This window comes from Dendrobates tinctorius, unplaced genomic scaffold, assembly GCF_039654945.1.
Source record: "Dendrobates tinctorius isolate UK_male_01 unplaced genomic scaffold, ASM3965494v1 ptg000216l, whole genome shotgun sequence".
NCBI lineage: Eukaryota > Metazoa > Chordata > Amphibia > Anura > Dendrobatidae > Dendrobates > Dendrobates tinctorius.
The window spans coordinates 404929-549107 of NW_027361883.1; the positions used below are offsets into that span (position 1 = coordinate 404929).

At 47.5% G+C, this 144179-nt stretch overlaps 1 protein-coding gene across 3 annotated transcripts; it reads left to right on the forward strand.

Moving 5' to 3' along the window:
- Positions 1-37275: 37275 nt before the first annotated feature.
- Positions 37276-114046, forward strand: RAB11FIP5 (RAB11 family interacting protein 5). 3 transcript variants are annotated; one of them, XM_073555064.1, is made up of 7 exons: positions 37276-37648; positions 47550-47950; positions 66991-67445; positions 76940-77576; positions 99942-102320; positions 109315-109480; positions 110607-114046. In XM_073555064.1, exons 2-7 carry the CDS (start codon positions 47595-47597, stop codon positions 110808-110810), a joined length of 4197 nt encoding a protein of 1398 aa, XP_073411165.1. In that variant the 5' UTR covers positions 37276-37648; positions 47550-47594; the 3' UTR covers positions 110811-114046. The 3 variants fall into 3 exon arrangements, with proteins under 3 accessions (XP_073411165.1, XP_073411164.1, XP_073411163.1); XM_073555063.1 differs by having other exon boundaries at positions 37276-37552; XM_073555062.1 differs by lacking the exon at positions 37276-37648 and adding an exon at positions 37704-37752.
- The last annotated feature ends 30133 nt before the right edge of the window (positions 114047-144179 follow it).

The following is a 144179-nucleotide window of genomic DNA, read 5'->3' on the forward strand; positions in this document are numbered from 1 at the left end:
CACATAGACAAATACCTTCTCCTTACCATCTTGGACTTGTGCAAGGACAGCACCTAGCCCTTTCTTGCTAGCGTTGGTATAAAATTGAAATGGACAGTTGTACTCAGGGTATGCCAGGATAGGAGCCTCTGTTAAAATTTTCTTCGATTGATTGAACGAGACATCTAGTTCCTCAGTCCAGGGGAGCAATAAACTCCTCCCTGTCTGGCATGCAGAATGACCTCTCAACAGCTCTTGCAGGGTTACAGCAGTTGTTACGGCTATAACGGTGTTACTAGTACGACAGAGGAGAGAAAAGGTACTCAAAAGTGGACCGTCTGGGTCACAGCTCCAGAACCCCCGAGGGCGAGCGCCCAGGTGAAGACCACCCCCTATACAGGGAGCATTAGGGACAGACCCCCAGGGGATAGAACCGCGACAGCTGGAACCAAAGGGGCAACTGGGCAAATAGACGGGTAAGAAGGCACAGAAGTATCCGTAGAGTAGGTACCGAGACACACAGGGACCTAGCGAGGCACCGGACTGGAGAGCCAGGGGTAACAAGGCTGGAGGCTGCAATTAGAGAAGGAGCACAAAGAAGTATAAGGCGAGAGGGAACGAAACAACAGGGAGGTGCGGAGAGGAACTAGATGGAGGTGGAAACGGACAGAGGAGTTCACAAAGTACGGGAGGCAAGGAACCCAGAGCACAGAGGACAAGGACAGAGGCTGCGCAGGAAGGACAGCTGTGAGGTACATGGAGGTGAACACAGAGCAGACAGACTCACAGGGAAAGGGGCCTGAGGACACATCGAACACCGCAAGAGGCAGAGTCACCGTATTTGATAATCAGGCGTCTTACCTGTCCCGACGCCAAACATATGTAGCGGTGGGCGCCGCCATGTTGGGGGCGGGGCCAGCATTTCACTCTACCCAGGGGGCTGTGCGCCAGGAGTAAGGCTGTGAGCGGGTGCCCGACGCCGCGGGAGCCGGAGGCCGGGCGCGGGGACGCGCTGCAGAACAGGAGCGTGCCGGGTGGAGCGCGCCGAGAGGTGAGAGGCCGTGACAGTACCCCCCCTTTACGCCCCCTCCTCCTAACATTGGAGAGAAACCGTCTCATAATGCGCGGAGCATCAATATTCTCCTGGGGCTCCCATGATCTCTCCTCGGGACCAAAACCCTTCCAATCAATCAAAAATAGATTCTTTCCTCTAACAGTCTTCATAGCCAAAATATCCCGTACCTCAAAGGTGTTATCAGAGCTACATGGTTGGGAGGTTTGGGAGGGTGCAGAGTGGAAGTGATTAAACACTGCCGGTTTAAGGAGAGATACATGGAAAGAGTTGGGAATCTTTAGTGAGGCGGGTAATCTCAACTTGTAGGCCACGTCGTTGATGCGACTTAAGACCTCAAAGGGACCAATGTAACGTGGACCTAACTTGTAGGAGGGGATTTTCAACCTAATATGCCGGGAAGCTAGCCATTCTGAGGCTGGCCCTCTCAAGAGCTACCTTGGTCTCCCTCCAAATCTGAGAGAAGTCCACAGACAAGGAATCTGCTGCCGGCACACCCAAGGTAGGGGATACGGGAAGAGGAATGCCGGGGTGTTGACCAAAAACCACAAAAAAGGGAGATTTGGTAGAAGCTTCACTTGGATGATTGTTGTAGGCGAATTCCGCCCAAGGAAGAAGAGAGGCCCAGTCGTCTTGATGAGCATTGGAAAAATGCCGAAGATAAGATGTTAGCGCTTGGTTGACTCGCTCAACTTGGCCATTCGACTGGGGGTGATAGGCTGAGGAGAAATCCAAGGTTATCTTCAGCAATCCGCAGAGAGCTCGCCAAAAACGGGAGGTAAACTGAACCCCTCGATCCGAGACAATATGCTGAGGGAAGCCATGGAGGCGAAAAACGTGACGCAGAAAGATCTTCGCCAACTCGAGAGCGGTAGGCAAACCTGGCAGAGCGATGAAGTGGGCCATCTTGGAAAATCGATCCATGAACACTAGTATCACTGTACATTTAGAAGAGGGAGGCAAATCCGTGACGAAATCCATGGCAATATGGGTCCAGGGGTTTGCAGGTACTGGTAATGGATGCAGGAGTCCCGAAGGAGGATGTCGAGGAACCTTGTTCGGGGCACAAGAAGGACAGGAGGCGATGAAATCATGAACATCCCTGCAAAAAGAAGGCCACCAGTAATAACAGGAGACAAGCGAGAGAGTCTTTTTAACTCCAGCATGTCCGGAAAACTTTGATGAGTGGCTCCAGCGGAGAACCTTTGATCTATCTCCACTCTGAACAAAGGTCTTACCAGATGGTGGGGAGACCAGGCTTAATGGGGCCATGGTAAGGATCTTGGCTGGGTCGTTGAGATGGATTGGACCCTCCTCCTTGTCGACAGACAGGAATGACCGTGAAAGGGCATCCACCTTGATGTTCTTCTCCCCAGGTCGGAAGTGGAGTTCGAAGTCAAATCTTTCAAAAAAGAGTGACCATCTGGCTTGCCGTGGGTTGAGTCTTTGGGCGGACCGAAGGTAGGCCAAATTTTTGTGATCCGTAAAAATGATGAACGGATGGAGGGCCCCCTCGAGAAGATGGCGCCATTCTTCAAGAGCCATTTTTATGGCCAAGAGTTCTCTATCTCCCACGGCATAGTTACGTTCAGGAGCGGAAAAACTTTGGAAAAGAACCCGCAGGTGAGAGTGCGACCCGAGAAGGACTTTTGCAGAAGGACTTCTCCTACTGAAGATGCGTCGACTTCGAGGATGAATGGCCTACCGGCGTCTGCGCGATGGAGTACAGGAGACTTAGCGAATTCTTGCTTCAGGGCCTCAAAGGCAGCCTCTGCATCAGAGGGCCAATGAATGGGATCGGCTCCTTTGCGGACAAGAGCTGAGATGGGTTTAGTCAAGGAGGAAAAATGAGGGACAAATTGCCTGTAATAATTGGCAAAACCCAAAAACTGTTGAATGGCCTTGACTCCGAGAGGACGAGGCCACTTGAGAACTGCCAAGACTTTTTCAGGATCCATCTCTAATCCCGAGCTCAAGACGATGTAACCAAGAAAGGGCAATGAAGTTTGCTCAAAGAGGCATTTCTACAACTTGGCAAAAAGGTGGTTCTCTCTGAGACGTTGGAGGACTTGGCGAACATCTCGTCGATGTGTGGTCAGATCGGAGGAGAAGACCAAGATGTCGTCTAGGTAGACTACGACACAAAAGTAGAGGAGATCTCGAAAAACATCATTAACGAGTTCTTGAAATACTGCAGGTGCGTTGCAGAGCCCAAAGGGCATAACCAAATACTCATAGTGTCCATCTCGCGTGTTAAACGCAGTCTTCAACTCGTCCCCGGAGCGTATGCGAACTAGATTATAGGCCCCTCGTAGATAAAGTTTAGTAAACACATGTGCCCCCTTCAAACGATCAAAAAGCTCGGAGATGAGTGGCAGTGGATACTTATTCTTCACCGTGATTTGATTCAAGCCACGATAATCGATGCACGGGCACAGTGATCCATCTTTCTTCTTTACAAAAAAGAAGCCTGCTCCTGCAGGGGACAAAGATTTCCGAATGAAGCCTCTGGCCAAGTTGTCTTGGATGTATTCAGACTTCGCTTGGGTCTCTGCCGAGGAGAGAGGATAAATTCTTCCACGAGGCGGTTTGGTACCAGGGATGAGCTCAATGGGGCATTCGTAGGGACGGTGCGGAGGAAGAGTCTCAGCCTCTTTCTTATCAAAAACATCCAAAAATCATGGTACACTGACGGCAATCCATGGGGAACAAGGGGAGAACGAGGGGTACCTATGGAGCGCACCGACAGCAGACACCGAGTCTGACACGACTCCCCCCAGCGCAAGACGTTACTGCTATGCCAGTCTAAAGTGGGCTCGTGGAGCCGCAGCCAGGGAAGACCAAGCAGGATAGGATGAGAAATACCTGCTAAGACGTAAAATGTAATTTTCTCCTTGTGCAGAACCCCTACTTGCAACTCCACCTCATGAGTAACTAGCGTGACTGTCTCTAGCAGGGGTCGACCATCTATGGAAGCGAGAACTTGAGGTTTTTGCAAGGGCCTCACGGGAACAGAAAGTTTTTTAACCTCCTCTAACCTAATAAAATTTCCCTGCGGCACCCGAATCCACATAGGCCACCAGAGAAGCCCGCTTACCACCAACATGCAAGAGGACAGACAAAGTGAGAGGGAGAGAGGTATCACATACACCTAGGGAGGCCTCTCTTACCTGACCTAGGCGGAGAAGTTTTCCGGACGTTCCGGACAGGTTCGGATGAGATGGGCACTGCTACCGCAGTTGAAACACTGACCGCGGAGGCTCCTCTCCTTGCGACGCTGATCAGAGAGCTTCAGGCGGTCCACCTGCATGGGTTCAGGTGCCGGAGAGGAAGGAAGACTCCTAGGTTGAGGACTGAGTGGTCTGCGGACAGAAGAAAATGGACGCGAGACCCTTCTCTCCCTAGCCCGCTCTTGAAACCGGAGATCAATCCGCGTGGCTAGAGAGATCAGATCCTCTAGGGCTGTTGGGGTATCGTGCCCAGCGAGCTCATCCTTTATGCGACTCGAAAGGCCTCGCCAAAAGGCGCCCACCAAAGCCTCGTTATTCCAACCTAAGTCGGAGGAGAGGGTCCTAAACTGGATAGCATACTGACCCACAGTAAGAGAACCTTGACACAAGTTAAACAAAGCTTCAGTGGTAGAGGCTAGACGGCCCGGTTCATCAAAAACCCGATGGAAGGTATCAAGGAAAACGGAAAGCTGGGTAACTACCGGGTCATCACGCTCCCAGAGAGGATTGACCCAAGCCAAAGCGTCCCCCTCCAGGTGAGAAATGATGAAGGCCACTTTGGCTCGGTCTGTGGGGTACTGCTGGGGTAGCAATTCAAAATGGAGGTGGCACTGATTATTAAAACTCCGGCACAATTTGGCGTCCCCGCTATACCGGGGAGGTTTGGCTAACCGCGGAGGAGGATGGGGACCTGCAGCAGGAGGAGCAGACGCGGCCGAGTGCAGAGCGAGCAGCCGACCGTCCACCGAAGCCATGTAGCTGAGGATATGTGACTGGGTGTCTCGCTGCTGAGCCAATTCCTGTTGTAAGACCGCCAACTGGGCAGCGTTACCCGGGTCAAAGGACTGGAGAGCGGAGAGACGCGAGTCCATAGTTTTCATAAAGGACATCATGCGCGTCTGGTTCTCCCGAAGGAAAACCAACTCTTTTTGGGCTGCCGAGGCTCCAGCGGGGTCCATGGCCTGATTATGCTGTTACGGCTATAACAGTGTTATTAGTACGACAGAGGACAGAAAAGGTACCCGAAAGTGGACCCTCTTGGTCACAGCTCCAGAGCCCCCGAGGGCGAGCACCCAGGTGAAGACCACCCCCTATACAGAGAGCGTTAGGGACAGACCCCCAGGGGATAGAACCGCGACAGCCGGAACCAAAGGGGCGACTGGGCAAATAGACGGGTAAGAAGGCACAGAAGTATCCATAGAGAAGGTACCGAGACACACAGGGACCTAGCAAGGTACCGGACTGGAGAGCCAGGGGTAACAAGGCTGGAGGCTGCAATTAGAGAAGGAGCACAAAGAAGTATAAGGCGAGAGGGAACGAAACAACAGGGAGGTGCGGAGAGGAACTAGATGGTGGCGGAAATGGACAGAGGAGTTCACAAAGTACGGGAGGCAAGGAACCCAGAGCACAGAGGACAAGGACAGAGGCTGCGCAGGAAGGACAGCTGCGAGGTACACGGAGGTGAACACAGAGCAGACAGACTCACAGGAAAGGGGCCTGAGGACACATTGCAACACCGCACGAGGCAGAGTCACCGTATTTGATAATCAGGCGTCTTAACTGTCCCGACGCCAAGCATATGTAGCGGTGGGCGCCGCCATGTTGGGGGCGGGGCCAGCGCATCACGCTACCCAGGGGGCTGTGCGCCAGGAGTAAGGCTGTGAGCGGGTGCCTGACGCCGTGGGAGCCGGAGGCCGGGCCCGGGGATGCGCTGCAGAGCAGGAGCGAGACGGGTGGAGCGCGCCGAGAGGTGAGAGGCCGTGACAGCAGTCTGGATTAAATTTTTGATGAAGCGGCAGTAGTATACTGTAAATCCTAAGAAACTTCTGACTTCTCGGACAGTAGTAGAGGCAGGCAACTTCTGGACAATGGCGATTGTTTCAGGATCTGGAACCACTCCTTCAGCACTCATTATGCGGCCTAGATACTGCACTCTGGGATTCAACAGGTGGCACTTGGAGGGCTTAATTTTCAGGCTATAGCTGGTAAGACTCTTGAAGACATCTGACAGGAACTCAAGGTGTTCTTCATATGTTCTGGAAAACACGATCACATCATACAGGTAAATCAGGACAGAATCAAAGTTCTTGTAACCTAGGCATATTCCATCAGCCCTTGGAAGGTTCCTGGGGCATTGCACAGCCCAAATGGCATAAAATTGAATTCATACAGGCCCACAGGTGTTGTGAAGACCATTTTCTCTTGTTCTTCTGGGGCTACAGGTACTTGCCAATGCCCACTGGTCAGGTCCAATGTTGAGATGAATAGGCTGTGAACGATTCCTCAATGCGGGGCATAGAATAGGCATCTTTGTGGGTGACAGTATTCAACTTTCTATAGTCCACACAGAAGCGAATGTTCCCGTCTTTATTCCTCACAAGGACAAGTGGTGCCTCCGAAGGGACTGTGACTGTCTCTGATGAAATCTGTGCTTTTCACGTCCTGGATTAACTTTTTCACTGGCCTGTACATCGATGGAGTGATGGGCCGGTGTCTTTGTCGGAAGGTTGGATGTGAACTTGTGAGAATGGTGTGCTGAATGACTTCCACTTTACCAGAGTCCATGGAATTCTTTCATAACCTTGGAATACTCGTCTGAGGTGTTCTGATCTCCCACATGAATGTCTTTCCACCGTGGGTATTCAGGAGTTTTCACAGGACTAACCTCTGTTTGAGCACCTTGTTGGCAGTTCACGACCAATTTACTCAAGATGTCCTGGAAGGACACTCTTGATAGCTTGGCGACAGCGCAGTACTTTCTCAAATTCACCTGTTGATCACTGAGATTCAGAAAACGAATAGTGACTCTCCATCCGATTACTGTAGCCAGACTCCATGCGACCAGAACGGGCACTTCACCATTCAGTGTGAACGGTTCCACCAGAACATCATAGTTTTGACCTAGCGGTCCTATTTGTGCTTTGCACCATATCACCATTTCAGTACCTGCAGGTAGAACGATAGGACGTCTATTCACCACCCGGGCCACACCGATGCTTCTGTCTGGGCCAGCAAACTGTTGGTGCCCATGCAGTAGGCGGCTGGTCCTCTGGATATCTTCTCCAGCATCTCTTGTAGGCAGTTTTGGAGAATGTTCCTACCCAGGAAAACATGGGGGAATCCTTCATCCTACATGTCAGCAACAATTAGGCCCTGTCATGGGAGCTACGCTGGGCCGATTTTTACTGTAGGTTCCCCTTGCAGGGTGTTACAGAACCCCCCAGCACCCCGAATAGGAGATGCATGTATGATAGGTGCAATGTGAGATGCATACCCGTAATGCAGCAACCGACCGGCTACGACCCCTGGGCAAAGGTAAACGAGATATCCCACTTCTGACCTCCCCCCACCTTTGTAAATCCCAAGGTAAATGATCGGGGGTCACGGGCCACCTGCGGCTATTGTAATGTACGTCTGGCGTCTTAATTGGAGCCTGTTATCTACTGGCTCGACACATATTGATTGTCCTGTCCTCTGTATGTATATATATTCTGAGACCGGTGAGTAAAATGTTGTCACACTGGAAATACGTGGAGAAGCTGTGATCTTTTATATGTTTCCATGTTACAAAGCCTTTCGAGCCTGTGTCCTTCTTCCAAAAGTGAGGAAAAGCAGAGTGGACCTCCTGAAACATGGGGTGGTAATGTAAGAGATATTACAGCACAGAAGACCACGTTACACAGGGGTACAGCTTGTCCATTGTTGGCAATATCATTTATGGAGGCTTCTGGATGGTATAGTTACTGGTCAGGATTCCAGTAGCGTTCGTGGTAGGAGGCTTGAATGGTGGTGACTTGTGAGCCTGTGTCGAGTAAGGATGAGAAAGAAATTCCATCAATTTCAATGGTGATTACTGGACACCTGCCAATGTATCGAGGGGCCCATTTTGGATAGGATGGATCTAGCCGTACTTCTACCAAGGGTTGGTCCTCTCTCTTGGGGGAATTCCAGTTTAACTGTTGACACTCCCATTCAATAGGGCCACTTCTCCTGCACTTTCTGCAGATAGGCCTCCCTCAAGCGTCAATATGATCTGTGGGCTGTCTTCCTGAGCTGTCATAGCCATGGTCTCTGGAGCCATAACGCCATCTGTCTCTGTGGGACCAGGAGTCTTCAGGTTGCCGATACTGCTTTTGCTTTCAATCCTTTAGCTCCTCACACACGAGTCAGTTTCCTGGTGAGTTCTACAACTTGCTCGAGTAGGTTGCCTGCATCATCATGAGCTTGAACTCGTGCACAATTGGTAACAGTCTCTTTGAGGCCAGTTGGTGGTGCTATTTCAGATCTAGGGCAAACATTCACTTTGTTCTTAGGCTGGTTACATGGGTTTCTGCAAGTGGGAACTTGGCTAGAACCTGCTTCTACTCCCAGGACTCTAATGGCCATCTCCTTGAAGTCTAAGAATGAACTGTCTGATTTCTGTAGGGACAATATTCTCAGTTGAGTCTTGATAGAATCTTTCCTTGCCCCCTCTACAAACTGGTTCCTTATGGCAATATCTGCGTTCATTACATCATGAGGGTCCACCTGACATATAACAAGAAGTGTTTCTTGCAAGCTAAGAGCAAAATCTCTGAGTGACTCATGAAGTTGCTGTTTTCTGCTAAAGAACTGCATTTTTAATTCTGGGACACTTCTGGTATCAAAGGTGGCACTCAACCTCTCAAAGATTAGTTCAGCACTTCTTTTCTTAGTATGGGGCCAGGACTTCACCTCCCTTAGAGCTGCTCCACTCAATTGCCTAATTAATATTTCCACCTTCTGCTCTGAATTCTCTTAGTTCATGGGTATCCCATTTATAGCTTGGGAGCTACGGTGCTCTAAAATAATATGGCATCGTTAGAGGCATTGCGTGGGCCATTCTGGAAGTTCCATTACCTCTGGGCTGGTCACACTCTTTATCTTCAGACATATTATACAGTCTAATATAATCAGAGGTTGGTACAGTTTGCTTACTCTCTTCCAGAGGTGCTGTCCCTTTCATTGCAGCTATGATCCGGTTTTCTTCTGCTGCAGGGATCACTGATTCTGCACTGCAGTCTCGTGGCTGTATCCAGATAATGGTGGTACTTGCTTTGCGCAGTTCTGTTTTGCGCCGGGTTGTCCAGGAGTCAGGACTTCCTCTTTTTTGGCGCGCTGTCCTGCAATTGGCTGACGCACAAAGAAGAAGGCAGGGCTTGCTTTTGGTGCTGCGCTTGTCCTCACTGCAGCCATATACACATTTACAGTTGAATAATCAAGGTCTGACTGCATAATGGACTGGGGTTCCTTGCGCACCTTTAATTTAGTAGGATCCTGTTCATGGACGCTAGAAGTTGTAATGCTAAGATGCACTACTATGCCATAGGTCACGCACCAAGTGATGTTCGGATGTTACCACTTCACTATGGCAGGGACAAAAATAAAAAAAATGAAGTTTGTGACACTAGGGAGCACTATATAACCTCTGCTTCCTGGTAGTGCGATGTAATGTGGTGCACTCCAAATAGTCCAGTAAACAGGAAGGCCAGAGGGGCTGTCGATAACATTTACTTGTTGCATGAATACACAGGTACATCCAGATAAACAATGGTTTAACAGAGAATCAATTACAATGCAGCAATCACAGTTACTTTCCGGTATAGTCACGCAGATCTGAAGCGGAGGCTGTGGTTTCTCTTTTACAGGAGTTCTGGCTGTTTCCTACCTGTTCCTTCAGCTTTCCTAGGCAGCACACTCCTGCACAAAATGTCTCCTTCTCCCTCAGTGCTAAGCCCAGGACCCAGTCATGTGGTCTAACCATGTAACCAACATATATGGAAAGCAGGGCTGCTTTGTTAACTCCTGATAGCAGAATATAATAAGTCCATCACTCTTTACACATATCACTCTATGTACTGAATTCTCATGTACGTTATCTGCAAACGGCTTTTGTTTTCTACAAACTCATAACTGAGGGAATGTGCGGCGTCTCAGCAGCCATCTGCTTTCCGTGTAACGTCAGTGATATTAATGATGTGCCGTAACTCACTTAATTTCAGGAGAATATTGGCTAAATACTGGAAGGAACACAAATAAAAAAAAAAGGCTAAGGGGGCGCTCCGAAAGCTTCATGGCAAACTTCTGTCTCCGTCACCTCGCATCGCTCCGATCGGAGCAGACAGATTTGTTTGGGGCGGTTTCCAAGCTGTGGAGGACACAAGGAATATCAGCGCTCGTGTTCCCGAGGAGGAATCATGCGATATAGAACCACCACTAAGGTATCACAAATCTGATGCCATCAGCTCTCATCAAAGGGTCGTCCCCCTTATGTCATTGCTGAAAACCGCCGTAATCCCGCAGAGCAGTTATGGAGTTATGGTGCCATGGCAGGAAGCAAATTGGTGTGTGATCTGATACATAGAGCAAAGTCCTCGAAATCGCCGGGATCGGAGCTAACTCTGCACCTGACCAGGTACCCTGAGATGCTGCAGTCAATAGGGGGCGCTCTCTGTCAACAGCTCGTGCTCTTCCGGGAAGAATTTCTACAAAATTTTGGAGGTGTCTGTGGGAACTTACGAGCATTTGTGGGGTCAGTCCCGGATGTTGGGGGAGGCCAGGCTCAAAATCTCCATTATAAGTATTGGGTGGGACTGAGGTCCGGACTATGTATGGCCACTCACGTTCTTCCACCAATCTCCCTTTCCATGTCTGTATGGACCTTGTGCATTGAGCACAGTAATGGGGCTAAGAGAAGGGTCTTCCCCAATCTGTTTCCACAAAACTGAAGCTACAATTGTCAACAATGTCTTGTGCTGAAGATTAAGATTTACTATAACTGGAACGTGAGGCCATCCCCTAATAACGAGCCCATAGCATTATCCTCCTTCACCATCTGTACAGGGGGCACAATGCAGTCAGGGGATAATGTCCTCATTGAATCACCAAACCCAGACAGAAATTAAATAGGAAAGTGTGATCCGTCACTGCACAGAGCACTCTTCCAGATCTCTGTAGTTATGGGGTCAGCAGATCGGTGGTAAGTAACTTTTCTGCCCTCTGTCCTGCAGCACTCAGCCCCCCCCCCCCCCGGTCTGTAACATTACGGGGTCTCCACTTCATGGCTGAGTTGCTTCGGTTCCTTCTACTTCTCAATAATATCAATCACATGTGGTGAGGGAAGATTCAGGAGGTAGAAATGTTATGGATGGACTTGCTACCCCAGTGACTAATATTACAGGACCGCACTGGTGTCGGTGAACTCTGCACCACTGGCAATTCTGTCTCATGTTAGTAAAGGCAGATGGTTTGGCAGAGGGACTGGATGTTAGACATGGGGGGAAAAGGAGGCTGGATGTTGTACCCCGGAGGCGAGGGCTGGATATTATACACCGCAGAAAGAAGGGGCCGTATGTTATGTAGCAGTGGTGGGGGTTGGTGGTTCTAACACTCCAAGGGTTAAATGCATTTGATGTCTATGTATGTTGCAAAAGGATGATACCCACTGGGGTTGCAGTTTGCTTAGATAGGGTTAACTGTAATGGCCAGTCCTGCTTGGAAGGGGGAACTGAGAGTTAGTAGCAAGCCCAGGGAGTGACAGGGCCAGTGAGAGTGTGGAGAGCAGTGTGAAAGTAGCAGGCCTAAGTCAAAAGGCTGCTAGGAATAGCGTGAGCATAATACTCAGGGCAGTGGATTGCTGAAAATACCCTTTCTTCTGACTCCGTCTAATGGCCTGGGACAACCTCGAGATGGATGTCGGGGGCGTGGGGCGAACTCAGCTTGTGAAGCTACAGGGTAAGATGGACTCAGACTACATGGGGTGGAAGGTATTGCAATTCAAATATAGTGTTGTGAATGGGTCACCAAGGAGGCTGGCAGGAACAGGCTAAGCCACCAGAAGACCAGAGAGGTTGGTAACTAAGCGGATTGCAGACCCCTGATCCTATCCACACAACTAGCAGTAGCCGTGGAGCGTTCTTACGATGCCCTAGACACTTCGTCACAGCTGGAGAACTAACTAAGCCTAAAGACAGAAAGGTGAAATCTAATCTGCCCACGAGCAGATCCCCAAAGGAATAGACAGCCCCCAAACATATATTGTCGGTGAGACAAGATGAGACACAAACACAGGCAGAGAACAGACTGAGCAAATGGTGGGGCCCAAGCTTTCTAGACAGGACAGGACAGAAAAGATACTGTCTGCAATCACGCACAAAACCCTGAAAAAGTCCAACACTTCTGATATACCACCTCCTCATCCCACCCTCTCTCTGTTGGAGTCCCCCAAGGCTCTGCTTTAGGACCCCTACTCTTCTCAATCTATACACTTGGTCTGGGGCAACTCATAAAGTCCCATGGATTCCACTACCTCCTTTATGCTGATGACACTCAGATCTACCTCTCTGGCCCAGACGTCACCTCTCTGCTGTCCAGAATCCCAGAGTGTCTATCAGCCATATCCTCCTTCTTCTCCTCTCGCTTCCTCAAGCTCAATGTGGACAAATCTGAACTCATCATCTTTCCTCCATCTCACAGATCTTCCTTACCCGACCTAGCTATAACAATTAATGACATCACACTTTCCCCAGTACCGGAAGTCCGCTGCCTCGGAGTAGCCTTTGACTCTGCCCTGTCCTTCAAACCGCACATCCAAGCTCTTTCTACCTCCTGCGCCTCCAGCTCAAAAATATTTCCAGAATCCGTCCTTTCCTCAACCCTCAATCTACTAAAATGCTTGTGCATGCCCTCATCATCTCCCGTCTCGACTACTACAACATCCTTTTCTGTGGTCTCCCTGCTAACACCCTCGCACCTCTCCAGTCCATCCTTAACTCAGCTGCCTGACTAATTCATCTCTCTCCTCGCTACTCCTCCACTTCTCCCTTCTGCAAATCTCTTCACTGGCTCCCATTCCCTCAGCGTATCCAGTTCAAATTACTAATACTGACCTACAAGGCCATCTATAACCTGTCTCCCTCATATGTCTCTGAACTAATCTCCCGATACCTTCCCTCACGTAATCTCTGGTCCTCCCAAGACCTCCTTCTCTCCTCCACACTTATTCGCTCCTCACCCAACCGCCTCCAGGACCTCTCCCGAATAACCCCTATTATCTGGAATTCTTTGCCCCAACAAGTCCGACGATCAACCACATTTGGATCCTTCAGACGGAACCTGAAAACCCACCTCTTCAAGAAAGCCTACAGTGACCCCGCTACCTCCTTCTCTCTCACCACTACCAGTGATATCACCTCAACCAACACCGGAACTGCTGCAACCCCCCAACCTACTGTCTCCTTCCCCACCATCCTGTAGAATGTACGCCCGAAAGGGAAGGGTCCTCTCTCCCCTCTGTATCAATCTGTCATTGTTAGTTTGTTTTCTGTAAGTGATATCTGTAATTTGTATGTAACCCCTTCTCATGTACAGCACCATGGAATCAATGGTGCTATATAAATAATAATATACAAAAACCTGAGGTCACACGACCTCACCCCCGCTAGATCAGCACTCTGGTATAAACTGGAAGCAAAGCAAAAAGATACTAACATAACAGGGGACTGAACAAGCTGCAACATATAAAGCAGGGCCCAGTGCTGCCCCCAGCAGGGAGTACGCTGAACCCTCGCAGCAAAGCAGAGAGCAAAAAAAGGCACAACCAGATTAGATACAAAGGATTAGCAAAAGAATCACTTACCTGAACCATGCAGATCAGGCAGGGGATTGTTGTGAGTTCATTCTCTGGTCCACCAGTTGTGAGTTCTCCTTCCAGGCTCCCTCTGGTGGTAACAGGAGGTAGTGAGGCTGATTTAATCAGTAGAGATCTGCCACCTGATAAGGAGGATGACGATTGGACCTCAGGAATCTCAGACTGGATTTAAGACAGCCGACGCCCTATTCTGGCGCTGGTGATTCCTTCTGGCTTATCAGGTCTTAGCTTTAGATGACTGGAACAGAGCTGAAAACCAAGTTTTTCTGCTAATGCTCACACTTGATTTTGTTGGTCTATTCAGTTTTTTTGTGTGGTCTGCCATCCCTGGCTGGGGCTGCGCTGAATTTCCACTCTTATTTATCTGTATTTGCCAATTTGCTTTTTGTCCCTTATTAGATTGGCCTCTTTTTGCTCTGTCTCAGAATATTTCAGACTGCTGATATAGTGGGAGAAGTCTAGTGACTTCAGGGTTAATTTTGCTATCAGAAGTGTTGGACATTATTTTTGTAGGGTTTTTTGCAGATTGCAGACAGTGTCTTTCCTTTCCTGCCCTTTCTAGTTAGTTTGGGCCCCATCGTTTGCTCAGCCTATTTTCCTGCCTGTGTTTGTGCTTTCATCTTGTTTCACCGTCAATACATGTGTGGGGGTTATCTTTCCTTTGGGGTCTGCTTTGGAGCGGTTAGTTTTCCCCTTTTCATGCTTCAGGCTTATTTAGTCCTCCGCCTGTGATGAGGCGTCTAGGATCATCGTAGGTACGCTGGACGGCTGCTGCTAGTTGTGTGGTTAGGATCAGGGGCCTGCAATCTGCATAGTTACCAACCTCTCTGGTTTTCTGTGACCTATCTTGTTTTGCCTTTTTCTCCTCGGTGACCCATTCATAACAGAATCACCAGCCATACCGCAGATTCTAGGGTACTCAAAAGCAGGAAAGAGTTGTTAAGAGGAAATAAAGGAAAAAAAAGTGTCAGAACTTTTTATTTTTTTTATACTTTTTCCTCTTTTTTTTTTCTGGGGCCGTAGGAGGATTTTTTTTTCTTTTCCTAATGGAGATTAAGCAATTGTCTGATCGTGTGGTGCAACTTGCTGCTGAAGTGCAGGGAATTTCCACCTACCTGATTCAGTCACATGCTGCTGAACCTCAGATCCCTACTCCTGATGTGTTTTCTGGGGATTGGTCTAAATTTCTGAATTTTAAGAATAATTGTAAATTATTTCTGGCCTTGAAGCCTAACTCATCGGGGAGCTCTGTGCAGCAGGTTAAAATTGTCATCTCCTTGCTGCGCGGCGATCCCCAGGATTGGGCTTTTTATGTGACACCTGAAAATCCTATTCTGACTAATGTGGATGCATTTTTTCAAGCCTTGGGGTTGTTGTATGATGAACCTAATGCTGTTGGTCAAGCTGAGGCAGTTATACTGTCAAAAATTCCGAAAGTGGGCGGTCCTTACTACATGGAATGATAGTGCATTGGCAGCTCTCTTTCGGAAAGGTTTATCAGAGACCGTAAAGGATGTTATGGTGGGATTTCCTGTTCCCTCTGGTCTGGATGATTCTATGTCATTAGCCATTCAAGTTGATCGGCATTTACGTGAACGTAAAACTACACGGGAGGCGCTGCCACCTTTTGAACAAACGTCTGAACCTATGCAATGTGATGGGGTTTTGTCTAGGGCACAACGTCAGGAGTTTAGAAGGCGTAATAAGCTGTGTTTTTTCTGTGGAGACGCCTCTCATACTATTTCTGTCTGCCCTAAATGAAAGAAACGTTTTGCACACACATTTGCTGTGGGCAGTGTACAACCTAAGTTCCTTTTGGCAATTACTCTGATCTGCTCCTTATCCACATTTTCCACGAAGGCTTTTGTGGATTCAGGAGCAGCGTTGAATCTGATGGATTTGGACTTTGCTAAACGTTGTGGTTTTTCCGTGACGCCTCTGCAGATGCATATTCCTTTGAGGGGTATCGATGCTACTCCTTTGGCGGAGAATAAACCTCAGTTTTGGACCCAGGTGACAATGCGAGTTGCCCCAGACCACCAAGAAAATTGTAAATTTTTGGTGCTGTATAATTTGCATGATACTATTGTTCTGGGTTTTCCTTGGTTGCAAACTCATAATCCAGTTTTGGATTGGAAATATGGGTCTGTGGTGAGTTGGGGTTGTCAGTGTGTTCTTAGGGACGCTCCTGTTTTCTCCACCTCTCCTCAGTCTCATGATATTCCTGATTATCTAGCTGATTTTTCTGATGTATTTATTGAGAGCAAGTCTGCGTCTTTGCCTCCTCATAGGAGTTATGACTGTGCAATTAAGTTGATGCCTGGGTGTAAATTTCCCAAGGGTCGGCTTTTCAACTTATCTGTACCCGAACATGATGCTATGCGATCCTATATTAAGGAGTCATTGGAGAAGGGTCATATTAGACCATCCTCATCACCTTTAGGTGCTGGGTTTTTTTTTTGTGGCCAAGAAAGATGGTTCATTAAGACCGTGTATTGATTATCGTTCCCTTAACAAGATGACGGTTAAATATCAGTACCCGTTACCTCTGATGTCTGATTTATTCTCCAGAGTTAAGAGTGCCTGCTGGTTTACTAAGCTTGACCTCAGGGGAGCGTATAATCTTATTCGCATCAAGCACGGGGATGAATGGAAGACGGCGTTTAATACTCCGGAGGGACATTTTGAGTACCTGGTGATGACTTTTGGGCTCACTAATGCCCCTTCTGTCTTCCAGTCCTTTATGAATGATATTTTCTGTGACTTTGTGGATAAGTTTTTGATCATCTATCTGGATGATATTTTGATCTTTTCTAGTGATTGGGATTCTGTGTTCCGGATTTTGAGGGAGAATTCCCTGTTTGTTAAGGGATCGAAATGCCTCTTTGGTGTACAGAGGATTTCATTTTTGGGATTTATCTTGTCTCCATCGACTATTGAAATGGACCCGGCCAAGGTACAGGCCATTTATGATTGGGTTCAGCCTACTTCTTTGAAGGCCCTCCAGAAGTTTTTGGGTTTTGCTAATTTCTATCGTAAATTTATAGGTAATTTTTCTGGTATTGTCAAACCACTGACTGATCTGACCAAGAAGGGCGCTGATGTGCTGAATTGGTCTCCTGAGGCTGTCTCAGCATTTCAGGAGCTTAAGCAGAGATTTACTTCAGCTCCAGTTTTACGGCAACCTGATGTCTCACTTCCATTTCAGGTGGAGGTAGATGCTTCTGAGATTGGTGCAGGAGCTGTTTTGTCCCAAAAAGACCTTGTGACTTCTAAGATGAATCCCTGTGCCTTCTTTTCTCGAAAGTTCTCCCCATCTGAACGCAACTATGACGTGGGGAATCGGGAATTGTTGGCCATGAAATGGGCATTTGAGGAGTGGAGACATTGGTTAGAGGGAGCTAGACATCAAGTTGTGGTCCTCACCGATCACAAGAATTTGATTTATCTGGAGTCGGCCAAACGCTTGAATCCTAGACAGGCTAGATGGGCCTTGTTTTTCACGCATTTTAATTTTGTGGTCTCTTTTCTTCCGGGCACTAAGAATGCTAAGGCAGACGCCCTTTCTAGGAGTTTCTTTGCCGATTCTCTTAATGTGACCGAGCCTACTACCATCCTAGGTGAGGGGGTAGTTCTTTCTGCCATTTCGCCCGATTTGAGACGCGCCCTGGAGGAATTTCAGGAGGATAAACCTGAGCGTTGCCCTATGGGAAAATTGTATGTTCCTGACCAGTGGAGAAAGAGAGTGATGTCTGAAATTCATTGCTCCGCATTGGCTGGTCATCCAGGTATATTTGGTACCAGAGATTTGGTGAGTCGGTCTTTTTGGTGGCCTGCCTTATCTCGTGACGTCAGGAATTTTGTACAGTCCTGTGGGACTTGTTCTCGTTCTAAACCCTGTTCTCGTTCTAGTGGGTTGCTGATGCCCCTGCCGGTGCCCAAGAGGCCATGGACCCATATGTCAATGGATTTTATTTCTGATCTTCCTGCCTCTCAGAGAATGACTGTTATCTAGGTGATTTGTGATAGATTTTCGAAGATGGTCCATCTTGTACCACTCCCAAAGTTGCCATCTTCCGCTGAGTTGGTGCCCTTGTTTTTACAACAGGTGGTTCGGTTACATGGGATTCCTGAGAACATTGTGTCGGACAGAGGAGTCCAGTTTGTTTCCAGATTCTGGAAAGCCTTTTGTTCCAATCTGGGAATTCAGTTATCCTTCTCCTCCGCGTTTCATCCCCAGACCAATGGACAGACTGAGAGAACAAACCAGACCTTGGAGTCTTATTTGAGATGTTTTATATCTGCTGATCAGGATGATTGGGTCTCATATTTGCCCTTGCCCGAATTCGCACTGAACAATAGAGCTAGTTCTGCCACTTTGATGTCACCCTTTTTCTGTAATTTTGGGTTTCATCCTCGATTCTCTTCACGGCAAGTGGAATCTTCGTCCTGCCCAGGTGTGGACACTGTGGTTGAGAGAATGCAGCAGATATGGGACCAAGTGGTGGATAAGATGTCACTCTCTCAGGAAAAGGCCCAGCGATTTTCCAAACGGCATAGGACCATTGGTCCCCGGTTTAAAGTGGGTGATATGGTTTGGTTGTCGTCTAAGAATATTCCTATGAAGGTTGCATCTCCAAAATTTAAGCCAAGATTTATTGGACCTTATAAGATTTTGGAGATTCTTAATCCTGCTTCGTTTCGATTGGCTCTTCCAGTTACGTTCAAGATCCATAACGTATTTCACAAATCTCTGTTGAAGAGGTTTGTTGAGCCAGTGGTTCCTATGGCAGCACCTCCTGACCCTGTGTTGGTTGAAGGCAATGTGGAATATGAGGTAGAGAAAATATTGGATTCTCGTTTGGTTAGACGGAGACTCCAGTATTTGGTCAAATGGAAGGGTTATGGCCAGGAGGATAATTCTTGGGTCTCTGCCTCTGATATTCATGCCAATAGATTGGTTCGTGCTTTTCACCGGGCCCATCCAGATCGGCCTGGTGGCGTGGATGAGGGTTCGGTGACCCCTCCTCAAGGGGGGGGTACTGTTGTGAGTTCATTCTCTGGTCCACCAGTTGTGAGTTCTCCTTCCAGGCTCCCTCTGGTGGTAACAGGAGGTAGTGAGGCTGATTTAATCAGTAGAGATCTGCCACCTGATAAGGAGGATGACGATTGGACCTCAGGAATCTCAGACTGGATTTAAAACAGCCGACGCCCTATTCTGGCGCTGGTGATTCCTTCTGGCTTGTCAGGTCTTGGTTTTCAGCTCTGTTCCAGTCATCTAAAGCTAAGTTTTTCTGCTAATGTTCACACTTGATTTTGTTGGTCTATTCAGTTTTTTGTGTGGTCAGCCAGCCCTGGCTGGGGCTGCGCTGAATTTCCACTCTTATTTATCTGTATTTGCCAATTTGCTTTTTGTCCCTTATTAGATTGGCCTCTTTTTGCTCTGTCTCAGAATATTTCAGACTGCTGATATAGTGGGAGAAGTCTAGTGACTTCAGTGTTAATTTTGCTATCAGAAGTGTTGGACATTTATTTTTGTAGGGTTTTTTGCAGATTGCAGACAGTGTCTTTCCTTTCCTGCCCTTTCTAGTTAGTTTGGGCCCCATCGTTTGCTCAGCCTATTTTCCTGCCTGTGTTTGTGCTTTCATCTTGTTTCACCGTCAATACATGTGTGGGGTCTGTCTTTCCTTTGGGGTCTGCTCTGGAGCGGTTAGTTTTCCCCTTTTCATGCTTCAGGCTTATATAGTCCTCCGGCTGTGACGAGGCGTCTAGGATCATCGTAGGTACGCTGGACGGCTGCTGCTAGTTGTGTGGTTAGGATCAGGGGTCTGCAATCTGCATAGTTACAAACCTCTCTGGTTTTCTGTTACTTATCTTGTTTTGCCTTTTTCTCCTCGGTGACCCATTCATAACAGGGGACAAAAGAACTCCAAATGCACAGGAAGGAAATCACCAGCAACCTCCAAGAGCAGCCAGCTCAATTATATGCTCCCAGCCAGTAATCCCAGGTTCCCAATCATCGTCGTCAGGTGGAGAACTTCCATCCACCTGGCCAGCTCCACTACTCTCAGTAACCACCAGAGGGAGCAGAGGGAGCTTTGGCTCAGAACTTCAAGCAAGGGAATTCACAACAGAGAAGACTCCCTAGGGCTAGAGAAGCCAGTGAGAGAGACATTCTACCTATTCCGAGAACCAGGGCTAAAGTTGTATGTGGTAACTGTGGGAAAGATGACAACCCGTTGGGCCTTATCCTCTACATCTGTCTGTAAATACTGCTATTCACCAAATTATTATTCTTGACATTATACCTGAGGAAGACTCTTAGCAGTCGAAACCGGTTGTATTCTATTTTGAATTAAAAATAAAAATCATCCTTGAATCTAAATATCAAGTTCCATCATCATCCTTCAGGAGCGCATATTGCTGGGAAAAACATTCACCCAGCTATTCACCAAATGAAAGTTTGGTTGTTTTTTTGAACCTTGTGTCTCCTGGATTAATTGCTGCCCTGGTTGCAGAAGAGGGATTCCTGGACTCAGAAGAAGAGGCCTGAGGGCCAGAAGTAAGTGTGATGCACCTCACACACAGCAGCACACCGGGACATGAGATGTCTGTAGGATGCCAATGCGAGTGGGAACAGAAACTCGCCACGACTACCTCGCTTGGGCATCTTACATTTGGCGCAGTCGACAATATTCAAGTGCCTCGCACGAAGAAAGTGTGGAAGACATGGCTCATGGCGCAGATGGAAGAGCACAGGAATACATTTGATCCAAAATAGTGGCCCGAAGTATGGATTCCAAGATGGCAACGGTGACAGTGAAGAGAAGAAGACATGCCGCCTATCGTGGGTGTGGATGGCAATGAGATCGCAAAAAGATATTTACCCCCACGAGTGACGGCCTGAAGGAGGATGGGCCCTGTGGCCAGAGGTCAGCCCGGAATGGGTAGTACGTTCCGGAGGAGTGCGCTGCGCAGTGTGAGGTGCAGCCCACTGAGAGGAAGATTGCGATGGAAGGGGGCGCGGCTGAAGGCGGAGCTGCCGAAAGTTAAGTGTGACGCGGCGATCACATCAGGGATTTGGCCCAGAAAGAGACGGACTCAGGCGCGCAGGAAGCACGTTACTGGGAATTGTTCGTGCCATTTTCCTTGTCACACGTGAGAAGTAAGACACAGGGAGGTGAGGCTCCAGCGAAAATGGGAGAGTGCGGATGAGATAGTTGCATGAACACTAGCAGTCAGGAGGGGATGCAGGAGATTGTCACCCCCGGGGCAGCAGCAGGAAGCTATCACGCTGCTCAGGAGCTGTTGCAGCCGCCGCTGATGCTGGTCCACTATACGACAGTGCCACAACCGGACATGGGCCTCTGGGCTCATAAACTGCAGTTGATGTGCTGGAGCTGGTTCCATAGGATGAGACTTCCTCGGCCAAGGGAGAGAATATCCCAGAGGGTGTGAGGGCGGCATGTCCAGAGAAGGAGGATGAGGGCCCCGCGTCATGTTCGGTCCCTGTTTCGGCCCTTGTTAAGAAGGCTCTAGAAGGAGGAGAGACAGCGGTTAAGCCTGAGGTGAGGTCAGGCCAGAGAAATGCCTCATTTATTGACTGGGGGGAATAGAGCGGGACATTACGAGTACCCCACTGGTCAAGAGTCAACCCAACTACAAGCCGCGGTGGCTGGATGAGCGTCCACCCCCCATGAGTTTATTGGAGCAACAGAAGTGGACTGACCAGTTCCTTCGGGGTTGGCTCGAGGGGTCTAACACAGCTCGGAGAGAATGAGAATTAGTCGAGCCGTCTCAGACCCGAGGACAAGTTGTCGAGTTCGACATCAAGAAGGAGTTTGGATTTCTCGAGGATGAGGTCTACGTCAGCTGCGACATGGTGAAGAGAAGTATTTACCATCATGGTTACACAATCTACGTCCAGGGGAGATCGTAGAATTCATAAAATGCGGGTATCAGCGGGTCTAGTATGCAGCAACCTTGGTGCGCCCGCATACCTGGGTAGACATCCTAGAATGGACCAGGAAGTCTTCAAACAGAGAGCTGAAAGAGAGGCCCATCAAGGGGTAGCTGGAACAGTCCCCTCAGAAATGGTGCAGGTAGCTGGGACTGGACATCCTAGTGTGGGGAAGAAAACCCCTGAAGGGTCTCCTTAAAAGCTTGAGGGTGCTAATTGAAATCCCTCATAGGGCCGTGCACCTGCTGAATCTCCCAAGGGGGCACCACCATCCAGCTTGCCAGAACTGCGGGCTGGGGAGGTGAACCTCACAAGGTCAGGATTCAGTGGAGACAGCTGGGACGCAGCAGGTTAGGTAGTCCAAAGATTTAGTGTCACCAACTATGGCCATACCCAAGTGGGTTGTGGAGTGTGATGACATCTAAGAAGGATCCCAGCCTGGTTAAATTTCCTGGAAATGAAGGAGGCCAACATTTCCCACTGTTTGGGCCACCTTCATAGAGGAGAGAAAGAAGGCCCGGGCAAGGCCTTGAAAGGAGGAGTTCAGAACTCAAATTCCATTGTTTCTGAATTACTACGAGTGTGAATTTCATTGTAGCTGACATTGCCCAGAGGTAGTTGTTATGGACTGTTGCCTGTTTTACCTTTGGGACCAAAAAGGCCTGAAGCAGCTGAGTTCGGTTGTACCAGTGTTTGTTTTTCTTTTTTGTTGCGCCTTTTTCTGTTTGAATAGTAGACGCTGGTACTCTCGGAGGGTTTTTGAGATCCTCCACAACAGAGACTACGTTTCTGGTCTGAGTTTCAATGGAAGATTACTGCTGTGTTGCCCTACAGGCCCTATTGATAAACTGGACATGGACAGTTTGTTTCCAAGGTCCTGAGAAGGACCAGTACTACTGAGAAGCTTTATGATTATGGACTGTCACACTTGCTATTCTAGGGTTGTTAACCAAGAAGGGGCAGATCTACACAAAGTTAAGATGTCAAGACCAGCCTGCAGTCTGATGTTTTTAAGGTTTGATATTGCAGTGATAAGGCATTATAAAACTCTAACTCTTCTTTTAAGGTCTGACATGGTCGAGGACAACCATAATTAAATTGTGGGAGAATGTAGCAGTGGCGGGAGCTGGTGGTTTGCTCCCTAACACTTCAAGGGATAAATGCATTTGATGTTTTTCTATGTTATAAAAGGACGATACTCACTGGGGCTGCAGTTAGCTTAGACAGGGGTAACTAATGGCTGGTCCAGTTTGGGAGGGGGGAACTGTGAAATAGTGGGCCTAAGTCAAGAGGCCGCTAGGGATACCGTGAGCCTAATACTCGGGGCATTGGATTGCTGAAAACACCCTTCTGTGTGATTCCGTCTAATGGCCTGGGGCAACCTCGAGATGGATGTCAGGGGCCTGGGGCAACTCAGCCTGTGAAGCTGCAGGAAAAGATGGACTCAGACTACATGTGGCAGAATGTATTGAAATCTGAAAATACTGGTGGAGAAGACTCTCTCTAGGGCTAGAGAAGACATTCTACCTATTCCAAGAACCTTTCCACCACCTCTATTAATGCTTTCTCCCACACCACTCCCATCATTGCCCTCTCAATCTCCTCCATCAGTGCCTTCTCCCCCACCACCCCATCATTGCCCATTTCAACACCTCCATCATTGCCTCCCCACCACCACCATGATTGTCCTTTCCACCACAACCATCATTGCCTTCTCCCCCACCACCCCATCATTGTCCTTTCCACCACCTCCATTATTGCCTCCTCCCCCACCACCCCACCATCCTTTCCACCACCACCAACATTGCCTTCTCACCCACCACTCCCATCACTGCTCTCTCCATCACCCACATCATTGCCCTCTCCAATGCACACAAAGCACCGCACCACATACACACGCACGCAGGCAGACAGACAGGAAGCACCACTCACCTCTCTGCACGTTCTGTTATGATTGGGTCACCGAGGAGGAAAGCAAGACCAAGCTAAGCCACAGAAAACAAGAGAGGTTGATAACTAAACGGATTGCAGACCCCTGATCCTATCCACACAACTAGCAGTAGCCGTGGAGCGTACCTACGATGATTCTAGACGCCTCGACACAGCCGGAGAAATAAATAAGCCTAAAGCAAGGAAGGGGAAATCTAAATTGCCCCAGAGCAGACCCTAAAGGAATAGATAGCCCCCAAACATATATTGTCGGTGAGACAAGATGAAAACACAAACGCAGGTAGGAAAATAGGCTGAGCAAACGATGGGGCCCAAACTAACTAGACAGGACAGGAAAGGAAAGACACTGTCTGCAATCACGCAAAAAACCCTGCAAAAAATGCCCAACACGTCTGATAGAAAAAATACTGAAGTCACTAAACTTCGCCCACTATATCAGCACTCTGGTATATTCTGAAAGAGAGGCCAATCTAATAAGGGACAAAAACAAACTGGCACAAGCAGTAACATAAGGATGGAAATTCAGCACAGCCCCCAGCCGAGGCTGGCTGACCACACAAAACTGAAATAGACAGAACCAAATCAAATGTGAACAATAGCAAAAGAACACTTAGCTTTATCATGCAGGTACTGAGCTGAGAACTAAGACCTCAGGAGGCAGGAAAAAATCACCAGCAGGGATAGAGGGAGTCGGCTGTCTTAAATCCAGTCAGAAACTCCAAATGTCCAATCGTCCTCCTCATTATCAGGTGGCAAGCCTCTGTTAATTAGATCAGCTCCATTACCTCCTGTAACCACCAGAGGGAGCCTGGAAAGAGATCTTGCGACCCCTCTATCAATACAACCAGCTCCACTACCTTCACTAGTAACCAGAGGCAGGCCAGAAAGTGAATTCACAACAACGTTCCCTGCAGCCGCAGCACATCCCAGCAACATCTTCCTGGCCAGCAGCTTTCTCTCTGAAACAGCCGCGCGCTAATTGATGTCATCCAGCTGCGTCCCTGTGTCCGACAGGAAGCGCCGGGCAGGAAGCAGTACAGCATCAGATGCTTGCAGCTACGCTCCGTTGCCATTTTCTCTTGTAGGCAGCAGAGCTGCAGGGATCGCTCCCTGCCCGCCAATTGTCTTCAGGGTTAACCGCCCGGCAGGGGCCCACCTCCGGGGTACATGTGGTATGCCCATTCCTGCGGGCAGTGGCGGCCTCAACCTGTGGCTAACACTGCCCGCTATTAAAGTGAAATGAATATTCACTCCTCTCCATGCCCATGGGGGCGTGGGGAAGCGTGAATATTCATGTCTCCAGCTGCTGCTCCGCTGGCATAGCTGGGTGTGCTGCTACTAGTGACACGCCACTGGCCTAGGGCCCCTGGAGTAGCGGGGGACCTAGGCAGCTGCCAGCCCTGTATGCCAGCAGGTGTAAGTGCCTGGGCCCACCAGAGAGCGAGGGGCCAAATGTTATACACCAGGTGGTGAGGTGCCAAATGTTATAGATCAGTGGGGAAGGGGTTGGATGTTATACACCAAGGGGCGAGGGACCGATTGTTATACACCAGGGGGTGAGGGGTTGGATGATACACACAGGGAGGCAAAGAGGCTGGATGTTATACACCACACTGGGGACAATGGGATTGTAGATCTCAATGGAAATCAATGTCTTAAAAAATTTGTAGAAAAACAATGTGGCGAGCCCTCTAGGCATGTTTTCTCATTCAACTGAATGGGAACTTTGTTGCAAGCAGATTTTAAGTATTTTTTTAATGTGGATTTTGTCGCAGATCCTCTTAAGGAATGTTCACATGGAATTTTATGACCTGGAATTTTCTGCCTCAAAAATTCACTTCTAAAAAGAACTTGTAAAATACAGGTAATTTTTGGAGTAGTTTTGTAAGGACGCACGATTTTTGGTGATGTTTTTCAGCATGGCTTTAATCATAATATAGCGTGTATCAATAAATTGTGATTTTTGGTATCATAATACTGCTAAAAGCCAGTCAAAACCCAAGATATAAATTGTTAAAAAATGCACATTATGCCACAATTAATTTTAATGATTTACCGGCTATACCACAAAGACCTGCTGTAATCAGAGGATAGGGAGGAGGCTGCCGTGTTCAGTCAGCAAATACAAGCTGCGGTCATATTCAATTTCACACGTGTCGGAGATGAAGGTCACAGCATCAGCGGATTATCATGTACTGACGAGATTAAACAACTAGACCAGCGAATCTTACACTGCACAGTACCACTCCTCCTGTATATATACACTGCACAGTACCACTCCTCCTGTATACACTGCACAGTACCACTCCTCCTGTATATATACACTGCACAGTACCACTCCTCCTGTATATATATACACTGCACAGTACCACTCCTCCTGTATATATACACTGCACAGTACCACTCCTCCTGTATATATACACTGCACAGTACCACTCCTCCTCTATATATACACTGCACAGTACCACTCCTCCTGTATATATACACTGCACAGTACCACTCCTCCTCTATATATACACTGCACAGTACCACTCCTCCTCTATATATACACTGCACAGTACCACTCCTCCTGTATATATATACTGCACAGTACCACTCCTCCTCTATATATACACTGCACAGTACCACTCCTCCTCTATATATACACTGCACAGTACCAGTCCTCCTGTATATATATACTGCACAGTACCACTCCTCCTGTATATATACACTGCACAGTACCACTCCTCCTGTATACATACACTGCACAGCACCACTCCTCCTGTATACATACACTGCACAGCACCACTCCTCCTGTATATATACACTGCACAGTACCACTCCTCCTCTATATATACATTGCATAGTGCCACTCCTCCTGTATATATACACTGCACAGCACCACTCCTCCTGTATATATATACACTGCACAGTACCACTCCTCCTGTATATATATACACTGCACAGTACCACTCCTCCTGTATATATATATACACTGCACAGTACCACTCCTCCTGTATATATACACTGCACAGTACCACTCCTCCTGTATATATACACTGCACAGTACCACTCCTCCTGTATATATACACTGTACAGTACCACTCCTCCTGTATATATATACACTGCACAGTACTCCTCCTCCTGTATATATACACTGCACAGTACCACTCCTCCTGTATATATATACACTGCACAGTACCACTCCTCCTGTATATATACACTGCACAGTACCACTCCTGTATATATACACTGCACAGTACCACTCCTCATGTATATATACACTGCACAGCACCACTCCTCCTATATATATACACTGCACAGCACCACTCCTCCTGTATATATACACTGCACAGTACCACTCCTCCTGTATATATATACACTGCACAGTACCACTCCTCCTGTATATATACACTGCACAGTACCACTTCTCCTGTATATATACACTGCACAGTACCACTTCTCCTGTATATATACACTGCACAGTACCACTCCTCCTGTATATATATACACTGCACAGTACCACTCCTCCTGTATATATACACTGCACAGTACCACTCCTCCTGTATATATATACACTGCACAGTACCACTCCTCCTGTGTATATATACACTGCACAGTACCACTCCTCCTATATATATACACTGCACAGTACCACTCCTCCTGTGTATATATACACTGCACAGTACCACTCCTCCTGTATATACTGTATATACACTGCACAGTACCACTCCTCCTGTGTATATATATACACTGCACAGTACCACTCCTCCTGTATATATATACACTGCACAGTACCACTCCTCCTGTATATATACTGCACAGTACCACTCCTCCTGTATATACACTCACTGGCCACTTTATTAGGTACACCTGTCCAACTGTGTGTTAAGACTTAATTTCTAATCAGCCAATCACATGGCGGCAACTCAGTGCATTTAGGCATGTAGACATGGTCAAGACAATCTCCTGCAGTTCAAACCGAGCATCAGTATGGGGAAGAAAGGTGATTTGAGTGCCTTTGAACGTGGCATGATTGTTGGTGCCAGAAGGGCTGGTCTGAGAATTTCAGAAACTGCTGATCTACTGGGATCTACTGTATATACACTGCACAGTACCACTCCTCCTGTATATATACACTGCACAGTACCACTCCTCCTGTATATATATATATATACACTGCACAGTACCACTCCTCCTGTATATATACACTGCACAGTACCACTCCTCCTGTATATATACACTGCACAGTACCACTTCTCCTGTATATATACACTGCACAGTACCACTCCTCCTGTATATATATATACACTGCACAGTACCACTCCTCCTGTATATATACACTGCACAGTACCACTCCTCCTGTATATATACACTGCACAGTACCACTTCTCCTGTATATATACACTGCACAGTACCACTCCTCCTGTATATATATACACTGCACAGCGCCACTTCTCCTGTATATATATACACTGCACAGTACCACTCCTCCTGTATATATACACTGCACAGTAACGCTCCTCCTGTATATATACACTGCACAGTACCGCTCCTCCTGCATATATACACTGCACAGTACCCCTCCTCCTGTATATATACACTGCACAGTACCACTCCTCCTGTATATATACACTGCACAATACCGCTCCTCCTGTATATATACAATGCACAGTACCACTCCTCCTGTATATATATACTGCACAGTACCGCTCCTCCTGTATATATATATATACACTGCACAGTACCACTCCTCCTGTCCTGTATATATACACTGCACAGTACCACTCCTCCTATATATATATATATACACTGCACAGTACCACTCCTCCTGTATATATACACTGCACAGTACCGCTGCTCCTGTATATATACCCTGCACAGTACCACTCCTCCTGTGTATATACACTGCACGGTACCACTCTTCCTGTATATATATATTTATATACTGCACAGTACCACTCCTCCTGTATATACATGCTGCACAGTAGCACTCCTCCTGTATATACACACTGCACAGTACCACTCCTCCTGTCCTGTATATATACACTGCACAGTACCACTCCTCCTGTATATATACACTGTACAGTACCACTCCTCCTGTGTATATATACTGTACAGTACCACTCCTCCTGTATATATACACTGCACAATACCACTCCTCCTGTATATATACGCTGCACAGTACCACTCCTCCTGTATATATATACTGCACAGTACCACTCCTCCTGTATATATACACTGCACAGTACCACTCCTCCTGTCCTGTATATATACACTGCACAGTACCACTCCTCCTGTATATATACACTGCACAGTACCACTCCTCCTGTATATATACACTGCACAGTACCACTCCTCCTGTATATATACACTGCACAGTACCACTCCTCCTGTATATATACACTGCACAGTACCACTCCTCCTGTATATATACACTGCACAGTACCACTCCTCCTGTATATATATATACTGCACAGTACCACTCCTCCTGTATATATACACTGCACAGTACCACTCCTCCTGTATATATACACTGCACAGTACCACTCCTCCTGTCCTGTATATATACACTGCACAGTACCACTCCTCCTGTATATATACACTGTACAGTACCACTCCTCCTGTGTATATACACTGTACAGTACCACTCCTCCTGTATATATACACTGCACAGTACCACTCCTCCTGTATATATACGCTGCACAGTACCACTCCTCCTGTATATATATACTGCACAGTACCACTCCTCCTGTATATATACACTGCACAGTACCACTCATCCTGTCCTGTATATATACACTGCACAGTACCACTCCTCCTGTATATATACACTGCACAGTACCACTCCTCCTGTATATATACACTGCACAGTACCACTCCTCCTGTATATATACACTGCACAGTACCACTCCTCCTGTATATATACTGCACAGTACCACTCCTCCTGTATATATACACTGCACAGTACCACTCCTCCTGTATATATACACTGCACAGTACCACTCCTCCTGTATATATACACTGCACAGTACCACTCCTCCTGTATATATACACTGCACAGTACCACTCCTCCTGTATATATACACTGCACAGTACCACTCCTCCTGTATATATATACACTGCACAGTACCACTCCTCCTGTATATATACACTGCACAGTACCACTCCTCCTGTATATACACTGCACAGTACCACTCCTCCTGTATATATACACTGCACAGTACCACTCCTCCTGTATATATACACTGCACAGTACCACTCCTCCTGTATATATACACTGCACAGTACCACTCCTCCTGTATATATACACTGCACAGTACCTCTCCTCCTGTATATATACACTGCACAGTACCACTCCTCCTGTATATATACACTGCACAGAACCACTCCTCCTGTATATATACACTGCACAGTACCACTCCTCCTGTATATATACACTGCACAGTACCACTCCTCCTGTATACATACACTGCACAGTACCACTCCTCCTGTATATATACACTGCACAGTACCACTCCTCCTGTATATATACACTGCACAGTACCACTCCTCCTGTATATACACTGCACAGTACCACTCCTCCTCTATATATACACTGCACAGTACCACTCCTCCTGTATATATACACTGCACAGTACCACTCCTCCTGTATATATACTGCACAGTACCACTCCTCCTGTATATATACACTGCACAGTACCACTCCTCCTGTATATATATACACTGCACAGTACCACTCCTCCTGTATATATACACTGCACAGTACCACTCCTCCTCTATATATACACTGCACAGTACCACTCCTCCTGTATATATACACTGCACAGTACCGCTCCTCCTGTATATATACACTGCACAGTACCGCTCCTCCTGTATATACACTGCACAGTACCACTCCTCCTGTCCTGTATATATACACTGCACGGTACCACTCCTCCTGTATATATACACTGCACAGTACCACTCCTCCTGTATATATATACACTGCACAGTACCTCTCCTCCTGTATATATACACTGCACAGTACCACTCCTCCTGTATATATACACTGCACAGTACCGCTCCTCCTGTATATACACTGTACAGTACCACTCCTCCTGTATATATACACTGCACAGTACCACTCCTCCTGTATATATACACTGCACAGTACCACTCCTCCTCTATACATACACTGCACAGTACCGCTCCTCCTGTATATATACACTGCACAGTACCCCTCCTCCTGTATATATACACTGCACAGTACCGCTCCTCCTGTATATATACACTGCACAGTACCACTCCTCCTGTATATATACACTGCACAGTACCACTCCTCCTCTATATATACACTGCACAGTACCACTCCTCCTGTATATATACACTGCACAGTACCACTCCTCCTGTATATATACACTGCACAGTACCGCTCCTCCTGTATATATACACTGCACAGTACCACTCCTCCTGTATATATACACTGCACAGTACCACTCCTCCTGTATATACATACACTGCACAGTACCACTCCTCCTGTATATATATATACACTGCACAGTACCACTCCTCCTGTATATATACACTGCACAGTACCACTCCTCCTGTATATATACACTGCACAGTACCACTTCTCCTGTATATATACACTGCACAGTACCACTCCTCCTGTATATATACACTGCACAGCGCCACTTCTCCTGTATATATATACACTGCACAGTACCACTTCTCCTGTATATATACACTGCACAGTACCACTCCTCCTGTATATATACACTGCACAGTACCACTCCTCCTGTATATATACACTGCACAGTACCACTCCTCCTGTATATATACACTGCACAGTACCACTTCTCCTGTATATATACACTGCACAGTACCACTCCTCCTGTATATATACACTGCACAGCGCCACTTCTCCTGTATATATATACACTGCACAGCGCCACTTCTCCTGTATATATATACACTGCACAGTACCACTTCTCCTGTATATATACACTGCACAGTACCACTCCTCCTCTATATATACACTGCACAGTACCACTCCTCCTGTATATATACACTGCACAGTACCACTCCTCCTGTATATATATACACTGCACAGTACCACTCCTCCTGTGTATATATACACTGCACAGTACCACTCCTCCTGTGTATATATACACTGCACAGTACCACTCCTCCTGTATATATACACTGCACAGTACCACTCCTCCTCTATATATACACTGCACAGTACCCCTCCTCCTGTATATATACACTGCACAGTACCACTCCTCCTGTATATATACACTGCACAGTACCGCTCCTCCTGTATATATACACTGCACAGTACCACTCCTCCTGTATATATACACTGCACAGTACCACTCCTCCTGTATATACACTGCACAGTACTGCTCCTCCTGTATATATACACTGCACAGTACCACTCCTCCTCTATATATACACTGCACAGTACCACTCCTCCTGTATATATACACTGCACAGTACCACTCCTCCTGTATATATACACTGCACAGTACCACTCCTCCTGTATATATACACTGCACAGTACCACTCCTCCTGTATATATACACTGCACAGTACCACTCCTCCTGTATATACACTGCACAGTACCACTCCTCCTGTATATATATACTGCACAGTACCACTCCTCCTGTATATATACACTGCACAGTACCACTCCTCCTGTATATATACACTGCACAGTACCACTCCTCCTGTATATATACACTGCACAGTACCACTCCTCCTGTATATATATACTGCACAGTACCACTCCTCCTGTATATATACACTGCACAGTACCACTCCTCCTGTATATATACACTGCACAGTACCACTCCTCCTGTATATATACACTGCACAGTACCACTCCTCCTGTATATATACACTGCACAGTACCACTCCTCCTGTATATATACACTGCACAGTACCACTCCTCCTGTATATATACACTGCACAGTGCCACTCCTCCTGTATATATATACTGCACAGTACCACTCCTCCTGTATATATACACTGCACAGTACCACTCCTCCTGTATATATACACTGCACAGTACCACTCCTCCTGTATATATATACTGCACAGTACCACTCCTCCTGTATATACACTGCACAGTACCACTCCTCCTGTATATATACACTGCACAGTACCACTCCTCCTGTATATATACACTGCACAGTACCACTCCTCCTGTATATATACACTGCACAGTACCACTCCTCCTGTATATATACACTGCACAGTACCACTCCTCCTGTATATATACTGCACAGTACCACTCCTCCTGTATATACACTGCACAGTACCGCTCCTCCTGTCCTGTACCCTGGGTGTAATCCCAAGTGTCACCTTATACTGGGGTATCCATTAGTCTTGCATAATGGAGGCATATCACAAATCACAGCCTTGTACCCAGAGCGACCAATCAGGGATTTTGTTACATTCTCAAACCTGAGTCAGTAAAATGAAAGCTGGAATGTGATTGGTTTCTATGGCTTATATTGCCTAGCGACGGCAGAGTATAAAGCCGTAGGCCCTGACTCGTGGCTCAGGCAGCGCTCATCGCACAGCTGTAATGTGAAAGTAAAGGGGCTTAAGAAATGTTTCGGCCATGTTGCCCTCTAAGCAGCACAGTTGGTGCTGGGCCTGTATGAATCTATGTGGCGGTAGGACAGATACACGGATCCATGATACGGCAGCGCTGACGAGGCCTAAAGAACATCTTCCAGTAGCGCAGGTGTTGTTGGTTTTCCGCCGGTGACTATGTTTTCTTCTCACTTATATTTATGACATTGTTTTGTCATCGTCTCCCACGTATACCCGGGTATTATCATGGCAGCCGCGGCCTAAGAATGGCTCTACCACCGCCATCTTGGCCGGGCGCCATAGCAGGTCAAGGTACTGCACCAGGGAAGCATTGTACTGTGGAGTAAAAGCCATCACTGGCCCAAATCTAACTAAAAAGTGCAGTAAAAGTAATTAAAACAACATAAACCCGCATTTTCCCAACTGAAAATTTAAAGACATGTAGAGTTAGATTTGCCACGTTTGTAAAAGTTCATATTATGAAGATAGAAAAATTAATATATCAGCAAAGCATGTAAAAAAAATTTAAAAAAATGACCCTCAGACCACGAGAATTGGTAGAACTATCGAAATCAGGATTAAGAAAAACAAATCCCTGACACAGATATACATCATATTGTATACTAATGTTTTATTACATCTGTGCTTGACAAGGAGAGGCGCATGGACCGTGGATGTAGAGGAGAGGAGCAGTGACCAGGGGTGTAAGGAGAAGAGGAGCAGTGACCGGGGGTGTAAGGAGAAGAGGAGCAGTGACCGGGGGTGTAAGGAGAAGAGGAGCAGTGACCGGGGGTGTAAGGAGAAGAGGAGCAGTGACCAGGGGTGTAAGGAGGAGAGGAGCAGTGACCGGGGGTGTAAGGAGGAGAGGAGCAGTGACCGGGGGTGTAAGGAGGAGAGGAGCAGTGACCGGGGGTGTAAGGAGAAGAGGAGCAGTGACCGGGGGTGTAAGGAGAAGAGGAGCAGTGACCGGGGGTGTAAGGAGAAGAGGAGCAGTGACCGGGGGTGTAAGGAGAAGAGGAGCAGTGACCGGGGGTGTAAGGAGAAGAGGAGTAGTGACCGGGGTGTAAGGAGGAGAGGAGCAGTAACCAGGGGTGTAAGGAGAAGAGGAGCAGTGACCGGGGGTGTAAGGAGAAGAGGAGCAGTGACCGGGGGTGTAAGGAGAAGAGGAGCAGTAACCAGGGGTGTAAGGAGGAGAGGAGCAGTGACTGGAGGGTGTAAGGAGGAGAGGAGCAGTGACCAGGGGTGTAAGGAGGAGAGGAGCAGTGACCGGGAGTGCAAGAAGGAGAAGAGCAGTGACCGGGGTGTAAGGAGGAGAGGAGCAGTGAACGGGGGTGTAAGGAGGAGAGGAGCAGGATCAGGGGTGCACAGAGGATTGGTGCAGTGAACAAAGGTGTAAGGATAGGTGCAGTGACCGGAGGTGCACAGAGGAGAGGTGCAGTGACCGGGGGTGTAAGGAGGAGAGGAGCAGTGACCGAGGGTGCAGGGAGGAGAAGTGCAGTGACCGGGGGTGTAAGGAGGAGAGGAGCAGTGACCAAGGGTGCAGGGAGGAGAGGAGCAGGACCGGGGGTGTAAGTGTAAAGGGGTGGAATTATATTTTTCCCTTTCTCTCTCTCTCAAGAGTTCTTAATGTTTTTATAATGATCTGGTGGTATTGCTACATGTCACCCTGTATTATCACCCAGAATTAATGGTATTACCACACTGTTATGTGTTACCATGCGCTGTAAATATGTTGTGTTTCATTGTAATATGCTATACAGGGAAAGCGTAGTGCACCCTCTGGACACTAGAGGGGGACACTTTAGTTTACAGAGCTCTTAGTGGTAAAGGGTTAAGTGTAGGAGGGGCTGCTGAGAGTTACGGTTAGGTGAGAAGGAAGTTAGTTCAGACAGGGCCAGGGCGCCCAAAGTGTCCACATGGGCTATAGGCTCAGCAGCCACTCAACGTTAAGTAGCGACAGTCCTAGTTATCCTTGGCTATTGGATATCAGTATAGTGGACCTTAAGCAGTAGAGATGTGGCGACTTGTAGCCTGGGCGGACGCTCTTAGGGCGGGAGTCGGACGGAGTGAGGAACAGAAAGATGCTGGAGCTTCGTAGTGAGCGGTACAGATGGGTCGGATATTTTAAGAGGCAACTAAACCAGGTGACAGATGATTTCAAGTCTGGGGCGAAAGAGGCAGAAGGAATTGTCATCATGGCGAGGTTAGGCCAGGAAGAAGCTGGGAGGCAGTCTAATACTGTCCGGTCCGGGCAGGTGCCGTATAGAAGCGTCAGCAAAGTAGGGAGAGCTGAGGAAGCAAGTAAAGATGAATGTGTATCCTACAATGTGCCAACTGTGGATATATTGTGCGAATCTATCAGAAAAGAAACAGTTCAAGTTACTATAGACTATGTCTCAGCTACTGGGAGTCGCCTCGGAGAGGGGCCATCGCATCTTGGGAAGTGCCCAGGGGGACCGGAACCTGGAGACACAGGTACGCCGAGCTGTGGATTGCAGTTTTCTGTGAGGGAAGGCCGGGACTCTGATGCTTTAGCGTCTCTGGCCACGACTATAGTCCTGGTCTACCCTTACATAAGGAGGAGTAACCAGGGGTGTAAGGAGGAGGGGTGCAGGGAGGAGAGGTGCAGTGACCGAGGGTGCAGGGAGGAGAGGTGCAGTGACCGAGGGTGCAGGGAGGAGAGGTGCAGTGACCGAGGGTGCAGGGAGGAGAGGTGCAGTGACCGAGGGTGCAGGGAGGAGAGGTGCAGTGACCGAGGGTGCAGGGAGGAGAGGTGCAGTGACCGAGGGTGCAGGGAGGAGAGGTGCAGTGACCGGGGGTGCAGGGAGGAGAGGTGCAGTGACCGGGGGTGCAGGGAGGAGAGGTGCAGTGACCGGGGGTGCAGGGAGGAGTGGTGCAGAGACCGAGGGTGCAGGGAGGAGAGGTGCAGTGACCGAGGGTGCAGGGAGGAGAGGTGCAGTGACCGAGGGTGCAGGGAGGAGAGGTGCAGTGACCGAGGGTGCAGGGAGGAGAGGTGCAGTGACCGAGGGTGCAGGGAGGAGAGGTGCAGTGACCGAGGGTGCAGGGAGGAGAGGTGCAGTGACCGAGGGTGCAGGGAGGAGAGGTGCAGTGACCGGGGGTGCAGGGAGGAGAGGTGCAGTGACCGGGGGTGCAGGGAGGAGAGGTGCAGTGACCGAGGGTGCAGGGAGGAGAGGTGCAGTGACCGGGGGTGCAGGGAGGAGAGGTGCAGTGACCGAGGGTGCAGGGAGGAGAGGTGCAGTGACCGAGGGTGCAGGGAGGAGAGGTGCAGTGACCGGGGGTGCAGTGACCGGGGGTGCAGGGAGGAGAGGTGCAGTGACCGAGGGTGCAGGGAGGAGAGGTGCAGTGACCGGGGGTGCAGGGAGGAGAGGTGCAGTGACCGAGGGTGCAGGGAGGAGAGGTGCAGTGACCGGGGGTGCAGGGAGGAGAGGTGCAGTGACCGGGGGTGTAGGGAGGAGAGGTGCAGTGACCGGGGTGTAGGGAGGAGAGGTGCAGTGACCGGGGGTGTAGGGAGGAGAGGTGCAGTGACCGGGGGTGTAGGGAGGAGAGGTGCAGTGACCGGGGGTGCAGGGAGGAGAGGTGCAGTGACCGGGGGTGCAGGGAGGAGAGGTGCAGTGACCGAGGGTGCAGGGAGGAGAGGTGCAGTGACCGAGGGTGCAGGGAGGAGAGGTGCAGTGACCGAGGGTGCAGGGAGGAGAGGTGCAGTGACCGGGGGTGTAGGGAGGAGAGGTGCAGTGACCAGAGGTAGGTACTGAGGGTGCAGTGATAAGCGATGTAGAGGTGCAGTGACTGAGGGTATGGGGGTGGGGTGAGCAGGGATGCAGTGTAGGGGAGCAGCTGTGGTAATCAGGCCAGTGCACATCCCCCCAGTGGGCAGTGTGTGCAGTGTATTGCAGAGCAGTCTCCCCGTGCTGCTCCTCTGCTGCAGGATCTCCTCCCCCTCCATTTCTCCTCCTCTTCTGAGCAGCAGACACACAAGAAAGTTACTTTGCAGCAGAAGCTGCAGGACCCACCCCGCCTGCTCTGCTCACCCCCTGCAGCAGACACTGAGGACCCCCGGCTTGTCTGGCCCCTGGGATTGTATCAGCACAATGTGCATCAGCTGAGAGGTGAGCTGCCTGCTGGGATAAGTGCTGCATCATTCAGGGGGTCACAGCGCTGTATACACTGTCAGTGGGTGACCCTGTGTATATGGTGCACCCTAGGTAGGTGTTGTATATAATGCTTCTTGCCACACTGTACAGTCCATGGGTACCCCAATATACCTGGTGGGAGTACATGTATACGTGTTGCGATGTATACAATGTGGGTGGGTGCTCCTGTGTATGCGGTGTGCCATCAGTAGGTGCTGTATACCATGTGGGTGGCCCTGTATACATCGTGCGCCGTTGCTGGCCGCTCCTGTATGGAGCTGTATACACTGTGGGTGTGCTCTCCTGTATACACTGTGGGTGTGCTCTCCTGTATACGTGGTGCGCTGTCAGTGGCTGCTCCTGTGTATGCGGTGTGCCATCAGTAGGAGCTGTATACACTGGGTGTGCTCTCCTGTATACGTGGTGCTCTCCTGTATACGTGGTGCGCTGTCAGTGGCTGCTCCTGTGTATGCGGTGTGCCATCAGTAGGAGCTGTATACACTGTGGGTGTGCTCTCCTGTATACATGGTGCTCTCCTGTATACGTGGTGCGCTGTCAGTGGCTTCTCCTGTGTATGCGGTGTGCCATCAGTAGGAGCTGTATACACTGTGGGTGTGCTCTCCTGTATACGTGGTGCTCTCCTGTATACATGGTGCGCTGTCAGTGGCTGCTCCTGTGTATGCGGTGTGCCATCAGTAGGAGCTGTATACACTGTGGGTGTGCTCTCCTGTATACATGGTGCTCTCCTGTATACGTGGTGCGCTGTCAGTGGCTGCTCCTGTGTATGCGGTGTGCCATCAGTAGGAGCTGTATACACTGGGTGTGCTCTCCTGTATACGTGGTGCTCTCCTGTATACATGGTGCGCTGTCAGTGGCTGCTCCTGTGTATGCGGTGTGCCATCAGTAGGAGCTGTATACACTGTGGGTGTGCTCTCCTGTATACGTGGTGCTCTCCTGTATATGTGGTGCGCTGTCAGTGGCTGCTCCTGTGTATGCGGTGTGCCATCAGTAGGAGCTGTATACACTGTGGGTGTGCTCTCCTGTATACATGGTGCTCTCTTGTATACGTGGTGCGCTGTCAGTGGCTGCTCCTGTGTATGCGGTGTGCCATCAGTAGGAGCTGTATACACTGTGGGTGTGCTCTCCTGTATACATGGTGCTCTCTTGTATACGTGGTGCGCTGTCAGTGGCGGCTCCTGTGTATGCGGTGTGCCATCAGTAGGAGCTGTATACACTGTGGGTGTGCTCTCCTGTATACATGGTGCTCTCCTGTATACGTGGTGCGCTGTCAGTGGCTGCTCCTGTGTATGCGGTGTGCCATCAGTAGGAGCTGTATACACTGTGGGTGTGCTCTCCTGCATACATGGTGCTCTCCTGTATACGTGGTGCGCTGTCAGTGGCTGCTCCTGTGTATGCGGTGTGCCATCAGTAGGAGCTGTATACACTGTGGGTGTGCTCTCCTGTATACATGGTGCTCTCCTGTATACGTGGTGCGCTGTCAGTGGCTGCTCCTGTGTATGCGGTGTGCCATCAGTAGGAGCTGTATACACTGTGGGTGTGCTCTCCTGTATACGTGGTGCTCTCCTGTATACGTGGTGCGCTGTCAGTGGCGGCTCCTGTGTACGCGGTGTGCCATCAGTAGGAGCTGTATACACTGTGGGTGTGCTCTCCTGTATACGTGGTGTGCTGTCAGTGGCTGCTCCTGTGTATGCGGTGTGCCATCAGTAGGAGCTGTATACACTGGGTGTGCTCTCCTGTATACGTGGTGCTCTCCTGTATACGTGGTGCGCTGTCAGTGGCTGCTCCTGTGTATGCGGTGTGCCATCAGTAGGAGCTGTATACACTGTGGGTGTGCTCTCCTGTATACATGGTGCTCTCCTGTATACGTGGTGTGCTGTCAGTGGCTGCTCCTGTGTATGCGGTGTGCCATCAGTAGGAGCTGTATACACTGTGGGTGTGCTCTCCTGTATACATGGTGCTCTCCTGTATACGTGGTGCGCTGTCAGTGGCTGCTCCTGTGTACGCGGTGTGCCATCAGTAGGAGCTGTATACACTGTGGGTGTGCTCTCCTGTATACGTGGTGCGCTGTCAGTGGCTGCTCCTGTGTATGCGGTGTGCCATCAGTAGGAGCTGTATACACTGTGGGTGTGCTCTCCTGTATACATGGTGCTCTCCTGTATACGTGGTGCGCTGTCAGTGGCTGCTCCTGTGTACGCGGTGTGCCATCAGTAGGAGCTGTATACACTGTGGGTGTGCTCTCCTGTATACGTGGTGCTCTCCTGTATACGTGGTGCGCTGTCAGTGGCTGCTCCTGTGTACGCGGTGTGCCATCAGTAGGAGCTGTATACACTGTGGGTGTGCTCTCCTGTATACGTGGTGCGCTGTCAGTGGCTGCTCCTGTGTATGCGGTGTGCCATCAGTAGGAGCTGTATACACTGTGGGTGTGCTCTCCTGTATACATGGTGCTCTCCTGTATACGTGGTGCGCTGTCAGTGGCTGCTCCTGTGTACGCGGTGTGCCATCAGTAGGAGCTGTATACACTGTGGGTGTGCTCTCCTGTATACGTGGTGCTCTCCTGTATACGTGGTGCGCTGTCAGTGGCTGCTCCTGTGTATGCGGTGTGCCATCAGTAGGAGCTGTATACACTGTGGGTGTGCTCTCCTGTATACGTGGTGCTCTCCTGTATACGTGGTGTGCTGTCAGTGGCTGCTCCTGTGTATGCGGTGTGCCATCAGTAGGAGCTGTATACACTGTGGGTGTGCTCTCCTGTATACATGGTGCTCTCCTGTATACGTGGTGCGCTGTCAGTGGCTGCTCCTGTGTATGCGGTGTGCCATCAGTAGGAGCTGTATACACTGTGGGTGTGCTCTCCTGTATACGTGGTGCGCTGTCAGTGGCTGCTCCTGTGTATGCGGTGTGCCATCAGTAGGAGCTGTATACACTGTGGGTGTGCTCTCCTGTATATGTGGTGCGCTGTCAGTGGCTGCTCCTGTGTATGCGGTGTGCCATCAGTAGGAGCTGTATACACTGTGGGTGTGCTCTCCTGTATACATGGTGCTCTCCTGTATACGTGGTGCGCTGTCAGTGGCTGCTCCTGTGTACGCGGTGTGCCATCAGTAGGAGCTGTATACACTGTGGGTGTGCTCTCCTGTATACATGGTGCTCTCCTGTATACGTGGTGCGCTGTCAGTGGCTGCTCCTGTGTATGCGGTGTGCCATCAGTAGGAGCTGTATACACTGTGGGTGTGCTCTCCTGTATACATGGTGCTCTCCTGTATACGTGGTGTGCTGTCAGTGGCTGCTCCTGTGTATGCGGTGTGCCATCAGTAGGAGCTGTATACACTGTGGGTGTGCTCTCCTGTATACATGGTGCTCTCCTGTATACGTGGTGCGCTGTCAGTGGCTGCTCCTGTGTACGCGGTGTGCCATCAGTAGGAGCTGTATACACTGTGGGTGTGCTCTCCTGTATACGTGGTGCTCTCCTGTATATGTGGTGCGCTGTCAGTGGCTGCTCCTGTGTATGCGGTGTGCCATCAGTAGGAGCTGTATACACTGTGGGTGTGCTCTCCTGTATACGTGGTGCTCTCCTGTATATGTGGTGCGCTGTCAGTGGCTGCTCCTGTGTATGCGGTGTGCCATCAGTAGGAGCTGTATACACTGTGGGTGTGCTCTCCTGTATACGTGGTGCTCTCCTGTATACGTGGTGCGCTGTCAGTGGCTTCTCCTGTGTATGCGGTGTGCCATCAGTAGGAGCTGTATACACTGTGGGTGTGCTCTCCTGTATACATGGTGCTCTCCTGTATACGTGGTGCGCTGTCAGTGGCTGCTCCTGTGTACGCGGTGTGCCATCAGTAGGAGCTGTATACACTGTGGGTGTGCTCTCCTGTATACGTGGTGCTCTCCTGTATACGTGGTGCGCTGTCAGTGGCTTCTCCTGTGTATGCGGTGTGCCATCAGTAGGAGCTGTATACACTGTGGGTGTGCTCTCCTGTATACATGGTGCTCTCCTGTATACGTGGTGTGCTGTCAGTGGCTGCTCCTGTGTATGCGGTGTGCCATCAGTAGGAGCTGTATACACTGTGGGTGTGCTCTCCTGTATACATGGTGCTCTCCTGTATACGTGGTGCGCTGTCAGTGGCTGCTCCTGTGTATGCGGTGTGCCATCAGTAGGAGCTGTATACACTGTGGGTGTGCTCTCCTGTATACGTGGTGCTCTCCTGTATACGTGGTGCGCTGTCAGTGGCGGCTCCTGTGTACGCGGTGTGCCATCAGTAGGAGCTGTATACACTGTGGGTGTGCTCTCCTGTATACGTGGTGCTCTCCTGTATACGTGGTGCTCTCCTGTATACGTGGTGCGCTGTCAGTGGCGGCTCCTGTGTACGCGGTGTGCCATCAGTAGGAGCTGTATACACTGTGGGTGTGCTCTCCTGTATACATGGTGCTCTCCTGTATACGTGGTGCGCTGTCAGTGGCTGCTCCTGTGTATGCGGTGTGCCATCAGTAGGAGCTGTATACACTGGGTGTGCTCTCCTGTATACGTGGTGCTCTCCTGTATACGTGGTGCGCTGTCAGTGGCTGCTCCTGTGTATGCGGTGTGTCATCAGTAGGAGCTGTATACACTGGGTGTGCTCTCCTGTATACGTGGTGCTCTCCTGTATACGTGGTGCGCTGTCAGTGGCTGCTCCTGTGTATGCGGTGTGCCATCAGTAGGAGCTGTATACACTGTGGGTGTGCTCTCCTGTATACGTGGTGCTCTCCTGTATACGTGGTGCGCTGTCAGTGGCTGCTCCTGTGTACACGGTGTGCCATCAGTAGGAGCTGTATACACTGTGGGTGTGCTCTCCTGTATACGTGGTGCTCTCCTGTATACGTGGTGCGCTGTCAGTGGCGGCTCCTGTGTATGCGGTGTGCCATCAGTAGGAGCTGTATACACTGTGGGTGTGCTCTCCTGTATACATGGTGCTCTCCTGTATACGTGGTGCGCTGTCAGTGGCTGCTCCTGTGTATGCGGTGTGCCATCAGTAGGAGCTGTATACACTGGGTGTGCTCTCCTGTATACGTGGTGCTCTCCTGTATACGTGGTGCGCTGTCAGTGGCTGCTCCTGTGTATGCGGTGTGCCATCAGGAGCTGTATACACTGGGTGTGCTCTCCTGTATACGTGGTGCTCTCCTGTATACGTGGTGCGCTGTCAGTGGCGGCTCCTGTGTATGCGGTGTGCCATCAGTAGGAGCTGTATACACTGTGGGTGTGCTCTCCTGTATACATGGTGCTCTCCTGTATACGTGGTGCGCTGTCAGTGGCGGCTCCTGTGTATGCGGTGTGCCATCAGTAGGAGCTGTATACACTGTGGGTGTGCTCTCCTGTATACGTGGTGCTCTCTTGTATACGTGGTGCGCTGTCAGTGGCTGCTCCTGTGTATGCGGTGTGCCATCAGTAGGAGCTGTATACACTGGGTGTGCTCTCCTGTATACATGGTGCTCTCTTGTATACGTGGTGCGCTGTCAGTGGCTGCTCCTGTGTATGCGGTGTGCCATCAGTAGGAGCTGTATACACTGTGGGTGTGCTCTCCTGTATACGTGGTGCTCTCTTGTATACGTGGTGCGCTGTCAGTGGCTGCTCCTGTGTATGCGGTGTGCCATCAGTAGGAGCTGTATACACTGTGGGTGGTGCTCTCCTGTATACGTGGTGCTCTCCTGTATACGTGGTGCGCTGTCAGTGGCTGCTCCTGTGTATGCGGTGTGCCATCAGTAGGAGCTGTATACACTGTGGGTGTGCTCTCCTGTATACACTGTGGGTGTGCTCTCCTGTATACATGGTGCTCTCCTGTATACGTGGTGCGCTGTCAGTGGCTGCTCCTGTGTATGCGGTGTGCCATCAGTAGGAGCTGTATACACTGTGGGTGTGCTCTCCTGTATACGTGGTGCTCTCCTGTATACGTGGTGCGCTGTCAGTGGCTGCTCCTGTGTACACGGTGTGCCATCAGTAGGAGCTGTATACACTGTGGGTGTGCTCTCCTGTATACGTGGTGCTCTCCTGTATACGTGGTGCGCTGTCAGTGGCGGCTCCTGTGTATGCGGTGTGCCATCAGTAGGAGCTGTATACACTGTGGGTGTGCTCTCCTGTATACATGGTGCTCTCCTGTATACGTGGTGCGCTGTCAGTGGCTGCTCCTGTGTATGCGGTGTGCCATCAGTAGGAGCTGTATACACTGGGTGTGCTCTCCTGTATACGTGGTGCTCTCCTGTATACGTGGTGCGCTGTCAGTGGCTGCTCCTGTGTATGCGGTGTGCCATCAGTAGGAGCTGTATACACTGGGTGTGCTCTCCTGTATACGTGGTGCTCTCCTGTATACGTGGTGCGCTGTCAGTGGCGGCTCCTGTGTATGCGGTGTGCCATCAGTAGGAGCTGTATACACTGTGGGTGTGCTCTCCTGTATACATGGTGCTCTCCTGTATACGTGGTGCGCTGTCAGTGGCGGCTCCTGTGTATGCGGTGTGCCATCAGTAGGAGCTGTATACACTGTGGGTGTGCTCTCCTGTATACGTGGTGCTCTCTTGTATACGTGGTGCGCTGTCAGTGGCTGCTCCTGTGTATGCGGTGTGCCATCAGTAGGAGCTGTATACACTGGGTGTGCTCTCCTGTATACATGGTGCTCTCTTGTATACGTGGTGCGCTGTCAGTGGCTGCTCCTGTGTATGCGGTGTGCCATCAGTAGGAGCTGTATACACTGTGGGTGTGCTCTCCTGTATACGTGGTGCTCTCTTGTATACGTGGTGCGCTGTCAGTGGCTGCTCCTGTGTATGCGGTGTGCCATCAGTAGGAGCTGTATACACTGTGGGTGGTGCTCTCCTGTATACGTGGTGCTCTCCTGTATACGTGGTGCGCTGTCAGTGGCTGCTCCTGTGTATGCGGTGTGCCATCAGTAGGAGCTGTATACACTGTGGGTGTGCTCTCCTGTATACACTGTGGGTGTGCTCTCCTGTATACATGGTGCTCTCCTGTATACGTGGTGCGCTGTCAGTGGCTGCTCCTGTGTATGCGGTGTGCCATCAGTAGGAGCTGTATACACTGTGGGTGTGCTCTCCTGTATACGTGGTGCTCTCCTGTATACGTGGTGCGCTGTCAGTGGCTGCTCCTGTGTATGCGGTGTGCCATCAGTAGGAGCTGTATACACTGTGGGTGTGCTCTCCTGTATACATGGTGCTCTCCTGTATACGTGGTGCGCTGTCAGTGGCTGCTCCTGTGTATGCGGTGTGCCATCAGTAGGAGCTGTATACACTGTGGGTGTGCTCTCCTGTATACATGGTGCTCTCCTGTATACGTGGTGCGCTGTCAGTGGCTGCTCCTGTGTATGCGGTGTGCCATCAGTAGGAGCTGTATACACTGTGGGTGTGCTCTCCTGTATACATGGTGCTCTCCTGTATACGTGGTGCGCTGTCAGTGGCTGCTCCTGTGTATGCGGTGTGCCATCAGTAGGAGCTGTATACACTGTGGGTGTGCTCTCCTGTATACGTGGTGCTCTCTTGTATACGTGGTGCGCTGTCAGTGGCTGCTCCTGTGTATGCGGTGTGCCATCAGTAGGAGCTGTATACACTGTGGGTGTGCTCTCCTGTATACATGGTGCTCTCCTGTATACGTGGTGCGCTGTCAGTGACTGCTCCTGTGTACGCGGTGTGCCATCAGTAGGAGCTGTATACACTGTGGGTGTGCTCTCCTGTATACATGGTGCTCTCCTGTATACGTGGTGCGCTGTCAGTGGCTGCTCCTGTGTATGCGGTGTGCCATCAGTAGGAGCTGTATACACTGTGGGTGTGCTCTCCTGTATACATGGTGCTCTCCTGTATACGTGGTGCGCTGTCAGTGACTGCTCCTGTGTACGCGGTGTGCCATCAGTAGGAGCTGTATACACTGTGGGTGTGCTCTCCTGTATACATGGTGCTCTCCTGTATATGTGGTGCGCTGTCAGTGGCTGCTCCTGTGTATGCGGTGTGCCATCAGTAGGAGCTGTATACACTGTGGGTGTGCTCTCCTGTATACATGGTGCTCTCCTGTATACGTGGTGCGCTGTCAGTGGCTGCTTCTGTGTATGCGGTGTGCCATCAGTAGGAGCTGTATACACTGTGGGTGTGCTCTCCTGTATACATGGTGCTCTCCTGTATACGTGGTGCGCTGTCAGTGGCTGCTCCTGTGTATGCGGTGTGCCGTCAGTAGGAGCTGTATACACTGTGGGTGTGCTCTCCTGTATACATGGTGCTCTCCTGTATACGTGGTGCGCTGTCAGTGGCTTCTCCTGTGTATGCGGTGTGCCATCAGTAGGAGCTGTATACACTGTGGGTGTGCTCTCCTATATACATGGTGCTCTCCTGTATACGTGGTGCGCTGTCAGTGGCGGCTCCTGTGTATGCGGTGTGCCATCAGTAGGAGCTGTATACACTGTGGGTGTGCTCTCCTGTATACGTGGTGCTCTCCTGTATACGTGGTGCGCTGTCAGTGGCTGCTCCTGTGTATGCGGTGTGCCATCAGTAGGAGCTGTATACACTGTGGGTGTGCTCTCCTGTATACGTGGTGCTCTCCTGTATACGTGGTGCGCTGTCAGTGGCTGCTCCTGTGTATGCGGTGTGCCATCAGTAGGAGCTGTATACACTGTGGGTGTGCTCTCCTGTATACATGGTGCTCTCCTGTATACGTGGTGCGCTGTCAGTGGCTTCTCCTGTGTATGCGGTGTGCCATCAGTAGGAGCTGTATACACTGTGGGTGTGCTCTCCTATATACATGGTGCTCTCCTGTATACGTGGTGCGCTGTCAGTGGCGGCTCCTATGTATGCGGTGTGCCATCAGTAGGAGCTGTATACACTGTGGGTGTGCTCTCCTGTATACGTGGTGCTCTCCTGTATACGTGGTGCGCTGTCAGTGGCTGCTCCTGTGTATGCGGTGTGCCATCAGTAGGAGCTGTATACACTGTGGGTGTGCTCTCCTGTATACATGGTGCTCTCCTGTATATGTGGTGCGCTGTCAGTGGCTGCTCCTGTGTATGCGGTGTGCCATCAGTAGGAGCTGTATACACTGTGGGTGTGCTCTCCTGTATACATGGTGCTCTCCTGTATACGTGGTGCGCTGTCAGTGGCTGCTCCTGTGTATGCGGTGTGCCATCAGTAGGAGCTGTATACACTGTGGGTGTGCTCTCCTGTATACATGGTGCTCTCTTGTATACGTGGTGCGCTGTCAGTGGCTGCTCCTGTGTATGAGGTGTGCCATCAGTAGGAGCTGTATACACTGTGGGTGTGCTCTCTTGTATACACAGTACGCTGCTGGTGGATACTCGTAAATAGTTGGTGCACCACTGATGAATGATGCGCTATCCCACCCATCAGCCTGCACTAACAATTGAGCCCTCCCAAGTGTGGCACCTGTGGTCTGGCGCTGTCTCCCTGATCTTGTCTGGTGCTCGGGTCCTGACGCTCTTTCCTGGCCCTCCAAGTGTGGTCCTGGGATTTAGTGCTTTGTCCCTACCCTTGTGTATCACCTGGGGTTCACTTTTCTGTCCATGCATTCCACGTGTGGTGCCTCTGTTCCACACTTTTTTATTTTTTTTCCTGCCATCCTTGTGTAGCACCCTGGGTCCACTACCATCTCCTGGCCTTTCATGTGTGTCGTCCGAGATCTGGCGCCCTCAAAAGCCCCCCCCCCCAATGTGTCACCGGGAGCTGGAACCCTCTCTCTCCCCTCCACGTGTAGCACCTGGGGTCCCGAAGTCTTTCCCTTCCATTTTCATGTAGCACCCTGTGTCCACTGCCATCTCCTGGTCTTTCACGTGTGGCGCTCACGGTCCAGCCTTGTTTCCCTGCCCCTTCCCTCCACATGTGGCAGCCGGGTTCCGGCGCTCTCTCCCGGACCTCATTGTTTAGCAATCCAGGTAGGTAGGTCCTGGTACAAATGGTCGTCTCATTTAAATTAGTCCTTTATATTTTTCAGGTACGTCTGGTTCCTGGCACTTCTTCTTACCCCCTGATCCTCCAGATGTCTCTACGACCTGAACCCGACTTGGGCTGGTATCCCACCCATGTCCAGGTCACCATCCTGCAAGCCAAAGGGCTCCGTGCTAAGGGGAAACATGGCACCAGCGATGCCTACACGTTGATCCAGGTTGGACGGGAGAAGTACAGCACCTCGGTGGCAGAGAAGACCCCGGGATCTCCGGAATGGAAGGAGGAATGTTCCTTCGAGCTTTGCCCCGGGGCCCTGGAACGAGGAGAAAACTGTGAACTCCAGCTGATTGTCATGCATCGCGCACTCATTGGCATGGACCAGTTTCTAGGGCAGGTCACCATCCCTCTACAGAACGTGTACCAGGAGGGCCGATCACAGAGGAACCAGTAAGTGCTCATTCATGTCTCTTCCTCAGTCCTGATCACTCCCATGTGCCCAGTATGGCCGCCAGATGCCACGGAAGTCTTCTAGCTGGTACCGGTGCTCCAGCCATTCCTGACAACATCTGCTGGGATCACCTGGGTGTGGGGGGATGGGAATATTTATCATTTTTGGTTATAGGGGGGCGGGTTGAGTTCCCCTCCATTGTAAGTCGTCGCTTGGTCTTTGATGATACATATCAACATGGCTGGTCCCGGAAATGATCCGATCGTCTCGGCCATTTGTATGGATTCAGGCCTGTTCTGTCGTTGGGCCCATAACGCCAGGGACATTTTTATCATGTAGTGGGGTCTCTGTAGGACCCCCTCCATGGTCATCTGCTGCGCCGCTCCACATCACTATAAAGGTAGTTGAGGCCGTAGAGGGAGCACTCAGATCTCCACGTTCTCGTAGGAGATGAAGGCTTCACTGTCCTCAACAGTCGGTCATCTTTGTGCTCCCGCCAAGCCTCGGCGGGACCCTCGTAGGACACCGTCATTTACACTATAGACTGCAATCGCTCGTAGGTTCACTGTAACAGGACCAAAAAAAAGGAAAAATGTAAAAGTTCAAAATGGGATCAATGAAAGCTTCATCTCGGCATGGAGAAAACACATATGTAACATGACAGCATCACGGAAAAAAAAGACGACACGGGCCAAAAAAAAATATACTAAAGTATAAAAATCTATCTACCCCTTCGGCATGGCTGTAATCGAGCTGACCTGGAGAATCTTTTTCACCACAATGTGAATGAAGCACAAAAGAAATACAGAATTATTTTTTTCCCACTTTCAAAGCACAGAAACTTAGAGGGAAGATTGGGACGTTCCATCCCAGAACGCTGTGCTCAGGGTCGGCTCGATGGTCACGGCCTCGGTGCAGCGTTCTTTATTTTGGCTCCGGTTTTGAGGGATGGTCGGGGTCTCTCCGGGCTTGGTGGGAGTCCATTGTGCTGCCGGCGCCCTGTTTGCTTTTCCTCTGCTGTGTGATGTGAGCAGCGCCCGGCCGGGGAGGAAACGCCAAGAAGCCTCTGGCTCTATTTTGGTCTGGTTATTTATTAGGACGGGCACGGTATGCTGCCTGGAATGTGCCTCCTGCTAGGCCCGAGCCCAGGCGCTGACGAGAGCAGCCTGCATGTGTCTGTGGAGCCCGCCACTGTCCCTGGGAGGGCCGGGAGACACGGACCACTGTCCCCCATCACTGCGTGACATAACACCTCACCCGCCTCTCCTGGACTCCGCTGATCCCTGTTACACACTCTCTTCTGATCCCACAGAAATTGCCCAAAGTGAGGACCCAAGCAGAATAATCTGCACAACAATCGCTCGTCTGTTTCCTTCTAACCTACTTACGGTATATGCTCAGCTCAGAGCGGCACTTCTGCTGCACCCACCACAGGGACTGTTATTTATGTATTTCATTTTTGGGGTGGTTTCAAATTCTTCCTTCTTCTGAGTCCATTCAAGCAATGGGAATAATAAACAAAAGTTATATATGCGTATTTCTTCGTACATAGGGGCAGTATTATAGTAGTTATATTCTTATACATAGGGGGCAGTATTATAGTAGTTATATTCTTGTACATAGGGAGCAGTATTATAGTAGTTATATTCTTATACATAGGGGCAGTATTATAGTAGTTATATTCTTGTACATAGGGGCAGTATTATAGTAGTTATATTCTTGTACATAGGGGCAGTATTATAGTAGTTATATTCTTGTACATAGGGGCAGTATTATAGTAGTTATATTCTTGTACATAGGGGCAGTATTATAGTAGTTATATTGTACATAGGGAGCAGTATTATAGTAGTTATATTCTTATACATAGGAGCAGTATTATAGTAGTTATATTCTTATACATAGGGGGGCAGTATTATAGTAGTTATATTCTTGTACATAGGGGCAGTATTATAGTGGTTATATTCTTGTACATAGGGGGCAGTATTATAGTAGTTATATTCTTGTACATAGAAGCAATATTATAGTAGTTATATTCTTGTACATAGGGGGCAGTATTATAGTAGTTATATGCTTGTACATAGGGGGCAGTATTATAGTAGTTATATTCTTGTACATAGGGGGCAGTATTATAGTAGTTATATTCTTGTACATAGGGGGCAGTATTATAGTAGTTATATTCTTGTACATAGGGGGCAGTATTATAGTAGTTATATTCTTGTACATAGGGGGCAGTATTATTGTAGTTATATTCTTGTACATAGGGAGCAGTATTATAGTAGTTATATTCTTGGACATAGGGGCAGTATTATAGTAGTTATATTCTTGGACATAGGGAGCAGTATTATAGTAGTTATATTCTTGTACATGGGGGCAGTATTATAGTGGTTATATTCTTGTACATAGGGGCAGTATTATAGTGGTTATATTCTTGTACATAGGGGGCAGTATTATAGTAGTTATATTCTTGTACATGGGGGGCAGTATTATAGTAGTTATATTCTTGTACATGGGGGGCAGTATTATAGTAGTTATATTCTTGTACATGGGGGGCAGTATTATAGTAGTTATATTCTTGTACATAGGGGGCAGTATTATAGTAGTTATATTCTTGTACATAGGGGGCAGTATTATAGTAGTTATATTCTTGTACATAGGGGGCAGTATTATAGTAGTTATATTCTTGTACATAGGGGGCAGTATTATAGTAGTTATATTCTTGTACATAGGGGGCAGTATTATAGTAGTTATATTCTTGTACATAGGGGGCAGTATTATAGTAGTTATATTCTTGTACATAGGGGGCAGTATTATAGTAGTTATATTCTTGTACATAGGGGGCAGTATTATAGTAGTTATATTCTTGTACATAGGGGGCAGTATTATAGTAGTTATATTCTTGTACATAGGGGGCAGTATTATAGTAGTTATATTCTTGTACATAGGGGGCAGTATTATAGTAGTTATATTCTTGTACATAGGGGGCAGTATTATAGTAGTTAAATTCTTGTACATAGGGGGCAGTATTATAGTAGTTAAATTCTTGTACATAGGGGGCAGTATTATAGTAGTTAAATTCTTGTACATAGGGGGCAGTATTATAGTAGTAGTTGTATTCTGGTACATAGGGGGCAGTAGTATTGCAGTAGATACAGTTGTGGCCAAAAGTATTGACACCCCTGCAATTCTGTCAGATAATACTCAGTTTCTTCCTGAAAATGATTGCAAACACAAATTCTTTGGTATTATCTTCATTTAATTTGTCTTAAATGAAAAATCACAAAAGAGAATGAAGCAAAAAGCAAAACATTGATAATTTCACACAAAACTCCAAAAATGGGCCAGACAAAAGTATTGGCACCCTCAGCCTAATACTTGGTTGCACAACCTTTAGCCAAAATAACTGCGACCAACCGCTTCCGGTAACCATCAATGAGTTTCTTACAATGCTCTGCTGCAATTTTAGACCATTCTTTGGTAAACTTCTCCAGGTCCCTGATATTAGAAGGGTGCCTTCTCCAAACTGCCATTTTTAGATCTCTCCACAGGTGTTCTATGGGATTCAGGTCTGGACTCATTGCTGGCCACCTTAGAAGTCTCCAGTGCTTTCTCTCAAACCATTTTCTAGTGCTTTTTGAAGTGTGTTTTGGGTCATTGTCCTGCTGGAAGACCCATGACCTCTCTGAGGGAGACCCAGCTTTCTCACACTGGGCCCTACATTATGCTGCAAAATTTGTTGGTAGTCTTCAGACTTCATAATGCCATGCACACGGTCAAGCAGTCCAGCTCTACCTTTGTCTCATCTGACCAGAGAACATTCTTCCAAAACGTTTTAGGCTTTTTCAGGTAAGTTTTGGCAAACTCCAGCCTGGCTTTTTTATGTCTCGGGGTAAGAAGTGGGGTCTTCCTGGATCTCCTACCAAACAGTCCCTTTTCATTCAGACGCCGACGGATAGTACGGGTTGACACTGTTGTACCCTCGGACTGCAGGGCAGCTTGAACTTGTTTGGATGTTAGTGGAGGTTCTTTATCCAACATCCGCACAATCTTGCGTTGAAATCTCTTGTCAATTTTTCTTTTCCGTCCACATCTAGGGAGGTTAGCCACAGTGCCATTGGCTTTACACTTCTTGATGACACTGTGCACGGTAGACACAGGAACATTCAGGTCTTTGGAGATGGACTTGTAGCCTTGAGATTGCTCATGCTTCCTCACAATTTGGTTTCTCAAGTCCTCAGACAGTTCTTTCGTCTTCTTTCTTTTCTCCATGCTCAATTTGGTACACACAAGTACACAGGACAGAGGTTGAGTCAACTTTAATCCATGTCCACTGGCTGCAAGTGTGATTTAGTTATTGCCAACACCTGTTAGGTGCCACAGGTAAATTACAGGTGCTGTTAATTACACAAATTAGAGAAGCATCACATGATTTTTCGAACAGTGCCAATACTTTTGTCCACCCTCTTTATGTTTGGTGTGGAATTGTATCCAATTTGGCTTTAGGACAAATATTTTTTGTGTTTTTTCACTTAAGACAAATTAAATGAAGATAATAATAACAAAGAATTTGTGTTTGCAATCATTTTCAGGAAGAAACTGAGTATTATCTGACAGAATTGCAGGGGTGTCAATACTTTTGGCCACAACTGTATGCTGCCCTGTGTGTGGCGGTCAGTGACTGGAGAGCTGACAGTGGCCTCCATGAAGCTGAGCTAGGCTCCATATTGGGTTCTGATACTTATTTCGTGGTGTTTTCTTGTCTCTGGTTTGCGCCTGTATTTGCGGCGGGGGGGAGACTTTGTGTAATTATGTTTTGGGGGCGCAGCAGCGTCTGATCACGGTGCGTCTCGGAGGGATCGGAGAGACTCCTCTCTTGATGTAAGCCCGTCTCTCCAGACTTGCTGCTGGCTTTCTACTTGTCGTCTTCTCGCCTTCAGATCTTTACTCCTCACCAGGCACACAACAGAGGTAAAACGCGTCCTGTCTGTATCCTTTGGATTATCCAAAGTTCTAGATTATCAGATGTTGATAGATAATGGCTGGAGAGCCTGCAGGAAGAGCGGCCGGACCCTCAGTAAGAGGTGAAAAAGTCTCAGCGATTGTCCCTGGCGGTCGGTGAGAGCCGGGAGTTTTGTCATTTTCTGTGGCTGTTCCCTGGAATTTTCCAGTTTGTAGCTCGTCTCGCCCTCCTGAGACATTCCTCACTGTGGTTGCAGATCTCGCTCCTGTCCGGCACCTTCTGCTGCTTCCGACCTTTAGGGACACGTCAGGTGGGCTGGTGGTCCGTCGCTCCCGAGGTACCTTGTGCCTCCTGCCTCGCCATGTGTCCTTTAAATCTGGACTTGTCTTATAATCCAGAATATTTGATAAGGCCACTTTCACACTTCAGTTTTTTGCATCAGTTATAATCCGCCAAAAAGGCGGACAAGCGGATCCGTTCTCAACTGATGTTAACAGAGAGAGAGAGAGAGAGAGATATATTTTTTTTTTTTTTGTCCGACACCCAGAAAGAAATTCGGGTTAAATCAGTGTTTGCAGGATCCGCCAGAGAAAAAAACGTTACAGCTCCGTTTTGAAATTTTTGACGATGATGACGGACAGCAACTTTTGGCGGATCCTCACAAAAAACGGATGCAACGGACAGCAATCCGTCACAATCCGCCATTAATGCAAGTCAATGGGAAAAAAACGGATCCTCAAAAAAAATTTGAGGATCCGTTTTTTTTCAAAACCTGGCGGATTGTGACTGATTGTAAAAAACGGAAATGTGAAAGAGGCCACTCCTCCTCCTCCTCCTCCTCCTCCTCCTCCTCTCCTGTGCCATCCGTTCACATCAGTTGAGAACGGATCCGCTTGTCCGCCTTTTTAGCGGATTATAACTGATGCAAAAAACTGAAGTGTGAAAGAGGCCTAATCTGGCATCGATTTTGTGGTGTTTCTGCCCGTCTGTGCTCGGTGGTCTCCCTCTTGCCATCCATAGTGCGGCAGCTTTGGTGGATGGGATGTAGCAGAGCTGTCTTCAGAGTCTTGTCTGCACGGGCTGGGGGTTAGGGGGTTAACCCTGTAGTCATGTGAGGATACGACACCCCGGTGCTCGGATGATGCAGGACTCGTGGCTGGCCGTGACTACAACCCCCATGTGAGCACGTCCCGGACTCCCCTCCCCCGATAACTAATGGCTAGAGTCATCACTTTTCCATTGTTGTATTAATTCTCACTTTCTGGGAATTTCTGGTAAATCCGCGTCAGACCTGCGCTCCCTCCTGAAGGGCCGGGTGTTGGGTACTGATCGGATAGGAGGGGCGCACGTACTTTTTTTTTTTTTCTTCCAGTTGTCTCTGCAGGTTTTTCCTATTTTTCTTCCCTTTTATGTTCCATCTGCTGAAATGGCCGGCACTTGTCATCCGTTCCCAGGCCCGGCGGTCACGGACATCTGTGTGCATGAGGTGGGAAGAGACCTGACTGCCCCGTCCTTCGGCCCTGGCCCCGTCCTTCGGCCCTGGCCCCGTCCTTCGGCCCTGGCCCCGTCCTGCAGCCCTGGCCCCGTCCTGCAGCCCTGTCCCCTTCTAGCAGTCTTGTAGCCGACATCCTGAGGTCCTGGTGGGTGATCGGTGGGGAGATGATGAGGTCTGGGTGGATTGCCCCTTAGGCCAGTGGCTGCGGGGGGCAGAGAGCTGGTCCGACCACATGGTGCAAATGCCCAAAAAATAAGTGTATAAATGGCCGCCTCATCCCCGGAGAAGTGCAGAGGGTTTATTTATACTTCTGGCTGCTCGTGAGTGACTACAGCTCTCAGCATGCCCCCTACATGGACTCCAGTGTTTATCTGATTGTGACCTCTGATCATGGGGGGCTCGTAGAATAGGGGTCAGCGTCCACCCCCCAGATGGCAGGACGCTGGCGCTGCCTTCAGCCTGATGACCTCGCAGTGACGGGCTCCATGGACTGTGCACAGGTGTAAGGACGCTTCTGGAAGCTTTGCGGGGGGCACTTACTTTCTAGTGATCTTGTGACCGGGTGTGATGGCTTTCTCCCCTTCTCCCTCTATCAGTGACGCAGCGATTCTCCGCCGAGCCTCTTCTAGTCACCCGGACTGGAGCGACGCCATCTAATGCACAGCACTACGGGCATTATTCCTGTAATCCAGCGTATGATATCGGAGTCCATCTGTCTCCTGACCTTCCACAATCCCGTGCTTTCTGGTATCAGGTCTGCAGCTGCTTCACGATTCTTACCTGGGACTTGCTCTAATGATGTCCCCCATGCTTTACACTGCAGCTATGTAAATGATCAATCTCTGTATATTGAGGCTCACTCCTCTGTGTATGAGGACACTACACAGGGATTGTTTGTTACCATGGAGACACATGGATCAGCATAGGAGCTGTGGAATTAAAACCGTAGAATGGTGGGGGGGTTTTTTGTTTTGTTTAATATTTTTAATTCAGACTTGGCCGAATTGCTTCAGTCTCCACTGTATATGCAGCTAGAAGTTCTGGACGACTACTACTCCCATAGAGGTGAATGGAGCAGAGGTCACACGGCGCGCTACTGCTCCCGTAAAGATGAATGGAGCAGAGGTCAGACGTGCGTTACTGCTCCCGTAGAGGTGAATGGAGTGGTGGTCTCACCTGTTCTACTGCTCCTGTAGAGGTGAATGGAGCAGAGGTCAGATGTGCGTTACTGCTCCCGTAGAGGTGAATGGAGTGGTGGTCTCACCTGTTCTGCTCCCGTAGAGGTGAATGGAGCGGAGGTCAGACGTGCATTACTGCTCCCGTAGAGGTAAATGGAGCGGTGGTCTCACCTGTTCTACTGCTCCTGTAGAGGTGACTGGAGCAGAGGTCAGATGTGCATTACTGCTCCCGTAGAGGTGAATGGAGTGGTGGTCTCACCTGTTCTGCTCCCGTAGAGGTGAATGGAGCGGAGGTCAGACGTGCATTACTGCTCCCGTAGAGGTAAATGGAGCGGTGGTCTCACCTGTTCTACTGCTCCCGTAGAGGTGACTGGAGCGGTGGTCACACCTCTTCTACTGCTCCCGTAGAGGTGACTGGAGCGGCAGTCATGTGCACGTCTGTTGAATTCACACAGGTAAATGTGGGGGGTTGCAGTAGTCGGACCCCATCATCAATTTAACCTATACAAAGATGCCTATGGGGTAATCACTTTGTTAAAACAAAACAAAACAAAACATGGCTTCTTACAGGAACATCTCCACACTTGGGCATGGTCATGTCAGGTATTGCATCACAGTGCTCTTGATGTCAGGACTGTAATGCCACACACAGCCTGTAGACAGGTGTGGCGCTGTCATGGTTTTCCCCTATCAATACTCGGGATACCCGCTTCCTGCTACTGATCCTTCTTGGATTTGCAGATTCTGTCTTATCCTATGGTAAAGCTCCTGTCCCTGAATATATCCTGATGCATAAATCCTCACACCCCGTGTGTGTCGAGGCGTGCCTGTGCCATTCAGTGTCTATGGTGTGGAGCAGAGCCGTGCCCAGCGCTGTGCTCCGCCGCCGTCCCCTGTGCGGGGTGCATGCCCCACCGTGCTACAGTCAACTGCTCCTGGCATCAGCACAGAGGACGCAGGGCCCATTTTCTGTTATGGCCCCCGGGAGCCCGCCAGTATGACGTATCACCTACATATTGGAATCCCTCTTTACATTGTCCCTGTATTGGAGATAGAGACGGCTTATCGCTGGCCGCAGGGTCCCCACAGACTCGAGCTGATGACCAGGGGTCCTGATTGTGGGGCACCCAGTGATCGGCCTGTTACTGGGGGGCACTAATGGATGGGGGTTGTAGTTGCTCCAGATCGGGGGCTGGTGATCACTTCTACCTTGTGCAGGCCCCTCAGCTGCCCGGCTCCCCATATGTCGCTGGCTTCTCTTATAGGGGGCGGTATATGGCACATATGTTGTGGAGGCCCTGTGATAATTGGGGGTGCGACAGCTGCACCTCATTGTTTTATACTTCAAAGAGATTTCTCCCTCTGGAGCTGCAGACGGCGTCTCTTCCATCTCCAGGAGCTGTAGGACAAGTCAATGCCATTACTGCACCAATTACTGCTGGGGGGTCCGGGAGCAGCACCTCCGATCGTCACCTCCTTAATACATCATTCCTCAACAGAAATTCCTTGTGCAGAAATCCTGGCACCTCCAGGCTCGGCTGCAGTCACTGAGAGGTTATTAATGGTCGTCTGAGGAAGGTTCTGCCACTGAATGCACTAGTGCAAATCATCAAGATCCTCTGTTGGCAGCTCCTGTGTGACCCATGGAGACAAGTCCAGAGACGCTGCAGCCACGGGGGCAGGTGTAGGCCATGCAGGCTGCACCGCAGCACCATTAACGTGGCCTGGGGATGTCGCGTGGATAGAATGGCTCCTGGGACATTTTGGAAAATCGGCCACACCACTGGAGCCACTACCAAATCAATGTGGGCACCAGGAATGAAGACTAGAGGGTTCCAGCTACTGTCCATTGCCCCCCAAACCATGATTCTGGGATTAGGACCTGTGTGATATTCCCTAGTGAAGGCTGCTCCGTTAACCTCAAATGCAAACCTGCTAGAGGTGTTCTCTTGAGCGCTGAGTCCCGGTTGTCTTGGGCACAGAGATTGGTCTGGAGACCACATGGGCAGCACCATGAGAGGCCTTCATGGGAGAGCATTACATCGGTGCCACTCCTGGGATGATGGTGTCCCATCGAGCACATCGGGAACGTTGGTGATCACACAGGAGCTGCCAGCAGCGGATCTTGATGATTTGTATAGTCCTCAGATGACCATTAATAACCTCAGCGATGGCAGCCAGGGCTGGCGGTGCCGGGATTTCTGGCTCAGACTCCACATGTTTTGAATATTTTTGTTCCCGTTTTTCCATAATTTGCAGATCGGTGACGTCTTCACCCTGTGAGTTCCAGAATTCCAGCACTTTTCTTTCTTGATGTTTCAATTTCATTGTTGAGAACTGTATGCAATATGAACATGGTGAAAAATCCCTCTGTGTGGGGTGTGGTGGTGCTGACATTGCATCTTCCTCCAGCTAAACCGCGGGGAGCCCTGACACGTGACTGCACTCTTAGATTTTAATACTTTTTTTTTTTTTTTGTTAAATCCAAACCACGGCTCGTGAAGGAGTGCGCAGCACATTGCTATAATCCTGGTGTCTGTGCAGTGCTGCCCCCCGGTCCTGACCCTGAGCGAGCGGAGGTAATGCGGTACACGGATGCTGATCACAGTGCCATCGCCATGCTGTGCAGACTGTGCCCTGGTGGCTGTACCCCTGCACATGTCATGACAAATGTCGAGGAAAGGAAGGATCCGGTGTCTGAAGGCTGTCCACACCCGATCATCCACTCACACCACCTAAGAAACTGCCTTTTAGTTAAAATATACACACGGTGAGCATGCATGTGTATGGGGATGTCTGAAAGAATAGATGTTTGCTGAATGAGCATGCACGTGTATGGGAACATCTGGCGGAACAGCTGTTGGATCAGTGAGGGTGCATGTATATGGGAGCATCTGTAGGAGCAGTTGGCTCAATGAGTGTGTACGTGTATGGGGGTATCTGGAGGAGCAGCTGTTGGATCAGTGAGCGTGCATGTGTATGGGGGCATCTGCAGGAGCAGCTGTTGGCTCAGTGAGCATGCATGTGTATGGTGGCTTCTGAAGGAGCAGCTGTTGGCTCAGTGAGCATGCACGTCTGGGGTACAGCTGTGGGCTTTCACTGGTGGCTTTTTGGCCCCCATGAAGCAGGTAACCCCAGTGCGGCTCCTGCATGTCCCAGATTATTGTGCTGTGGCAGAAGTGCCTTTTTTTTGATGCTGAAAAAGCTTGTCCAGGTGATAGTGACCCTCATCATCTCCAGGTCAGTGACTGCAGCCTCTTCTCTGATCTCCTCACTAGCCAACAACCCCAAGAAAGTTTTTGACACCTTTCACTCCCTCCTCAGGCCAAAAGCACAAGCCCCTATCACAGACATTTGTGCTGATGATCTGGCCTCCCACTTTACAGAGAAAATGGATAATATCCGTCAGGAAATCTGCTCCCAACCACCAAGTGCTGTGACTCCCATCCATTCCTGCATTTCCCCTGGCTCACTCTCCACATTTGATCCCTTCACAGAAGAAGTCTCCAGACTCCTCTCTTCTTCTCGTCCGACGATATGCACTAGCGGCCCCATTCCCTCACATCTCCTCCAGTCTCTCTCTCCAGTTGTCACAACTCGCCTAACTACAATCTGTAATCTCTCCCTCTCCTCGGGCATTTTCCCATCCGTTACCTCTCCACTCACTCCCTTCTAGACCCTTCACAGTCCGGCTTCCGCCCCCTACATTCGACTGAAACTGCACTCATCAAAGTGTCCAATGACCTTCGGACAGCAAAACCTAACGGTGACCACTCTCTGCTCATTCTTCTTGACCTTTCTGCAGCTTTCGATACTGTTGACCACCATCTCCTACTCTCTAGGCTCCAGTCACTAGGCATTAAGGACACTGCTCTCTCCTGGTTCTCTTCCTATCTCTGACCGCTCCTTCAGTGTTTTGTTCTCTGGCTCCATGTCATCTCCTCTTCTTCTCACTGTCGGGGTCCCTCAAGGCTCAGTCCTTGGCCCCCTTCTTTTCTCTCTACACGGCCCCAATTGGACAGACCATCAGCAGATTTGGCTTTCGGTACCATCTTTATGCTGATGACACACAACTATATACGTCTTCCCCCAACCTTACCCCCTCTGTACTACAGAACGCCAGTGACTGTCCGCAGTCTCCAATATCATGTCTGCTCTCTATCTGAAACTCAACCTCTCCAAAACTGAACAACTTCTGCTCCCGCCGTCTACTAACCACCCTAAATCTGACATTTCCCTCTCCGTGGGTGGTACCATAATAACACCCCGGCAGCAGGCGCGCTGTCTGGGTGTTTTGTTTGACACCAATCTCTCCTTCACATCCCATATACAATCTCTTGACCGCTCTTGCCGCTTACACCTAAAGAACATCTCCAGAACTCCCTTTTTTCATCATGGAAACAGCAAGAACCCTCAATGTTGCATTGATCCTCTCCCGCCTGGACTACTGCAACGCTCTATTAATTGTCCTCCCCGTCACTCGACTTTCCCCTCTCCAGTCCATACTTAATGCAGCAGCCAGGGTCATCCATCTGGCTAATCGGTACTCGGACGTGTCCGCTCTTCGCCAGTCCTTACACTGGCTGCCCATTCATTATAGGATCCAATTCAAAGTACTCGTTCTCACCCATAAGGGTGAGTGCACACCATGCGGATTGAGCTGCGGATTTGCCTGCAGTTTTGCCCTGTGTTTTGACACCTGGACAATGGAACAGGAGTTAAACCGCTGCGGAATCCGCAGCATATGCACTGCGCTTTTTAAAAGCCATTGTCTACCATAGTACTGTACATTGCTTGCGGATCCGCAGAGGCAAATCAGATACTGTAAAGCGCTGCGGAATATGTTGGCGCTATATAAAGATTGGTATTCATCTCAGGATTATGTGCTGTGGATCACTTCTCATCATTTATGGTTTTTCAATGTGTCTGTAAGACACTGTATGTCAGTGATTTTATTTATTTTTTTTTTTTTTAGAAGCTGTCCAGAAAAATATAAAAAGTCAAGTTGGCAGCCTGAGTGAGGTCCCAATAATGGAGACCCCTTTATTAATAATGGTGGTGGTCAGGGTCTGGTGGCGACACGTCGGTCTGCGGCCCTGGTTTCCTGTGCTGCGTCACTGCTGGTTGTGTAAGCGTGTGCTCGGTATCACTGGGAAGTGTGTAATGCCGGCGGTGACCGCAGAGTGCTCGCTGTGTGACCCCAATGTCACGGTGATCACGCGCCAGCGCTTCTGCCACTTTCACAATACTCGTTGGTTTTGGAGGTGGTCGGTCACATCCCAGGTGTGCGACTTTCTTACCACGGTGCTGAAAATGCCCAAAGATGGGGCTGAGATTTCTGCACGATGTCCCCTATACCCTGTGACCATATGCCCTGGACTTGCATGGGGCTGCTGGAAAGATAAAAGCTCAGGATCTTTCTCTTCTGAGTGAGGGTTAAAGCGCTCGTGCACACAGCCAGTCTTCTCGTATGAGTGCGTTCTGTGGCTTTCAGGGACGGCATCGTCGTGCCTGGAGATTCTATGGGCCGGTGCACATGACCGGTCTATGATCTGTGGATCAACCCCGAGTAATCAGACCGTGTGACCCCCCCCAATACAAACACTGGACCAAAACTGAGTCCGGGGGTCCTGCTGAAGGCCTGCAGTAAAGGTGGGGGATGCTGGATACTTGTATTTGAGGGGGGGGGTTTCTGCTGGATGCTTGTAGTCCAGATGAGGTGGGGGGTCTGGAGCGCAGGGTGCGGATGCTTGTAGTCCAGATGAGGTGGGGGGGGGGCTGGAGCACAGGATGAGGATGCTTGTAGTCGAGATGAGGTGGGGGGGTCTGGAGCGCAGGATGCGGATGCTTGTAGTCCAGATGAGATGAGGTGGGGGGGGGGGGGGGTCTGGAGCACAGGATGCGGTTGCCTGTAGTCCAGATGAGGTGGGGGGGGGGGGGGGTCTGGAGCACAGGATGCGGTTGCCTGTAGTCCAGATGAGGTGGGGGGGGGGTCTGGAGCACAGGATGCGGATGCTTGTAGTCCAGATGAGGTGGGGGGGGTCTGGAGCACAGGATGCGGATGCTTGTAGTCCAGATGAGGTGGGGGGGGGGTCTGGAGCACAGGATGCGGATGCCTGTAGTCCAGATGAGGTGGGGGGGGTCTGGAGCGCAGGATGCGGATGCTTGTAGTCCAGATGAGGTGGGGGGGGGGGGGGTCTGGAGCACAGGATGCGGATGCCTGTAGTCCAGATGAGGTGGGGGGGGGTCTGGAGCGCAGGATGCGGATGCTTGTAGTCCAGATGAGGTGGGGGGGGTCTGGAGCGCAGGATGCGGATGCTTGTAGTCCAGATGAGGTGGAGGGTCTGGAGCGCAGGATGTGGATGCTTGTAGTCCAGATGAGGTGGGGGGGGGGGGGTCTGGAGCACAGGATGTGGATGCTTGTAGTCCAGATGAGGTGGGGGGGTCTGGAGCGCAGGATGCGGATGCTTGTAGTCCAGATGAGGTGGGGGGGGTCTGGAGCGCAGGATGCGGATGCTTGTAGTCCAGATGAGGTGGAGGGTCTGGAGCGCAGGATGTGGATGCTTGTAGTCCAGATGAGGTGGGGGGGGGGGGGGTCTGGAGCGCAGGATGTGGATGCTTGTAGTCCAGATGAGGTGGGGGGGGTCTGGAGCGCAGGATGCGGATGCTTGTAGTACAGATTAGGTGGGGGGGGGTCTGGAGCGCAGGATGCGGATGCTTGTAGTACAGATTAGGTGGGGGGGTCTGGAGCGCAGGATGCGGATGCTTGTAGTCCAGATGAGGTGGGGGGGGTCTGGAGCGCAGGATGCGGATGCTTGTAGTCCAGATGAGGTGGGGGGGGGGTCTGGAGCGCAGGATGCGGATGCTTGTAGTCCAGATGAGGTGGAGGGTCTGGAGCGCAGGATGCGGATGCTTGTAGTCCAGATGAGGTGGGGGGGTCTGGAGCGCAGGATGCGGATGCTTGTAGTCCAGATGAGGTGGAGGGTCTGGAGCGCAGGATGCGGATGCTTGTAGTCCAGATGAGGTGGGGGGGGGGTCTGGAGCGCAGGATGCGGATGCTTGTAGTCCAGATGAGGTGGAGGGTCTGGAGCGCAGGATGCGGATGCTTGTAGTCCAGATGAGGTGGGGGGGTCTGGAGCGCAGGATGCGGATGCTTGTAGTCCAGATGAGGTGGAGGGTCTGGAGCGCAGGATGTGGATGCTTGTAGTCCAGATGAGGTGGGGGGGGGGTCTGGAGCGCAGGATGCGGATGTTTGTAGTCCAGATGAGGTGGGGGGGGGGTCTGGAGCGCAGGATGCGGATGCTTGTAGTCCAGATGAGGTGGGGGGGGGTCTGGAGCGCAGGATGCGGATGCTTGTAGTCCAGATGAGGTGGAGGGTCTGGAGCGCAGGATGCGGATGCTTGTAGTCCAGATGAGGTGGGGGGGTCTGGAGCGCAGGATGCGGATGCTTGTAGTCCAGATGAGGTGGAGGGTCTGGAGCGCAGGATGTGGATGCTTGTAGTTGGTGTAAGGGGGTAAAATGCTCTTAAACGGGGTCGGGGGCGCCGCGTGTGAGTAGACGGTGGAAGCTGGTAGTTGGTGTGGGGTGCCGCATGCTGTAGAGGGGTTCCGGGTGTCTGTAACTGGGATAGGGGGCTGCAGAATGCTCCTGGCAGTTGGTGTGGGGCTGCTCCTGGCCATCGGTGGGGGCGCTGCAGCTTTGTCATCTGGACGGGACCGCCCTGTGTGGGTCAACATTTCTGTAAAACATGCCGGATCCTCATTGTTCAGCCAGGAACTTGTGATCAGAGCCAGGAATACATCTGATGACCAGGAAAGACATTTGTGAGATGTGTGAACCTTCCCTAAATGTTTATCATGCAGACACCAGCATCTGTATCCCTATGACAACACTTCCTGGCCTGTGTCCTGACAGCTCCCTATTTTCTTAGGAGCAGCATATGGACCATTCCTGTCAGTGGATGTGACGTGAGGGTGATGACCTCACCGCGGTCACTGATGTGGATGGGCATTCTAGATCAACTTGTTGCACTTGGCAACCAATCGGAGCTCAGCTTTCATTCTAGCAGAGCTGTAAGCTATGCTATGATTGGTTGCTATGGGCGCCGAGACCTGTTCTGCTGTGATGGGTGAGTCCCTGTGTCCGCAGTGCCGGGGCTGAGCTGCTCTCCACAATGCACAGCTCCTGCGATACATGGTCTTGTAATCTAGCCGAGGACGCGGCAGGCGGCCACACAAGTCCTTTATCAGTCCTGCTGCAGTACGCAGGGCTGATTCAGCAATACACAGGCATCCGCAGGAAGCCACCGCAGCACTTGTGGCTTTGTCCAGACTGTCATCATTTATTGTAGTAATTACTGTTTTTCTGCAGAATCCAGTGCTGTCATCGGGGAGCAGCGAGCGCTGCCATGGGACGGGCGGCGAGGGGTAGGGAGCGGCTGCCATGGGACGGGCGGCGAGGGGTAGGGAGCGGCTGCCATGGGACGGGCGGCGAGGGGTAGGGAGCGGCTGCCATGGGACGGGCGGCGAGGGGTAGGGAGCGGCTGCCATGGGACGGGCGGCGAGGGGTAGGGAGCGGCTGCCATGGGACGGGCGGCGAGGGGTAGGGAGCAGCTGCCATGGGACGGGGGGGTAGGGAGCGGCTGCCATGGGACGGGGGGGTAGGGAGCGGCTGCCATGGGACGGGGGGGTAGGGAGCGGCTGCCATGGGACGGGGGGGTAGGGAGCGGCTGCCATGGGACGGGGGGGTAGGGAGCGGCTGCCATGGGACGGGGGGGTAGGGAGCGGCTGCCATGGGACGGGGGGGTAGGGAGCGGCTGCCATGGGACGGGGGGGTAGGGAGCGGCTGCCATGGGACGGGGGGGTAGGGAGCGGCTGCCATGGGACGGGGGGTAGGGAGCGGCTGCCATGGGACGGGGGGTAGGGAGCGGCTGCCATGGGACGGGCGGCGAGGGGTAGGGAGCGGCTGCCATGGGACGGGCGGCAGGGGAGGGGGGAGCGGCTGCCGATGGATAGCAGCGGGGGAGTGAGTAATTGGCAGGCTTTCTGTATATATCCCCCACTCTGACCCGTTGGAAAAATTGTGAAGATTTGGGGACATTTCTTGAAGCCGGGATTTGTCTTGGGTTTTCTTGACTTCTGACACTTGGCACACATCGCAGTAATGTCTGGCGCTGTGTGCTCGGAGATTCTGGTGCTTGTCTTGGCTCGGTCTATAAAGCCCTGAGTAAATATGACAACTCCTAAAGTGCAGGCCTCACACAGCCGCCTGACCAGAAACCCTATGTTTGGGCCCAGTGTGTGGGGCCGCTCCGACCTCCAATACAGCACATCTAATTTGTGGACCGCGGACAGGAATACAGTAGGTACTGAAAGTATTCAGACCCCTTTAAATTTTTCACTCTGTTTCATTACAGCCATTTGGTAAACTCGAAGTTCATTTTTTTTTCTCATTAATGTGCACCCTGCACCCCATCTTGATTGAAAAAAACAGAAATGTAGAAATGTTTGCAAATGTATTTAATAATAAAAAAAAAAAAAAATGAAATATCACATGGTCAATAAGTATTCAGCCCCATTGCTCAGACACTCATATGTAAGTCACATGCTGTCCATTTCCTTGTGATCCTCCTTGAGATGGTTCTACTCCTTCATTGGAGTCCAGCTGTGTGTAATTAAACTGATAGGACTTGATTTGTAAAGGCGCACACCTGTCTATATAAGACCTCACAGCTCACAGTGCATGTCAGACAAAATGAGAATCATGAGGTCAAAGGAACTGGCCAAGGTTCCTAAGAGCACAGTGGCCTCCATAATCCTTAAATGGAAGAAGTTTGGGACCACCAGAAGTCGTCTTAGATCTGGCTATCTTGCCAATCTGAGCAATCGTGGGAGAAGAGCCTTGGCGAGAGAGGTAAAGAAGAACCCCAAGATCACTGTGGCTGAGCTCCAGAGATGCAGTAGGGAGATGGGAGAAAGTGCCACAAAGTCAACTATCACTGCAGCCCTCCACCAATCGGCAGAGTGGCCTGACTGAAGCCTCTCCTCAGTGCCAGACATATGAAAGCCCACACAGAGTTTGCTAAAAAAAAAAAACACATGAAGGACTCCCAGACTATGTGAAATCAGATTCTCTGGTCTGATAAGACGAAGAGAGAACTTTTTGGTGATAATTCTAAGCGGAATGTGTGGAGAGAACCAGGCACTGCTCATCACCTGCCCAATACAATCCCAACAGTGAAACGTGGTGGCAGCATCATTCTATGGGGTTTTTTTCAGCTGCAGGGACAGGACGACTGGCTGCCATTGAAGGAAACATGAATGTGGCCAAGTACAGAGAAATCCTGGATGAAAACCTCTTCCAGAGTGCTCTGGACCTCAGACTTGACCGAAGGTTCACCTTCCAACAAGACAATGACCCTAAGCACACAGCTAAAATAAGAAAGGAGTGGCTTCAGAACAACCCTGTGACCATTCCTGACTGGCGCAGCCAGAGCCCTGACCTAAACCCAATGGAGCATCTCTGGAGAGACCTGAAGATGGCTGTCCACCAACGTTCACCATCCAACCTGACGGAACTGGAGAGGTTCTGCAAGGAAGAATGGCCGAGGATCCCCAAATCCAGGGGTGAAAAACTTGTGGCATCATTCCCAAGAAGACTCATGGCTGTACTAGCTCAAAAGGTGCGTCTACTCAATACTGAGCAAAGGGTCTGAATACTTATGACCAGGCGATATTTCATTTCGTTTTTTAATAAATTTGCAAATTTGTTTTTTTCAGTGAAGGTGGGGTGCGGAGTGCACATTAATGAGAGAAAAAGCACTATTTTGAATTTACCAAATGGCTGCAATGAAACAAAGAGTGAATGAATCGGTGGGGGACGTTCTAGTTTACATCCGGGAGTTTTTTGAGCAGGAAAAAAAAAAAGTCCACATACAAAATAAATGGAGGTTTATTGTGTTCATTTTTGTCTCCACGAGATAAGTGGCTGAATGTGCTTAGAAAAAGAAGCAACTTTGCAATTTATTAGTTTACTGCTCGTTGCAAAGGGCCCCGGCCATCTCCTCGGTCCCGGTGGTGGTCGACCTTCTGTGCAGTGAGCGCAGCTCTTACAGGTTCGTTGAATGTGAGCACTCCATTCTTTCATTGGTGTGGGGTTTTTTTGTTTATGGTTATTGTTCCTTTTTTAAGTGCTTTGTTCACATCTACTTTCATATCCAATTCCACAAAAAATGGCGCTTGTTGTAGTCATTGGGGCCCGTTTTGGCGCTGCTGATTTCAGTCCATGAGGCAGAACAATGTCGGCAACGAGCGCATGTGTGAACAGAGCCCAGAACCTGTAGACTTGGAGGAATCTTCTTGAGAAGTTGTGTTTTCTTCCCAACCATTTTATTATTTGCTATCTTGCAGATGGTACAAGCTCCATTCCAAGCCAGGAAAAAGAGAGAAGGAACGCGGGGAGCTCCAAGTGTCCATCCAGTTCACCAGGAACAGTCTGACGGCCAGCATGTTTGACCTGTCCATCAAAGACAAACCCAAAACTCCTTTCGGGAAACTGAAGGACAAACTGAAGGTCAAGAAGCTCTCACAGATGGAGTCCTCCTCTGCCATCGTGCCGAGCAGCATCGGCCGACTAGACAGCGATGATGAGGATGACAAGAAGCCGAAGTCTAAGGCAGCAGCGTTCTTTAAGGGACGTCTACGGAAAGGCTCCTTAACCAGGTCCAATACTTCTTTGGGCTCGGACAGCACCATCTCCTCCACAAGCGGCACAATTCCCACCAATGCTGGAATATCCATAGTTCTTCCCGATGTTGTCAAGAAACCTGTCAGCAGAAACAGCAGCGTTTCCACCGAGCCCACAGGTGAGTTTGTGTTTTCTATGGAGATTCCCACCAAAATGTTAAAGTTCTCATTACTGCTGCTGCTTTTTTTTTTTATTTTAGAATTTTTTTCTTCCCTGCTGCTGTTATTTTGCAAGACAAGCCTGATGATCTTTGATTCTTAAAGGGGTTGTCCACTTTTTTTTTTTTTTTTTTTTTTTCCCTTCTTACTTTAAATGCATTTAATTTTGACTGCAAAAAATTTTTTTTCGGAGAGTTTTTTTTTATTTCATTAAAAACTTTGTATAGCCTTTGATTGCACTGTCTATTGCTGGCTGCAGAATGTGTGACCGGAGTCTGACAGTTCAATGGGGGAGCGCCTCTCAGCCGAATTATGACCACAGATCACATGAAAGATGAGTGGGCAGGAACACATCTGACGAGATATTGCAAAAACAATATAATTTTTGTTTTGTTTTTGTTTTACACACATATATAATATTTTTGCATTTCATAGTATATTTATTTATTTTCCTTGCCATATTAATCATATTTTAACAATTGGAGAAACCCTATATGTTTCTATAAAGACAATGCGCTCTCCTCCGTGCTATGTCCTGAATGGCGTCTCGTCCTGGTATCTGATTTCGGCCTTTGGCGACTTTTCTCCCTGCGGTGTCGGTGGCAGTGCTGTACTGTTCGCTCTCTGCTGACCTCTGTCTGCAGCTATGGGTACTGCAAGCTGGGGATAGTAAAGTACGTGTTTGCCTAGAGGCGCCTGTTACTGGCTTGTCCTCTCTGAAAATGAAAGGATCGGACCTAGAAATGTCTACTGCCTGATCCTTATTTTCTCCGAAGTCCTTTGCTGGAGACAAGCCCAGAGACCCTGTACACATCGGACATTTAACTTGTATGGCGGCCTTTAAGATCTACATGTCCGAGAGCCAAACTGGTGCTTCTTCAGGCAAAACACACTCACAGGGGACTGTATAAAGGGCACCTGTCATATAGAGCAGGAGTCCAGTGGGCGACCCTTTTTACAGCAGCATGTAAGTGGTGTGATTTCAGTGAGGTGTCCCCTTGGCCTCCATGTGGTAGCTGATGACCTCCATCACCGCCGTCTCTGTGCTCCTGTGAAGCCCAACCTCGCGCTGAGCTTCATAGGAGAATATTCATTGTCTTGTATATGTGGTACAAGTGATGAAATGATTGCAGACTCAAGTGCCCTTAGAGATGGAAAAAAAAACCTAAAAACACTTGGATACTCCATATGTTTAAAAAAAAAAAATATATATAAATCTATACAGCCATGGCACTTGAAATTATTCCAGAAAGTGAAGTATTTCTTCCAGAAAATTATTACAATTGCAAGTGTGTTGGTATACACACGTTTATTTCTCAATCCCCCATGACAGCACCACGGAGAGAGGGGATCTGCCCTTCAGGGACAGGAAACCTGCAGATAAAAGGGGCGGTTCCTCTCCCTCGCATCAGTTGGTTTCCTGTCCCTGACGGGAAACCTTCAGTTTCTGCGGTACCTGAAGAAGAAATTTTCAGTATGAAGATCCAGAGCCGGCCAGCCTGGGTTCCAGCAGTGGGGAGGCTGCGGCTGGTGCAGTGCCTGAGGCCGCCACCGCTGGGACCAATGGGTTCTTCAGGGTGAGTGGGGGGAAGCGCGGCCGCCGCACCGGAGAGGAGGCAGAGGCTTCCGAGTTTCGGGAGGGGGGCACGCGCCGGCAGCGTGCGCACCTGAAGGTGGACAAAGATGGCTTCCGCTCTGGAAGTAGAGTGGGGTTTCCGGGTTCCCGGCAGGTGCATGCGCCGTTGAGACACTCCCCCCGATGACGCGGCACAGGAGGAGGGGCTGAACGGAAGTGGACGCTGGGCGGTAAATTCAAAACGGGGAAGGTGCAGGCATCCTTGCTGCATGCAGTCCCCGTGAACCATGGAGGACAACGATCACCAGCAGGACCTGGAGCAGCAGCATCAGCCTAGGCAGCAGCAGCGCCACCACAAGCAGCAGTCGGATGTTCCAAAGGACCAAGACAAGTGAGGGAGCCGGTCTAGCAGCCACTCTGCGATGCGCAGCAAATCTGCAGTGAGCAAGTCACCATCTCTGGATCTTCCTCTACAAGATCCTATACCCCCTTCAGGACCGGTACCTGCGACCGCATCTAAATGGTGAGTGACCGTCGAGAAAGTTCACCATTGTAATGGGGTTCATTCTCTTCCCTTATTAGGTAAAAAAAAAGATCGGGGAAAATGAAAAACAGGTGCTGTCTCACCTGTAACAGAGCTTTACCGGAATCCTGGAACAAGAAGCTCTGTAAATCCTGTATACAACAAGTACTATGTGAGGAAACCCCGGATTTTGCCTCTGAGCTAAGATCTGCAATCAGATCAGAGGTCCAGAGTGCCTTTACATCCTTTAGGCAGGGGGATAAAGTAAAAAAGAACAAGGCTACATTATACGCCTAATCTGACCCCTCTACTTATACTGACATATCAGACTCCTCTTCATCATCCTCAGGTGAAGAAACGGGGGGGCGTCACTGCTTTCCCCTAGATGAAGTGAATGCCCTGGTGAAAGCAGTGAGATCTACCATGGGGGTAGCGGACCCTCGTCCTGATGAGACAGTTCAGGATATAAGTTTGGGGGATTAGGACAGAAGAAACGTTGGGTGTTTCCAATAAACCCAAATGTCCACACCCTAATTAAAAAAGAATGGGAGAGACTGGATAGGAAACACTCCTCAGTACTGTCACTTAAAAGGAAATGTCCTTTTGAAGAGGAAGCATCCACATTCCGGGACAAAGCCCCTAGGCTTGATGTTGCTGTGGCCAAAGCCTCTAAAAAGTTCACCCTCCCCTTTTGGGGACATGGTTACACTTTAAAGACCCCTTGGATAAAAAAGCTGACGCCTTCCTTAAAGGGACCTGGGAATCGGCAGGGGGGAACCTTAGGCCAGCCATAGCGGCAATATGTACTTCCAGATCCCTAAGGATAGGGGTGGATCAGCTGGAGAAACAGCTGAGGAAAGGGACACCCAGAAATAAGATCTTAGAATACATTCCCTTGATAACGGGTGCGGTGGCTTTTTCAGCAGACTCATCGGCTGATTCTGTCTGCTTATCATCTAAATCTGCAGCCCTCTCAAATGTGGCCAGGAGAACTTTATGGCTTAATGCTGGCCAGGGGATTTACAAACAAAACTTAAATTATGCTCGATTCCTTGTGAGGGGAAATTTTTGCTCGGAGAAACTTTGGATGATATCCTCCAAAAAGCGGGGGATAAGAAGGGATTCTCGAACCTAGGACCGACGTCATATAAACAGTCTTTTCGGAGCAGAAAATTTTTCCATAGAAACCCCCCCCAGAGAGCAAAATAGATGGGATGAGGGAAGAAGGAAAGATGGAGGATTCCTCTTTGGCAGCTCTTCCCGAGACAACACCCCCCCAAGTGACGGTCTCCCCAGGGTGGGGTGAAGATTAACTCTTTTTCCTTTCTGGCCCGGGAAATAATATCAAACAGCCCTTGGATTCCAAATCAAGTTAGGCTTGAGGATAGAGTCCCAAGAAAAAGTAAAAATTACTTGGTGACTCCCCTAAGATCTTCGGCAAGAGAACAAAAAGCCTTAGAAGGCGAAGTCTTAAACCTTGGAGGGAAATCTGTCCTACATGAAGTTCCCCCTCAAGAAACGGGGAAGGGGTTCTACTCCCCACTATTTCTAGTGTCCTGACCAGACAGCACCTATCTGACAATAGTGAACTTGCGGAAATTGAACAGATATGTCAGGAATCAATAAGATCCACCATCAAAATACTGTCCCCAAACTGTTTTATGACCGTCTTGGATCTCAGCGACGCGTATGATCACGTCCCTATCCGCAAGCAATCCCGGAAATTCCTCAGACTAGCAGTTTCCATAAATGGGGAAATAAGAGAATTCCAATACAAAGCCCTCCCCTTCAGAATTTCAATACCTCCCCGCGTATTCACAAAATTGGTAGCAGAATTGATGGCTCATCTGAGGGAGCAAGACATCTTAATAATCTCATACCTGGACGATTTTTTTTTTTTTATAGTTGGCCCAAAACTGCAGAGGGACAGAGTAATTAGCACTCTGGTGAGCCTGGGCTGGCTTCTAAATCTAAAGAAGTCGAGGCTGGAACTCAGCAGAATCCAAGAGTTCCTAGGACTAACAGACTCTCAAAAACTAGAGTGACGCCTCCCAGTTCGCAAAAAAAAAAAAAGAACATTATGCACATAGTGGCAAAGGCCTTAGGGAACCCCTCCATGACTCTGAGGAAGGCGATGTAACTACTAGACTCCCTTTCCGCGTATCTACCAGCAGTCCAGTGGGCACAGCTACACACGAGATCTCCAGTGGGATATATTAGGAAATCAGTCGATACAAAGAGGTCACTTAGAGGGTCACATAACTCTAAATTCTTCTATTCATTCCCTACTTTGGTGGAAGGATGCTAGCAACCTATCCAGAGGGATTCCCTGGGTGACAAGTGTCCCATATAATTACTACCGATGCAAGTCCCACGGGATGGGGAGCTCACATGGACAACCGGGTTACTCGGGGAATGGGGAAGTCAGGAATTAAGGGCTTCCTCAAACCAGAAAGAACTCTGGGCGTTGGGTCACGCTCTTTCAAATTTTTTTTTTACCTTTCCTACAGGGACATCTTAACCGCATATTCTCGGACAACCAAGTAACGGTGGCTTATATAAACCATCAGGGGAGAACCAAGTCCCGAACTCTAATGGACACTTCCTCCAGGATCCTCAGCTTCACGGAGAAAAACCTTCTCTCCCTTTTTGCACTACACGTTCAGGGGATGGAAATTCAAGTCAGATTTTCTGAGCCGCACTCAACTAATGCAGGGCGAGTGGGTTTTAAATCAGTCCATTTTCAATCAGATTGCAAGGATGTGGGGGACTCTGGAAATTGATTTATTTGCCGATTTTCAAAAACAAAAAAGTAGAAGCATTTTGCTCTCTGAATTCCAGGGGAATCCTCGGGCACTAGATGCCTTTATTGTTCCATGGACTCAGAACCTGACACATACCTTTCCCCCGATCGTCTTTATTCCAGCAGTCATACGGAAAGTCAGAGAAGACCAAACAAGAATGATGCTAATGGCCCCCTTTTGGCCAAAAAGAACTTGGTTCTCCTGGCTGAGGATACTATCGATCACCGACCCTTGGGTCCTACCTTCTATCTCAAGGACCAGTGTTACATCCTCGAGCAGCAAACCTTCATTTAACAGCATGGAATTTGAAGGGGCGCTGCTGAGAGAAAGAGGGTTCTCCGAGAACTTAGTTTGTACACTGCTAAAAAGCAGGGAACCAGTTACTACAAAGGCTTATGGTAAAACCTTGAAAAAGTTCCTGTCCACCTCCAGTGTAAAAGTCCAGGATGAGGCCTCAATTAGTGAAATACTTGAATTTCTACAAAAGAGTCTAGAATGAGGCCTGGCAGTCAGTACTTTAAGGCTATGTGCACACATTTTGCGTTTTAAATCTGACACAAAACCGGATTCCTTCCCAGAAAATGCGCGTTTTTGCTGCGTTTTTTTCCGCGTGTCTTCTGGGCCCATAGGAAATGGCTAAAAACGCAGACTACTCTGCAAAATTAATGAACATGCTGTGTTTTTGCCCGCTAAGCGTTTCCTTAGCGGAAAAAAAACCGCATCCATTGGCACAAAGGCCAAAATGCATTAAAATGAATGGGAAGCTTATTTTAAGCGTTTCTAAAGCGTCTGATCCAGAACAAACGCTTCAAAAACTCTTAAACGCTAACGTGGGTACACAGCCTTAAGGTACAGGTGGCAGCTTTAGGTGCACTCTATAATCGGGACATTGCAGGTAACCCATGGGTAGCGTGGTTCATTAAAGCTGCAGCAAGATCTAGACACTAGTTAGTCAGAAGCTACCATCTTGGGATCTGAATCTGGTCCCATCTGCTCTAACAGGTCCCCCATTCGAGCCTATAGATACAGCCCCCCTCAAGATCTTATCCTTAAAGATCGTTCTACTGGTAGTTCTAACACAAACCCGCAGAGTAAGCGACATTTGGGCCCTATCTGCGGGCCCCCCTTTTACAAAGATTTTAGTTATCCTAAAGCCTGACCTGGCCTAAGAGGTAGTCCGTCCTTCCTTCCTTCCTTTTGTCCAAATCCTAGAAATAGGAAAGCGGAGAAATTCCACACCCTAGACATTAAAAGATGTCTGGTTCAGTACCTAGAGTCCACCCAGATGTGTAGGAAGGAATGATCTTTGTGTGTTTCCAGGCGCCTAGAAAGGGACTCAAAGCGACCAAGAGTACCCTGGCAAGGTGGATAAAAGATGCGATAGCCCTGGCCTATTCATCCACCGGGAACACCATTCCAGATGGGTTTAAAGCTCATTCCACAAGGGCCATAGCGACCTCATGGACCGAGAGGTCTGAGGTATCGATAGAACAAATCTGTAAGGTGGCCACCTGATCATCACCTTCAACCTTTTTTAAACACTATCGATTAGCTCTAACTTCCGCGTCTGACTTGACTTTCGGAAGAAGTGTCCTTCAGGCTGTGGTCCCTCCCTAAGCTTCCAATCTCTGTAATTCTCTCCGTGGTGCTGTCATCGGGGATTGAGAAACACGTAGTTGCTTACCGATAACAGTGTTTATCAGAGCCCATGACAGCACCCGTTTATTCCCTCCCGTCACGTGTGGTGAGCATATTTTACTGTTCGTAGCGTGTTTTTGTGTAGGCACGGTGTTTCTTCTGATAAGCAATACTATAATGCACATATGTTTTGTTGTTGTCACTAACCTGGAGGTCCTCCGATGCTCTGTAAACCAACTGAGGCAAGGGAGAGGTACTGCCCTTTTATCTGTAGGTTTCCTGTCCCTGAAGGGCGGATCCCCTCTCTGCATGGTGCTGTCATGGGCTCTGAGAAACACCGTTATCGGTAAGTAACTACGTTTTTCCTTCATGTTTGTTGGAACAGCACAAAAACAGAGAAAAAAGGCAAATTGGACATAATTTCACACACCACTAAACGATCTCCATCAAACCTCACTGAGCTCGAGAATTTCAGTCTCTCGATGTACAAAACTGATAGAGACATACCCCAAGCGACTTACAGCTGTAAGCGCAGCAAAAGGTGGCGCAACAAAGTATAAAGTTAAAGGGGCCGAATAATATAGCACGCCCCACTTTTCAGTTTTTGAATTTCCACAAAAATTTAATATAACCAATAAATTTCGCAATTGTGTCCCACTTGTTGATTCTTCACCAAAAATTTACATTTGGCATATAATTTTTATTTATGTCCCACAATGTCAGCCACTTGTATGTATTCTTTTTAATTTTTTTTTTTTTTTTTTTCAGTTCACTGTGGTACAGCAAGTGTGTCAAACCTACAACTCTTAAGGGAACCTGACACCTGTTTTGGCCGTTATAAGATGTGGCCGCTGCCTTTCAGGGCTTATCTACCCCATTCTATAATAATGCTGTAGATAAGCCCCCAGTCCTCCCTGAAAGATAAGAAAATTAAGTTTTATTATACTCACCCGGGGGGGGGGCGGTCCATTCCGATGGGTGTTGCAGGTCCGGGTCCGACGCCTCCCATCTTCTTGCGACACCGCCCTCCTGCTTGCTTCATGCCTCCCCGGCATCACACTTCTGCGCAGGCTAACATCTCTGCCTTGTTGAGGGGCAGAGCAAATTCCTGCATTGTGCAGGCGCTGGGCCTCTCTGACCTTTCCTGCCTCCTGCACACTGCAGGAATTTTGCTTTGCCGTCAACAAGGCAGAGAAGTCAGACTGCGCAGAAGTGTGATGCCGGGGAGGCATGAAGCAAGCAGGAAGGCGGTGTTGCAAGAAGATGGGAGGCACCGGACCCGGACCTGCAACACCCTTCGGACCGGACCCCCCCCCCCGGTGAGTATAAGTTATTTTTCTAAGTGTTTCAGGTTGGATCGGGGGCTTATCTACAGCATTATAGAATTCTGTAGATAAGCCCTGAAAGGCAGTGGCTGCATGTTATATCAGCCAACACAGGTGACGGGTTCCCTTTACACATTATGCCCTCATATACAGTGGTTACGGAAAGTATTCAGACCCCTTTTAAATTTTGCACTTTGTTTCATTGCAGCCATTTGGTAAATTCAAAAAAGTTCATTTTTTTTCTCATTACTGTACACTCTGCACCCCATCTTCACTGAAGAAAAACAAATGTAGAAATTTTTGCAAATTTATTAAAAAGGAAAAACTGAAGTATCCCATGGTCATAAGTATTCAGGCCCTTTGCTCAGACACTCATATGTAAGTCTCATGCTGTCCATTTCCTTGTGCTCCTCCTTGAGATGGTTCTACTCCTTCATTGGAGTCCAGCTGTGTTTAATTAAACTGATAGGAATCATAGAATCGTAGAGTTGGAAGGGACCTCCTGGGCCATCTGGTCCAACCCCCTGCTCAAAGCAGGATTCGCTAAATCATCCCAGTCAGATGTTTGTCCAGCCTCTGTTTGAAGACTTCCATTGAAGGAGAACTCACCACTTCTCGTGGCAGCCTGTTCCACTCATTGATCACTCTAACTGTCAAAAAGTTTTTTCTAATATCTAATCTGTGTCTCCTCCCATTCAGTTTCATCCCATTGCTTCTAGTCTTTCCTTGTGCAAATGAGAATAAAGTTGATCCTTCTACAATGTGACAGCCCTTTAGATATTTGTAGACAGCTATCTAAAGGGCTGTCACATTGTAGAAGGATCAACTTTATTCTCATTTGCACAAGGAAAGACTAGAAGCAATGGGATGAAACTGAATGGGAGGAGACACAGATTAGATATTAGAAAAAACTTTTTGACAGTTAGACTGATCAATGAGTGGAACAGGCTGCCACGAGAAGTGGTGAGTTCTCCTTCAATGGAAGTCTTCAAACAGAGGCTGGACAAACATCTGACTGGGATGATTTAGCGAATCCTGCTTTGAGCAGGGGGTTGGACCAGATGGCCCAGGAGGTCCCTTCCAACTCTATGATTCTATGATTCCTATCAGTTTAATTAAACACAGCTGGACTCCAATGAAGGAGTAGAACCATCTCAAGGAGGAGCACAAGGAAATGGACAGCATGAGACTTACATATGAGTGTCTGAGCAAAGGGCCTGAATACTTATGACCATGGGATACTTCAGTTTTTCCTTTTTAATAAATTTGCAAAAATTTCTAGGACTTGATTTGGAAAACCAAATACTTTCCGTATCCACTGTAGCTACGATGATGGGGAAAAATTTAAGAAACTGGTTCTCGGATGAAAGGGAGGAAAACATTACCCAGTCATGAAAGGCTTAAAAAGCTTAATACTTACATTTCCCTAAATTTACCGTCAGTACACGTTCCCTCGGTTGGTGTAGAGCGTCCCTGGTGATATTCGACGCTGTGTAGGATTTGGACAGGGCATATTATGATCATTGGATAGAACCTTTCTATATGTAATCAGCGTTCTAAATTGTCCTGGCTCATTATGTCTTCTTAGATAAAGATGCGTCGCCCAGGATGACGCACAAGAGGGCATTCAGTGACGAGGTCGGCCAACTCAAGCTCTTCCCAGAACCAAAGGCCGTACAGAACCTAAAGCCAAAGAGCAGCCCCATCTCCAAGTCTTCTGTCTGCATCAACGGAAGCCACGTCTACAAAGAAGTGCCTGCTCCAAAGCCAATCCCTCTGGAGAAATCTTCCCTCGCGTCAAGGTCCTTTCACAATATCGTAAGGAAAGCTGAGGACGTAACGGACGTGATCAGAGGACCGAGCCAACCTTCTGAGAAACTGGAGACTAAGCCTCCGGGTCCTGCTGCGGAGGGGCAAAATGCCTCCTTAAAACAAATGTCACAACCAAAGCCGACAAACAACCCAGTGCGAGTGGAAAACAAACCTGTTCAGATCACCACCCCCATGGTGTTTACTGAGGATGTGTCCAAGAATAAAAGTGCAGAAGTGAAGGCCAAAGACGAGAAACCCAAGATTGACCTCTACCAAGGAACTGAGAAGAATAATCCTGCTAAGCATAGTCTTCCTGAGCCAAAGCCACCTGTGCCGGCAAGCTCTGAGGAGAGGCCCAAGGTCGGGGCCTGGTTTGGTGCCAAAGATGAGAAGGAGGCTCAACAAAAACCAAGGTGGGTAGTACTTATTCTTGTTGGCGTCTTCATCTTTAGTAACCCAGTTTCTGGAAAAAATGGGTGGTGCCACGTTATATAGCTTCTGTACTCCATGGGCGTTGGCTTGGTGCCTTCAAGCATTTTGGACTCTTTCCTCCATACGAGGGGTGAAACGGTGGACATCTCTCTATGTCGGGGATGTAGAGCTGGACCTGTAGAGAAGATATTACTGTACATATATTTTTCAGTATCTGTTGGATGAGGGGGTTCAAGTTGGGATCCTTCTTCAGTTGGCAAACCCTACGTTTTTTAAAAAGGACCTCCTTTGTTTTTTCCGGATGGGTCTGTGTTAGTAACTACTTGTATTCACCGTGAAATAATTCTGGAGCATCTTTTCCTAAATTTCTAAGTTGTGATGTTCCTCCTGGAAATGAATACAAAGTGGCTGTCACCATTTCCTCTTGGAAATGGCGGTGGGTCCCATGACGCGTTCCAATTAGTGCGGTCAGTTATCGTTATCAGTTATCGTTAGGTGAATGATACGAGGAATATCCACTGCACCCTCAGCTCATGCAAGGAAAAAAGTGGATTGAAGACCTTGCAGAGTGATATATTATAGTGCTCCTTTGGTGCGAGAAACGCCATGTTTCGGGATCAGAAACATTTATCAAATAGTGGCTATGAAAATCGAGAGCGAAAGAAAATCAAACTACACAAGTCGCGTCAAAAAGGAGGCTTATAGGGTTAATACAAAGTTACATACTCCGACCATGCCTTTCCTGTGGCCGGGGGCTGTACCGCATAGGGAATCGCCAATCTCGCGATACTCGGCCACACTACAGGATGGCATACCGGGCGTGAGCGCAGGGGGATGATCAAATATGTAAAAAGACACTTATTTTTTAATAATGGGGGGGGGAAACCCTTTCTCCAGACACTATATAAAAAAAAAATAAAAAAATAAAAAAATTTGTATGTATTATGTAATAATAGTATCATATTTGGTGTCCCTGTGTGCAACAATGGATAGAAATAAAAAAAACTTTTCATCCATAAACTGAAAAAAATATATATTACAGTACAGACCAAAAGTTTGGACACACCTCATTCAAAGAGTTTTCTTTATTTTCATGACTATGAGAATTGTAGATTCACTCTGAAGTCATCAAAACTATGAATTAACACATGTGAAATAATATAATTCACAAAGTGTGAAACAACTGAAAATGTCTTATATTCTAGGTTCTATAAAGTAGCCACCTTTTGCTTTGATTACTGCTTTGCACACTCTTGGCATTCTCTTGATGAGCTTCAAGAGGTAGTCACCGGAAATGGTTTTCACTTCACAGGTGTGCCCTGTCAGGCTTAATAAGTGGGATTTCTTGCCTTATAAATGGGGTTGGGGCCATCAGTTGTGTTGTGCAGAAGTCTGGTGGATACACAGGTGATAGTCCTACTGAATAGACTGTTAGAATTTGTATTATGGCAAGAAAAAAGCAGCTAAGTAAAGAAAAACGAGTGGCCATCATTACTTTAAAAAATGAAGGTCAGTCTGTCCGAAACATTGGGAAAACTTTGAAAGTGTCCCCAAGTGCAGTGGCAAAAACCATCAAGCGCTACAAAGAAACTGGCTCACCTGAGGACCGCCCCAGGAGAGGAAGACCAAGAGTCACCTCTGCTGCGGAGGATAAGTTCATCCGAGTCACCAGCCTCAGAAATCGCAGGTTAACAGCAGCTCAGATTAGAGACCAGGTCAATGCCACACAGGGTTCTAGCAGCAGACACATCTCTACAGCAACTGTTAAGAGGAGACTTTGTGCTGCAGGCCTTCATGGTAAAGTAGCTGCTAGGAAACCACTGCTAAGGACAGGCAACAAGCAGAAGACTTGTTTGGGCTAAAGAACACAAGGAATGGACATTAGACCAGTGGAAATCTGTGCTTTGGTCTGATGAGTCCAAATTTGAGATCTTTGGTTCCAACCACCGTGTCTTTGTGCGACGCAGAAAAGGTGAACGGATGGACTCTACATGCTTGGTTCCCACCGTGAAGCATGGAGGAGGAGGTGTGATGGTGTGCGGGTGCTTTGCTGGTGACACTGTTGGGGATTTATTCAGAATTGAAGGCATACTGAACCAGCATGGCTACCACAGCATCTTGCAGTGGCATGCTATTCCATCCGGTTTGCGTTTAGTTGGACCATCATTTATTTTTCAATAGGACAATGACCCCAAACACACCTCCAGGCTGTGTAAGGGCTATCTGACCAAGAAGGAGAGTGATGGGGTGCTACGCCAGATGACCTGGCCTCCACAGTCACCAGACCTGAACCCAATCGAGATGGTTTGGGGTGAGCTGGACCGCAGAGTGAAGGCAAAAGGGCCAACAAGTGCTAAGCATCTCTGGGAACTCCTTCAAGACTGTTGGAAGACCATTTCCGGTGACTACCTCTTGAAGCTCATCAAGAGAATGCCAAGAGTGTGCAAAGCAGAAATCAAAGCCAAAGGTGGCTACTGTGAAGAACCTAGAATATAAGACATATTCTCAGTTGTTTCACACTTTTTTGTTAATGATATAATTCCACATGTGATAATTCATAGTTTTGATGCTTCAGAGTGAATCTACAATTTTCATAGCCATGAAAATAAAGAGAACGCTTTGAATGAGAAGGTGTGTCCAAACTTTTGGTCTGTACTATACAATATTTTTTTTTTTTTTTTTTTTTTTTTTTAATTTGCCCTCCAAAAAAAAAAAAGCTTTAGGCTGTGTTTTTTATGGAAATTTTAACCTGCATTTTACAGTACCAGTAAAAACCTGAGATTTCGGAAATCTCATGCACACATGTTGGTTTCTTTTTCCTGACTGAATTTTTGCAAACTGCAGCATGTCACTTTTTTCAGTATTTTTGCAGCATTTTGTCACCCACAGAAAGTGCAAGAACCCAGATATCAGGTTTTCTGCGTTTTTTGGTGTAGAAACCTAAGGCTGTGTGCACACGCTGCGGATTAGGTGCGGATTCATCCGCGCGGATTTTGTAAAATCCGCAGGTGAAACCGCAGGTCAAAAGACCTGCGGTTTTACCTGCGGATTGCTTTGCGGTTTTGCCCTGCGGTTTTTCATCTCCTCAATAGAGGAGATGGCAAACCGCAGGAGAATCCGCAGAAAGAATTGACATGTCAATTCTTTCTGCGGATTGAAAACCGCAGATAATCCGCGCGGAAAATTCCGCACCGTCTGCACTGCGGTTTTTGATTCCCATAGGGAATCATGGTACTGTACACCGCAGCAAAAACTGCTGCGGGTCCGCTGCGTGTGCACACAGCCTAAGGAAGTTGCATCATGGGTTTTTTTTTTTTTTTTTTTTGCGGGGGGGGGGGGAGTGGAGGCACTAAACTTTATCAGCATGCACAAGAGACAATACTAATGCCGCAGAACATATTTTTTGTAAGCGGCTTCTTTACTGCCAAGAAAACAGGCCTTGTGCCTGCAGAAAAAATGCAACGTGGCCTTATGTTCGTATGCATTCAAAACGTCCTGACATAATAAAAAAATTATACGAAACTCAGAAAATAGTAACAAACCAAATTTATTTTTTTGTTACGTTTTTTAGCTACAAACGTATACTTTTTAAATTTACAACAAAAAAAAAATTATGGTGACATTCAAAACTACGACTTGTCTTGCAGAAAAAGCAAGGCATTCAGAAAATAGGTATGGTAGGTAGGGGGGTGAGGGAAACAATATTAAAAAATAAATGTCCGAGTCCCTGAGGGGCTAAGGTGGGTTCCCGGGTAAGCATGCTCTGGGCTACTTTTTTTTTTTTTTCCTGCATGTATTGGATTTTCGGCCGGACCCCCATCACATGTCTCATCCCAGTAATGATGGGTTCGGCTTTCACGTCTTTGTCCTTTTGTAGAACACAATCCCATTTTCCGGGTCATTAGTCGGCTCCACGCTCCACTAACCTCACAAATGTCAGCACATTGATTCTCCATAAAGCGGAATCGTTACATAAGTGCCGGGCGCGCAATTAGTGTGCGAGGCCGCAGCCGCGCACTGCGATACTCGCCAGTGATCGGGGCGAGTTGTCACCGGTTGTCATCTATTACATGTGATCACACCACCCTCTCCGAGCAGCAGAGTAGTCAGAAAGCAGAGACTGTCCCCCTGATCTCTGGTTTTCACTCCGGAAAATTCACAAAATGATTAACCCTATTAACGACAGCCGAGCATTGCCTTCATTTTCCATGCTCAATCCAGATCGTTTTTTTTGCAAAAGGAAAAAAAAAAAAAAAAAAAGCCTAAAATTTCCAGTGCATGTGAGCCAGGGGCAAACGGAGAAATCATGGGGGCCTAATAGAAAAAGTCCGAATTGAGCTCCATCCCGTCCACACCTCCCTTCTGAAAAGAAGAAAAAATAATAATTTGCCTGGATCCAGACACACAAACTCAGGAGCAAAGCTCCAAAATTGTAAAGACATGACAGTGTGTCATGTATCACACACACACACCCTGGTTCCCACAAACACACTTTGATGGCCCTACAACTACACTCCAGATGGAATATGATGACCCTACATTACACCCCAAACACAGTATTATTTCCTCAGTGCTTCCCCCCCCCCTTAATCACAGAATGATGACCCAACAGGACCATCGCCTCACCTCCCCAACCCCCCCCCGCCACACACACACACAGTATGATCCCCCACAGTACGTTATCCCATGCTCTGTATGAGGTCCCCACGGTACTTTCCTCCGTACACACAATGTGAGGTCCGCACGGTACTTTCCTCCGTACACACAGTGTGAGGTCCCCCACAGTACTTTCCTCCGTACACACAATGTGAGGTCCCCACGGTACTTTCCTCCGTACACACAGTGTGAGGTCCCCCACGGTACTTTCCTCCGTACACACAGTGTGAGGTCCCCCACGGTACTTTCCTCCGTACACACAGTGTGAGGTCCCCCACGGTACTTTCCTCCGTACACACAGTGTGAGGTCCCCCACGGTACTTTCCTCCGTACACACAGTGTGAGGTCCCCCACGGTACTTTCCTCCGTACACACAGTGTGAGGTCCCCCACAGTACTTTCCTCCGTACACACAATGTGAGGTCCCCACGGTACTTTTCCTCCGTACACAAGTGTGAGGTCCCCCACAGTACTTTCCTCCGTACACACAATGTGAGGTCCCCCACGGTACTTTCCTCCGTACACACAGTGTGAGATCCCCCACGGTACTTTCCTCCGTACACACAGTGTGAGGTCCCCCACGGTACTTTCCTCCGTACACACGCACCATAGGATGCCCCCACGGTTCAGTCCCTCACTCTGCGCTGCTTCGGTCTGTACTGTGTGTGGACGATGCTCCATGCTGTCGTGTCATCACACTTGCTGTGCTGAGACTTTGTTGCTCAGGTTGAATGGAGGGGCAGGGAGCTGATGATAGTTTTCAGCTGTATCTGTATCCTGAGGAGGTTGACATAATTGAAATCCAGATGTTGGAGTGTAAGGGATGGCAGTGCCATTTTGCACCAGACCCCATTAACTTGTAGGCTGTTGCTACTATTGATGTGAACAGGTTTAAGAAACCCTCACTCAACATCTAAAACCCATGGATTTCACATGGATTTTGTAAACAGAACTAACATGACTTTACTGCAAGGTGAAAAATTCTAAAAATATATGATCCATGATCAACGCCTAAAAAATAAAATAAAAATTTCCTCTGCTACGAGGCCTCTTTACACATTCCTACCTCAATTTTCCAGTAAAGCTTTTGTATGATATGTTATGGTCGCAACTCTTTGCCAGCATTGCCTGCACCCACACTTTACCCCATGACTTTACTGTTCCGTTCTGGGGACCTGTGATGATATTCTAGCGAGCCATAGTTAGGATTTTCTGTTGGAAGCTCCGTTTAAGGTTTACCCTAACCACATGGGACAGTACTGCTTCTAAACGTTACTGTACTAGAGGAGGACACTGCTGCTTCTAAATAAGTTGAACTGAGTCTCACAACATAACATACTGTGCATTTTGTGTTCCAGTGTATTAATTAGAAGGACATAGCTGGAGTGGAGAAGAGTGACCAAGGTTAATAAGGGATTGGGAGTACTGCAGAAGACAGGTTATTAGACTGGAGTTATGCAGTTTGGAAAAAGGAAGACTTGGGGGTGACATTATAATAATGTACAAATATATAAGGGGACAGTACCGAGATCTTTCTGAAGATCTTTTTACACCTTGACCTACTACAGTGACAAGGGGGGCATCCTATGTGTCTAGAGGAAAGGTTTATTCATCACTGACTGATTCTTTACTGTAAGAGCAGTGAGATTATGGAACTCTCTGCCACATGATTTAATGGTTGGTTCACTAAAAAAGTTCACAAAAAGCCTGAATATCTTTCTTGAAAAATGACTACTAGATTGTGATTGGGCGTTGTCCATTTGTGGAATCAGGAAATAATTTTTCCTCCTAATATGGGGCAATCGGCATCTACCACCTTGGCGTTTTTGTCTTCTGGATGAACATGTTTGGCTATGGGGTGAGCTCGATGGAGATTTGTCTGTCTACCTTCAACCTAAAGACGTATGAAACCACACAGACATGGAGCTGAAAGCAGACAATGAGTAGAAGCTGTGATAGTTCCTCTGATTGCTCTTTCTTCTGATCTCCTCCTTTATCCTGTCATCTAATACACTGGGGTCCATGTTACTTTGCTACACTTTTAACTAAATTCAATTTTTGAAAGTTGACTGAGAACTTTCTCTCTTCACTTCTTGAAACAATCACTGACCTCAGGGAGACCAGTCAAAGAAAACACTGCGGCAGCCGGCAAAGGCGCTCAATCAGTGAAATCCTAGGTGCCATGCTCCCTGGGAAATACGAATATGCAAATAAAGTCCTTAGAGCCTCATTTAAGAGTCTCAAACACGGGACTAGCCAGATCTTCTCCAGGGAAGGACCCAGCCAAGGAGTGGCTCCTTTTGGAAACCTCCATTACCACCATATTAAGTGGCCCTTTAAGTCAATATCCAGCTTGTGATGGTGTGATATGCTATGTGGATGTCATTTTTTGTATATTCCTATTTTTCTATTTCAGTTATTTTCATAGTGTTTTTCTATCAGTCAGTCAGTTCCGGTGTGGACAGGATCGTGTAAAGACTGCATTTCAGAGAGAAGGACCCATTTTATCCTCTGGTGCTAGAGTTCTGGAATCTCGTTTCCCTGGACATTTTATCCTGTTACTGGACTGCATTCTTATTCTGGACTATCTTATCCTTTGTGTGGTGGACTGAATATGGACCTTTTCGTATTTTTGCCTGAATAAAGGTCTTGGAATTGTTCACTCTTCGCTTGCTCTGTTGATTGTGTGATACCAGAGAAGGACCCCGTGACACAGCTCTTTACGAGTTTACAGATATGACAAGGGAAATACCAAGGCCAGGTATCCATCCACAGACAGCTGTTTCGGGGTGTTGCCCCTCATCAGTGTGGAGTGATTGTTTCGTGATGTTGGTCTACTAGGCATTGCTCCCACCTAGCCAGAATCCTACTCCACACTGATGAGGGGCAACACCCCAAAACAGCTGCCTGTGGATGGATACCTGGCCTTGGTATTTCCCTTGTCATATCTGTAAACTCGTAAAGAGCTGGATATTGACTTAAAGGGCCACTTAATATGGTGGTAATGGTGGTTTCCGAAAGGAGCCACTCCTTGGCTGGGTCCTTCCCTGGAGGAAGATCTGGCTAGTCCCGTGTTTGAGACTCTTAAATGAGGCTCCATGGACTTTATTTTCTCTTCACGTCTTCATACACGATGAACGAGCATTTTTGGACTCCTTGTTCAGTCTCTCAACCCCTTCACTTTACATGATTATCGCGAGCGTTGGGTCTTTACATTAGAATCCAGTGGATTGTCGGCCTTTACACAGCTCCGATAGTGAGACGGCAGAGAGACCCGACTTCTCTTAAAGGGCCAGGGATCTGGTTACTGAATTGGAGAGAACATGTTTTACTTTCCTAATTGTATACCTTTTGAGAGAGGGTGATATTTTGGTCTCCATTTATATCATTACGTTTCCTGAGACAGTTGTCAAATATGAGTACACCTGTCTGCAAACCGCGCTGGTCTGGACTTGTTGCTAAATGTGAATTACATTTTTCTAAAAATTTCCCCAAAAAATCTTTATTTTTTTTCCCCACACATGGATGTTTTTCTGAACGATAGGAAAGCGTAAAGCCACAACTGTTCCTACCTATAGGGCCGATTTTTGTGTGGAGAGAAACGGAAGGAGGAAGTAAATACAGCGGGGGCGGTGACACGGCTCCTCAGGACCCGCCCCTGAGATAGCACAGCAGTTTTCCTGATGTACAGATTAAAAGTAGTTGTCCATAAGTCACCTCTACCCCCAGGACCCGGGATAAATGTATGGGGGGTGCAAACCATCACACACACTGATCGCACATGCCCCCGGTCTGTAGGAATGCTGCTCGCTCAGTCTGGCTTGATTCCTACAGGGTACATTTGGACTCCCCTGTTCTTCAGATCGCTTGTGGATTCCATAGATTTGGATATTCGCTTTCTTAATACATTTAAATCCTGCCTGCATCCAAAACTGCCCACGGGGATGCCCACCGACCACACAACATGGGTTACCAATCTTGCATCACCTGCGGGTGACCTCTGCTCATCCGCGGGTGAGGTTTTGGTTGCAGGCGCCAGTCTTCCATATTTCGATGAGATTCTCTCACTCAGGTCTATAGGTGCCTAAAAAACAAAATCGTTGACTTTTATGGAACATCCTTATTGCATTCTTGCAATTTTTGGCCTAGAAAGTTGCACTTGGCCTTGTACTTTTTTTTTTTTTTAGGTATTTAGGTATAAAAGTGAATGTCTTACGATGTAAACGATGGACATGGGCGGCATATGCATGACCAGAAGGATGAATATCGGACACACTTTTTCATAGGCCTGTTCTGAAGGCTGAGCCTGTCTTAATCATAGAAATCATAGAATCGTAGAGTTGGAAGGGACCTCCTGGGCCATCTGGTCCAACCCCCTGCTCAAAGCAGGATTCGCTAAATCATCCCAGTCAGATGTCTGTCCAGCCTCTGTTTGAAGACTTCCATTGAAGGAGAACTCACCACTTCTCGTGGCAGCCTGTTCCACTCATTGATCACTCGAACTGTCAAAAAGTTTTTTCTAATATCTAATCTGTGTCTCCTCCCATTCAGTTTCATCCCATTGCTTCTAGTCTTTCCTTGTGCAAATGAGAATAAAGTTGATCCTTCTACAATGTGACAGCCTTTTAGATATTTGTAGACAGCTATTAAGTCTCCTCTCAGTCTTCTCTTTTGCAAACTAAACATTCCCAAATCCTGCAACCTTTCCTCATAAGACAAGGTTTGCAGACCGGTCACCATTCTGGTCGCTCTTTTCTGAACTTGCTCCAGTTTGTTGATGTCTTTTTTAAAATGTGGTGCCCAAAACTGGACACACTATTCCAGATGAGGTCTGACCAAAGAGGAGTAGAGGGAAATAATGACTTCACTTGATCTAGACTGTATGCTACTGTTAATACATCCTAGAATTGCATTTGCCTTTTTTGCTGCTGCATCACACTGTTGACTCATATTCAGTCTGTGATCTATTAGTATACCCAAGTCTTTTTCACATGTGCTGTCACTTAGCCCTATTCCTCCCATTCTATATATGCTTTTTTCATTTTTATTGCCCAGATGTAGTACTTTGCATTTCTCCCTGTTAAAAACCATTCTGTTAGTTGCTGCCCACTTCTCCAGTTTATTTAAATCTTTTTGAATCCTCTCTCTCTCTTCTCTAGTATTAGCTATCCCTCCTAGCTTTGTGTCATCAGCAAATTTAATCAGTTTACCCTCAATTCCTTCATCTAAATCGTTGATAAAGATGTTGAACAATACAGGGCCCAGGACAGAGCCCTGTGGTACCCCACTTGAAACATTTTTCCAACTGGATGTGCAGCCATTTACGACCACTCTTTGGGTCCGATCACTAAGCCAGTTATGAATCCACCTAACAGTTGCCTTGTCCATTCCATACTTAGTCATTTTTTCAATAAGGATTGTATGAGAGACTTTGTCAAATGCTTTGCTGAAGTCAAGATATACTATATCTACAGCATTTCCTTGATCCACCCAATCAGTGATACCGTCATAGAAGGAAATTAAGTTAGTCTGACATGACTTATTAGTTACAAACCCATGCTGACTCTGTTTAATCACTTCATTCTTATCCAGGTATTGACATACATGTTTAATAATTTGTTCAAAGATCTTTCCTGGTATAGAAGTCAGACTCACCGGCCTATAGTTCCCTGGGTCCACCTTCTTCCCCTTTTTGAAGATAGGAACAACATTTGCTCTTCTCCAGTCTTCTGGCACTTCTCCTGTTCTCCAAGAATTTTCAAAGATTATGGAGAGGGGTTCAAAAATTTATTCTGCTATCTCCTTCAGTACTCTGGGGTGTAATTCATCTGGACCTGGAGACTTGAATTCATTTAGGTTAGCTAAGTGTTTCCTCACTAGCTTTCTGTTTATAGATATCCTGGATTCTTCTATTCCCTTAATAGGACAGTGAATAACAGTTGATGTTACATTTCCTTTCTGAGAGAAAACAGATGCAAAATAGGAATTTAAAAGTTCAGCCTTCTCAACATCCTGTCTTACCATTTCATCATTTTCATCCTGTAAAAATCCTATAGCATCTTTGACTTTTCTTTTACTTTTGACATATCCCCAAAATCCTTTATTATTGATTTTGACATCTCTTGCAAGCCTCAATTCATTTTCAGCTTTAGCTAATCTGATTTGTGCCCTGCAGGTTCTGCAGACAGCATTATATTCTTCTTTAGATATGCCTCCCTCTTTCCATTTTATAAACATTTTTTTCTTCCTTTTTAGCATGTGCTTAAGTTCTGTGTTCATCCTGGTTTCCTTAAATGCTTCCTATTCTTCCCTCTTTTCGGAATTGTTAACAACTGTGCTTTGAGAATTTCATTTTTCAAGATTTCCCATCCTTCCTGGACATTTTTGTCTTTTAGGATATCCAGCCATTGGATCCCTCCAATTCTCTTTCTGAATCCCTTAAAATCTGCCTTTCTGAAATCTAACCTTGACGTCTGAGTCTTCACAAGTCTTCCGCCTCTAGTTATCCAAAATTCTAAAATAGCATGGTCGCTACCTCCTAGGGTCCCAGCCACTTTTACCTCCTCAACCATTTCCTCCCTGTTTATAATGATTAGATCCAAGGTAGCAGTTCCCCTTGTTTTCTCCCTTACCTTTTGGAAGATAAAGTTGTCAGCAAGAGAGGATAAGAATTTCCTTGACCTGTTAGTTTTGCCTGAGAGAGATTCCCAACAAATGTCTGGATAGTTGAAATCTCCCATGACAACTATGTCATATTTTTTGGAGAACTTGGCAATTTGATGCATAAAGAATTCATCCATATCTTCAGCTTGCACAGGCGGCCTGTAGTAAATGCCTACAATGGTGTCCTTTCCATTGTTCTGTCCTTGTATTCTTACCCAAACAGTTTCCACAGAACTCCCAGTCTCTGAAGCTTCAATCTCTGTGCAGATATACGCGTTTCTAACATACAATGCGACACCTCCTCCTCGTTTATCAAGTCTGTTTCTTGCGAATAAGTTGTATCCTTCTAGTCTTGTATTCCAATCATGTGTATCGTCCCACCAAGTTTCAGTGATTCCAATGACATCATATTTCTTTTCCTGTGTTAGTAGTTCCAATTCTCCTTGTTTGTTGCCCATGCTTTGTGCATTAGTATAGAAACATTTTAGTTTGTGATTGGTTTCTCTTTCTCCAATATTTTTATTAATTAGATTCTTTCGTCTTTTTTCTTCCTTTCCACTTCTAATAGCAGAGTTCTCAGTAGCATTTGTCAGGTGTATGGCTTTTTCTGGTCTTTTGCTTCCCTTCCCATGTTGTTCTAGTTTAAAGCTCTCCTTACAAGTGTAGCAAGGCGACTTCCAAATACCTGCTTTCCAGTCTTCGTAAGGTGCACCCCATCTCTAGCAAGTAGTCCATCGTATAAGTAGTTCACTCCGTGATCCAGAAATCCAAATCGTTGCTGACGGCACCATCGACGTAGCCAGTTGTTCACCTGCAGAATCTTATTCCACCTCCTTGTTCCATGGCCATCCACTGGGAGGATGGAAGAGAAGATCACCTGCGCTCCCAGTTCTTTCACTTTCTTGCCTAAGTCTTCAAAGTCTCTGCAGATGGTTTCCAGGTCGTTTCTTGCGGTGTCATTTGTCCCCACATGTAGTAGCAGGAATGGGTAGTCATCTGTAGGTCTGAAGAGTCCTGATATCCTGTCAGACACATCTTTAATTTTTGCACCTGAAAGACAGCACATTTCTCTTGAAGTTATATCCGGTCTGCAGATAGCGGCCTCTGTTCCTCTCAACAGGGAATCCCCCATGACCACCACTCTCCGTTTCTTCTTCACAACATTTTTCTTTCTCCATCCAGGAGGACTCTGAAGGCGTACAAGGTTGCTGTTTGTTGGCAAAGTCTTATCGTGATGTATTTCTTCATCGTTTTCCTGCGTGAGAGCCTGGTACTGGTTCCTGAGCAGTATGGGTGCTGACTGCCTCCTGATCCTCCTGCTTCTCTGGGTCACATGTCTCCATTCCTCTGTTTCTTCAGGTGCACTTCGAATTTCTTCTCTTTCTGTAACATGAAGAGATAATTCTGTTCTGTCCAAGAACTCTTCACCGTCCTTAATGATCTTCAACGTAGCTAACCTCTCTTCGAGATTTTGCAACTTTTCCTCCAACAGGGACACAAGCTTGCATTTGTGGCATGTAAAGTTTGGCTTTTCCACTGGTAAGTCTGTGAACATGTAGCAAGAAATGCAGCTCACCAAATGGCTCCTGGCCTCTTCCATCTTGAGATTTCTTAAAAACGATGAAAGATGAGCCAAAATTCTTCATTTATTATCTTGTATCCAGAAGCTAAAAACAGTGCCCCAGCTGCCTATGGGTGGTTTATGGTATTGCAGGTCATCCATATTCAGGTACATAGGGCTGAGCTTCAATAGCAGACATGGACTATTGACAAACTGGAGCAGCTTTTTGTTTTGAGGGGTGATAAATATATATTTTATTCCAATTCCAGGAGACTGTGTGAAGTTAGAATTATGATGCCTGTGAGCAGTTTGCTCTGTTTTTCTTGCCTCTGCTGTCTCTGGTAGGCAGAGTAGTCATGTGTTGTGGGTTTTCTGTGTGTGTGTGTGTCGGGTTTGTTTTTTTGTTTGTTTTTCTTTTCAAAGAAAATTCTCCCTTTTTCATTATTTCATTGGCACCTTCTGTTAGGATAGTTCCACTAGTTCATCTTCGATGGGATACCATACCGTATTTTTCGGACTATAAGACGCACCGGACCATAAGATGCACCCCAAATTTTCAGAAGGAAAATAGGGAAAACATTAATGTGTCAAATGGAGGTCCGTCTTACAGTCTGAATTCAGCTTACCCTTAGGGGAACAGCAGCGTTGGTGGAGTGGGGTCACAGGGGGCCCGGCGATATGACTGCCGTCCCAAGCAGGTGCAGTGGCCTCCAGGAAATCCCATCCCAGGCTGGTTCTGCGATGGTGCTCGGGGCTCCGCCGGCATCTTGTGAAAGCCCTAAGGCCCCGCATATCCATTGCTGTGATGCCGTGGCCTCCAGGAAAATGGCCGCTGGGGGAGGTGCATGCTCAGATTGAGAACTCAACAAGAAGATCATCACGGGAGACGAGATCTTGGGACGTGATTTCGTTGCCGAGATCTGTCTGAGCATGCGCTGCCCCGGCGGCCATTTTCCTGGAGTCCAACGCATTGCAGCAATGGTTGTGTGGGGCTTTCACAAAATGCTGGTGGAGCCCCCCCCGCACCAAGAGCACTGCTGCACCAGCCTGGGAAGTTAGTGCGATCATCGCCTGGCAGCGTCTGACTGGGACCGCCGCAGAATCGCCATACTGCTGCTGCCGCCACAGTATTTCTAAGTATATTCTGACTATAAGATGCCCCCCCATTTTCCCCAAAAAATTTTTGGGAAAGAGTGCTTCTTTCAGTCTGAAAAATACGATATATTTCCTAATCGGGTGCATGGCCACCAATTTCCACAGTACGTAGTCCACGAAGGCAAATGACAGCAACGGTAAATAAAGTAAGACTGTTCTGACATACCTGCAATTTGTAAATCTGATGACTTCCGTCAGTATTACAGGGCGCAGGGAGTGGGCTCAAAATTTGGTGAAATTCTCTTATGTGGGACATACTGACTGTGAGGGGCAATCTCATTCTATATAGATGCAAGATATAGGGTGGACTCATCAATTCAGCCATCTTGTTGTTTTATCAAGTTGTTAGTCCATTGAATTTATGAAAAAACAAAAATGGGTAAATTATTTCTCCCATTGTATTCGTCTAAAATCAGGTTAAAATTTTCCTTGCTTCTAATCTGGACTTCGTTTCAGTGAAGACTTTTTATACAGGAGCTTCTCACAAAATTAGAATATCATCAAAAAGTTAATTTATTTCAGTTCTTCAAAACAAAAAGTAAAACTCCTATATTTTTTAGTCATTACACACAGAGTGATCTATTTCACGGGTTTATTTCTGGTAATGTTGATGATTATGGCTTACAGCCAATGAAAACCCAAAAGTCATTATCTCAGTGTTTAAAAACGTTCCTTAGTCTGTTTCAGTAGCTCCCCAATCATGGGGAATGACTGCTGACTTGACAGCTGTCCAGAAGGCAGTCACTGACACCCTCCACAAGGAGGGGAAGCCACAAAAGGTCATTGCTAAAGAGGCCGGCTGTTCAGAGTGCTGTATCCAAGAATATTAATGGAGTCATTGCTTCAAGAGCCACCACACACACGTATCCAGGGCATGGGCTACAAGTATCGCATTCCTCGTGTCAGCCAATCATGACCAATAGACAACGCCAGAAGCATCTTACTTGGGCCAAGGAGAAAAAGAACTGGACTGTTGTCAGTGGTCCAACGTCTGAGTCTGGAAGAAGGGTAGATAGGCCACAATCCAAGCTTCTGGAGGTCTAGTGTGAAGTTTCCACAATCCGTGATGGTTTGAGGAGCCAGTGTGAAGTTTCCACAATCAGTGATGGTTTGAGGAGCCGTGTCATCTGCTGGTGTAGATCCACTATGTTTTATCAAGACCAAAGTCAGCGCAGCTGTCTACCAAGACATTTTAGAACACTTGGAGGAAATGGTTGAGGAGGTAAGTGTCTGGGACCCTAGGAGGTAGCGACCATGCTATTTTTAGAATTTTGGATAACTAGAGGAGGAAGACCTGTGAAGACTCAGACATCAAGGTTAGATTTCAGAAAGGCAGATTTTAAGGGTCTCCGAAAGAGAATTGGAGGGATTCAATGGCTGGATATCCTTAAAGACAAAAATGTACAGGAAGGATGGGAAATCTTGAAAAATGAAATTCTCAAAGCACAATTGTTAACTCAGAAAAGAGGGAAGAATAGGAAGCATTTAAGGAAACCAGGATGGATGAACACAGAACTTAAGCACATTCTAAAAAGGAAGAAAGAAATGTTTATAAAATGGAAAGAGGGAGGCATATCTAAAGAAGAATATAATGCTGTCTGCAGAACCTGCAGGGCACAAATCAGATTAGCTAAAGCTGAAAATGAATTGAGGCTTGCAAGAGATGTCAAAAGCAATAATAAAGGATTTTGGGGATATGTCAAAAGTAAAAGAAAAGTCAAAGATGCTATAGGATTTTTACAGGATGAAAATGATGAAATGGTAAGCCAGGATGTTGAGAAGGTCGAACTTTTAAATTCCTATTTTGCATCTGTTTTCTCTCAGAAAGGAAATGTAACATCAACTGTATTTCACTGTCTTATTAAGGGAATGGAAGAATCCAGGATATCTATAAACAGAAAGATAGTGAGGAAACACTTAGCTAACATAAATGAATTCAAGTCTCCAGGTCCAGATGAATTACAGCCCATAGTGTTGAATGAGATGGCAGAAGAAATTTTTGAACCCCTCTCCATAATCTTTGAAAATTCGTGGAGAACAGGAGAAATCCCAGAAGACTGGAGAAGAGCAAATATGGTTCCTATCTTGAAAAAGGGGAAGAAGGTGGACCCAGGCAACTATAGGCCGGTGAGTCTGACTTCTATACCAGCAAAGATCTTTGAACAAATTATTAAACAACATGTAAGTACCTAGATAAGAATGAAGTGATTAAACAGAGTCAGCATGGGTTTGTAACTAATAAGTCAAGTCATGTCAGACTAACTTAATTTCATTCTATGACAGAATCACTGACTGGGTGGATCAGGGAAATGCTGTAGATATAGTATATCTTGACTTCAGCAAAGCATTTGACAAAGTTTCTCACACAATCCTTATTGAAAAAATGACTAAGTATGGAATGGACAAGGCAACTGTTAGATGGATTCATAACTGGCTTAGTGATCGGACCCAATGAGTGGTCGTAAATGGCTGCACATCCAGTTAGAAGAATGTCTCAAGTGGGGTACCACAGGGCTCTGTCCTGGGCTCTGTATTGTTTAATATCTTTATCAACGATTTAGATGAAGGAATTGAGGGTAAACTGATTAAATTTGCTGATGACACAAAGCTAGGAGGGATAGCTAATACTAGAGAAGAGAGAGAGAGGATTCAAAAAGATATAAATAAACTGGAGCAGTGGGCAGCAACTAACAGAATGGTTTTTAACAGGGAAAAATGCAAAGTACTACATCTGGGCTATAAAAATGATAAAAGCATATACAGAATGGGAGGAATAGGGCTAAGCAACAGCACATGTGAAAGACTTGGGCATACTAATAGATCACAGACTGAATATGAGTCAACAGTGTGATGCAGCAGCAAAAAAGGCAAATGCAATTCTAGGATGTATTAACAGAAGCATACAGTCTAGATCACGTGAAGTCATTATTGCCCTCTACTCCTCTTTGGTTAGACCTCATCTGGAATACTGTGTCCAATTTTGAGCTCTACATTTTAAAAAAGACATCAACAAACTGGAGCAAGTTCAGAAAAGAGCGACCACAATGGTGACCGGTCTGCAAACCCTGTCTTATGAGGTAAGGTTGCAGGATTTGGGAATGTTTAGCTTGCAAAACAGAAGACTGAGAAGAGACTTAATAGCTGTCTACAAATATCTCAAGGGCTGTCATACTGTAGAAGGATCATCTTTATTCTCATTTGCACAAGGAAAGACTAGAAGCAATGGGATGAAACTGAATGGGAGGAGACACAGATTAGATATTAGAAAAAACTTTTTGACGGTTAGAGTGATCAATGAGTGGAACAGACTGCCACGAGAGGTGGTGAGTTCTCCTTCAATGGAAGTCTTCAAACAGAGGCTGGACAGACATCTGTCTGGGATGATTTAGCGAATCCTGCTTTGAGCAGGGGGTTGGACCAGATGGCCCAGGAGGTCCCTTCCAACGCTACGATTCTATGACTTCATGCTTCCCTCTGCCAACAAGCTTTTTGGAGATGGAAATGTAATTTTCCAGCAGGACTTGACACCTGTCCACACTGCCAAAAATACCAATACCTGGTGTACAAACAGTATCACTGTGCTTGATTGGCAGCAAACTCGCCTGACCTTAACCCCATAGAGAATCTATGGTGTATTGTCCAGAGGAAGACGAAAGACCCCAGACCCAACAATGCCGACGAGTTGAAGGCTGATATCAAAGCAACCTGGGCTTCCATAACCCCTCAGCAGTGTCACAGGCTGATCTCCTCCATGCCACGCCGCATTGATGCAGTAATTGATGCCAAAGGAGTCCCCGACCAAGTATTGACAGCATTTACTGAACATGCATTTCAGTAGGCCAACATTTCGGATTTTAAAACCATTTTTCAAGCTGGTGTTATAAAGTATTCTAATTTACTGAGATAATGATTTTTGGGTTTTCATTGACTAAAAGCCGTAATCATCAACATTAACAGAAATATACACGTGAAATAGATCACTGTGTAATGACTATGTAATGAGTTTCACTTTTTGTATTAAACTGAAATGTAACTTTTTGATATTCTAATTTTGTGAGAAGCACCTGTATATATCAACTCTGTAAAAACAATGCCCATGTGTATTCTGTAGAAAAGGACATAACTGCTTCTAAAGGGTTTATCTACAAGCAGCGGTGTCCTCTGTTTAGTAAAGGTTTCAAGGATTTTTTCCAGTGTGAGAAAAGTTTGCACACACTGTCAGTATTTTCCTGTAGTTCTCGTGTCAGTTGGTGGTTGTGACTACAAATGCATCACTTGCCAACTGGTCTCTTCTGGCTTTTCAATAATAGAGATTTCAGAAAAGTGTGCAGATCACATGCTGTCGCGATTCGTTGGTCTGCAGTCACGAAAGAGACTGCATGCTTCTTCAACTGGAAACCGCCTTTAAGGCTGGTTTCACATTTGCGTTGAACAGACCTGCGTCGGTCTGCGCACGGCCGCCACTAAGCTCCGCCCTCTGCCGCGCCTCCTCCTGTTAGCTCCGCCTATGGGCGAATGACGCTGCATGCGACCTGCGTACCCTGTCTTTAGCATTGGGTACTGTTATGAATGGGTCACTGAGGAGGAAAACAAGACCAAGCCAAGTCACAGAAAACCAGAGAGGTTGGTAACTACGCGGATTGCAGACCCCTGATCCTAACCACACAACTAACAGCTGCCGTGGAGCGTACCTACGGTGATTCTAGACGCCTCATCACAGCCGGAGGACTAAATAAGCCTAAAGCAAGAAAAGGGAAAATCTAAAACTGCCCCGGAGCGGACCCCAAAGGAATAGACAGCCCCCACACATGTATTGACGGTGAGACAAGATGAAAACACGAACACAGGTAGGAAAATCTATGATCGGGCCCACACTAGTTAGAAAGGACAGGAAAGGAAAGATACTGTCTGCAATCACACCAAAAAACGCTGCAAAAATGTCCAACACTTCTGATAGAAAAAAATACCTTGAAGTCACTAGACTTCTCCCGCTATATCAGCACTCTGGCCTCTTTTTGCTCGGTTCTCAGAATATGTCAATCTAATAAGGGACAAAAAGCATACTGGCACATACACTGACATAAGAGTGGAAATTCAGCACCGCCCCAGCCGGGGCTGGCTGACCACACAAAAAACTGAATAGACCAAACCAAATCAAATGTGAACATTAGCAAAGACAACTTAGCTTGAGAAGTCAGGAACTGAGCTGGAAACTAAGACCTCAGGAGGCAGGAAAAAATCACCAGCATGGGAATAGGGAGTCGGCTGTCTTAAATCCAGTCTGAGACTCCAGATGTCCACTCCTCTTCCTCATTATCAGGTGGCTGGTCTCTGTTAATTAGATCAGCTTCACTACCTCCTGCCACCACCAGAGGGAGCCCAGAAAGAGAACTCACAACTCCTCTGTCAGCACAACCAGCTCCCTCACCAGAAACCAGAGGCAGACCAGAAAATGAGTTCACAACAGGGTACCTTTTGACAGTGCGCCGAGCGCACCAAAATGCAACACGGTGCGTTTGGCGCAGGTCGGCGCACCGTCAAAAGGACACATGTGCCACAAAACGCATACCTGCGTACGTCCTGCGTACCCAGTGCTAAAGATAGGGTACACAGGTTGCATGCAGCGTCATGCGCCCATAGGCGGAGCTAACAGGAGGAGGCGCGGAAGAGGGCGGAGCTTAGTGCTTAGTTCTATCTCTCACCTACGAAGCAGGAAGTCTCACAGAACTGTCTAAATGGTGAGATGGAGTGGTCGGACCCACAACACATACGTTATACATTGGGTATGGAAAGTATTCAGACCCCTTTGCATTTTTCACTCTGTTTCATTGCAGCCATTTGGTAAATTCAAAAAAGCTCCTTTTGTTTCTCATTAATGTGCACTCTGCACCCCATCTTGACTGAAAAAAGCAGAAATGTAGAAATGTTTGCAAATGTATTAAAAAAAAAAAAAAATAAAAACTGAAATATCCCATGGTCCTAAGTATTCAGACCCTTTGCTCAGACACTCATATGTAAGTCACGCTGTCCATTTCCTTGTAATCCTTCTTGAGATGGTTCTACTCCTTCATTGGAGTCCAGCTGTGCGTAATTACACTGATGGGACTTGATGTGTAAAGGCGCACACCTGTCTATATAAGACCTCACAGCTCACAGTGCATGTCAGACCAAATGAGAATCAAAGGAACTGGCCAAGGAGCTCAGAGACAGAATGGTGGCAAGGCACAGATCTGGCCAAGGTTACAAAAGAATTTCTGCAGCACTCAAGGTTCCTAAGAGCACAGTGGCCTCCATAATCCTTAAATGGAAGAAGTTTGGGACCACCAGAAGTCTGGATGAAAACGTCTTACAGAGGGCTCTGGACCTCAGACTTGGCTGAAGGTTCACCTTCCAACAAGACGATGACCCTAAGCAAACAGTTAAAATAACAAAGGAGCGGCTTCAGAACAACTCTGTGACCATTCCTGACTGGCGCAGCCAGAGCCCTGACCTAAACCCAATTGAGCTCTGGAGAGACCTGAAAATGACTGTCCACTAACGTTCACCATCCGCTCTGAAGGAACTGGAGAGGATCTGCAAGGAAGAATGGCAGAGGATCCCCAAATCCAGGGGTGAAAAACTTGTTGCATCATTCCCAAGAAGACTCATGGCTGTACCAGCTCAAAAGGTGCATCTTATCAATACTGAGCAAAGGGTCTGAATACTTATGACCATGTGATATTTCGGGTTTTTCTTTTTTAATAAATTTGCTAATTTCTACACTTGTTTTTTCTTCAGTGAAGATGGGGTGCAGAGTGTACATTAATGAGAAAAAATAAACTTTTTTGAATTTACCAAATGGCTGCAATGAAACAGAGTGAAAAATGTAAAGGGGTCTGAATACTTTCCGTACCCATTGTAGTAAGCGATTATGGACTATGGTTAACTTCTGTATAGCATCTGTCACATCCACCGTTTAGGGTATAAACCAGAGAAGACTCCTGATTTGTACTGTAGGTATTCACTCGATTTAGGTAGCGTTCAGACAGGCAATGTGGCTTACTCTAACAAGGTGCAGTTTTATTGTCTTCTTAAAACTCCTCCAAGCAACTAAAATCCACAAACAGCCTCTTCTGAGCACGTAGGTATCACAGCAAATGAACAGTTCGTTTAGCGGGGCACATATGTCAGTGTGGGCTCACCCAAATAGATTGGTCCTTTCTCCTGGACAAAACTTCATACACTGAAGAGGCCTGATCCTACCAGTCTCGCTACCACCTTCGGCCTGAGCTTCAGCAACTTCCAGTGCCAAACAGAAGTTTTCAGCTTTGGGCACAGTCCACACTGAACAGGCTGCAGCCTCTACATGATTCTCTGCAGCTCCCACAAACAGACTGCTCAGCTTTCCTAGCTGACACATGCAGTCTCCATCTAGAGAGAGACCTGGCACGTGTCTCTTTGCTTCAGCTAATATTTTGGCTGGCCACTCCCCATCGACACATTCAATTCTGCTCCATCCAGCAGACTGACATGATTATGGCCTTAAATAAAAGTAGTTCATAGGCTTGTACAATCTTATATGTATGGAAATGTCCCTACCCCCCCCCCCCTTCCCAAATCAGACCTTGAAGGGTTGAAGGATCTGGTTCATTGGATTTCGATATAACTGATCCACTGGCGATAAAATGGCTTTCCACACTATTATGATGGAGATGGGGAGGAATAGCTGATTAAAGTGTGGCCACCATTTACGTGCAAATGATGTACCAAGACTGAGGTTTAGGTTTGAAGAGGGATCTAATGTTGTAATAGTGTTTTATGTTGATTTTTGTATTAATTGTGTATGATTTTCATGCTTCATCCAGATTTGCCTTGTTAGATGTGAGTAACCCCTAATTGCCTTGCACTGTACCTCAATCACTCATTTTCGGAGACCTCCTTCCCCTGATATCACTCACTACTCTTCAGAACCTTTGTTGTACTTCCAATCAGTCATTAGTTTGTGCGAGCGTAACATAGTCCATGTTGTTGTTTGGCACTAACCCGGAGGACTGTTTTGTCTTCCTCCACAGCCTGGATGTGTCTCCTCAGGTAGAAACCAGCTCCTCTGCTTATTCCCACTTCTCCCCAAGCCTTTTTGTCCATTCTACAACTTTAGTAGATTCTTCTTCTTTGCCTAAAACTAACCCTCATAGAGCTTCTCCTAATGGTGTCTTTGGGAGCCTGTCTGCTAGCAACCCATTTCTGAACTCTCTACAGAGCAACCCTTTCTTTGAGGACTTCCTTTCTGACCAGTTACTAAATACTTCTTCACCTACTCACTTTTTCTCTAGTTTTCCCTCTGGGTCTATTGCTACCTCAGAAGCTGCTGAAAGGGGCTCTTCTCTTGTGGAGAAACACAGTCCATTGACCTGTAATGAAGATCTGAATGTTTACTCGAATCAAGAAGAATGCGAAAACTTGAAAGTAGCCAGTGGTCGTCTCGATTCGCCTCTGACCCAAAGGTTCACGTCGGAAGCAGCGGCGGTCTCAGGATGGGAAGAGCAATTTGATGCCCTTGCTTCTAGTCGATTACAGCCTACATCTAGTAATTGCCAACAGTCAACAGAACCTGAAGCCCATAATATCACAAGTGACTTTAAGAAATATCCATTTTCTTCTCCATTAGGCAAACAGGAGGCTGCTGACTTGCTTAAAATTCCTCAAGGGATGGATGAATGGCTTACCCTACAACCAAATAACACTAATCTTGACATATGTTGGCCTGAAACTTTGAACAATGATGCAAAAAAATCCAGTGAACTATCTGACTTGCTAGCTTCTGTCTTGCCCAACTTTCCTCCACCATATGTTTCATCTGCTGAGCCTACAGGACTTAAGTCTTTTGGTAATTTATCTACAGATGCTACTTTGAAAGATCTGAATACATTAATTCATGACTCTCGTAGTGTAGACATGGCAGTACTTGACTCATACAACGACAATATGGCAGCCATCCAACCACTCCTATTGATGGAGCACAACATGGTTGGCGGAGGAGACGTAACTAGACTGGATTCTCCGATTCTAACAGAAGACTCTCCTACCATGGTTTCCTATGGTGAAAGTGCACTAGAGGTGGTGAAAAGGGGAATTGACATGCATAATAAAACGCAGGTGGCCAAAGAGTCAAAAAAACAAGTCTCAACCAAACCCAATCCCGAAAGGATAAATGTTGAGCACAAAGTCATGCTTAATGAAAAGGTTAAGGAGATAATTGAAGAGCAGGCCATTAGTACCAATGTAGGGTTTGTGGCACCCCCCAAGCCACCTCGGCTCATGCTGTCATCTTCATTTGAAGAGATAGAGACTGAAGATTATAATTACAAACAAACAAGTCATCAGTTCACAACTGGAAAACAAATGGAGAACCCAGAGGAACATATGCAAGAGCAAAACATGGGGGTTGGCAAACAACCGGTCTCTCCAGTGACATATTGTCCTGTAACTGAGATAAGGAGCACAGTGTTAGGAGCTTTTACTGAGCACATCCAATCCACCACCAAGGACCTTTTGACTAATTTAAGGGAAGAAAATAATGATTTGGGTGCTGTTAATGGGGAACACCTGTTAGATGTAAATGAAGTAACTGCAACTGAGCAGTTCAGGACTTGCCCATCGACTGTCTCGCTAGACACAGACCTTTTAAGTCCCCATGAAGGCTCTGATAAATTGGAGCTAATTAACCAAGGCCCATCTAAACTACCCAACATTAGATTGGAGGGAGACAAACCGAATAACGAGTACTTCACCTTTCAAAAACCTTTGCCATTGACAAATATACAAAAAGTAAGCCGATCTCAATTGTCTAACCTATCCAAGAAAGGTGACCAGTCTGACATTGTGTTTTGGTCTGCCTTAGAGGAGCAAATACCTTCACGTGCGATAGAACTGGAGTCCAGACCAAATTTGCCAAAACGTAAGGGTGCCAGTGGTGGAAATGTAAGTCACCTAAATTCTGAGAAAAGACTTGAGTTAGAACAGGGTAAGGATAAAGGCTTGCAAACCCTACAGGGCATAGAATCTGTTACTTCACTACCCAATGAGTTACAAGAGCATAGGCTTGAGTCCGACATCAAAGCTTTACAAAATGATAGCCAACATGGTTATTCTATAAGCCAGCAGTCTTCCTGGTCAGCAGATATCATTGTAGACTTTAAGAATGAAGACTTCTGGAGAACAGACTCTAACCAGCTAGACCAAAATCATGTACAAAGTTTGCCATCACCAGGAAATCCCTTTTCAGCTAACAGAACTCCATTCTTCAGTCACAAGAACCCCTTCGTTATTGAACACTCTGGAAGTAGTCAGAGCTCTGCGTCTTCGTTACAAGAAGAGACGAGCTTCAAAGACCTTCATGCACAATCAGCTCTTAGAAATTTTCCATCTGCTGTTCCTTCATCTGATGTGAAAGCTCCTTACCTGCATGGCAGCCAACCTCTGGCCTTCTCCACTCCTTCCCTACCAACTGCCCCAAACCCTAATCCATCAAACTTCCCCTCTCCAATCATGCTTCTGACCACCTCTGGTGCCACTACAACAACAAATACCCACACAGCAACTCTGTCGGGCTTGCACTCTTCTGTGGCTGGTAGTGTGACAACGGCTGCCACTCCGATTCTGCCTCTGGAGACACAGACGGCTGACAATCCACTTGTGCCACTAAAGACCAGGTGAGCAATCTGGAAACTTGGAGTGTGGTGCGTGTGGTGCAGATGTGCAATGTGTGGAGAGCATGCGAAGTCAGTGTTCACTGGACAAGTGTAAATCTTCTCCTTCCACAGGTCCCTTTAAGAATCTCAGGGTCACCTCTACGTGGCGTTTTAGCAGTAACCATGTCATGAACTTTGTTTGACAGGTGGATGTCCGACCACTGTGACCACCACTGATGGGAAAGGAGCCCCAGGTCTGCTATGTAGAAGGGCACCTATCCTTATTTCACACTTGCAGCCAACAATGTACATCAAAGTCTAGGGTGGAGAAACTGTTAAGTGATATTCCATAAGCATTAGAAATGCCCTACTTCTTTTGAGAAGGCCCTTATTCCTGCTATCATACGCACCCGTTTTAGAAGGATTTCAGTTTTTGAAACATGGCTGTCAAGATGTTCACCCCCTGGACACATAATCTCTTCATCCTGGGACATTAAAGGTGTCCACTTTATAGGGGAAGAGAAACAAATCCAGTGGGTGAAAATGAATTTTTAGCTCTAACTTCCACAGCAGCTTCTAACACTTATTCATTGTCCTTATTAGGGTCTCTGTGACGTCAATGAGCTCGTCTTGACTTCAGTGTCTGTAATTCATCTTACCCCGAACTCTTCTAAGCAGACGTGACCATGAAGCCGCTTACAAGATCATACGGGAGAATTAGGGTTACAGACTTTGTGGTCAGAACAAGCTCGCTGACTGATTCACCGATAAGTTATTCTGCAGACTATGTACAGTGATACATAGAGGATGGAGAAGAAATTGTGAAACTAGCAAAAGTTGGCTTTTTTTTTTTTTTTTTTTTTTTTATCCCTACATATTTGACAAAAAAAAAAAAAAAAAAAAACTATGAAGAAATCTACATACTCTATCCCCGTTAACGACATCCACCATACCGGTGTGCCGAACACCTGACTCTAACCGCAGTGACCCCAGCTCGCTGTCATTGCTACTGTTTAACCACTAAATGCCACTTTCAATCTGATAGTGGCGCTAGAGTGGTAATGGCTTAGTCTGGGGCATCCTGACCCCCTTGCGGTGTGTTGACTGTGTGCGGATGGGTTGCCATGTCAGGTCCCCATCACCGCCATCTTTGTACTCCTATTCATAGGTGATCATTAATTTCACTGCTGCAATACTTCTGTACAAGTGATCAAAAGATAGTTGGGGGATTAAGAAAAAAAAAAAAGCTTGGATTTGTATCCTCTCCCTTTTCCCAATGCAAAAAATAAAATCTATTAAACCTATTTGGCAAGGCCGCAAAAGTCTGATCTGTCAAATATATAACATTTTATATAACTCGTATGGTAGAAGGATAAAAAAACAAACTCAAGAATTGCTTTTTTTTGGTTCACCATTCATTATATGTTTTATATGAATGCTGTAATTGAAGATTACAGAACAACTGCTTCTCCAAATAATTAGCCTGTGGACGGAGACCTCTAAAAGTTTGTGCCACAAAAATTACAATTTGCCCATAAGGAAGGGGCTAAATAGCCGAGAGGCCACGTGAGGATAGACTGCTTCCGCTAATAGGATCCAAAGTAATGTCTTCTGAAATTATTCTGCATCCTCGAATAGTTGTGGCTACAAGATTTCCTCCTTTTTTTTTTTTTTTTTTTTTAGCACCACTTCTTTATTTAAAAGCTGACGTGTTTCTGACCAGGTCACCTTAAATCCAGCCATACACCTGAAAAGGTTTGGGCATGTTTACCCCCGGCAGGTCTGATCCCCACAACATCTACTGTCGGCAGGTCTGATCCTCCTTTCCCCACAACATCTACTGTCGGCAGGTCTGATCCTCCTTTCCCCATAACATCTACTGTCGGCAGGTCTGATCCTCCTTTCCCCATAACATCTACTGTCGGCAGGTCTGACCCTCCTTTCCCCACAACATCTACTGTCGGCAGGTCTGATCCTCCTTTCCCCACAACATCTACTGTTGGCAGGTCTGACCCTCCTTTCCCCACAACATCTACTGTTGGCAGGTCTGACCCTCCTTTCCCCACAACATCTACTGTCGGCAGGTCTGACCCTCCTTTCCCCACAACATCTACTGTCGGCAGGTCTGACCCTCCTTTCCCCACAACATCTACTGTCGGCAGGTCTGACCCTCCTTTCCCCACATCTACTGTCGGCAGGTCTGACCCTCCTTTCCCCACAACATCTACTGTCGGCAGGTCTGACCCTCCTTTCCCCACAACATCTACTGTCGGCAGGTCTGACCCTCCTTTCCCCACAACATCTACTGTCGGCAGGTCTGATCCTCCTTTCCCCACAACATCTACTGTCGGAGAAACTGCCAAACACATTAAATGTCAAAGTTGTCAAGTGATAACACAACAAAATATTTCATGGGCTGGTTTGTAGTCAACCATAGAGTAGGAGTTGTCATAAAATGTTGGGGAGAGCACAACCCTACCTCTCGTCTCGCTGAAGACCCAAAGCTTTGGACTGATCCTGGTTACGTTTACACTTTAGCCAAGGGCTCCGAATGCAACCATTGGAGCCGTATCCAGGTTTCTTCGTTTTAGAGCTCAAAAAATGGTTGCTCATCTCCAATAAGTTGGAGAATCTCCTTGTGTGTATTTGTCCCTTACAGCAGCCACAATGGCGAGAATCCAGTCTTATCACCTGTGCTGTGGATGCATCTGACTTTAACTTAATATGACCCCCCCAAAAAAAAACAAAAAAAAAACTTGACCCCTTTTTGAGACACCTGATTTAAAAAAAAAATAAAAAGTAAAAATTGTAAAATAATTGAAAGAATAATAAACAACCACCAATCGTTTGCAAAGCCCCGCCCCAGCGCAATCACCCAAGTAAGAGCATGTCCTATATCATAATAATGGAAGAAAAGCGAAAAAATAAAAATTGTCATTTCATTTTTAATTTAAATTTAAAAGCAAGTTAGAAATGTGGAAAAGTAAGGGTCAATAGCTCACAAAGGCCTGAAAACACACAAACCGTCATGGTTAGACTAGTTCCGCTTGGAAAAAGGGCTTCCTTTCAATCCATATGGGGGAAACATCACTGCAGAAGAGAGCTCTGGTAATTGAAGTTCGGGGCTTTTAGGACCAGAGGGGTCTTGTGTCTAACTTTTGCAAGTATCTTGCCTGATGGCTCCACATCAGATCAGTAGATGAGCCCTCGGGGGCTGTGAGCTATGATGAACACCAACCTCATTCCTGGTTGACTAGTACACATAATGAAATTTACTCCAGAACAAGGGACCGTTTGGCCTTCAGGCTCATATGGTTGGGAAATGTCTCCTCAACATGCTAATAAAAAAAATATATATATATATTATTTATAACCTAAATTTTGCTATACAATCTCTAGTATAAGTGATGATCTATAATGCCTCCAAACAGTTGTCAGACGCCAGGTGTGTACAGGTGCTCTGCAGACTATGGAAGAGACTCATCTGCATGTAGATACTCTCTTCTTTTCTTCTCTCTCCAGCCCAGACCACCATGAAGACTTCTCCTTATAAGTGCAGAGTCTGATGCCATAGCACCTGTGTCTCTTACTTCTGCAGTCATCCTTCATCTTTATGGAAGGGCAATGTAAAATCAGACCCTTAATAAAAAATTAGACTCCAGGCCACACCAATAAATACATCTAGATACCAAACCAGAGGCGAAAAATAGCTCTCTAAATGATTGCCATCTCACTTCCATTTATCCATCAGCTCCAGATACCATTTGGGTAATGATCCAAAAATGCCCAGAGTAAGAGGTAGAAGGTTTTTTGTTTTTTTTTTGGGGGGGGGGGGGTTACCAGGAATTCATCTGGAATGTCAGATGTTTTTAATACATTAGCAGTTATTAAAGTGACAAGATCAAATGCAGCTTCTCATGTTAAGGTGCAAATCGCTGCAAAAAAATCAGATGCTGTACAGTTCATTCGTATAAGAAATTATATTACAGCTAAAACCAGAAGTTTACAGTATATATAAAGACACGTATGCATATTTTACTCAATATCTGACATAAAATCAGAATAAACCTTTCCCGTTTTAGGTCAGTTAAGATTGCCATAATTATTTGCCAAATGCCAGAATAATGATAGAATGTTTTAAGACATTTTTATCACTTCCTGCAAAGTCAAAGGTTTCCAAACACTAAAATTACTATATCTTCAAACAATTCTAGACTGCCCATATGATGTCATGTGTTTGGAAGCTTCTGGTAGGTTTTTTTGGCAACATCTGATTTACAGAGAGACCTGTGGATGTATTTTAATGCACACCTGAAACACACTGCTTCTTTGTGTAGCTCCGGGGAAAGTCTCAAGAAATCGGCCAAGATATCAGGAAGAGAATTGCAGACTTGTACAAGTCTGGCTCATCCTTGGATACAAATTCAAGATACCTGAAGGTGCCTCGTTCACCTGTACAAACAAGATGGGAATGTCCAGCCATCATACTGCTTCAGAAGGAGACTGGTTCTGGGTCCCAGAGATGAACGTGCCTTGGTCCGACGTGTGCATATCAACCTAAGGACAAAAGCAAAAGAAATTGTGAAGATGATGGCGGAAGCTGGTAAGATTGTGTTAATGTCCACAGTGAAACGAGTACTGTGTCAACATGTGCTGAAAGGCCACTCTGCAAGGAAAAAGCCATCGCTCCAAAATAAACATAAAGCCAGATTAATGTTTGCAAATGCACACAGGAACAAAGACCTTAATTTTTGGAGACCTGTCCTGTGGTCTGATGAAAGTAAAATTGAACTTTTTGGGCATAATGACCATCGTTACGTTTTGAGGAAAAAGGGAGAAGCTTGGAAGCCTAAGAACACCATCCCAACTGTGAAACATGGGGGTGGCAGCATCATGTTGTGGGATTGTTTTGCTGCAGGAGAGACTGGTGCACTTCATAAAATAGATGGCATCATGAGAAAAGATTATGTGGCAATAATTAAGCAACATCTCAAGACATCAGCCAGGAAGTTACAGCTTGGGTGGAAATGGGTCTTGGAAATGGACAATAACCCAAAGTATACTGCCAAAATGGTAACAAAGTGGCTTCAGGATAACAAAGTCAATGTTGTGGAGCAACCATCACAAAGCCCAGATCTTTAATCTTATTGACGACTTATGGGCAAAGCTGAAAAGGCTGGTGCGAGCAGTGCGATCTACAAACCTGGAGCAGATACACCAGCTTTGTCGGGAGGAATGGACCCAAATTACCATCAGCTATTGTGAGAAGCTTGTGGAAGGAGATCCCAAATGTGACCCAAGTCATTCAGTGTAAGGGCAACGGTACCAAATACTAATGAAACGGATGGAAACTCCTGACTTTGCTTTAAGGAATAACAATACCTTAAAACATTCTCTATCCTAATTGGCCTAAAATGCGCGATCATCCTCCTCCAGCTGTGATCCTCTTCTGTGTGATAGAGGCAGTGAGTGCAGTAATAAGTAAGCAAAAAATTGGATGTAAAAAACTCATCTGTTACAAACTGATCACTGATTAACGTGTTAGTTTTCCATAGACCTTCAGTGTTAAACGGATTCAGCAGAGATCCATTATTTAAAAACATACTATAAAGTTGTCTGCAGAACTCTGTTGCCAGCGGATGGCTGCCGGCTTTGTACTGATTGATCACTACTGGACATGTGATTACAGCCTTAGTGACATTGGCTTCAAATTTATTCTACAGCCAGACAACGAACCCCCAACATCCAGCCAATCGGTTGTGTCCTGATGGTATTAGATGATGAAGTATCTGCCTAGATTTCTCAGCATTGAGGACCACTAATTCTCACCAAATCCCCAATTCTATTTACTAAACTGCAGGCCCAAACTTGCAGGACCCTCCACTTTCTGCTGTTCCTGCAGACCCTCATTGTGCTGCTCTCCGGCCCTTGGGGACGATCGACTTCACTTACTGCCAGATATTTCACATTGTGACTCCTCAGTCCAGAGCTCCTGCAGCCGTGTTTCTTCACCCTGGTTCCTATGTTTTCATGCATGGTTGAGTCAGTTGGCCTTGTTTCAATGTAGAAGGTCTGTTTTTTGGCCAGTATTCTTCCATTTCTGGCCAGACGTCTCTGAACAGTAGATGGTGTAGCTGGTGCCACCGGTTGCTGCCAGTTCTGAGCTGATGGCACTGCTGGGAAGTAACATGTCTTTCATCTGCTGCATGATGTTCCTTTAACGGAGCACTACATCTTCAGTCACGAACGTTGCCCACTTCTTGGTGCTTCTACAAACGAGCTTGAACAGTACAGCTGTGAAATCTTTTCCTTGGAGAGACCTTGCTGATGCAGTATAACTGCCTTGTGTCTTATTGCTGCGCTCAGTCTTGCCACGTGTATGACCTGTGACACACAAATCCGTCTTCCACACTCACAACCTCACCTTTGTAGAGGAGTGAATGTTCTTCACCATGTTGATCAACCTCCATATTGCTGACCCTTATCACCTATTGAGTATAACTGGCTACTCACACACCCGACTATAATCCTACAAGATCCCGAACTTTATACAAGTGACTAGTACCCGCGATGAAGGCGAGGGGCACCCAACAAATTACATTTTTCTTTTGTTCATTTGGTTAATAAATAAAAATAAACAATTGACCCTTCTAGTTTTGGAAGCTTCTTATTTTGCAGCATTTTTCCACAACTGCCTAAAACTTTTGCACATTAATTTGGAGGATTTATAAATATTTGTATAGAGTAGTAGGGGTAGAGAAGAAATACATTTTTCGATCTAATATTGGGAAATATCTGTGCCTTTTGGCCCAATGTTCTGCATCAACAGCACGGTGTAGCGGACAGGGAGCACATCCCCTATACTGCAGCCATAGTGTGTGCCGCCTATGGGGTGGACTGTCCTGATTGTGTGGTCTTCCCGCGTGTGTGGTAGATGGTGATTGCTGGTATGTGTGGTGTCCCTGCTCCCTGTAAAACATGGCCTTACATGAGCCGTTCTTCCATCTCTTCCCAGCCCTCACCCAGTCAGACCGATCAGCGCCACTCTACATGAGCCGAACCCGGAGAAGAAACCTCCTCGGCCGGCAATCACCACGGCGCTGACCACCGGTCTGGAGATGCTGAAATCTGTGACCACCGGACACAACACCCCTAAAAAACAGGACCTGGAGCGACTGAAGGTGGGAAATGACCTCCTATCATGTAATGGATAATGGAGGGGGACAGAGGGGATACAGCCCATGTATCATGCTATGAAGGGGGATAGAGGAGACATGGCCCCGTATATGATGTAATGGAGGGGGATAGAGGGGACACGGCCCCGTATATCATGTAATGGAGGGGACACGGCCCCATATATCATGTAATGGGGGGGACACTGCCCCATATATCATGTAATGGGGGGGACACTGCCCCATATATCATGTAATGGGGGGGACACTGCCCCATATATCATGTAATGGGGGGGACACTGCCCCATATATCATGTAATGGGGGGGACACTGCCCAATATATCATGTAATGGGGGGGACACTGCCCAATATATCATGTAATGGGGGGGGGGACACTGCCCAATATATCATGTAATGGGGGGGGGGACACTGCCCCATATATCATGTAATGGGGGGGGGGACACTGCCCCATATATCATGTAATGGGGGGGGGGACACTGCCCCATATATCATGTAATGGGGGGGGGACACTGCCCCATATATCATGTAATGGGGGGGGGGGACACTGCCCCATATATCATGTAATGGGGGGGGGGGACACTGCCCCATATATCATGTAATGGGGGGGGGGGACACTGCCCCATATATCATGTAATGGGGGGGGGGGACACTGCCCCATATATCATGTAATGGGGGGGGGGGACACTGCCCCATATATCATGTAATGGGGGGGGGGGACACTGCCCCATATATCATGTAATGGGGGGGGGGGACACTGCCCCATATATCATGTAATGGGGGGGGGGACACTGCCCCATATATCATGTAATGGGGGGGGGGACACTGCCCCATATATCATGTAATGGGGGGGGGACACTGCCCCATATATCATGTAATGGGGGGGGGACACTGCCCCATATATCATGTAATGGGGGGGGACACTGCCCCATATATCATGTAATGGGGGGGGATGGAGAGGACACTGCCCATATATCAGGTAATTGAGGGTGCTTACCGGGAGAGTTTTTGGGATGTGGGATATCTTCGTAAAACTGCCCAGACATGATGGTGCCCCGGCATTATTACATTTTATTTGGGTTTTTTGTTCTGTTTCATCTCGTTTTCTCCCCTCCAGGATCTCGGCCTACCAGACCAGGCGGCCAAATATTACCATCTCACCCACGATGAGCTGATACAGATGCTGCTCCAGCGCGAGGCCGACTTATCCAGAAAGGAGACCCACGTGCGAGAGCTAGAAGACTACATTGATAAGCTGCTGGTGCGGATCATGGACCAGGCACCGACTCTGCTCCAAGCACCGCTGGAAACTAAAAAGTAGACTGATGGCAGCACCTCCCTGTGGTGACCATCGGTGATTGAGGAGGACATGTTCCTACAGTGTAAATCTTGTGTACAGATTGGACATACGACTCTAAAGCCTCGGCATGAAACGTTCATAACTCTTCTAAACGTTGGCCAATGCTGGACGTCTTTCGAACATGACGGTCGTAGGAATGACTCGCCGTACTCCGCCATGGTTGTGGCGGCTTTTGGGAACCCACCACAGTACAGAACTAAGACTATGAAAGACGACCTCGATACAAGTATTGCTTCACTGCTCTCCTCATCACAGGATCATCCGTCACGTTTGCAGTAAGTTTCTAGAGAGTGACGACGTCTGGGATTCAGTCCAGGGAGCAGACAGCACAACGAGCGCGAAGAGAAGAGCATCTACACTTCTCACTGAAATATTTCGCGTCGTGGTAAATAGCAGAGCTGTCGTACAAGACGAGAGATGCCCACTGGCAGCCATATTGGATCATTTATAACCCGCCTGTCTCGGCAGACACATTGTGTCCTCTTGCGGGATTTTGCGCCATCCTGCTGCTGTGATACATGCCGCCCTTGTTTATAGCGCCCCTTCATATACCGCTGTGTTACATGCTCAGCTTGTGCAGGATCGCGGCCAGTAGTCACACAGCACGAGTCCAACGTTAAGGGACTCTGGCTGTCATATTTCAGAAGCATGCGATCGCCTTAAACACCGCCTCACCCGCACATGAAAGCAGAGCATGTCATTTCCAAGATGGCGAGAGTAGCGTGCCCGGTAATGGGAAGCGATGGGTTTTCTGAATCAAATATGACGTTTCCTGACAACGGCCATATATTCACTCGTGGTTACAGTTCACATCTACATCCAGTCCTTCTCTAAACACTGCGATCTAGCGTCTTCTACTCTAGTCACATCTAGAGCTGCGTCTACTAGTGCACTGTTGTCTGAGGATACAGGACCCACATCTCTCTACTGCCACCTGCTGGTCCGGTCTTTGCACGCTCCGCCGTGGTGCTTTTTGGGAGATTTATACTGATTTACAATAGTTTTAAACAAATAATCCAAGCAGAAGAGTTTTGATTGCAGCTCTGGATGTGATTTGGTGCGTAAGACTCCCTTTCTGATAAGTAACGGGAGTTATGCTGTTTTCATGGAGAGGTGTGTTTTGTATAGTGACTGGCTCATTCTGTAGAACTGTGGGGGTCCCGGGATGTGGAGACCACCTCCCTAATGTTCAGACAGTTGCACTAAGCAGGTCGTGTCTACAATGTGCCGGGTTCCTTGTCTGGCCGTACAGTAGACAGAGGGGATACGTGGATTTCCTGCCGCCTTTTATACACTTTGTATTAACCTGCCGTTCCTCTCAAGTTCTTCCTATCTCGGCTGCTTGTTTTTGCTTTTTCTTCAGGTTGTTCATTTCCGATACGTCAGACATTTACGTTTTGTTTTTTTTATTTAGTAGGTTCTGTTCAGCAATAAATTTTGTTTGTTTCCCGGTCCGTTCCAAAGACTTGTTATGTGGTCTGGGATGTTTGGTGCGGAGCCCCCGTAGGTAACATAATATTGGCCAAGTATGAAAATAAAACGCATGTTCCGGGGTCAATTACAGGATCTTATGCAAAATGTAGCAGTTGACTGTAGGCCAAAAATCCCTTTTATTTGTGGCGTGACTGTAAAGATGGAGATGGATCCACTCAGATGTCTCCGTTGGTGTAGGACGGCGAATATTTTGTTTTCGGGAATAATCCTGTCTTCCGGTGCTTTCCGTGTCCTCCATACACTACTCAGGACTTCTGCATATTCAACCGTGAAGATCATCGATGTATGGAAACCACCAGTGTCTTATCAACGCCGTAGATGACATTCTTTACCATGTATACTCACTCCGCCAGTGTGTTGGGTCGGTTTAGGACTCCTGGTTTGACTTGTTAGCTGAGACTTTGAATAACACCTCCTCGACCCCATCCCTCCACCATTGAGTCTAGACTTATTGATTACAAAATTGTGATCAGCTCTTTATCCTTCAGAATAATAAGCCCAAGGAAGGCGCTGCGGCCGAGAAGGCCCCACTTCTCAACATGAGTAGTAGTATACAAAAAGTCTGTACAAAAATATATTTCTTTGCCCCAAATCAGCCACTGTTGGTGTCTGGATCATCTGTAGACGCCTTTTGCATTAGTTGCATGTCAAGTGATCGAAGCTCCGGTGGATGTTCGTTTTGGGCATGCGGAACACACGGTTCTTGTCCGAGAAAAAAATGGATAAGTCTAGATAAAATCTAGGCAAAAGAGGTTGTTGGGGGGGCACCCGGTGTGCTTCTTGTACATGTGGGGGGCACCCGGTGTACAGCGTCCGGTGTACAGCGTCAGCAATACTAAGTCTGAACGAATCACTGAAGTTTGGACAGGATGGATGATCGCGTATATCGACCCTGATATCCAAGAACAAGAATCGTAGTCCCTGCGATGATAAAGGTCTACAGACATCCATAGTACAAAGACTAATAGGAATACAGGCTAAGTAACCAATACCGGATCGTCGCCAAGTGACCTCCTGCTCCCAACCAGTGTGTGGCAAGAAAGGCTTCTCGCGCTCCATTCCTCCCCTATAGTAGTGTACCTTCTCATATAACATGAATCCAGGCCTTGTAACCCAATCGTCTAACAAGCAGACCCATAAATCGTAGTATTGTGCACACAGCCATCATGTCCGACCTCCACACGTGTCCGACCTCCTCTCATTCTAGACTGTTCGCAACATTTGATTCGGAATTGAGTGAAACCCAAAAGAAGAAATAACAGAACTTGGGGGTAGAATGTAAGATGGAGGCGTAAGGTGCGAGATGGACACCTGAGATCGGATAGTTGTCATCCCCCTTCTCTAATTTCTTCGTAATCACATTGGCTTAGTCTGTCCTGGTAAAACCTGGGCAGAACATCCTCGTCTTCAGCAGATCGCTCTTTTCCATGCATTCTTGGGGGTCTTCCAACGAGACATCATTAATAAAACAAAACACTATTTCTGCCAATATTTGAAGTCGTCCGTGACTTCAGATTCCTATTCTTTGTTTTTAATCTCGGGGGTGAGCTGTGGAGGGAGCAGGTCACATTCTACAAGCGAAGTATATATATATTGCTCTACCAAATATGTATATCTCTATTTTATAAGTGTTGCTTATGTTTATGAATGTCCATGAACTGTTACTGTGTTTTTAAGCACTTAAATAAATGTCACTGAACGTCTCCTCTGCTCTCCCTTCATTAGTAGAAAATGCCTCCTAAGCGGTGATTACAGGAGCCACGATACGATCTACGGGGGATGTGCAGGGTGGTGCGGGGCATGTGCAGGGTGGTACGGGGCATGTGCAGGGTGGTACGGCGGCTGTGCAGGGTGATACGGCTGCTGTGCAGGGTGGTACAGGGGCTGTGCAGGGTGGTACGGGGGCTGTGCAGTGTGGTGCGGGGCATGTGCAGTGTGGTACGGGGCATGTGCAGGGTGGTACGGGGCATGTGCAGGGTGGTGCGGGGCATCTGAAGGGTGGTACGGCGGCTGTGCAGGGTGGTACGGCGGATATGCAGGGTGATACGGCGGCTGTGCAGGGTGGTACAGGGGCTGTGCGGGGTGGTACGGGGGCTGTGCAGGGTGGTACGGCGGATATGCAGGGTGGTACGGGGGCTGTGCAGGGTGGTACGGCGGATATGCAGGGTGGTGCGGGGGCTGTGCAGGGTGGTACGGGGGCTGTGCAGGGTGGTACGGTGGATATGCAGGGTGGTACGGCGACTGTGCAGGGTGGTACGGCGGCTTCACAAAAACTCTACTCTTGGGTTAAGTTCACACAACATTTCTTTAAAGGGGATGTCCAACATTTAATATTCACATTATATTAAAGTCATCTGGCAGCCTAAAGTTTAAAGAGGCCTTCTCGTTTGTCTCCGGACAATTATTTCGGAGGAGAACTGGATCATCGTGTTTGTCCAGTGGTTGATCGTCTTGTTCAGAGTGGAGATGAGCAGCTTCCAGAGGAGTCTAGCAGCCGCCCTCTCATACAGAAGACAGGAGCCATCGTCCGGATTTCTTATATGTCGGGAAGTTAGAGGAGATTGCTGATCATTCGGACAACATACTACCATGTTTCTTCAAAAATGAGACCGTGTCTTATATTACTTTTTGCTCCGAAGGATGGGTCAAGGCTTATTTTCAGGGGATGTTGACTTTTTTTTTTTTTTTTCCATGAACACGTTTGTGTGTGTGTGTGTATATACATTAGACATACACACGTGTATATACACACCTCACGTGTGTATATACGGTACACTGCACGTGTGTGTGTGTATACACTGCATGCATAACAGCACATACCAGCCTGTTTATTCTTCAGTTCCTCCAGGCTCCTGCAGTTATAGGACTTTTGGTGACATCATGGTTCTTTTAAGGAAAGCAGTCTTAATCTCCGAATGGGAATGCTGGTGGCCCAGGGCAACTGACCACACTATCTAATGTGTATCGGGTCCTTTTATTTATCTTTAGATATTTATGACCTATTAAGTTATTTCATGATTCTGGGGATCCAACAGTCAGCTGTTGGATGGTCCTGCTGGGCCAGAAGTATACTGTGTACGGAGCTGGTTCAGCTCAGCTCGGGACGCTGTAGCCCCTGAGAACGACCGCAGCGTTCTTGAGCTTTGCTGTACCGACTCCGGTTTACGCCCGGCTCACCAAGACCATCCTAATAGATATGGCTTCAAATACTTTGATGAACACGGAATTCCTCAGTACAGACGTGTCCTTAACTTTCTTGCGTGCTTGAGATATCTGGAGATGATCTAATCTGAGATGATTCTATGATACACTGACTGGAGATAGTTACTCCATATGTGACACTATGGCCGCCCAATGGTTGTGATGTGAATGGCAATCTGTTGGTTTCTAGCCACGATAACGTATTGAAGTTGCATTATCAGAAGTTGGAGCGTGCTTGACCATCTTAACACCTTTGGGCGGTCTGCAGATGACTCTGCTGAGATGTTTTAGAACGTCGTCGTGAAGTCCGCAGCTGTGATCAGTGCAGCTCTAGGAGCCACAGTCCATAGAGATGACAAAAAGCAAAAAGCACAAATATCCTGAAGGGTTGCTGTGACGTGGCGGGATGGCTTGTACATTATTTTGATCAAAATTGTTTACTAAATACCCTTATTATTATTATTATTATTAGTATTATTATTATTATTATTATTATTATTATTATTATTATTACCTTTATGTATTATTTGCAGTTTATTTTTTACTTTTTAGTTCAGGATATTTGTGTTTTTTGCTTTCTCTGGTTAATGGTCATGTGTTAATATGCACTTACATTGTGCATACACATTATCTTACTTTCTCAGTTCAGACTCCAGTTTTTTATTCGTTTTTTAGTCCATAGAGAAGGCAGAGGTGGTTTATCACCATCTCTGCCTTCCTGATCACTCTATACACTGCAGTGAATTAGCACTGGTTAAGGTGGTGTTTTGAAAGTTTGTGAGCTCAACAAATGATTCAAAATCCTCACTTAAAAATAAATGCCATGGTAGACATCTGTGAATAGAAAAAGTATGTGAACCTTTATGTTTTGTAACATTTTTCCGTACTTATTATCACCAACAACTCTGATTTTGAGGTGCTCACAAATCTCCTGCCTTTTGTGATCATATTCTTCCACCAATGTGTTGCTCGATCCAGGAGTGGACATTGAAAGCTTAATAATAAGTTATATAAATAATTTTTGCCATAGCTGTATATAAAGAGAACACTGCAGTGTTTTATAAAAATCCGCTCCTCTCCATGTCTGACTTCCATTCCAGTGTCAGTTGAATTCCAACCAGAGTCCACCTCATTCTACTTAATGTGCTTCTGATTAGGTGATCACCTGAACCAAATCATAACCGCAGAGGAAGCTATATAATAAGGGACGGCACCATGTATAACTAGAGAGGATATTACACAATAAGGGACGGTGTTATACATGAGAAAAGAGGATACTATGTAACTAAGGACAGTGCTATACATAATAAGTGAGTACCCTATATACTAAGGGACTCTGCTATACATAATACATGAATACTCTATATACTAAAGGACCGTGCTATATATTATAAGTGAGTACACATTATACTAAGGGACTGTGCTATACACAGTGGGGGCTATGTACATATGCAAAATTTGCAAGGGTTTACAGTACAGGAAAAGTGATTGATGTCCCTGAGGGTATGTGCACACATTGCGGATTTGCCTGTGAAACTTTCTGCACAGATTATTCCACTGTAGGCAGAAAACACAGGTAAAAATCCGAGTGGATTTGATGTGTTTTTTTATGCGGATTTTTGTGGGTTTTTGTAAACTAAATAAAGATGTATTAACACAAAAAAAAAATTGTGATGTAATTTCTTTGTCCAACCTCTTCTTTTACATTCTCCATTGTAGACCTTAATAACAAAAGAAATAAGTGAATATCTATCTACAGACATACACTGCTCAAAAAAGTAAAGGGAAGACTTACCCCCTTAGGGACACAGCCATTTTGCAGCTTAATGACCAGGCCAATTTTTACAATTCTGACCACTGTCACTTTATGAGGCTATAATTCTGGAACGCTTTAACGGATCCCGCTGATTCTGAGTCTGTTTTTTCATGACATATTGTACTTCATGCTAGTGGTAACATTTCTTCGATATGACTTGTTTATTTATGAAAAAAATGGAAATATAGCAAAAATTTTGCAGTTTTCAAAATGTAAATTTTTATGCCCTTAAGTCAGAGAGATATGTCACACACATTTCTTTAATAAATAACGTTTCCCACATGTCTACTTTACATCAGCACAATTTTGGTAACAATTTTTTTTTTTTGTTAGGAAGTTATAAGGGTTAAAAGTTGACCAGCGATTTCTCATTTTTACAACAAAATTTACAAAACCTTTTTTTTTTTGTAGGGACCACCTCACATTTGAAGTCATTTTGAGGGGTGTACATGACAGAAAATACCCAAAAGTGACAACATTCTAATAAGTGCACCCCTCAAGGTGCTGAAAACCACATTCAAGATGTTTATTAACCCTTTACGTGCTTCACAGGAACTGACGCAATGTGGAACGAAAAAATTAACATTTTACTTTTTTTTTTTTTTTAAATTTAATTCAGAACCAATTTTTTTTTTATTTTCACAAGTGTTAAAAGAGAAAATGAACCACAAAATTTGTTGTGCAATTTCTCCTGAATACGCCGATACCCCATATGTGGGGGTAAACCACTTTTTGGGTGCACGGCAGAGCTCGCAAGGGAAGGAGCGCCGTTTGACTTTTTCAATGCAGAATTGGCTGAAATTGAGATCAGAAGCCAACCCTAATACCAACCCTAATTCTAATGGAAAAATGAAAATAACTATATTTTCTTTATTTCATTATATTTCCCTAAGGGGGTGATAAATGAGGGGGTTATTTACAATTTTTTTTATTTTGATCACTGTGATAGTTTACCACAGTGATCAAAATGAATGAATGGAATCTGCCACTTGACAGATCTGGTGGGCGCACTGCGCATGCTCCCGCCTTTTTTTTCCGGGACCAAGCTGGCGGCGCCCACCAGAGGAGGCAGGTGGGACCCAGGACCACAGGGACCAAGGACCCAGGACCACCGGGGGGGATCGGGAACCCTATTTCTTTCTCTGATGTGCGACCACATCAGAGGAGAGAGAAATTAAATGCAAAATCATGGCTTTTTTTTGCGATCACTGTTATAGGGTTAAAAACGGCGATCGCAAAAGCGGGGTCGGTAAAAACCGACCCGAATCATGTTCTCTGGGGTCTTTGCTACCCCTGGCAGCCGAGACCCCGGAGAGAAACCAACACTGGGGGGCGCTATTTACTTTTTCCACAGTGCCGTTAATTAACGGCACTGTGGTTCAAGTACCCTTAACTACCGCCGTTAAAAGGCGTATCTGCGATCGTTGAGGGGTTAATCAACACGACGTAACTCCAAGTCAATCACTGTTCTGTGAAATCAAATTGTCCACTTAGGAAGCAAAACTGATTGACAATCAATTTCATATGCTGTTGTGCAAATGGAATAGACAACAGATGGAAGTTATTGGCAATTATCAATACACCCTCAATAAAGGAATGGTTCTGCAGGTGGGGACCACAGACCACATCTCAGTACCAATGTTTTCTGGCTGGTGTTTGGGTCACTTTTGAATGTTGGTTGTTCTTTCACACTCGTGGTAGCATGAGACGGATCCAACAACCCACACAAGTGGCTCAGGTAGTGCAGCTCATCCAGGATGGCACATCAATGCGAGCTGTGGCAAGAAGGTTTGCTGTGTCTGTCAGCGTAGTGTCCAGAGGCTGGAGGAGCTACCAGGAAACAGGCCAATACACCAGGAGACGTGGAGGGGGCCGTAGGAGGGCAACAGCCCAGCAGCAGGATCACTACCTCCGCCTTTATGCAAGGATGAACAGGAGGAGCACTGCCAGAGCCCTGCAAAATGACATCCAGCAGGCCACAAATGTTCATGTGTCTACACAAACGGTTACAGTAGAAACTGACTCAATGAGGATGGTACAGTATGAGGGCCCGACGCCCACACATGGGGGTTGTGTTCACGGCTCAACACTGTGCAGGACGCTTGGCAATTGCCACAGAACACCAGGATTGGCAAATTCACCACTGGCGCCCTGTGCTTTTCACAGATGAAGCAGGTTCACACTGAGCACATGTGACAGACATGACAGAGTCTGGAGACGCCGTGGAGAGCGATCTGCCTGAAACATCATCCTTCAGCATGACCGGTTTGGCAGTGGGTCAGTAATGGTGTGAGGTGACATTTCTTTGGAGGGCCGCACAGCCCTTCATGTGCTCGCCAGAGGTAGCCTGACTGCCATTAGGTACCGAGATGAGATCCTCAGATCCCTTGTGAGATCATATGCTGGGGCGGTTGGCCCTGGGTTCCTCCTAATGCAGGACAATGCCAGACCTCATGTGGCTGGAGTGTGTCAGCAGGTCCTGCAAGATGAAGGCATTGAAGCTATGGACTGGCCTGCCCGTTCCCCAGACCTAATTCTGATTGAGCACATCTGGGACATCATGTCTCGCTCCATCCACCAACGTCACATTGCACCACAGACTGTCCAGGTCTGGGAGGAGATCCCTCAGGAGACCATCCGCCGCCTCATCAGGAGCATGCCCAGGTGTTGTAGGGAGGTCATACAGGCACGTGGAGGCCACACACACTACTGAGCCTCATTTTGACTTGTTTTAATGACATTACATTCCACTTTAAGTTTGCGGGTGACTCCAAATCCAGGCCTCCATTGGGTAATAAATTTGATTTCCATTGATGATTTTTGTGTGATTTGTTGTCAGCACATTCAACTTTGTACAGAGCAAAGTATTCTGAGAATATTTATTTCATTCAGATCTAGGATGTGTTATTTGACTGTTGCCTTTATTTTTTGAGCAGTGTATATATCTCTATCTATTTATAGAGATCTCTGTCTATCTATATAGATCTCTATATAGAGATCTCTATTAAAAAAAAAAAAAAGCAGCACCAAAATCAAATAGGGTGCAAAAATCCTTCCAGGCATATACCAAACCTTATAAATTGACTCCACAAAGCAAAGGCAGCACACCAATGAAGATATCAAGTGCAGTTTATTGGCCCATGTGCACATGGGTGCAATCTGGCCAGGGGCCCCTCGCAGCCTGATAAGAAGGCCAGATTGCCCTCAGTGTTAGCCGCCCTGCAGGGGCCCCCGTCCACCTCCGGGCCTCGGTGAAGCCGCATCGGCTGCACATTCGGTATGTCCTGCCTTGATCCCTGTGCAGTTTCAATGTGTTTCGAAGTGTCCTAACAGCTTGATAGGGAGAAGCACAAGTCAACCACGTGAGTCCACTTCTAAACCTATTCTACGATCTCAACTGTTTTCTGGTATCTTATCGATCTGTTGAGACCCTATCAGGGTTCTCCTTCTGTACATCTATTAATCCCTAAGTTTGATCTACCAACCTGCGAAGAAGCAAAGCTGAACCCTTTATTTCTGAGCCCTTCCACGTCTTGTGCTTTCCTAAAACACAACCAGGTGAGCAGTTTATTACAGTGCCTGCTTTTTGGCTAATATCCAATGTCCTATCAGTTTTTGGTCTAATATTTATTACTCATTTGCTCTTTTTGTGTACTTATGTGAACATCTGATGTAGTTTTTAGGTTAAATGGTTCGGAAAAACATGGAAAATTCTAAAGGGTTCAAAAACTTAAGAGCCACAGTATACTGTAAGTATAGGGAGTGGTAACAGTACTTGCACCTGCTCAATTTCTAGTGTCCACGTGATTGGCGGGTGCTATCAGCTGAATAGCGCAGGCAGGAGGCTGAATTTTCCCTGTAACTTGGGTGAGTGTACCAGCCCCAGTTACAGGGAGGAAATCAGGAATAAACAGTATTTCTATTTAAAATTATGTGAAATTGAAATGGGAAAGTCACCACCAAGCCAAGCTGCTGTTTCTAGTGCTGCGACATGAAGGAGAAAAAAATCACATAAATTTAATTGTAACAGACTGTTTTTAATTATTTATTTATTAATGGGACTTAGACACTGTTAGCACTATGCCGGATCGCTGCTCTGACAGGCAGGGTCTCCGGCGTGTCTCTTCTCTCACCCATGCTGAAGACAGTCCTTCCCTTCCCCATGCTCTACATGCTTCCAACCGGTTCTCTAGCCATGTCCTTAGGACACGTGCGTGTGCGCTCCCGCCACTTTAACGGGTCAGCACGTGCACTTGCTATTTCCTCCCCAGCCAATGGCTGTGGGACAATATGTATATATTGCTTCCTCCCTACTGGAGAGGTGCCTGAGCAACTTTCCTGTTTACAGTCTATGTTGTGTAAGGTCGCATACCAGTGTAAGTCCTGTTTGCTGCACTCTAGTGCAAATCATGCTTGCTGCACACTGATGAAAAACTGAACAATAATTTTTTAAGCTCCTCTAAACCATATGTACAGATCTGACTACATGCTGGGCCTGCAAGAATGGAGGAGAAGCGTTCAGAGAAGACTGAGTCTACGCAGATGTCATAAACAGTCCTGTATGGTGGAAAGTGCCAAAAAGTAAATAAAAACATGGGGCCGTATTATTGACCATCTTGCTTGCCCAACGTGGTAATATCTCAATAACTGGGATTACATCTTGCTCCCTCCAGTCATGTTGACACAGTAACATATCCCCCTCCGCTGCGCCGACCACCCGATCAGAAGGACAGGAGCCTTGACCTCAATTTTCACAAAAATGTGCAGCAGCTTGAAGTCTGGCAAAGTCTATGAAAACTGACGATTTATTAAATAAATGAGATCTGTGATTCACACGGCGGTAACCGTCCATCTCCCCAAATATTAGTCAGAGAGTGGAGTAACATCAGACGTAACACCAGGCGTCCGGTTGTGCCCGCAGCTGTACCCGCACATCAGGATCACATTTTTCCTGGTGTTTTGCTAAGACGTCTGATATTCCATATGGGCTGTGGAAAAGTGGAGTTTTCCTATAAAGTTGCATATTGTTTTCTTTGGGAGGGGAAGCGGCTTAGTCTTAATGAAAGGTCATAGCTTGTAATCTGCTGATGCAGAGATCACGTACGAGCTGTCATTAAGAAGAAGACTTATGGCCTCATTCACAGAAAAAAATTACAAAACTGTAGGACATTGCTAAGTGGTCCCTGTCACAAAGCTTCATCTTATTTCATAGATAATTGTAAAGAGACATTTACAAATTATCAGGCATTTACTTCTCTACAAGGTGTGGGGGCGGGTCTTACGTCTCAAGAGAAAGTGGGGGCGGGTCTTTTCACCTTTCTATAGAAAGTGGGGAGCGGGTCTTTTCACCTCTCTAGAAAGTGGGGGCGGGTCTTTTCACCTTTCTATAGAAAGTGGGGGGCGAGTCTTTTCACCTCTCTATAGAAAGTTGGGGCGGGTCTTTTCACCTTTCTATAGAAAGTGGAGGGCGGGTCTTTTCACCTTTCTATAGAAAGTGGGGGGCGGGTCTTTTCACCTTTCTATAGAAAGTGGAGGGCGGGTCTTTTCACCTCTCTATAGAAAGTGGGGGGCGGGTCTTTTCACCTCTCTATAGAAAGTGGGGGCGGGTCTTTTCACCTCTCTATAGAAAGTGGGGGGCGGGTCTCTCTACAGACAGCAAGGGTGGTCTTAATCTCTCTACAGACAGCATGGAAATGTCTTTAGCTCTCTATCGACAGCAGGGGCGGGTCTTTATCTCTCTATAGACAGCAGGGGCAGGTCTTTATCTCTCTATAGACAGCAGGGGCTGGTCTTTGCCTCTTTACAGCCCACAGGGCCAGATACTGTGGCTTTACTCTACCTGTATACAGATGTAAAAGACACAGTGTCACAAATTTAATGCGTGACTATATTAAAATATAACATTAAATTGTCATGAGATATATCACCCCACAACTTTTGGTTCCACTTTCAGTTCCGGTTAGGAACTTGCAGATCTCCGGCACCCCTCCTATCCTCAGGTCAGTCAGGGAACTGCACCTAGGATAAGTAGTCGCCGGAGAGGCTGCCTTGTCATGTACTGGCTATCGGGCACTCTGCAGTGAGGGTGGCATGTATATCACCAGTCTCAGGCAAGGGATACACAAATAAACCTCTGATCCATCACTGCCAAGGTTCCCCAATACCACCAGGATGCTATGCTGACACCAGTTCCTCGTTCAATACTAAAGCCTATAACCATTGGTTTGTGGATGATACACGCTCGATACAAGACGCTTCACCTGCATTTTCTTACAGAGAGCCTCCATTAGGCGAGACATAAATTGAATCCCCTAGTCGGTAAGCATCTCCCTGGGAAATCCTACTCAGGAAAAGATGGACAACAGGGCATCCGCCACCTTATTCGCCCTAGTTAAGGACAGAGCCACTGCCTCCAGATACCGGGTATCATAGTCTACCACAGCGAGGATGTCCTGCTTTCCAGAGCTGCTGAGTATGGCCAGTGGTCTCACAATGTCCACAGTGATCCTCTGGAAAGGCTCCTCTTTACTGGAAAGAGATTGGGGGAGCCTTGGGAACAGGCCCCGACTTCCTCACTCTTTGACATGTGATACAGGAGCAGCAGAAGTTGGTTACTTCTGTCCCCATTTTGGACCAATAGAGGTGTTGAGACAGCTGGGCTTTAGTTTTGCTGAACCCCAAGTGTCCAGCGAGTGGGATCTCATGGGCAATACATAAAAACTCAACCCTAAATTGATAGGGTACGATCAGCTGTCTTTTCTTCAACCACTCCTGTTGGGATTTACCGGGAACTGTCTCCCAGGACAACCTTGCATGTTCCCAGAATACCTCTCTTTATCAGTCTCGGAGGTGGGCTTCTCAGCGAGGTTTCTCATTGTCTCCAGGCTAGCACTGGAGTGTAGCGCAGCCTGAAACTTCTGGCCGGAGGCAGCCAACAGTGACGTTAAGGTCCCTTCCTCACGGGGACCCTCTGGGACCTGCTCTGGGTCCGTCTCTGGTTCAGTCATCCCTCTGACTGAGGAGGGTCCAGAAGACAGGGCGTTATCTACATTCTGGGCACTCTGACTGCGGGTGACAGCGGCTATGTAGGCCGTCTCCCCGGTGAATACCACAGTCCCATCAGCCTGCTCGGCTATGGGTACTACCTCCCCATCCTCCCTCATTACCTCAGGAGCAGTGCTATATATGGGGCAGTTACCTTCGGCCAGGTCACCTTCCTTTGTGGCACTCGTCAGTTGCACAGCATCATCTTCTTCATGGTTCCCGTGCCTCTCCCCATTTCCCTTAGCACCGACGCTTGCGCCTGTTAGGGGGTCCTCAGCCATACCACCTCGCGTGACGTAGTTGAGTGAGTACTCCTGTACCTTCAGATGCATCATCATTATCAGGCAAAGCATGCATATTCACATCATTATCATAAGCATTACCTTCAGTATCAGATCGGGGAAGGGTTTCAGGGACATAATACGCAAACATCCTCCCCAAATCAGTTCCCCCAAAAATGTGTGTGGGCAAGTTTTCGGACACCCCCACTTCCTTCACCCCGCTCCCGGCACCCCAATCTATAAAAACCTGGGCCATCGGCAAGGGACAGCGGACACACCCAATCCCGGTGACACGCAGGGTTTTCCCCGAAATAATCTCTTCAGGGGCCACCAGTTAGGGTTGGATGAGGGTTTGTTCGGCTACAGTGTCCTTGAGGCCTATAGCGACATTGTTCCCCACAGTGACTCTCTGCACATTTTCACAGGCCCTTTCAACCACCCCACCCACAAAAAGAACTGCTGCATTAGGCCCTGAGGCCTTGGCTGGGTTGCTTTTTTTCTGCTTCTCCGGACAAGTGGCGCTGAGATGTCCACACCCACTGCAGAAATAACACTTGCGGGGATCAGGTGTAGGCCTGGTTTTGGCAAAGGGGACAAGGCCTCCAGTGGGTCGGCTGGCAGTGGTACTGTGGTTTGTTGATGACTTACCGCCTTTCCAGCTGGCGGTGACTGGCTTCCGCACCTCCGGTTTATGGTTGGCCTCGTAGGTGTCGGCGATTTGCGCTGCTTTGTCCGCGTCTTTTGGCTTCCAGTCCATCATGAACTGTCGCACCTCAGCCGGACAAAGATGTAAGAACTGGTCTTTTACAATCAGGTCCTTCAGCTGCTCAAAGGTGATCACTGACAGTCCTTGGACCCACTGGTCACAATGGATTCTGAGTCCATGCACCACATCACTGTAGCTGTCATGTGGGCCACGTTGGAGATTCCGGAACTTTTTACGGTAGACCTCAGGAGTCAGCTGGTACTTTATCAGGGCCTGCTTGATGGCCTCATTATGTCCATCATGCTCTCAGGGAGGAGAAGCAAATGGGTCGCCCTCGCTCGCCCAGGGCAGCGGGGTACTCGGTACCGGGCCGGTGTCAAGGCGGGGATGTGTCACAGCAGCGGTGACCCGGTCCGTGGCCCTGGGCGCCCAATATCAATGGCGGTGATGTTAATGGTGTTAAAGTTTATTAGAATAGTTCGTGACGCCACCCGTGGTGTTTGGCAAGTAAGGTGTTGAGCCAACGCTGCGTGCAGATCCGCTGGGACTGATGGTGTGGTGCAGCAAAGATGGTGTAGCTCCCCACAGGTGGAGCTGTAGTCCCAGAGCAGTGTAGGTGCAATGGATGAGGAGAGGCGCAGAATGGTATAGATGCTGGTACTCAGGTGAAACGGTGCGGGAATAATTGGAGGACACTAGAGTATGCGGTTCCAAAGCTTTACTCACTGTTTGCAGTTCGCACAACTGCCTGCCTCCGTACTGTGTTCTCCAGGTCAGGGCTCCAGCAAACCTCCAGGCAGGATAGGATTCTCCCTTCCACACTCCGCCAACATGTACCTTGCTGAATGACTCCTCCAATGCGCCTTTAGGTGGGAAGCACTCCAGTACTTAGTGACCCTGGAATGCCTCTCTCTAGGTGTTCCTAGTCTTTACTTGTATGACAGACAGCTGTAGCCTGCTTCGGGGACTCCACTCTGCGTCCCGGCTCTCTATTCAGTTGCTGTTGTGTCCCAAGTCTATGATGGGAGCAAGACGTTAGCGGCTCACTACTCCTCTGGTGTCTGTTGCCGGTCATAAAGATCCAATCAACCTCGGGGACCGGGCCCCGGCCTTTGCGCTCTCTGGACTGGAAAGGTTCTCTATCTTTCTTCAACCAGCTTCCCACCGTCCTTCTATTCTCCTTCGTTCCAATCTGTTCTATCTCTCTTATGGAAGGTTAGGTTATCAATCTTATCAGTCTCTTTCTCTGGTCTTTCTCGTGCCAGCAGCCCAGATCACTGGGACCTGCTGCAGCACGTCCCTCAGACACCCATCTTCTCTCTTTTCTCTCCTCTAACCAACTAACCCAACTGTCTACTAACTTTCACTCTTCCCACTCTTTTATATCATCTCACTCCACCCGCCTCCCAGCACATCTCGTATTACGAAGCAGGGTTCCACGAGGGGTGCTCTGCTAACCCCCAGCCTGAAGCTGTTAGGTGGCCCCACTGAACTCTCCTGTGTGTGGAATACAGGTGTGGAGTGTGGTCAGGAGTTCCCACCTTACCTGGATGGTGGGGCACTACACCTTAGGAGAAGGTGCAGTACCTCTGTGGCGACTGAAGCCTCAGGGGCGCCACACAAATGCCTCCAGAGCTTTTCCCTTGAGGTCTGGGGTTAAATATCAGGCCCATTGGTTCTCAGGCAGCTGGTACTGTCTAATTATGATCAGTATAAAGAGATCACTCTAATCGCCCGTGAAGACCTCAATATACATCTTTTCCACGAAGACACCCAATACAGATCCTATTTCTTCAAGTGTCCATTGACTTCTATGGAGAAAGGGGGGATACCTCCATACAATGATACTGGGCCTAAAGTCACATTTTAAATACTCAAGTGTGGAGGGGACTCAAGGGTCACTGGGTTTCTTTGGCATAAGACTGGATTCCACAGGATAGCACTAAAACTGTGCACAAAGATTGGAGCGCCCTCACACGCCAGGGCAGTGGGGTACTCGGTACCGGGCCGGTTGATCTTCTCAACGGGAGTTGTCACGGCAGCAGTGACCCGGTCCGTGGCCCTGTGGCTCCATTGTAAAAGGGGTTGTTTCAGTGTGCTTATGGTGGTGAAAGTTTATAAGTGATTCATGACGCCACCTGTGGTGTTCGGCAATAAAGATGTTAAGCCGACGCTGCAGACAGCTCCTCTGGGACAGATGGTGTGGTGCAGCAGTGATGTTATAGCCCTCCACAGGCAGGGCTGAAGTCCCAGGGCAGTGTAGGTGAAGTGACACGTAGATGGTGTAGTTCCAAAACTTTACTCACAGTCTGTTGTGGTACAGGTGCCCGCATCTGTGCCGTGTCCTCCGGGTCAGGAGCTCAGCCAACTTCCAGGCAAGATGAAATACTCCTTTCCAACACTCTGCCAACATATGTGCCTTTTCTGAACGTCTCCCTCTTAGCGCCTTTTAGTGAAGTACTCACAGTACTGAGTTACACTGGAGTTCCTCCTGTCAGATGTTCCTATTAATTCTACTTGTACGGCAGACAGCTGTAGCCTTCTTCGGGGACTCCTTCTACCTAGTCCCGGCTCACACACGTTGCTGTTGTGCCCCCAAGTCTGGTGTGGGAATAAAGTGGTCACTGTCTGCTGCAGGACCATTAGTATCCATACAACCTCGGGGACCGGACCCCGGCCTTGCGCTGTGAACTTGGGAAGGGTTCTCCTCTAACCCTAATCCTTAGTCCTCCTTTTCTCCTTACCTTCCGTACAATCCTTTCTTTCATATGGAGAATCAGGCTTTCGTTCTAATGTCTCTTCCCTGTGCCAGCGGACCCAGATCACTGAGATCGGCTGTAGCACTTCCTTCATCCAACCCTCTCCGGGGATCTTCTCTCTTCCTCTCCCACAGTCAAACTCACTGACTGACTGACTGACTAAACCTCAACTCTTCCCGCTCTTTTGAGTGTAAAACTAAACTCCACCCACCTCCCAGCACGCTTCGTGTTCCAAGCAGGGAGCCACCAAAGGGTGCTTTGCTACACTACTATGTTGTGTGGGATGCAGGTGTTGGAGTATGGTCGGGTGTCTCCACCTTACCTGAATGGTGGGGTACCACACCTCAGGAGGAGGTGCAGTACCTCTGTGGTGACTGAACCCTCAGGGGCGCCACATACCCCCCCGTTAAACACAGCACATCCGCAGGCTTTAAGAAAACAAAGGTAGAAATACAGGAACATACAAAATTTTTATAATGCAAATAAACAGTTCTTATCTAAACGTCCCAATGTGGGAGGCACTCATTCTTGAACGTTACAAACATTTTAATTAAATATCTATACTTTACTATAGTACCTAATTCAAAAGTGCTTTTGGCAATAACTCACTATCACTTCAAGTATCATCATTAACACACTTCTTCTTCACTTTCTCTTTTCCTTCACATTTACTACTTTCTAAAAGCCTAAGTGACAACCGTGGCTACCTGGTTCGTCACCTAAAATTTTAAATCTTTATTCAGACTTCAACATATACTCTCTTTTTCATTTTTTTTTTTCTTTAAGTGCAGTTCTATAAAGAGTAGACACTGGTCCAGCCAACATGTCTTGAAATGTCCCTATTCAACAAGGAAATGAGGTAGTCCTTATTCCAGGAAAGTCCTATGTAAAACCAAGAGAGAGCACCTAAAGAGGTGCAAACTATTTACATGACAGTTCTGGATCACTCAGTGTCCATGATCTCCACAGTTCAAGTGTAAAGGCTGCCAACTAGACTGGGCAACAAAAAAAAACTGGAAACAGTTAAACAGGAAAAACATGATGAACAAAAAAAAACAGAAAAACTGGCACAATGGTGCTAATACCCTCCTGGGTAACAAAAGTTAGTTATTTGGGGAATGTTCTTTATTAGTGGTCTCCTCCTGGGGTGGTGTAAGCTGGTTTCGTTTGCTGCTTCCAGGGGAGAACTTCTGATTTTCCTCTTTCTGCCGGCTGGTTACGAACTGCAGGTACTCCTTTTCTCCTGGAGTGCGGTTGGCATCCGCTGGTGTTAATGGGATGGCAGCGGAAGTAACTGCTGCCTGTGAGGGTAACATGTCATCTGCTACTGGCGGTATCTCCGTTGCCTGTGACTCTGCAGTTGTTGCAGCTGGTATCAAGGAATGTTGTTCTGTCATTTCAGGTGGTACTGCAGTTACCGGCACTACTATCTGTTGCTGCTGGTATAGCGCCATTTGGGTGCTGTCACTTGATGCCTGCGCAAACGCAGGACCATTTCTGTCTACGGGCGCCATCCCTAGTACCAGGATCATGGTCGGGGCAGTGACCGTACCTGGTGCTTCTCGATGAGGCTCTGGTTCCTGCACGGGTACAGGGTGGCGAACGATGGCAGCCATAACCCCTGAGGCTGCCTGGTAAACGGACGGCAGCTGGGTCCGTACTGGTGTAAGGTTGGCTCCTGCCAAGGCTTCCGGGGTGGACATGCGCGGCCGCGCCAGGTTTGGATAGGGCCTCAACTCCGGCTCCACCGCTTGCTCCGAGACTCTCGTGTACCTCCTCCGAGCTGGCCGCATCCAGTGGCGGCACCGGTTTGGAGGTGGGGGTGGGCGCTGTAGGTTGTATCGCAGCGGTCGTATGCCCCGCAGGGGCTGCCTGGGAGGAAGTGGTTTTTCCCCATCGCGTTCTTCTGGCCTCCTCTCTCCTTCCATCATGGCGTTCTCTCCTTTCTCTTCCTGTCTCGACTCTTTTCCCGCCACCGGCTCCCGCTCCTCCTTCTGGGGGCGGCATCTTCTTCCTACTCCTCCATACCATGCCAGTATATGAACCTCTCGGGGGGTGGGCCTTGTTGCTGTCGCATAGAAGTTCAGACAGGTGAGGCCCAGGACAGTTTGCGGTCTTTTCATATGACCACCCATGTTGTCACGCCCTTCTTCACCGTGCCAGCGGCCATTTTTAGAGTTCATTTTACAGTCTATCAAATTGGTTATTCTGCACATTTTCACAAGCTGTTAAGTCCAATAAATCGTAGGCACACAGAACCCGGTGGCACCAAGTCTCGTCATCCTGTTCGTGACGCCAAGTTGGAGCGCCCTCACATGCCAGGGCAGTGGGGTTCATGGTACCGGGCCAGTTGATCTTCTCAACGGGAGTTGTCACGGCAGCAGTGACCCAGTCCGTGGCCCTGGGGTTCAATTGTAAAAGGGGTTGTTTCAGTGTGCTTATGGTGGTGAAAGTTTATAAGTGATTCGTGACGCCACCTGTGGTGTTTGGCAATGAAGATGTTAAGCCGACGCTGCAGACAGCTCCTCTGGGACAGATGGTGGGGTGCAGCAGTGATGTTATAGCCCTCCACAGGCAGGGCTGAAGTCCCAGGGCAGTGTAGGTAAAGTGACACGTAGATGGAGTAGTGTCAGGCATAAGAGATGCAGAAGAACTGAGTAGGTTGACGCAGGAATAAGTGGAGGACACCAGGGCATGTAGTTCCAAAGCTTTACTCACAGTCTGTTGTGGTACAGGTGCCCCCATCCGTGTCGTGTCCTCCGGGTCAGGAGCTCAGCCAACTTCCAGGCAAGATGAAATACTCCTTTCCAACACTCCACCAACATGTGTGCCTTTTCTGAACGTCTCCCTCTTAGCGCCTTTTAGTGAAGTACTCACAGTACTGAGTTACACTGGAGTTCCTCCTGTCAGATGTTCCTATGAATTCTACTTGTATGGCAGACAGCTGTAGCCTGCTTCGGGCTCACACACGTTGCTGTTGTGCCCCCAAGTCTGGTGTGGGAATAAAGTGGTCACTACTTCTATTCCTCCGGTGTCTGCTGCAGGACCATTAGTATCCATACAACCTGGGGGACCAGATCCCGGCCTTGCGCTGTGAACTTGGGAAGGGTTCTCCTCTAACCCTAATCCTTAGTCCTCCTTTTCTCCTTACGTTCCGTACAATCCTTTCTTTCATATGGAGAATCAGGCTTTTGTTCTAATGTCTCTTCCCTGTGCCAGCAGACCCAGATCACTGAGGTCGGCTGCAGCACTTCCTTCATCCATCCCTCTCCGGGGATTTCCTCTCTTCCTCTCCCTATGTCAGAGTCATTGACTGACTGACTGACTGACTAAACCTCAATTCTTCCCGCTCTTTTGAGTGTAAAACTAAACTCCACCCACCTCCCAGCACGCTTCGTGTTCCAAGCAGGGAACCACCAAAGGGTGCTTTGCTACACTACTATATTGTGTGGGATGCAAGTGTTGGAGTGTGGTCGGGTGTCTCCACCTTACCTGAATGGTGGGGTACCACACCTCAGGAGGAGGTGCAGTACCTCTGTGGCAACTGAACCCTCAGGGGCGCCACAAGATCATGGCCCAATCGTCAAACATGTGTGACCGAAGACAACCCGCCCATCAGTCGCCATCTTTCAGAGCACAGATCAGTATGGACCTTAGGACAGGACAAGCTCAAAAGATGAAGATGTTACATAAGAACCGACATTTAAAGAACATTTCCTCCCAGGACGGTTTTACACTCAGATTCTCCCCAATTCAATCCATGGAAAGTGCGGCTTCTTCATCATCTACAGAGCAAAACTCTTCTCCATTAATGAATTCTGAAAGCTTTAGTAAAACCCAAAAGTCTGCAAGTGTTCAGCCTTTATTCCCAGCACTAATGAGCACCACAAGCAGTCGGGACACAGGCTTCCCGGAAAGATGAGGCCTCCTGCTAGGAGCTTTCAGACTGCAATAGCTTTCTTCCATTGAACCATCCAACTCCATTAGTTCCTGTGAGGTTACAGTTGGTGCAATTGCTAGATAGCCAGTAGCTTTTCCTTCTAGAGTCTCCAGAATGTTCTGGATTTTTCTTACCCCATCTTTTCTATCCTGGCGCACATCAACATGGCCTTCAGGATCTACTGAATCTAGGGCCAAAAGCTCTTTAGTCAGATACTCCTTAAGCATCTGATAATTCTTTGTATTCTTTCTGCCTTGGAAATGGTCAACAGCTTCTTGCAGTCCCTGCACCCTATGCAAAATCCTCTCTGTTTGTAGAACCCCAGGATGTTTGTTTAGGAGCTCAGTTGGCTCTGCTGGAGGGAAACACACATTTCTGGTCACTTCCAGTGGTTGTGGACATTGCAGTTCTCCTTTTTCTACTTTAGTGTCCTTATCTATATTTCTGGTCTCCTGAATGTCGGAGTTCGATGGGGGGTTGCTTGTTGGACTTGTCTTGGCTGGGCAGCTGTTCGGAGAGGCTGTCTGGATAGGACTGATTCTTGGAGAGCTATCCTGGCCGGAAACAATTGACGTGAAACTCACATGAACTGGAACATTTGGAGGAGACATGGTCTGAATCGGGACAGTAGATACAGAGCTGGTACTGTCTGCAGGCTTTTTCAAATCCCTGCAGAAAAATGTCCAAGTCCCCATCCTTTTCCATCACTGGAAAGTTCTCTGGCCGGGGTTTAAAAGTTGTTGCATTATTGGACTCAGAGCTCCGAGGGTTAGATGGTGCTGCCCCGAATCAGGCCAACTCCAGCTCATGGTCTCTCCGAGCTTGGGCCTCTGCGGTTTCTCGTTGGGCTTGACAGGCTCTTCCCGCTTGGCCTGGGCCCATCGTTCTTCCCCCTCTTGGAACTGCAGGATCAGCGTCAGACGTTCCTCACGATCATCTGCGTGGAGTTGCTCCAAGGCCATCTGCAGGTGGGAGTCCACACTACCCTGCTTGCGAGTAGGGCTGGCAGTCATCGGTTAGACCTCCGCAGCAGCACCACCTGCGCTTGGGCTGGCTTTTGAGTCACCAGGGCTCTGGTGACGGACTGGCTCTGCGGCACATTGCGTCAGTGCAGCAACCAGTTGGGCCTTGGATTTGCCCATGGAGACAGTCTGTTTCGTCGTGCAAAGGGCAATAAGAGCATCCTTGGACTGCTGCTTATACCAGGCCTCTCCCAGAGTAGCCATAATTGCCAAATAAAAGAAAGGACAGAAAAATGAAGACAAGGGGAGGCGGTAACTGCTAAATACACAGTTTTGCCTCAGCACTAATAAACACTGAGTTGGATCTTCAAAACTTTTTGCGCAGGGTCCTCGCAAGAACCATGCAAGCTTTTCGTGAGAGAAATGATTGCTCAGACCCGATCACTAATGGTCTATGATCACACCACTCTGCCTCCAATTGTCACAAATTTTACCATGACTATAAATAAACATATAATCAATTTGTCATGAAATATACCTCATATCACCCCAAAGCTTTTGGTTCCACTTTCAGTTCCGGTTAGGAACTTGCAGTTCTCTGGCACCACCTTATCCTCAGGTCTGTCAGGGAACTGCACCTAGGATAAGTAGTCACCGGAGAGGCTGCCTTGTTGCGTACTGGCTATCGGGCACTGTGCAGTGAGGGCGGTGTGTATAACATCAGTCTCAGGCAGGGAATATACACATAAATCTCTGATCCATCACTGCCAGTGTTCCCCAATACCACCAGGACGCTATGCTGCCACCAGTTCCTCGTTTAATACTAAAGCCTATATCGAGTCAGGAACCAACTCACAGGTAGTGTAATTTGGCGTGGAGTTTGTGTGTGTTCGTTCATAGAGCAAGGAGAACGAAACTAGTAAATTTATAAGTTTACTCTAGAAAATATAGGCAGTGTTTACAAAAATACAAAAGATATTACAAAAGGAGACAAAATACAATATGTACAAACAGTTAGCAAATAAAAGGGAATAAAAGAAGACTTATTCTATTTCAGTCACAGGCATGACGTGTCGACAAAGGGGAGGAGTGTCTTCACGTCTAAGCTGGCCCTTCTGGCATCTGACACCTCCCCAATTGATTGTCTGGAATTTATGCTTTTGGCCAGAAACAAGGGACTCCTCCCTTGCTGACCTCAATTGATGGGCTGTGTTATGGGACGTACGCCCTTTTGAAAAGTTATTAAAACTCCTATCTTTCCATATCTTTGGCTGGGGAGCTCACAGGATGACGCCAGGGGCATCATATGTTCCCCTGTGAATTTATCTTTCTTTAGAGACCATATATGACATGTCTGCGTGTTGCTGGGGGGGCAGAAACTGCTTTCTCGGTTTCTGATGGTCGAATCGGCTGCAAAACGCTGTCATGCGTAGCCCTAATTCTACCGATTCTGGAAATATATTTTTTCTGTCTCTATGATTATTGTGTGTTCATTATATTCGACCCAGAATGGACAAAGGAAATCTAAGAACGGGGGGGGGAGCGCTTTTAACTGGCCAGGGGTAATAAAAGTGACCATACTGCTGAAGGGAGGTGAGAGTGGATGGAGTCTCACAGGAGCATAGAGAGGGGGCTGGAAGCTGTGTGTCTGCACACAGAGTTTAGTGTTACACAAACCAATGGGGGGTAGGGTAGTAATTCAGCTCTGGATGTGTACCTGGGGTATTAGGAAATAACTCATATTTTCCTGACCCGCAGGCTTTCATTTCAGGGAAGGGAAGCCATTTGGCTGATGCAATGCATGCTTGGGTGTGAAGGAAAGGGAGTTCTAGCTCCTATAAAGTTGGCAGAATACTTTTTTGTTTTTAATTTAAAGGGATCCTTACCTGTCAATCATTGATTGGATGTGCACATTAAGCTGGATGGCACAAGTTTAACTACTGTGATCAAAGTCAGTACTGGATGTAAGTTTAACCCCTTAGACACCATAGTCGGTGACATTTAAGAGGTTGGAAGTGGGAGTGGGGTGTCCCTTCCAAGTGAAGGCAGTCGTGGGCTAAAAAAAAGATCTTTTATCTATCTAGCCTGCGGTGACTGCTCATATCCGTCCATTCATTTCTATGGGAGTTGTGAGACTTGCATCTGGTGCTAATCTTATGTGTATAAATATCAGCAGATCGCGCCAAATTGATCTGGATCTGCAGATAAATATCTGATGAGTATAGCTGGACGTGCAGTCGGGATTTCACACGGCCGCATCCTAGGCAGCTCATCATTCATGGTTGTTCTATGAAGGTTGTAGTCTTCTACGACAGTGCCATAAATGACTACCATTGGCGGTGACCTTGTCTGATCTGTTGATCACTTGTCCACATCGCACTTCTGGGTCCTTCCTTGACCTGTAGACTTTGCTCAGCCGAATTCCTAACAGAATGGGGGAGATTTATTGTGAGCTGGTGAAATAATGGAGCATGTTGCCCAACACCAGGGGAAGGAGAGAAGATCCTCAATTACGGCCTGAAGACCGGCCAACAAAACGAGATGTTTTTGTTCTTTGGTTCCTTTCACCATGGAACCATATCGCCGCCAATGGCAGAAGTAATGACATGGATGCTGCTTCAGCAAGTGTTTGGTGAGTAGATGACTTTCCAGCATGTCAGCCAAAGCTGCAGGATGAGAGCAAGCACAAGACGGGAGACGTCCGGGGTAATATATGATCCCATTTAACCGTCTCCTGGTGAAGCATTGCTCTCATTATCTCCACACTGCCGGCACCGACAACTCCCATATAAATACTCAATGACGTAAGAAAGGGGCGAAATATAATCAGAAACGTCTATCTGAGGACGACGGTAAAAGAGGTCTGAGCCGGTGTTACTGCAGAGTAATAATATTGCTGTGGTCAGAAGGAAGAACACCCACCGGACGTCTCCACCACGAAGCTAAAGACGGCATGATAATCCATCATAAGAAGCCAATCATTAGTAATTAATACAAATAATTTATGAACCACATCACCGCAGAATGACCTCAGTCACCGGTAATACTCCTCATCACCCGGTATAACCTCAGTCACCGGTAATACAACTCATCACCCGGTATAACCTCAGTCACCGGTAATACTCCTCATCGCCCCAGAATGATCTCAGTCACCGGTAATACTCCTCATCACCCGGTATAACCTCAGTCACCGGTAATACTCATCACCCGGTATAACCTCAGTCACCGGTAATACGCCTCATCACCCGGTATAACCTCAGTCACCGGTAATACTCTTCATCACCCGGTATAACCACAGTCACCGGTAATACTCCTCAACACCCCGGTATAACCTCAGTCACCAGTAATACTCCTCATCACCCGGTATAACCTCAGTCACCGGTAATACTCCTCAACACCCCGGTATAATTTCAGTCACCGGTAATACCCCTCATCACCCGGTATAACCTCAGTCACCGGTAATACTTCCCAACACCCCGGTATAACCTCAGTCACCGGTAATACTCCTCAACACCCCGGTATAATCTCAGTCACCGGTAATACTCCACATCACCGGTAATATTCCACATCACCCGTAATACTCCACATCACCGCGGTATAACCTCATTCACCGGTATTAATCCTCATCACAGTATATATAACCTCAGTCACCGGTAATACTCCACATCTCCCCGGTGTAACCTCAGTCACCGGAAATACTCCACCTCACTGGTAATACTCCACATCATTAGTAATACTCCACATCACCTCGGTATAACCTCAGTCACTGGTAATACTCCTCATCACCGCGGTATAACCTCAGTCACTGGTAATACTCCACATCACCCCGGTATAACCTCAGTCACCAGTAGTACTCCACATCACCCCAGTATAACCTCGGTCACCGGTAATACTCTACATCACCCCGGTATAACCTCAGTCACTGGTAATACTCCACATCACCGATATTACTCCACATCACCCCGGTATAACCTCAGTAACCAGTAATACTTCACATCACCCCGGTATAGCCTCAGTTACCGATAATACTCCACATCACCGGTAATACTCCACATCACCCCGGTATAGCCTCAGTCACCAATAATACTCCACATCACCAGTAATACTCCACATCACCCCGTTATAACCTCAGTCACCGGTAATACTGCACATCACCCCGGTATAGCCTCAGTCACCGATAATACTCCACATCACTGGTAATACTCCACATCACCGCGGTATGACCTGAGTCACCGGTAATACTCCACATCACCGCTGTATAACCTCATTCACTGGTAATACTCCTCATCATCGGTAATACTCCACATCACCACGGTATAACCTCAGTCACCGGTAATACTCCACATCACTGGTAATACTCCACATCACCTCGGTATGACCTGAGTCACCGGTAATACTCCACATCACCCCAGTATAGCCTCAGTCACCGATAATACTCCACATCACTGGTAATACTGCACATCACCGCGGTATGACCTGAGTCACCGGTAATACTCCTCATCACCCCGGTATAACCTCATTCACTGGTAATATTCCTCATCATCCGTAATACTCTACATCACTGGTAATACTCCTCATCACCCTGGTATAACCTCAGTCACCGGTAATACTCCACATCACTGGTAATACTCCTCATCACCCGGGTACAACCTCATTCACCGGTAATACTCCACATCACTGGTAATACTCCTCATCACCCCGGTATAACCTCATTCACCGGTATTAATCTCATCACCATATATATAACCTCAGTCACCGGTAATACTCATCATCTCAGTATGTCCTCAGTCACCGGTAATACTCCACATCACCGATATTACTCCACATCACCCCGGTATAACCTCAGTCACCGGTAATACTCCACATCACCCCGGTGTAACCTCAGTCACCGGTAATACTCCACATCACCGGTAATACTCCACATCACCGATATTACTCCACATCACCCCGGTATAACCTCAGTCACCGGTAATACTCCACATCACCCCGGTATAACCTCAGTCACCGGTAATACTCCACATCACCACGGTATAACCTCAGCCACCGGTAATACTCCACATCACTGGTAATACTCCACATCACCGCGGTATGACCTGAGTCACCGGTAATACTCCACATCACCCCAGTATAGCCTCAGTCACCGATAATACTCCACATCACTGGTAATACTGCACATCACCGCGGTATGACCTGAGTCACCGGTAATACTCCTCATCACCCCGGTATAACCTCATTCACTGGTAATATTTCTCATCATCCGTAATACTCTACATCACTGGTAATACTCCTCATCACCCTGGTATAACCTCAGTCACCGGTAATACTCCACATCACTGGTAATACTCCTCATCACCCGGGTATAACCCCATTCACCGGTAATACTCCACATCACTGGTAATACTCCTCATCACCCCGGTATAACCTCATTCACCGGTATTAATCTCATCACCATATATATAACCTCAGTCACCGGTAATACTCATCACCTCAGTATGTCCTCAGTCACCGGTAATACTCCACATCACCGATATTACTCCACATCACCCCGGTATAACCTCAGTCACCGGTAATACTCCACATCACCGATATTACTCCACATCACCCTGGTATAACCTCAGTCACCGGTAATACTCCACATCACCCCGGTATAACCTCAGTCACCAGTAATACTCCACATCACCGATATTACTCCACATCACCCCGGTATAACCTCAGTCACCGGTAATACTCCACATCACCGATATTACTCCACATCACCCCGGTATAACCTCAGTCACCGGTAATACTCCACATCACCGATATTACTCCACATCACCCCGGTATAACCTCAGTCACCGGTAATACTCCACATCACCGATATTACTCCACATCACCCCGGTATAACCTCAGTCACCGGTAATACTCCACATCACCGATATTACTCCACATCACCCTGGTATAACCTCAGTCACCGGTAATACTCCACATCACCGATATTACTCCACATCACCCTGGTATAACCTCAGTCACCGGTAATACTCCACATCACCGGTAATACTCCACATCACCGATATTACTCCACATCACCTCTGTATAACCTCAGTCACCGGTAATACTCCACATCACCGATATTACTCCACATCACCCCGGTATAACCTCAGTCACCGGTAATACTCCACATCACCGATATTACTCCACATCACCCTGGTATAACCTCAGTCACCGGTAATACTCCACATCACCGATATTACTCCACATCACCCTGGTATAACCTCAGTCACCGGTAATACTCCACATCACCGGTAATACTCCACATCACCGATATTACTCCACATCACCTCTGTATAACCTCAGTCACCGGTAATACTCCACATCACCGATATTACTCCACATCACCCTGGTATAACCTCAGTCACCGGTAATACTCCACATCACCGATATTACTCCACATCACCCTGGTATAACCTCAGTCACCGGTAATACTCCACATCACCGATATTACTCCACATCACCCTGGTATAACCTCAGTCACCGGTAATACTCCACATCACCCCGGTATAACCTCAGTCACCAGTAATACTCCTCAACACCCCGGTATAACCTCAGTCACCGGTAATACTCCACATCACCCCGGTATAACCTCAGCCACCTATAATACTCCACATCACCGGTAATACTCCACATCACCCCGGTATAACCTCAGCCACCTATAATACTCCACATCACCGGTAATACTCCACATCACCACGGTATAACCTCAGTCACCAGTAATACTCCACATCACCGGTAATACTCCACATCACCCTGGTATAGCCTCAGTCACCGATAATACTCCACATCACCGGTAATACTCCACATCACCCCGTTATAACCTCAGTCATCAGTAATACTCCTCTTCACCCCGGTATAACCTCAGTCACCGGTAATACTCCACATCACCGGTAATACTCCTCATCACCTCAGTATAACCTCAGTCACCAGTAATACTCCTCATCCCCCCCGGTATAACCTCAGTCGCCGGTAATACTCCCAAGTTACCACCTTCCAGCTTCTCGTCCAGCTTTTCTGACGGTTTCCTCTGATATTTCAGAAGCTTCCATGACATTTCTTCTTTTTCCCCTGTGTCTTGGTAATTTCATTTATGGGACCAGAGCTTGGCTGTCGCTTCCTTTTTCCATCTTGTACTCCTTGTCACAGACAGACATCAGGACCTTGGACAGCAGTGATCCGCTCACCCATCCCTTAGGGAATTCTGACTACTTTATTTTGGCCGAGGAGCTCTGTGCTCATTATATGGCCGGGAAATGGAGACCAACTGCAGAGGGTTAATTTCCATAGATCATTCTGATATGTGCCCAGTAATATGGGATTAATTAAACTGTGCAAGGACTCGAGAAGAAACACGATGACAAACTTGTTCTGCAATTATCTCCTTCATTGCACGCGTGCTCAGGAGGCGCTCCAGTCACAGTGGAGCACTTACCCACTGATCCACACAGTCTATATAGTTGAGGCCTTATTTATCAACAGAAAAAATAGGAGACAATTCATCTGTTTATTCTCTATGGGATTGCCGTAGATAGACGAGCACAGCCCTCACCTGTCTCTGTGTGTCTCATGGACAATGATCAGAGAAATGTACCTGCGCGGCCTACACCCCAATCTGATGGGGACATCAGAGACCCGTTCCTAGGACAGAGGTCCAAGTGATAACGTGTAATGTGGAACTAAGCCGTTTACTTCTCAGGGGCCACAATCTGGGACTGTCATGTCACAAAGGGCCCCACGGACAGTGCATCCCCCAGTGTGTATCCGGAGAATGTACCCTCAACAGCGAAGTTGCTCCTCCTATCCTAAATTCTCCCAGCACTGCCCCTTATTTCTCCAGACTTCTGCCATCGCCCCGGTGGATGGATATCGGTTTCTGGCCAGATCCTGACTGATCGCCGCTTGTTCTTGTCTCATGAGAGTTCGAAATTATCATAATTTCTGGGTTTTGTCTCTTTATGAGTAATGATCGCAGGTTCTCAGTGGGATGAGATCTGTGGAGTTTCCTGACCATAGGCCCAAAAGGTCTTGATCCTTTACCACTTAGTTATTACTTTTGCCTTGTGACATTGTCTCCATCACCACCACATTCTCCTTGATGATCTGGGAGGTTTAGATCCCATTCTTCATTAATGGACATGGCATTAGCTAAAATTGTGAGTGATGCCCTCCATGGATGAGAAGCCCCCACACATTGTAAGTGATCCCCTCCATGGATGAGAAGCCCCACCACATTGTGAGTGATGCCCTCCATGGATGAGAAGCCCCCACACATTGTGAGTGATCCCCTCCATGGATGAGAAGCCCCCACACATTGTGAGTGATCCCCTCCATGGATGAGAAGCCCCCACACATTGTGAGTGATCCCCTCCATGGATGAGAAGCCTCACCACATTGTGAGTGACTCACTCCATGAATGAGAAGCCTCCACACATTGTGAGAGATCCCCTGCATGGATGAGAAGCCCCCCGCACATTGTGAGCGACCCCTCCATGGATGAGAAGCCCCCAACACATTGTGAGTGATCTCCCTCCATGGATGAGAAGCCCCCACACATTGTAAGTGATCCCCTAATAATAATAATAAATTTTATTTTTATAGCGCCGACATATTCCGCAGCACTTTACATTTCAGAGGGGATTTGTACAGACAATAGACATTACAGCATAACAATAATCACATACAGTAGATTATAACAGATACCAAGAGGAGTGAGGGCCCTGCTCGCAAGCTTACAGTCTATGAGGAAAGAGGGAGACACGAAAGGTGGGTGGTGACAGTTGCCCTGATTGTATGGACCAGCCATAATGTTAAGTGTGTAACAGTACAGACACAGAGGGCTAATGGATGCATAAAGCATGTGGGAACATGATGCGGGGAACCTGGCTATGGTAAAACTTTTGGCTCTGCCACACAGGGATAGGTTAGGTTAATGTGTTGAGGCGATAGGCCAGTCTGAATAAATGCGTTTTCAGGACACGCTTAAAATTGTGGGGATTGGGGACTAATCGTATTGACCTGGGAAGTGCATTCCAAAGAATTGGCGCCGCACGTGTAAAGTCTTGGAGACGGGAGTGGGAGGTTCTGACTATTGAGGATGCTAACCTCAGGTCATCAGCAGAACGGAGGGCGCGGGTAGGGTGGTATACTGAAACAAGGGAGGAGATGTAGGGTGGTGCTGAGCCATGGAGGGCTTTGTGGGTGAGGGTAATAAGTTTATACTGAATTCTGGAGTGGATGGGTAGCCAGTGTAATGACTGGCACAAGGTAGAGGCATCGGTGTAACGATTGGCGAGGAATATGATCCTGGCTGCAGCATTCAAGACAGATTGGAGAGGGGAGAGTTTGGTAAGAGGGAGACCGATTAGAAGAGAGTTACAATAGTCGAGACGAGAATGAATAAGAGAAACAGTAAGAGTTTTTGCAGAGTCAAAAGTAAGAAAAGGTCGAATTCTAGAAATGTTTTTGAGGTGCAGATGACAAGAGCGAGCCAGTGATCGAATGTGGGGGGCAAAGGAAAGCTCGGAATCAAGTATGACCCCAAGACAGCGGGCATGTTGCTGGGGAGTAATAGTGGAACCACACACAGAAATAGCAATGTCGGGTATAGGTACATTAGTAGAGGGAGGAAACATCAGGAGTTCAGTCTTTGACAGGTTCAGTTTCAGATATAGTGAGGACATGATATTAGACACAGCGTTTAGACAATCGCCGGTGTTTTCTAGAAAGGCTGGCGTGATGTCAGGAGAAGAAGCGTATAATTGGGTGTCATCAGCATAGAGATGGTACTGGAAACCAAATCTACTGATTGTTTGACCAATAGGGGCAGTGTACAAGGAGAAGAGGAGGGGGCCTAGAACCGATCCTTGAGGAACCCCAACAGTAAGGGGAAGGTGAGAGGAGGAGGAACCGGCAAAAGAAACAGTAAAGGAGCGGTCAGAGAGATAGGAGGAGAACCAGGAGAGAACGGTGTCCTTGAGGCCAATGGAATGGAGCATAGTGAGGAGGAGCTGATGATCCACAGTGTCGAATGCTGCAGAGAGATCCAAGAGAATTAGCATGGAGTAATGACCATTTGATTTAGCTGTTAGCAGATCATTAGAGACTTTAGTGAGGGCAGTTTCAGTGGAGTGTAAAGAGCGGAAACCGGATTGGAGAGGGTCGAGAACAGAGTTTTCTGAGAGATAGCGGATAAGACGGGAGTGGACCAGGCGTTCCAGGAGTTTAGAGATGAAGGGAAGATTAGAGACAGGTCTATAGTTAGCGGCACAGTTTTGGTCGAGGGATGGTTTTTTAAGTAGTGGATGTATGATGGCATGCTTAAATGAGGAGGGAAAAATACCAGAAGAGAGAGAAAGGTTAAATATTTTAGTTAGGTGAGGGGTGACAGCAGGGGAAAGGGACTGGAGGAGATGTGACGGAAATGGGTCACTGGTGCAAGTAGTTGGGCGAGAAGATGCAAGGAGCCTGCTTACTTCTTCTTCTGTGACTGGTTCAAAATCAGAGAGTGAGTTAGATGCAGTGGGGGAGGGAGGACAGTGCATGGTATGAGGGGATTTGGAGATAATTTCCTGTCGGATCTGGTCAATTTTTTCTTTGAAGTAATTGGCCAGATCGTCAGCTCGGAGCTCCGTGGTTGGGGCCTGTACTCTTGGATTGAGTAGAGAATGAAAAGTGTCAAAGAGACGTTTCGGGTTATTGGACAGTGAGGTGATGAGGGTGTTGAAATAGGTTTGTTTGGAGAGGTGAAGGGCAGTGTTGTATGTTCTAAGCATAAACTTAAAATGGATGAAATCTTCGTGTAGATTGGATTTTCTCCACAGACGTTCGGCGCACCTGGAGCACCGCTGCAGGAAACGTGTTTGCACCGTGTGCCAGGGTTGTCGCCGTCTGTGTTGTGGTGTTCTATTTATAGGGGGTGCAAATTCATCCAGGGCACTTTGAAGTGTTTCATTGTAATGCTTCAATGCAGAATCAGGACATGAGAGGGAGGAGATAGGGGCCAATGAAGACTGCAAGTTCTTCAGAAGTTTCTGAGTGTTAATGGCCTGTATGTTTCTATAAGTCTGGACAGTGGGGGTGACCTGAGCAGCCTGGCAG

Bases quoted from the DNA above. Each gene is read 5' to 3' on its own strand.
- RAB11FIP5 (XM_073555062.1), top strand. The intron at 102,321-109,314 runs GTGAGCAATCTG...ATCTCTTCCCAG, and splicing joins CTTGTGCCACTAAAGACCAG to CCCTCACCCAGTCAGACCGA. The intron at 109,481-110,606 runs GTGGGAAATGAC...TCTCCCCTCCAG, and splicing joins AGGACCTGGAGCGACTGAAG to GATCTCGGCCTACCAGACCA.